Below are 144,179 nucleotides of genomic sequence, written 5' to 3' on the forward strand. Positions count from 1 at the left end.
TTAAAATCTTCAGCAGGAATGGAGAGACATGGCACCTCTGGTTAAAAAAAAGAAATTCTCAAACCCCATCTATTTTTGACAGTAAAGCACTATCTATTTTTTTGTGATTTTCCTTTCCTAGTTTGTCTTGCCTGGCTGCAGATTCATGCTGCTGTTCATGCCCATGCCAGTACTGCACACTCTCCTGCTGAGCATCTCTTGGCAGAGAAGGGAGAAGGGAGAGCATAATGTTACCACAGCTTCCCAGCCCATGCCAGGCTGGGGACTGCTCTGGCTGCCACAGGAGCACATCCTTGTCCTTCTGACTAATTATGTCACCTTCTGAAATGGGACATAGGCTCCCAAGTCTCTTGTGCAATTCTGAAAACATTATTGTAGCTCATGGCTATGGATAGGAGAGCACTGAGGGCAAAGTCCCCACTCAAAATGCTACGGAGAAGCAAGATGAGCTGGAAACCAGTGTACTCAGCACTTTCCTTGGGATGTCCACCCCATGGATGTTCACAGGAGCCTGGAAATCTCCATCCCCTGCTGATCTTTGTGTGAGTGTGTGTGCTTTCTGGACGTGGGCTCCCCTTCCTGTTTTTCAGACACAGGTTCAGGCACGGGTGTGTCAGCAGCTTCCTGGCTGCGTGAGGCAGGGGGAAGAGTTCTCTCTCCTTCCACTTCTGATCTTATCATAATCATCCTGATCATGATTTGCTTCGAATGCAACCACGTACATTTGTGTTCCCTCCTCCAATAAATGCCAGTTTTCTTGGTGATTCGCACAAATACAAACACCTGTAATCCCATCACTTGTCCTGCTGAGAGCCCTCGGTGAGAAACGGGCAGCATGCGGCCCCACCACAGAGCGCAATGTCACAGCGACCCGTCCAGCGGGTAGCGGCCACTGCGAGGATCATGGAGACCAAGCACCACCTGCTGCCCAAAAAATAAAGCTCTTTAAACCCATAATTACAGGATCCAAGCTAACTGCAACAGGCATCATCTAATAACCTGCTGAAAGTTTGAAGTAACCTGCAAATCTTAACTTGCTTCTGCAGAATTTCAAACCTTAACACTAGCCCTTACCAAACCCCAGAAATTCATGGTACTTTGAAGGATATCACATCTATCAGTACTAGCCTTGTGTGGACTCTGAAATGCATAGTACTGCTCCTTACTTTGTAAAAAAACTTTAGTCATTAAACAGATAAGATAAACTGTTGCTAAAGTGACTCCAAAATTAAAAATATCACATTAGCTTCTCCTCACTTCAGCTTGGTATTTGTTTGTATGGCTACCCAAAACCAGATCTTGACCCTAACTTTCAGGCGAGCTATCCAAAACTTCAGGTGAAACCTTCATTTTGTACCAGCTCTTTCTCCTCTCTGTAGAGACCCTGAACTCCTAGTTGTCTCATATACTGTCCTGTGGCCTTCACAAAAGCATAGCAGCACTACTCCTAGCTGAAAATTAGGAAAAAGGCACCAGATTCACGAGGCCAGGCCCCAAGTGATCTCATGCAACTCTGCCATCTGTAAATCCTACTGTCCTAACTCCTTGTGCTACGCTTGCTCTTGGACTTCTAGAAAGCTCAAGATCATCTACAATTCCTGCAAAATACGAATACAACATTCAAATTCAGTCTTGCCTCAGAGTATTCTACAGTCTAGAGAGAGAAATGTGCTTATCAGTATTTCACATCCCCTTAATTCTATCTGTAACTGTAAGCCTATAAGAGGGAACACAAGATTTAGGTGGAAATTAAGAATAAAGGTATTAAATTCTTTTCCTATGTGGCTGTTTGGGAGATCATCTCAAGTCACCACAGGAAACTGCTGCTGAGATCTGATTTTGCAAAACTTGTCCTGAACTGCCCTGTTGCTCAGGCAGTTTGAATGAGACCACTACATGTTTCCAGACCTCCTTTCCCCTTGCCTCAGGCAGCCTTACCTTACATATAACCGGTAAAATGTCTCCAAAATGCATTTTCCAAACCCTAAACTGAGTGTTAACAGTCAGCCTACAGGTGTCTAAACACCTATAGCTGCTCCAAGTTTGACAAGACATTCACACAGGGCTTTGCAAATCCAGCAGAAATCCTGCTGTTGCAACACTTTTTTCCCAGATCCTAAACTGACTCTTAACCTCAACTCTTCCTTTTCTTTTATGAAACCTCAAATTTTATGAATAAAGTGGTTCTCAGGGCCTGCTTAACTCCGAAAAAAATTGTTGAATGTGGGAGGGAAAAGAACCCCCTGCCCCAAGTCTGACTTTCCCAATTCTCTCCGTGCTCAAATTTCCAGGTTACAGACCCTCCCAAACCCAGTTATTCGGATTTTCTGTAACGTTCTCCAGCTGCCTGTCGGGAAAGGATTGAGAGACCCGAAGGCGGAGAGGGGCAGCCGGAGGAGCCTCCCCCGCGGCGGTGGGTACCCCCTGCCCGGGAGGGGGAGCTGCGCTCCCGCTGCTGCCCCGGCTCCTCGCCCGTCCCTGTCCCGGCTCCTCTCCTTTCCCTGTCCCGGCTCCTCTCCTTTCCCTGCTCGGGCTCCTCGCCCATCCCTGTTCCGGCTCCTCTCCTTTCCCTGCTCGGGCTCCTCACCCGTCCCTGTCCCGGCTCCTCTCCTTTCCCTGCTCGGGCTCCTCGCCCGTCCCTGTCCCGGCTCCTCTCCTCTCCTTTCCCTGTCCCGGCTCCTCTCCTTTCCCTGCTCGGGCTCCTCGCCCGTCCCTGTCCCGGCTCCTCTCCCGTCCCTGTCCCGGCTCCTCTCCTTTCCCTGCTCGGGCTCCTCACCCGTCCCTGTCCCGGCTCCTCTCCTTTCCCTGCTCGGGCTCCTCGCCCGTCCCTGTCCCGGCTCCTCTCCTCTCCTTTCCCTGTCTCGGCTCCTCTCCTTTCCCTGCTCGGGCTCCTCTCCCGTCCCTGTCCCAGCTCCTCTCCTTTCCCTGTCCCGGCTCCTCTCCCGTCCCTGTCCCGGCTCCTCTCCCGTCCCTGTCCCGGCTCCTCTCCTTTCCCTGCTCGGGCTCCTCGCCCATCCCTGTCCCGGCTCCTCTCCCGTCCCTGTCCCGGCTCCTCTCCCGTCCCTGTCCCGGCTCCTCTCCCGTCCTTGTCCCGGCTCCTCTCCTTTCCCTGTCCCGGCTCCTCTCCTTTCCCTGTCCCGGCTCCTCTCCCGTCCCTGTCCCGGCTCCTCTCCCGTCCCTGTCCCGGCTCCTCTCCCGTCCTTGTCCCGGCTCCTCTCCTTTCCCTGTCCCGGCTCCTCTCCTTTCCCTGCTCGGGCTCTTCTCCTTTCCCTGTCGCGGCTCCTCGCCCATCCCTGTCCCGGCTCCTCGCCTTTCCCTGTCCCGGCTCCTCTCCCGTCCCTGTCCCGGCTCCTCTCCTTTCCCTGTCCCGGCTCCTCGCCCATCCCTGTCCCGGCTCCTCGCCTTTCCCTGTCCCGGCTCCTCTCCCGTCCCTGTCCCGGCTCCTCTCCTTTCCCTGTCCCGGCTCCTCGCCCATCCCTGTCCCGACTCCTCTCCTTTCCCTGTCCCGGCTCCTCTCCTTTCCCTGTCCCGACTCCTCTCCTTTCCCTGTCCGGGCTCCTCTCCTTTCCCTGTCCCGGCTCCTCTCCTTTCCCTGTCCCGGCTCCTCTCCCGTCCCTGCCCCGGCTCCGCGTCCGCCGGCCCCGCATCGCTCCCGGGGGCAGCAGCACCAGCCAGGAGCCCCAGTTAAAGCACACTGCAATTATCTAAATCCTAATCGGACCGCTTTATGTCTGCTTATGACTTTACAGTAATTAGCTGCAGTGCACGAAGCGCTGCGGACCGAGAGCTATGGGTCAGCAGCCTGTCCCTGTCGCCGCCTCTTCAGCCAGTGGCACAGCTGAGTCCGACCAGAAGTAAAGCAGCAGGTGAATAATACCTAAAATACCCTTTTCAGTTTAGAATAACACGAAAAAGAAGGGAAAATACAGCGAGGAAAATGGGAACTGATGCAATTTGCACACAATGATAGCAAAAAAAAAAAAAAAAACAAACCTGTGATATTCAAATATGAGGAAAACAGCCCAAATTCATCCAAAAATACAACATTGATAATTTTCAAGATGCACACTATATGAAATACAAGATGCTGAGGTGGTTTACTAAGCTAAACATTCAGGTGCAACACCCTAACTAAATACTGAAGCCACATGCAAAAATAATATTTAAAAAATCACTCAAAAATGAAAGCTAAATTTGAAATATATAGAAGTATTTCGTTGAGGCACACATAAATTAACTTCTTTTAAATAAAGCCAAGAAGAAAACTAGAAGATATTTTCCTGGAGCACAGAGAAAACCCCAAACAATAATAGGTAGCACATAAAAAATGAGTAACAGATGGACCAACTGGAGGATTGTGCTTAATGTAATTAACATTAGCACTTACTGGTAACGGTTAATGGTCCTATACCATCACACCTCCCAAAACAAAGCCTGATCAGGGACGCATCAAAAGACACGAAGTGAACCCTGAGGCATAAGTGCCATTTAGATCATGTTGAAGACATTTTCATCAATCTTCATGAGAAGTAACAGCTATTGGAGAGAAAGAGACATGAGCAAGTTTCTGTCTTGTAATCTCTATGTTTTCTTAGGTAACTAGCCTTTCCCCCAAAAATATTACATATAGGTAATTTCTTCTCATGTCTCTGCTACTGACTCTGAAAGATTTACATCCCTTCAGCTGTCATTCAACAGTAGGAACCTATCTGAAAGCACTGTTTCGCATCTTAAGACAGGAATATGAGTTTATTGAAATTCTGCAATAAGCCAAAGAAAGATTTAGTATATACCAGGTAAGTCTTTAAAAGGTGGAAGTGTTCACGTCACTAGAAAATCCTTTGCATTTTTTACTAAAATTTTTAAAAATGCATTTCCACATGAAGTTGCTAAAGTGCTTTTTTTTTCAGTGAGAATTATAATTATATTCAAAACAGCCTGATTGTTCACTCAGAAAACAGGAGTTCTAAATAATAGTTATATGAGCAGATCCCTTTTTGCTCATAAGATCTTGTATTTGAAAGTTCATCAGTGTTGTAGTTTGATAAGAGGACTTGCTTTAGAAAACAGCAATGTGCTTCACTGGGCAAGCTCAGATGGCATTCACTAGGTACTATGGTTGGTTGACTTCTAGCCTCTTCTGCATTATGCTTGAGAACAAAATGAAAAAACCAAAGTCTTAAGCCCTTCCTAAAAGCAGATACTATCGAGGAGAGATACCTTTTGAATTATTTTGTATTCACAAACACAGAGCCAGTTTGTGAATCTGAGTTTTCTTCCTTCTCGGTTCTGTCCGTAGGACAGGCTCTTCAGTGCCATCTTCTGGTGGGCATGATCGACAGGAAGACCGACTGAGGCGCTGAACCTTATGCAGGGTGGAGAAGATGAAATGTCAATATAGATATTTATTTCTGCCAATTTATTGAACAGAATGACACGATCTAGCAGCAGATATTCTTTTTTCTGCATATAACTTGTATAATTTGTATTATGCTCTCTACTCCTTCAACACATACACATTTACATGAATTTACATGTATGCAAATAAATGGAACACATAGAGCATTACTATGTATATGTAGAATACGTAAAAAAGATTTTTTTTTCAAGTAAATGCAAATGTGAACATAGTTTTTTTTTGGGGGGGGAGTTAGCATTCTTATTTTCATCATCTAATAAGTATTTTCTCTACTGAGTATGCAATAAAAGGACATTCCCATCTTCTCTGCCAGAAAAAGCAGACAATTTTTGCAAAGGAGAAGAGGATCATTGTCATTATCATCACTTTACTGCTGACTTTACAGCAACCCCTCTGTGCCATCTTCAATTATACATGTGCTGAGCTGGACTGCGGACAGAGGTGGAGAAAGAGAAATTTGTGCTCAGATATAAGTGCAATTTCAGAGCAGAATGGAGCACTGTCCTGGGGTGACTGTATGATACTGTATTGCCCTAAGCCAGACATGAGTTCTGTGCCTTTAAAGCTAGGTCCAGGAGATGGGGGGGAGCCGGTGGAATTCCTTCGGCGGATCCTGCTCCTGTGTGACCGTGGCGTGGTCTTCGATGACAAAGAGAGGGGCCTGTTGAGGATACATCAGTAACTGCTGGGAGCTTCCATGGCCCCTGCAGATCATGGAGCACAGCAGTACCTCCCTGCACATTTTAACTGTGCCAGACAACTGGCAGCTGGTATAAGTTGGAGACATTCTTCATCTTCTCTAATTTATTTCAGAGGTTGATTGGGAATGCAGGAGGCAAATGAGCACAGAAATGGCTTTAAGTTACCTTGTTTTGTGTCCTGCCCCACTCCTCCCACTCATCTGCACAGCACTGCCACCATTGCCATCCATCTCTCCACCATGGCAGCAATACTCACAAATGAACTTGCCTGCAGGTGCTCCATTTCTTCTCTGTTGCCTCTATGAAGAAAAATATCTGATCTTTTTTTTTCCTTCCTTTAATATTCTAATGTCTGTATGTCACTAAAGGCTTGCTTTCAGTCTCTTGTAAATTTCCTCACCATAATGGTCAAGAATATTATTTCTAATTTTCATCTTAATGCAAAGAAATGAAGACGCGTTCTCTTGCACTTAACTGGAAACAAAACAAAACAAAGCCTTTCTTATGTTGCCTTTAGCATAAGGTTTACTTAACAATCCCAAGTATTTAAAGAAAAGAGGTTTTCTTCTATTTGTAAAAAGGATTAATAGAAAATACTAAATCTTTTATTCAAATGAATGTTAGCATTAAGGTTGTTAGAAGCAAGCTTCTGGCGGTTGATGCATGAAGTACTGTGCCACTAGCGATGGGCACTGAATGCCTCCTTCTCTGAGTCTGATATGGACTCTTGTGTCCCAAATATTGCTGGGAATCCTTTTACAGAATTCTCTCCAACCCGGTCTTAAAGAACGCCAGTATTTGGCTGGATATTTTCTTGCTAGTTTGGTTGCTGACTAAAACAATTCTATTGGCCAGATAAACCTGGCCAATAAAAAGCTGCCGTCTCTTCAAACTGAAAATGCAGATCTAAGGAGGATTGTGTGTCTGTTCTTCAGAGTGAATGAGCACAGGTTACACATTGGGGTTAGCTTGGAGTGAGAAGGAAACGTTGCAGATGGACAGTGCAGAGGGTAGGATGACATGGACTTAAGCCATCCAGGGAGACTTCAGCTTCCCTGAAGACATCTCAGAGATCATTTTTTTAGGGATCCAAGCTCGGATAGGCAGGACTTCCCTTCTGCCATTCCGACAAAGCTAAAAATGAGTAAAAGGGCAAAATACTATAAACATAAAAACATGGTGATCCCTTACTGGACCTGATCAAAGGTTCATCTAGCCTGCTAATGATGTGTTCAGCAGGTCCATCCTGGATGGTTTAGCAAGGAGCAGAAAATGGTGCAGTGCCACCAGGCTTGATGGCTCAATGCAGAACCACATTGCAGCAGAAAAAGTGAGGCTCTCCATCTATTCCTTTCCCCCCTCTCTCCCTGTCTTTATGCTGCTCCTGGCTGTGTGCTTTGGCCTCTTGTCCTGCATGTGTGACGGTGTTTGTCAGGTCTTCTATGAGCCAATGTAGCCAGTTCAGTGACAAAAGAGTTTTCTAAACTGAGTCTCACAGACACCACATCTGTTTCAGAGGATGGAGCAGATTACACCAACAAGAGCAAAGGGAAGAGAGAAATAGAAAAGTAGGCAGAGGGAGTGAGCCTTCCCACCCGAACAGCATCAAGCTGTTACATTTCTCCAGCTGCACATGGTGACATAATGCCCTAATTCCAGCCCCACAGACTTGTGAGCTAGAAGATGTGCAGTAATCACACGGCTTTTACTGAGTCCTCAAGTGCTACATTCACCTACATTGTCACACTCAGGCTCATTTTCTCAATCCTTAATCCAAGGGTGGGAATACAACAGTGCTGCCAGCCATCGGCCAGACTGACTCCTTACCGCTGCTGCTTACTGTTCTCAGCTCCCACACGTGTTTGCTCAGAGCAGCTACTGAATGACCTGCCCCAAACTTTCAACAGAAAATTTGAAATCACAGTGATCCAAGAAACTTATAACTACTTGTGCATCTATAGTAGAAGAAATGGACTATTAATTACACTTGAGATTGAGTATGTGCCTGACACCAACTGAAATTGCTGATCCTTTTCAATAACAAATCGTTTTAGAAGTACAAACCTATCAGAGGTAGAGATTCTTGCTGTTGTGAACCTTGACCCCCTAGTTTAAAAGAAAACAAACAAAACCAAACAACCTGCTGACAGTTGCTTTTCAATCCTGGACAACAGTAATTTTAAAATTAATTTTGGAAAGAATATGTAGTCATTCTCTTTATTGATAGTTTTACAGAGCATCAGTCTACCTGGAGATGGCATGGATACAGAAGGACTACAGATGATAGTTTGAAATATATCTTTAAAAAATACATCTTAACGTTATACTCTCTATTTCTTCTTCCACCAGAGCTTTTTAAAATTCAGTTTTAAAAATGCTAGATCTGTTCTCCAATAAAATCGTCTTGTCATTGGTTTTGAGGTTATTTGTGTTGCCAAAAGATTTTGTAAATACCACAGCATGAACTCTGAGGATAAATATACAGAAATACAAAACCCATAGATTTCTTCTCCACTGCTTCTTTTGCGAAATTGTCAAATACAGATCTGCAAGCCACCTGAAGAGTGGCCAGGTGAGAATTCCCCTCTCCTGTTGGAAGGATAGGCTTAACACCCCCTTTCAACAGTGACCACACTCTGCAAAGCAGTGGAGAGCAGGGTTATTTATGTGCCCTTTTTCAAGTCAACGTAAACAACTGGATGCTCTAGCAAACTGACAATAGACTACCAACAAAGGGCCAGATGCTCTTATCCACTTGCAAGGGTGAAGAGGGACAAAATGAGTAAATATTTATATTATCATAGTGGCATGTAACTGGAGCTCAGTTGTTGAGAAAACAGTGATTTACAAGCATGTTCCTCCTCTCTTGGGAATCCACATAAACCAAGCAAAGGTTCAGCATGGAGAAAAAAACTCTGACAGAAGGACTAAGCCAGATGAGAGAACTACAAGTTTTCAGTACATACTTTTCTCTGGGCTCACATGATGACTAGCAAAGAGAAATGTTTTCCTGGGACAGAGTCATCACAAATAAATAGAAAAGGTCTACCTGGTACATGAGAAAAGTGTGTGTGCATTGTGGCACACAACTTCAGTCCCAGCACCTCAGAAGTACTCCACCTAGAGCTTTGGACTAAAGCTCAGCATTAAGGATGTCTCTCTGCAAGATTACTCCAGCCAGAACATAGCTGTTGCATCACTGGCTGCTCATGCCATAACTCCACTACAGCCAGCCTTTCTCCAAAGGACACCTGACAGGCTACAGTGTGTAGATTATTCCTCATTTACTGCTTTTTTCAAGCTTGTCCACACTTCTTCCACAATTACTTAGAGTCACGGCCATCAGTTCTCCAACACTGAGCACTTCAGCAAGGCTTGCATCTTCCCAGCTGAAAGATGACAGAAAGTTAATTTTGCATGAGAGCTTACAATAAAATATTTTGGTGTTTAGATGTATTTTTGACCCTAATGGACACTTGCCTTTGAAAGTCCTTGGAACATGACTGCAGTCTATTTATGTCTATGTTGCGCTTGGTATGATATGGACCTATCAAACCCCAGGGCCTTGATATGTCCATACCTCCTCTAGGTGAACTTTAAGATTGGCCCCAGCTGATGGAAGGTAATGAAATTACACTCTGCAGGGAGTGATATAAGAACAAAAATGCTTTTTTGGATGACAAGATACCATCTTTTATGTGAATCTTTGCAGTGAAAGGGGGCAAACAAAGTGTGCCATCTAGTGCTTATCCTGTCCTTTGAGGATTAGACACCTCCTCGACACTCCTCTTCAAGACACAGAGAAGGACCACATCATGTCAGTGTAGTCTGGGGATAATCACACGCATAGCTGGGATAGTTAATGTCCTAGGAGCATCTCTGGAAAGCAGTTACATGTGATAACACACACTGAGGCATTTGGCACAACGTTGTGAACTAACGGTGGCAATCCAGGGGGTAAAAAGAGTGGTGACAGGAATGGCAGAGGAAGGAAATCACTTAAAATGTGGTGATGTGTATAACTAAGAATATCTTCATATACACTTAAAATGCTTAGCAAGAGTTTCAGTTGACTAGTTCTGTTCTACAGCTGTAGAGGTTTCACTGTGCTGTGATGGGGAATGATTCTCCATCATGCCCAGCTCACTATTGAGGACTTAAAGCACAGACCCAGGTGTGAACTCACTGCAAGAGGTAAAAACAAAGCCGTATTACATAATAAGATTTAATGATTATTTGAATCTCTTTTTCCATCCCTGTGGATCATTGATTTAACCTTTCTTGTTTTGTTCACAGGATATTGCTTAAACAAGTAACCGTGTTCTGAGATTAATCAGGGCCATTTTTTTGTATAACCCTTTAAGAGCATTTTGGTTTTAACTTTCTTCAATAAGGGAACACTAACAGAAGCAATGGCTTTGCTAGGAGCTGCAAAATGTTGGCAAAATGTTCAGATTGGATTGCCATAGGGAACAAATGCATAAACTGTTTTGTGCACAGCCTGGGGTTCAACTGCTACTTTCTCTCTAAAGGAAAATAAAGCAGACCTTTTAAAGCCACCACTAAGGAGATTTCTATTTAGAGAATATGCAATAACTCATATTGAGACAAGATTTTAATCTCAGCAAAGCTTTGGATAATCTGCTGGCACCTGTGTTTGATGCTCTTCCACCCCATTGCACTGCTTAGACTGAGGCCAAAGGCCAGATCCTGTAAGTGTGTTTGTGGCAACAGTCCTGCTTGTGTGAGGGAGAGTTTTAGCAGAAAAGAGACAAAGACTGGTCAGGATCTGCCTTTGAAAGTGTCATCTGTTAGGAAATTACACCAGTGTCATCATCCTTTATATTCCTTTGGAGCCTCATATTCTTTTTAACAAGCATTGCACCAGTTGGCATTATTTGTTGTAGTAGATATACCAGTGCCTTGTGCTGCCTTGCTTGAGGGCACTGTGAAATATAGACCACTCTGAGGGAACCAGGAGAAAGGTAATATCTAGGATGATTTTAGAAAGAATTGGGAAAGGTTTTTCACATGTAGAAAGCTGGAGGCTGTGCATCAGCCTGTGTGTGATCTAGAGACATTTTTATAGAGGTTTCATGATACAAGCAAGCGGATATCTACTGTGTAGATATCATTAGAGATGCTGTGGAGTCTTGTTGCTGCTGAGGCCTCTGTATCCAACCGAGATATGAACTCCAGTTAACAAGTGTCATGTTTGTAGGAGTTCAGCCTCTGCAGCTCAAGGAAAGAGAAAGAAAGGTACAAAATAAAAATGGGCTTGGGTTTTATAATTTGGACACACAGTGAATGGTGCTGTAAAAGGAGGTAACGTGGCTGGGCATAGGAAAGAAAAGAAAAAAATTGACATTGATGTATCTTACATAGATACATGTATCTTTCATCCCCTTAAAAATGAGCACTGTTCATTTGAAAGGGTTAAAAAAACCATCATATTTCTCTCCTTCTTTGATTCTGTGATTCATGTGTCCCATTTTAAAGTCTACACCCTGTGAAGAGGAGCGCATTATCAAGGAAAGAGGCTTGCCAGGGACAGAAGGTAATTTCCCGTAGCAGGTGCATACAGCAGGTGGTACACAGTGTACCTGCAACGAAAAGGTAGATTTAGGCTAAGATTTTATTTAATATGGAAAACTTATTGCATCCTGAGCCACTACTGGGGATGTGCCAAAAATCGTGTCTGCAGCATGATTTATTACGTGAAAATACCACCGAACTAATCAGTGGAGTTACTAATTAATACAAATCTGCATTTTTGCATAAGCAATTAGTGCAAAGAGAGTGCAATGAAAGAGGAAGTTTGACTCATTTAATCTCAGTGTCTATTCAAGCGGAAAGACCCACTAGGGCAAGGCACTAGGATCTACATTTGGATTTTTTTTTTCCTTTTGATTAGTTAAAGGAACTAAAAGGTCAAATTATCAATATTTAATTCAAATGGAAATGCATTTGTTCAAGAGGAAAGAAAACACTTTATTTAAACAAGGTGGGACTCTGGGGGTAAATGCCTGGATCAAAAATAATTAGATTTTGCAGTTACAACAGCATCTAAATCCCTTCTGATAAGAATCCTTTTTCCTAATAACAGAGGTGGTTTGACACCGATAGCAAAGACTGCTGACGCTATTTAAACTGTAGCTCAGGTGGTAGCCGGCCTACCAATACAATTTAGACGTTTGCTTTAATGGTATGTACTTCTCTGATTTGTTTTTTTTTAATCAATTTGAATTATATTTTAAATCTATTGTGATTTCATAATTGTGTGCACTTGACTAAAAGAGTAATTTAAAAAGATGATAATTAAACCTTCGTGGTGATGTATTTTCCATTAACTAAATAGAAGTTTACATTTATAGAATTAAAATAACAACAGCATTTATTTAGCGGGGAAAGGCTCAAAAAAATTAATACACTGAGTTTTAAGGGGGGAAAGAGCAGAAAAGGCACCTTAATCAGCCGTACCAATTTCCGAGCCCAGATGTACATTGTATCCTAGAGAGACGCTACCAAGTGAGATGCGGTCTCGCCCCGCACCGAACCGATACCGGAGCGGCACTTCAAAGCGTTGTTCTCCCGCAGTGATTCCCGAGCCACGGCAGCCGCAGCAGGCTGGTCACAGCTCGGAGTGATCCGGGCGATGGGGCTGCCCTCTCCTCCCGTCCCCTCCTCTCACCGCAGCGTTTGGAAATGGGCGAGCGGGGGAAAGCCGCGGGCAGACCTAAGCCGGCCCTTCCCGAGCCCGATCCCCGCGCCGGCGGTGGCTCCGGCCCCACGGTGGGATGCGGTGGGGTGGGACGGAGGGACAGGGGCAGCGGGGAGAGACGTTTTCCCTTCTCTTTTTTTATTCAGGATAACCTTCAGGGTTTGTGTGGGTGCCTCTCTGGAGAGGGAGGGAACGGGAAACCTGACAGCGAGAGGAGAGAGCCCGAACAGTCCGGGCTACCCGGGCAGTAAATCACTCGCTCAATTATAAGCGCGGCTTCCTCTCTCCGATAGCTGCAAGCTATTTGGGGAGGCATCTTTTCCCCGCACTCTCGCAGGTGCAGTATGAATCAATTATCTTAATTAAGATAATGCCGCAAACCCAAGAGATTTCATCGGGAGCGGATTTCGAGCTCCGGACAACTGTAAGGCGTTTCCACAGCGCTGCTTCCCTCGCAACAAAACCCCATCCCGCCTGGCTGGGACAGGGTTCAGCCCCAGTGGCGACCCGCGGAGGGGCCGCGCTCGCCGCCGCCTCAGAGGGCCCCAGGCAGCCCCGGGACCGCCTCCTGCCAGGGCCGGGAGGCAGCAGCTGAGGCGGGAGCGGGGGGCGGCCGGGCCGGCCGGAGCTTTGTTGGGACGCGTGCGGTTCGCGTGCCGCGCTGCGGGAGGAGGGGAGGGGGGGCGGGAAGGGAGCTAGGGAGGGAGCTAGGGCGAAAAGAAAAAGAAAAGGAAAAGGAAAAGAAAAAAAAAAAGAAAAAGAAAGGGAAAGGGAAAATGAAAGACAAAAGGAAAAAATTTAAAAATAAAAAAATCAAAGGGAAAAGGAAATCAAAGGATTCGGGAGGAAAAATAAACAGAAGCCGAATTAGAAGCCAGATGGAGAAGGAGGAGTCTGTAGGTCAGGGAGAAAAAAAAGACACGCTTGGAGCCATAAAATCAAGCGGCTGGGGGAAGAGGAGAAACAGGGAAGGTGGGAAACTGGAGCCATTGAGCCAGGGGACGGCCCGATAAGGGAAGGCAGAGCCTACTGCCTGGGAAATCAGGAGGAAAACCAGTGCCGAAGCAGCGGGAAGAGCGGGAAGGATGAAGGCGGAGCGGCAGAGAGCCCCTGCGCCCCCGGAGCGCAGCGCTCGTCCCCGGCCCCGACGGGAGGCACGGAGCAGTGCCTGGTACCTGTCGGCCCGGCTCCACGGCCACGCGTGTACCCTCGCCAAGAGCCGATGTGACGGAACGAGCCGGGCTCGGAAGGTTCAAGTCCCTCTGCCTCTTTATTTGTCTCTCTACTTATCTGCCAATCGACAACGTGTTGATTTTATTTTGCTCCCAGGGATGATGACTGTGTTGATCACGCTCAGAAGCACACGAGCACCCCAAAGTTCTCACCGCTCCCCGAAATTCAATTTTCTGCCAGTGCCCTCCTCCCAGTATTTTTGCCTGGTGTTTCTCAACGCCCCACACTCCCGGGTGTATTCCCAGATAGTCCCATTCTAAGGAATATTTTCCAGCAGCCGAGGCAGGGCTGGACCGGACCCATCTCTCTCCTGCGCCCTCCAAACCTGTTCGAACCTCACTGCTTCCAAAACGCGTCCGCGCCAGCAGCGCGGCAGCCCCAGCAGCTCCCGTTAATGGGGTCGCGCTCTCGAGGGGGCTGCCGGTCCGGCGGGAGGCCCGACCCAGTGTACGGTCATGCTCCCGGATCCTGGCCCGGGGGCCCCTCTATGGCCAGAGAAGGCTCGCCATGGGCAGGTGGGTCGGCGCCGGCGCTTCCCTTCCCTCCGTGCCCCAGGGAAGGGCCGCAGCCGCCGGTGACCCGAGGGTGCCCCGCTCCAGCTCCACTCGCCCGACCTGGCGGCGCACACCGCACTGCTGGCCTTCGCTTCCCACGGAGAACCGGCCAGCTTTGAAATAACAAAATGCAGTCGGTTGCTCTCTGTATTTGATTACCGAGAAGGCGAACATCCCCGGAGTCCCCTCCTGCTGCCCTGCCAGGCTATGTAGGTCACCAACAGGAGAGAAGCATCTTAAAAATAACCCGACCTGGAAAAGTATCTTCCAAATCCATCTCCTCAGGACGGAATTATTTGTTTCGCATTTAAAGCCTCAAGAGGGGAAAATAATTTTATTTTTATTGAATAAATATCCGGATAACGCGTGCCGGTAGCACAGCTATCATACGAGTGGGACATCTCCCTCCTTAAAGCGCATCCCTAAGGTTTGGCTGCGCTTGCAAACTCCGCCGAGGCGTTTAAAGACTCTAAAGCCACCACTCGGCGTCTTTCTTCCAAACTTCCCCTTAACCGGCAGTATTCCCACCGAACACCCGGGAAAAGCGAACCGGCGTTTACTCCAGGCGTTAGGACAGACCGGGGTGGGGGGTGTCACAACAGCCCCGGGACGTCCATATTTATCCCCAGCTCTGGAGAAAACCGGGGAAAGGGGAGGGGATCTGTGGCGGAGAGAGAACGACAAGGACTGGGACAGGGAGTCTCCGGGGGTCAGAGGCGCCCTTTAGGAGATGCTATGGGGGGCTCGGAGGGACCCTCCGCGGCCGCACCCCAGAACAATGGGAACAATGCGGCTCCGCGGGCCGGCGCTCCGCGGCGGCGGTGCGGCGCGGTACCGGGGCGCTGCGCGGTGACAGATGGCGCGGCCCGCCGGGTCAGCGCGGGCGTGGCGGCTCCGCGGGCGGCGCGCGGCCGCATACAAATAAGGGGCGTCACGTGGGGGGGGCCGCCGCGCCTGACGTGGGCGGCCATATGGCGCGTGCCACCGGGCGGGGCGGGGCGCGGGGCGGGGCGCAGGCGCGCGGGGCGCGGCGCCCGCGCGGTACCCGGGTCCCGGTGCCGGCCCCCCGGCGCGCATCCTCCGTCCCGCTATATAACGGGGGGAGCCCGGCGCTGGGCAACCTCGGGAAAAAAAAAAACCACCACCCACACGCGCGGCGCCCTCGCACGGAGAGCTGTGCCGGGGTTATGAGACCGTCACCGCGCAGGAGAGGCTGAGCAACGGAGGTAACGGGAAACCGTGTTTTGCCCCCGCGGGGAAAGGGTTCGCGGCGGCTGCCGGGGTGGGAGAGGACCCTGGGAGGTCGGGGCGGACGGGATCTACCTCTGCCGGAACGGCTTCGGGTTTTATTGTCGCTTGCTGTCGTTCCCGCTGGTGTGTGCGGGCACACCTGTAATCCATCCATCCACACACATACATATGCGTAAATGTGTATATGCGTCCATACGCACATATAAATATGTATATGTGCGTCCATTTATACAGACGCGTGTTACATATGTTAACGTCCTTCCACCGATGCACCTCCGAACTTTCAGCTCCCTTTCCTCAGCGGAGCGCCATCGCCAAGGTCCCAGCGCCTCGGCGGACGGGCGGCATTGTTTCTTCCCGGTGTACCCGACGCTACCGGGGGGCGGTCACAACCCCACACGAAAGGTCCCCGCGGGAAGCGGGGGAACCGATGCCCGTTTGCAACAGAGGGGACGACGGAGACGGGAAGCTGGGGCCAATCCCGCACCTGTTACCACGGGCAGGGGTCGCGCAGCCCCGCCGCGGGCACCCAGCGACAGTCCTGTGCACGAAGGCGGGACCGGGGGAGCAGGTGCTCGGCGCCCGCTGGGGCGGCACAAGCCCCACGCAAGGAGGCGGCAACGGGGAGCCGCGGAGAGCGGCGGGGACAGGCGTCACAGGCACCATCCGTCCTGCAGGTGCCCTGTGTGTCCGCCTTCCCCTTCCCCTATTCGGTAAAAATGTTTGAGGATTTTTTTCGAAGCAAAACAAAACAAAACAACCCACGCTTGGTCCACTTGCGTCGTGCCGCCTGGGCTGCCTCCCGCACACATAATCTGCTTATATTCCCCGTTAATATCGGCGAGTTACATAATGGCATTTGAACATATGTCAATTTAATTACAAAGCAGAAACACAGAGACAATTAAAAGTTTGCCCTGGCACGGTGGGGAATCCAGGGCTTCCCTCGGGAGGGGGCGGTGGGACCGGGAAGCGAAGCGCGGGTAACTTCTCCCCGCGGGGGACCGCGCGGGGCCACCGCCGCTGCTCCGGGTGCTGACGCGTCTCTTTTCTGTCTCCTCCGCGATGCAGAGGCTCACCATGACCAAGTCGTACAGTGAGAGCGGGCTGATGGGCGAGCCCCAGCAGCAGGGCCCCCCGAGCTGGACGGACGAGTGCCTCAGCTCCCAGGACGAGGAGCACGAGGTGGACAAGAAGGAGGAGGACCTAGAGGGTCTGCACGCCGAGGCCGAGGAGGACTCGCTCCGGAACGGTGAGGAGGAGGACGAAGAGGACGACTTGGACGAAGAGGAGGAGGAAGAGGAGGAGGAGGAAGACGACGACCAGAAGCCCAAGAGGCGGGGCCCCAAGAAAAAGAAGATGACCAAGGCGCGGATGGAGCGGTTCAAGCTGCGGCGCATGAAGGCCAATGCCCGGGAGCGCAACCGCATGCACGGGCTGAACGCGGCCCTGGACAACCTGCGCAAGGTGGTGCCCTGCTACTCCAAAACGCAGAAGCTCTCCAAGATCGAGACCCTGCGCCTGGCCAAGAACTACATCTGGGCGCTGTCCGAGATCCTGCGCTCAGGCAAGAGCCCGGACCTGGTGTCCTTCGTGCAGACCCTCTGCAAGGGCCTGTCGCAGCCCACCACCAACCTGGTGGCCGGCTGCCTGCAGCTCAACCCGCGGACTTTCCTCCCCGAGCAGAGCCAGGAGGTGCCGCCGCACGTGGCGGCGGCGGCGGCGGCGGCGGCGGGCGCGCCCTTCCCGGCTCATCCCTACCCTTACCAGTCGCCGGGCTTGCCCAGCCCGCCCTACGGCACCATGGACAGCTCCCACCTCTTCCACCTCAAGCCGCCGCACGCCTACGGCGCCGCGCTGGAGCCCTTCTTCGAGAGCGGGCTGGCGGAGGGCGCCAGCCCCGCCTTCGACGGGCCCCTCAGCCCGCCCCTCAGCGTGAACGGCAACTTCTCCTTCAAGCACGAGCCGGCCGCCGACTTCGACAAGAGCTACGCCTTCTCCATGCACTACCCCGCCGCCGCCGCCGCGCTGGCCGCCGCGCCCGCCCACGCCGCCATCTTCCCGCCCGCCGCCTCCCGCTGCGAGATCCCGGTGGACGGGCTGGCGCCCTACGAGGGCCACCCGCACCACGAGCGCGTCCTCAGCGCCCAGCTCAACGCCATCTTCCACGACTGAGCCTCCCCGCGCCGCAGGGAGGGCCGGGGGAGCCGCGCCCCGCCGCCCGCCACCGCCTTGTTTACAGGGGGCAGCCCGGCGGGTCCCGCCGCCGCCTCGGGGCCGCCGCGTCCCCCCCGCTCACCCGCTGTCTTTGCTTCCGCTCCTCGGAGCGACGCTGTAAATTGGGGTAGGGGCATTGGGATCGCGTCAATTACCTGATCGGGATAACAAAATCACAAGCAATAATTAGGATCTATGCAATTTTTAAACTAGCGATGGGCCAATTACAAAATATATATGAAATCTATATTTTTCAACCAACATTTTACTACTTGTTACCTTTCCCATGCTGAATTATTTTGTTGTGATTTTGTACAGAATTTTTAATGACTTTTTATAACGTGAATTTCCTATTTTAAACCATGCAGCTTCATCAATTTTTATACATATTGGAAAGGTAGAATTATATCTAATTTATACAAAATGATTTAACTAATTTAAACCAGCAGAAAAGTGCTTAGAGAAGTTATGTTGCCTTAGCACTTCTTTCCTTTTCAAATAGATGAAGAAGAAAAAAAAATGCACAATCCGGGCAATTTCTTTCCCATGCAAGTCTCTTTTTTCTTTTCTTTATTTTTTTTCTTTTTTCTTTATTTCTTTTTCCTTTCCCCCGTACAATAAGAACCAGATCCCCTAGGTCTTGAGAAGATATAAGAACGATAGATTTATTTTCTATTAAAACATATCAATTCAACACATTACTTGCACAAACTTGTATATAAAGATTATAAGCAAATGCCAACATCCTTTTTAAATCGAAAGCTGCTTGACTATCACATACAATTTGCACTGTTTCTTTTTAGTCTTTGAACCCCTTGGCATTCCAATTTTTTGGTTTGTTGGGTTTTTTCGTTTGCTTTGGGTCTTTTTTTTTGTTTTGGTTTTTTTTTTCAAAGATAACTTGAAGATGTTAATGTTTCCAGGCGATATAAATGCATGATTTTATACATGTTCACACAATCCGTCGTTGTCATATGCTCATCTTATAAATCTGAACCGAAATCTAATCAGGTTGTTAAAGTCGGGCTATATACCTATTGTAGTCGATTAGTACGGTAGCTTGAAACAAATTCAAACCATTTAATCCGTAATTAGAACAATAGCTATTGCATGTACAATGCAGTCCAGAATAAGTGCTGTTTGAAATGTAATGCTGGTTCAACTGGAATCAATCTGTACTGTAATTTTGTTTGTAATCCTGTATATTATGGTGTAATGCACACTGGGATTTTAGAAAAAACATCCATCCTTTGGCAACAACATAGTATTGAACATTTGGTCGAATGTTGCATTTTTTCCTTAAATGTGATTTTTTTTTTTCTTAGTGTAAGTAATTCCTATGGGATTATTGTTTTATTCGGATAGCTCATGAAAGGTGCAACACTTATTATTTGTAGAATAAAATTGGACTAAAAAAAGGACACGGATTCTTTGCTTACCTTGAAGAGCACGACGGGCCGGGGGGGGGTGGGGGGGGCGGGGGTGGTGTTCGTTTGTTTACAGCGAACCCGGCTATTTGCAATGCTGATTTGTTGAATGAGGGGAACGGGGCAGAAGCGCAGTTCGCCTGGGAGCTGCGGCTGCCGGCGCGGGTTGCGCCGGGCGCCCGCACCCGCCCGGGCGGCCCCGGGCAGCTCAGCCCGGCCCTGCCGCCCGCGGGGCTCCCCTCCCGGGCCGCGGCAGTGTCCGCAGCCAGCCCCGGCCCGCGGGGCTCCCCTCCCGGGCCGCGGCAGTGTCCGCAGCCAGCCCCGGCCCGCGGGGCTCCCCTCCCGGGCCGCGGCAGTGTCCGCAGCCAGCCCCGGCCCGCGGGGCTCCCCTCCCGGGCCGCGGCAGTGTCCGCAGCCAGCCCCGGCCCGCGGGGCTCCCCTCCCGGGCCGCGGCAGTGTCCGCAGCCAGCCCCGGCCCGCGGGGCTCCCCTCCCGGGCCGCGGCAGTGTCCGCAGCCAGCCCCGGCCGGGACCCGCACACCAGGAGCGGGCGCTTCGGCCTCGGCGCGGAGGCAGCAGGTGCGCCTTCCCCTGCAAGGCAGACCTGGACCCGCGCTATCGATTCATCGTCCCCTCCTCTTCCCAGACGGGAAACGTATTCCTTTAATCTCCACTGATTATTCTGAGGCTTAGGAAACCCGGGGGCGCAACCTGCAGGAGGGCAATTCCCCTAATGACCAGGAACAATTATCAACAGGTCTTTGCCTCTGACTATCAAAAACAGATTTAAGACGTTACCTGAAATACTTTATATGAAGCCTGTCACAAATCGGAGGTATTTCATAAATATTTCAGTTAAACCCAGCAGAAAGTAAACAGGCTTTCCGATGGATGAGGGCATCATTTTTTTTTCCCCAGAGAAATTAAGCTACTGGTGTCTATTTTAAAGGTGTTTATAGCTACAGAAATCCAACGTGTAAGCATGGCAAACCTGTCCTAGCAGTTCAGCACTCCCCGCTGCCAGGCTTCCCCGTCAAAAACATGCTAAAAATTAATTGCGATGCTGACCGATGGATTTTGCAGCATCTCCCTGCGTTTTGCTGAAGCCTGCAGCTCCACACTCGAAAACTGTTGCTGAATCTGAAAAGAAAGAAAGCAAAAGGCAACTTTTCAAGCGCCCGATTACCCTTTCCTGGTCAGTGGCAATACAACTAAATGTGCCCTAGATAACCCGAGGGGGGTAAATGAATGACGATTTTTCAGATAAAATTGGAAAAGCTGACCCAGGCTTGCTTGCCTTTCGGTTATGTGCCTTCTTCCTAAATATAAGGATTCTTCTAGTCAGTCAAGGGGCAACTCACATGCCACCATCTTTTATTCAAAGCCAGGCACAGATGTTCCTTCTGCAGGGGAGGTTTTAATTTATGAAAATGATATTGTTTATGCATGAATGCACTCTGCATAACACACAGTACTTCCATCTGATGAGAGAAATACCACAGAACCAGTGCCAATGTCAGGAACATATTCTGCAAATTTAGTCGCTTAAATGTTTAATGAATATTTGGAAGGCATTTCCAAACCACAAGAAACCTTTTCAATTACCTTTTCTTTTTCCACTGTTGATAACAAAATTCAACTCCTCCAGCCAACGCAACCTACTTGAAAGATCTACCTAGGCTATCTCAATGTTTGCTACTACGATACTTCAGAGAAAGTAATATTTTAATGTTATGAGCAACCTAATAAGGAAAATGAATCACGCATTTTGGTAACTAGAGGCTCTATTTTACAAATCACTTGTGAGTTTTCTTATTTCAATTAGTTTTGGGTGGTTTTTTTCCTATCACCACCCGTATAAAATATTGGAGACCTTTCCCCCTTCTCCCGCTTTGCTGATGCTTCTGATGCCTCCATGATATTTCTTTTGTACTATTAACATCAAGCCAAATGTTGAAATTTCTGCTCATGACTCCCACAGGAAGGTCTATCAAGGTCTCTTTTAATGGAAAGAATTACTCACACTGTTCCTCTCCTATGAGCATATCGCTAATTAACTAAGGCTATAGTGGGATTATCCAACTTCCGCATGCAGAGAAAACTCTGGGGTTGATTTGTATCCACACACTGGGTCATCCAGCACAGGCCTAAAACTCTATTTTTAGGGCTGGTTGTGACCAGTGGCCTTTCCCTTCTTCTTTATAACATACTTCTGGCAGCAGAAATTGCTCTGCCACCAGTGCACACTTGAGGTTAAATCTGCAGGCACAGTATATAAGAAAGAGTCACGACTTGCAGCTTTTCCCTTCTTGGTGTTCTGGAACAACAGAAGAAGATCTGAGGAGGTTGTGGACCCATTGTTGACTGTGACAGACACAGATGAGGCCCCAGCTACAGCAGAGGAATCTGAAATGGTGGAATTCCAGGTTACATGCACAAGATGTCTGAGAGACTGAAGCCTCTAGTTTCACCTAGCACAAATGAACAAGATGCCTGAACAACGTCAGACTTTGGCCCAGTGCACTCAGAAGGAGTCTCCAGGTGAAGGAAAGTAGATTCAAGGAGAGCCAAGATTCCTGAATTCATCAGAAGAAAACAGAGAGCCACTTTCTCCAAAAGATACTGTTACAGAATATTAATAAACTAACATGGAAAATCAATATGTAATTACAGAGGTAATAAGGATTAATAGAAATAATTCTAAACTAAGTATTGAGAGCAAGTAAAACAAATCTTTTCTGTCTTCTGTAAGAGTAAAAAAGTCTTGCAATTATTTCAATATTGTAACTGATTAGAACTAGATCCACCATGACCTTATCAATTGCTTTTGACATATTAAAACTGTGAATCTCTTTTTAAAAAAATACAATACTTCTCTTCAGAGAACCATCTTGTCAAATAGTTTTAGAAACTACAGAGTTAAATTCCATATATATATATATATATATTCCATATATATCTTACACATATATATAAGGTAACTTAAGATAAAAATTCAAAAAAAACCTCATTCATTTCTCACTCATTCCTATTGAGGAAGAACAGAAATGAAACTTGGAATTCTGCCTGGTGCTGTATCAGGGAAAATATGCAGAAATTGGTCTTTGTTTTTATTGACTAAGATGGGTTGCACGGTAATTATTTCTGAAATTATAAATGGTCTACACTCTTTCCTTAGCTGAAAATCCCATATTACAAAAAACCTTGAAAAACATAGTACATAAATACATGTTGAAACAGTGAGCTGAAGATCTGCAAATACACTGTTATTTAGATATCTACATAAGTGTTTTTTAAATAATTCATATATGTATTTAACAAACTGTCAGAAGCTATGCAATACAAAATTAAAACTGACAACGCTCTCAAAGCATTCTCTTAAGTATTGAGGTTACCTACAGGGTATGTAAAACATAGAATATCAGCCCTAGTTTTCAGTTCCCTTGCTTATAGTAGTGTGCAGCATAGAGTTAACTGCATTTTGCATGAAATAAAATAGAAGCAACTAATATTTACACATTTACCAACCCTCTGACAGAGCAGTAGAAAATAAGATTTAGAGAAAAAAAATCACCCTAAAAAGATAGCATACCAACCTTAATGCAAAGAATAGACAACATGCTCTGACTAACACATTCTCATTTTATATTCTTGCCATTACCACATTTTTCTCTGATTAAGATTAGTTTCAATTCATGGGGTATCAGGAATGGCTTCAACTTCAGACTGCGTTCCTGCAGCTTCTTATACCTGCATAGTAATTTCACTTGTTCTTGTTGTTCTCCTTGCAAAGGTTTGTCCATTTCCTTACCTACATTTCCTTTTCTGTTCTTTAATGCTTTCCTTCTTTTGAAAAGATAAAGATGTATAGCAATAGTAATGCTCTCTTTTACGGATCATTGATGCCATTTTCCTTCAGAATACTTTATGGCTTTGCTTATCATGCAAAAAAAAATATGTTCTGCTTAACGTCACTTCTTCATGGTAAACCAGCTCAACAGAGCTGAATTAATATTGAGAGTTACAAAGGATTCTTTTCTAAAGTAGAAATGTAAGAAGGGAGCATAGTTAGGAGAGCTAATATCTGTGAATGAACTGCTGAAGTGTAACTGACTATACACTAAACCCTCACTGTATAAACACACACTGTAGCCAGAAAAACATACAAGCCAAGGGTATGCTGCCAACTTCAAAATTCAGGTTTCTCCAGAAGGAAATCTCCATTAGCTACTGAAAACAAGTCAGCTACCTGAAATGTTCAGTTGAAACCTTCAGAATGGGGATAAGGTATATTTCCCCAGAGTGTCCCCTCATCTTTTCTTGTCTAAATTCCTGTTCCTTAACTTGAACATCACATTGCTCATGAATCAAAAACTGGCCTACTTACCTCATTGCATTTTTACAGACATTTTTCTTGAGGTGAGAGAACATATTTTCCAATAGCAACCTTTACCTGCTTTCTGTCCTTCAGTAAACACTAGCTGTACTTCCCTCACTTGCTATTTCTGTCACAGGTTGTCCTACCTCTTTCTTCACTTCACAAAGTTCTTCTGGAAAAGAGTTGGGAGGCTCTCACTATTTCTTAGCATCTAGAGAGAAAGGGATGATTTCCAGAAAGAAATACCGTTAGTTAAGGAGAGCTTAGCTCCTCTCTTTGTTTCCTACTACTTCTTCTCTTGGTCCAGAGGCTGCTTCCCTCTCCTAGGCTGTCTGGTTGTGCTCAAGACCATCACCCTGACCTAGGGCAAAACCTCCCCTGAAGTCCAGACTGCTGAGAACTAGCTCGAAGAGACCACAAGGGAGATGTCTGTCCCCCCCCCCCCCCCCCCCATGCAAGATCTATGATTTAAAAGAAGATCTTATGCATGGTGTCTGCCTTAGTGTTATTGCAGTCATGTGTGTGCCATATCCAGGTCCTCACCCACAAACTTGATATTCTTCCCTGACCTTGGACCTGCCTTGATAATACAAACTTCCCTGGTGGCTGCTGGGCTAGCACTGGCACTGGCTACTGTCATCTGACCTAACCTAATGACTCTGCTTTTCAGCTTGATGGTGGACCTACCTTGATACAAGGGGTTTGTCCAGCTATCTGGACTCCTGTTGAACTTAGCTACACACAGTTCTGCTTACCTTGGTCAGGTAGGGATCCTACCTGACTTGTAATCACTCTAAACCCCACTTCCTTTACAAAGCAGCTTACTCCTACTATTCCTCAGAATTCCTCCTCTTGCCGTTCTGGCTGCAAGGGCCATGAGGCCACTACTGAGCCTTAAAAACCTTGAGCAGCTCCACCTGCAAACCCTCTCACTGACCCTACCCATGAGCCTGGAGCTTTATTCAAGCTCAGTCTGGGATGACCACTTTTTCATTTACAGATGCTGTGTGATGCTGGTCTGCAGCTCAGCCACAACCCTGATCTGGCTCTGAACCCTTCTGATCCAGACCTGCCTCATCATTATAAACTTGGCTGATGATCTGGGGCTTTGATGGATTCTAGTACACTCCCCAGACTTCCTTGCTCAGGTACTTCCAGGTGGGTCCTGGCCAGAAAGGTCTCTGCCTTGCTAGCCCTGGCATTTTCCTTGGCTCCCTGTTTCTTAGGGAGCAACTGGCCCTTACTGTTCTTGACAATGGCTTTGCTTCTCTTTCTGGTGGGTCTCCTTCCCCTCTGCCCTCTTTTTTTTTTGTTCTGACTTTACTTGAGGTATTTGTCTAAAAAAACCCAACCAAATAAAAATGTTAAGACCATTTCCAAGGCAGCTCCACAACCTCTCCGGAACTACCTGAAAAGTTTCAAAACTTGATTTGGAAAACTTTAATTTGAAGGCTTATTATAAAAAGTGTTATTCAACTTACTCTTTATTAAGTGGTGAACAAGGCTTCTCTGTTTTCTTGTACCTACTGGTATGGAATCATAAGATGGACTGGGTTGGAAAGGACCTTAAAGATTATCTCGTGCCAACATCCCTGCTATCACCACAGTCACTTTTCACTAGACCAGGTTGCTCAGAGCTCCATCCAACCTGGCCTTAAAGACTTCCGGAGGTGGGGCATCCAGAACTTGTCTGAGCAGCCTGCTCAAATTCCTCACCACCCTCACAATAAAGAACTTATTCCTAATACCTAAGCTGAACCTACTCTCAGCTGGAAACCATTTCCCCTTGTCTGTCACAACATGCTCTTTTAAAAAGTCTCTTTCCATCTTTCTTGTAAGCTGCTTTCAGGTAACGGAACCAAAATGCATGTGAGAGAACAGGAAAGTAAAACACACTAGCTGCTTTGGCTGACCTGCAATGTCTTCTACATCATGCCACTTCCTCATGCAGCACACTGTACTTCTAGAAGTCCCTTGATCATTCTGCTGTCACAGGTACTGATATGCTCCACTTCCAAAATTGGTCATGATCAAAGATGTGGAAGAAATCAAGACTGTGGCATGTAGGTTTGGTACTCTATGCTGCTTGAATGCCTACTATACAAATCCTACGGATTGTCTTGCATCTTCCTTTTCTTTCTCTGATACGAGAACATCACAGAAGATACTACATTAGATCACTGATACACACAACCATATTCTTACAAGAAAGCACAAGAAAGTTCTGTGTGTGAGAGTTCCAGACATAGTGTAGAAAAATGGATAAAATTATATTGCTGGGCTATTCCGTGCATTTCCAAATTCAATGTGCAAATCTGAAAGTTGTGATACCTAAAAAAAAAAGTCTGTTAGAGTAGACTTGCTCAGAACTTTTCCCCCCAAGAAAAAAGTGTTTGTCTCAGATTTGCAAAGAATTGTGGGGATTGAGGATTTGTGAAGAGTAGCAAAACAGAGTGAACAGACTAGTATGGTTTTTGTTACTATATACAGTTCTCTTACTATTTTATATTTTTATCTAATACATTTACTATCTTAACTGTTACTGATTTAATAGACGTTTCAAGTAATGTCTGTAAGAGGGTGTTAGAAGTTTTAATTACATCAGTTGAAGGATGTTATAAGTCTCTTAGGAACCACAATAGTTTTCCATTAAAAAACCAAAAAACCTGTTCTGTTGAAAACAGTACTATTTTATGGTTCCAAGACAGTTAGCAGCTTATCCTTTCCTGTACCTTATGAGAAATTATCTGGTGATAATATATAGTATACACCAGGTGATATAGGCTAATTAATTGTCCTAGAAACAAATACAAATGACTGCGGGGGTTTATATAGGGCATACAGCCTCAAAAGTGATTTGACTATATCTTCTAGCTTCATGTTATTCTTTATGTTCCAGTTAATCATTTTGCTTTCCTTTTGAATGACATAAATGCAAACACATTAAAGATCACTGACACCAAATAACAGACACAAGTTGAATTGGTTCATCTACTGCTGTACCAGAATGATAAATCTTAAGGCAAGCTTGTTTGTTTGGCTCATAGTTTTTCCTGCCTCGTCACTCATTTTTTTTTGCTTAAAGATATTTTGCACAAAACTTGTACAGTCCACACATAATTTTAATTATTTACACCTTATTCTATTTGATTACTCTGCAGTTGAGATATTCATATCCCAACAAAGAAAACCTAAGGGGCAAAAAAAAAAAAAAAAAAAAAGAGATAATTATTACAAGCTTTAAGCAAGCAAAAACCTTATGTGGTCATGTTGTGATTCAGAAAGGCAAATTGGTGAGGTCCGCATTTCAGTACAAACTGTATTAATGGCTTGATGCAAATTGAAAAGCACTTACAGGTTGCACATTTAACAAATATTTGGAATATACTTTAAACATGGCAAAGTATCAAAAAGTTGTACCATGGTGACTTTTAAAATGTGTGTTAAAGCCGTCTTGTCAGCTACATAGTTAGCAGCTTGTTTTTATGGAACTGTGAAGAAAGGCAACATGTCTTGAGAACATGTATCATCTCATGCTCGTGCTCTTGGCTGGTTTGATTGCAATCAGATTTCCTTACCCATAACAACATTTCTCTTCTACGGTACTAAACACAGGAAGAGCATTGAATACTCTAACATGCGGTTTGAACTGTAACTTGTATCCATCAGCAAAAGGTGATATTTTCAATGCATTGCTTTATTTCTCAGGACATTTACATTTGGTGTGTAAGGAGACACACCAGAAAGGGAAACAATAAAGATAAAATTACTGAACTTCTCGTTTAAAAATATCCTTTTCATGCACTAGCAAGCCACCATGACATTATAAAATGTACAAATTTAGCCCTTACAGGCTCAGGAGTACCTTATAAATGGGAGTTGGCCCTGCACTCTAAGGTGATTGTCATCAGTGAATCTTACAGCACCTGTGAGTAAAACTGTCATACCTCCAAGCAGTAAAGTCTATAATTTATAGAGCAGGAGTAAAGTGGTCTTCCTCCCCTGCATTCAAGCTTTGAGGGTGAGGGATGACTACACAATCCTTCTGGGTATTCTTTCTGCACTGGTCCACTTGATAGCAGATCTGTCGTTGTACGAGCCAGTGTCAGACTCCGAGTCACGGTGTTGCTCGGTTGTTATGAAGGAAGGGTATAACTGGGTGATGCCTCCACCCTGGCTTATGGCAATAATCTGTTTTGCAGCACGAATGTCGACATGGTATTTACATGAAGGTTATGTCAGAGTCACAACTTGAGAAAGACTCAGCCTTTTTAGTATGGAAGGTCTATTCGAACTTCATGTGGTAGTTTTCTAAAGTTAAGAAACAGCAATATTGTTAACGATAACAGACAAGTGGAAGACGTGGGACACTGACAAGGAAAATGAATTTCTGTAGCTGGAGCGTTCCTTCGTTGTTCTCCTTGAGGCAGTAACTGAGGAGAGCAGAGCGCTGAGACGCCCGAGCTGCCTTCTGGCCGCTGCGCCCCGTGGGCAGCGCACCTGACGCGGGGTCCGGCCGGGTGCCGCTCTGCCCGGCGCCGGGAGGGACGCGCGGCCCCGGCAGCTGGGCCCCTCTGTCCCGCCGCTGCCGGCGAGGGCACGGCCAATCCCTCGGTGCCGACCGAGGACGCGACTGCGGCTCCGGTCCGGGACGGGCTCCCTCCCGCCGGCCCCCGGGCGGCCGCGGCCCCGCCTGCGGGGCGGGGCGGGCGCTGCTCGACCCGGCGGGCCGCGGGCGGTGCGGTGGGGTGGGTTCGGGGGTGCTGCCGCCATGCCGGGCGCCGCGGCCCCGCTCCCCCGCCCGCAGGGCCGCGCCCGGGCCGCGCCCCAGGAGCGGCGGCGGAGAGTGGCCCCGCTGGCCGCGGCTCCGCCGGCCCGGGCGGGGGACGAGCCGCTCCTCAGGGGCATCTTCGAGATCGGCAAGAGGAGCTGCGACGTGGTGCTGAGCGCCCGGCGGCTCCGCTGGAGCCCCATCCTGCCCGAGAGCCCCACAGGTGGGACGGGGCAGGGCGGGGCAGGGGGTGTCCGCCCCGGGCCGGGCCCAGGCTGAGGCCGCTGCCGCCGGGAGCGGGCGGCGGGGCCCAGGGCGAGCTGGGCTGCCCGCGGCGTGCGGGGAGAGGCGGCCGGGGGCTCTCCGGGCAGCGCGGGCTGAGTCACCCTAAACCGGGATTGCAGTAAAGTGCTTAAGGGCAGTGCTGTCAGGCACATCTGTTCCCTTAGAGGGTACTTTGCTGACTGAAAAGAAAAAGAAATTGTTCAGGACGCATTGAGTGTCTTGTACCTGAACCACCTCTCTCTGGCAAGAGCCTTGTCTTCTTGGTGGGTCATACGAAAAGGACAGAAGGTAGAGAGGATGTTTTTCGGGCCTCTTAGCCCCAGGCAGAGCAGTAAGAGGATTTGATTTTGTTTCTGCGGCATCAACTTTTTCTGGCATATGTTCTTTGGCAGGTACATAAACCAGAGCACAGAGAGGAGAGTGTAGTTTTGCGGGATGCATCTGAGTTTTGTGATGAGGCTTCTGTTGCAGGTCGCCGTTGCTCTGTGGTGTTCACATGGCAACATGCTGAGAAAGTGTGGTTAAAGGATTTGATCAAGTGAAACAAATTATACACAAAAGTTTAAGAAGCCAAGGAATGCTGCTTGAACGTATCCAAATAGATATTTTTCTCCTAGAAACCGTGTAAACATATTCGTAGTTTTAAAACTGTGTACACACTCCTAAAGGTGCTTGTTTATTTCCGTGACCTCCCAGTGTTTACATGAAGAAGAAATCAAAGTTGTGTTCAGGAATGCAGTTTCCAGGCAGCATGTTTGCCTTCTAGGACAACATGGTTAGCTTGTTCAGGTTTAAACTACCAGGTTTATTTTATAAGTGTATTGGACAGAATGTAGAAGTTCATACAGGTAAGATCTCATAGCCATAGAGTCAGCATTGAGAGAAGCAAAGAAGTAGTCAGATGCTCACAGATGAAGTCATTATGGTTCATTTCATGTAACAGTGTTGGGATACCGGAGCTACCGAAATTGAACAAATACACAGTCATGCCCTGCTATTGACTCCTCTCCTCTGAATAGCGTAACCACGTTAATAGTGCTGTCTCAGACTTAAATACCTGCTTTTCAGCAGGACCGCTGAGTTCTGATCACCCCTGCACCCAGTGAGGATGCACAGTCCTTCCTCTTGGGGAGCTAGTCTGGGTGCCTTAAGTATAATGCTGTTACTCAGTGCTGAAGGTTCTCTTCCTTCCCATTTGGGATTAACTACATGTCTTTGTGTATGTGATCTACAGATCAAATGTGATTTATTAATTATTTAGTTCTGTGTGTGGGGCTCTAATATGAGTGCCACTTTATGTTCTGCCTCCTTTAATGTAGATTGAATTGCCGTATATCAGGAATTAAGGGTCTGTGATTGTCCATTAATTGTCATCAGTGAAGGATTTTAAGTGCAGACAGGAATTTTGGTGTATGTTGGTCCATGCTTCCAGAGATGGGGAGTATATTCTGTGGTTTGGGATTTTTGTATGTGTGTGTTTGGCTTTTTTTGTTTTGTTTGGCTGGTTTGGTTTGTTTATTTTCCTAGGAAAAATTCGTCCCCCTCAGTTGCTACTTCGTGTAAGTTTTTCATCTTCATGTTACTCATACAGACATCAGAAACTTTTCGTAGTTCTTGAAAGGTAATGAAGTATGCAGTGCCTAAAGTCAGACCTGTAGCAGATGGCGGGACTTCAGGAGTCTTATGGAAAGCAGCACTGACAAGCTGCTGCCAATTGTATCAGGGTTTGGGCTTTTACTGCACATGTATTAAATATTTGCTGAAACTTCTTTCTCTGACAATTTGGTTTTATACTATGTGGCATTGAGCTGCTGAATAGCTTCATTTTTGAGATGCTGCAGTTGCGGCAGTCAAATGTGGATTCTGGAGCTTGAATGTTTTTCTCTCCCTCATTCTTGGCTCCCAGCAGCATTTACCCTGGGGTGTTCTGTACTGGTGCTGGGAGGAGCCATCTGTGGCAGGGTCTCGTTCCTGGATAAGTACAGCAGTGCAGTGTTCAGAGATGGCTAACGGCTCTCTGGACAAGTCTTTCCACTGGGATTTGGCTTATGCATGCTTTCTCCAACCCAAAAGCTTCATAACGCAGTTTGCCTTAGGCTCTAAGAGGTCAAGCCAGGTCTTCACGCTTTGCAAGTGCTGTTGAATGTCTCTTGCTTGGACTTGTATGTGGCAATTCTTCCTGTTTCAGGAAAAGGTCTTTCTTCTCGGCAGTTGCTACAGTCTGTTAAAATCAGAGAACTTGAAGGTAGTTGCTTTCTTCCCTTTTTCCTAACCTCCCATCCCCTATAGTTCTCCAAATGAATTCCTCTTTTGCTGAAGTTGTCATTTGTCACCCACAGCTCTATGGTTCCAATTGTTTGTTCTTATACATGGTAGTTTGTGCAGCCTTGGCTTCTCCAGATTCTGCCAGAGCTCCAAATCCCAGCTCAAAGTTCCCAAGCAGGTGACATCTGCTGTACCTGGGCCCAGTTGTGTCACAGTGACGTATGTGGAGTTCTGCCCCGTTGCACTGTTCCTGTGGGGCTCTAGGCAGCCTGATTATTAGGAGGACTTACTTCTTTACCTTGTCCTGGATTTCTGCAGCTTCTCTCCCCAAGCGGTTTTTGGCTGCCCATGCTTGCTGATGATTTTTGATGGCTTCTTTTGTTCTTCACTCTCCAGCAAAGTTCTTCCCTCTCAAATAAGCATGACCCATTACGAATTTTGTGTGTTCTTTATTATAACAAAGCTTATGGCAGAAGTGAGGCTTGGGCAGGCAACTGGATGTGGAGCCTGGGGGACTAAATGTGTCAGGTGGGAGTAAGGGAAAGTGTGAGGCATGGCTCAGCTGCCCCCTTGGAAAGGCTGCAGCTACAGCCTGGGTGTGCAGCTCAGCTGAGCCTTTTCTCCTCATGGAGGCAGAACCCCTCTGACCCATAGCTGCTTGCTTGCTTGTAACAGTGCACTTGGTGCCTCAACGAGAAGCAGAGCTCACAGTCAGTAGTTGCTAGTTTTTTCTCTAGCTTCTTTCTATGTGGCTTTCCTATGCTGTAAATATAATCATGGAAATTAGCAAAAAGGCAAGACTTCTCTCTCTATTAATAATCCAGCCCTGAACTGTGGAGATTCTCGTTTTGAGTGCTGCTTCAAAACTATAGCAGAGAAAGCTATCTTAAGTACGGATTTGAAAATTTTACGTGATTTTTACAAGTTCCCAGAAGATCATTTGTATTGTCTTTATGCATATGGCTTTTTTTGTTGTTAAATAAAGACTTTAAATCTGATTTTTTTAAAGCCTCCAGCATGTTTTTAAAGATTGCCACAGAGTTTCCCAATTAACAATAATTGCAGTTTTTCAGCAGATTTCTGTCAGGTAGGAAGTGTAACGAAAATGGCACTTGCCCGGTGCTTTATCAGTATGTGAAGTCTGGAGGATTTTGATCATTATGAAAAACTTTGTAAGTGTAGTTTCTTGTGTGTGTAGTGTACTAAACTGAATGGTATATGAAGTTATTCCCTGACTGACAGCTTGCAAGCTGGACTGACTATTGGGATAATAATAGTAATAATTTGGATAAGCTTGCTTTTTAAGTATAGGTAATTGAACATAATTTCTAAATTAATTATCCAACAAGAAAATAAGATCTTGGAGCAATCCAGAGGTTAATGTAATGTTGTCTATATATTTCATAATGAATAAAAAAAAATAACAAATATATATTTTCATAATGAAGTAAAACACATCATTATTGTTTAAGTATACTATTCTTATCTATAGTATGCTGTAGTTCTTGTTGATATTCATCTAAAATATAGATTTATAGATTTGCTATATAAGTGCAGCAATAAGGAAAAGGAATCACTGATGTATTTCAACAGTGAGAGAGTCAGCAGTAAAGGACTTAAAATTAATTCCGAGTGCATAGTGGCCTGTTGCCAAGGCTATTTAGGAACAGATGTGGCTGAAATAGATACCAATAGTCTGTTTGGGATCTCTAAAGTAAGACATCTGTCAGTCTATCGGTCAGTCAGGAATAATGGAAATGGAAACTGGCTGTTACAAAATGTGAATTACTGAAGTTCCAAGAGGACCAAATTCGAAGCTTTTGATTCTACTTCTGACATGTAGAGAACATATTTTCTCTAAGTGGCTTATCTAGTGTCCAAACAGAAAAACTGTTTTTAAGGAAGAGACATAAAAATAAGTATTATGAAGTGTAACTGAAAGTGAGGTGTTCATGTGCCACATTAATATATGGCTTTAAGATGTGAATTGAAGGAGGAAAGCATGCAGTTTTAAACTCTCTGAACTTAGGTCTGAACTTATAAGACACTCAAATCTTTTTCCAGGGAGTCCGTAAAATTAATGTTTTTTGGAAAAATGCTGCATGAAGCTGCGAAATAATTTATTAAGCTGCAATTTATTGTGGAAACTGAAAAATGTTTATGGAACTAGGATACACTGATTAAAGGAGTCTTAAAACTTGTTCTTTTTTTCAGGGAACTTTAAAACAGAATATCTTGACTGTCCGTGTGGTTATTTTCATTTATCAGAAGATCAGTTCATGTGTTTGTGGCAACTTTCATTGTTTCATGGTTTCTGTTTTTTCTTGTGTTTCACACATTTATGCACCTCTTTGCTTACACCGAAAGGGGCTAACATAACCTGGATATCTAATATATGGCCTTTTCTATGCACTTCAATTCTCTACCTCCAAAGAGAGAGATCAGATATTTAAATCTTTGTTCCAGAAAAAAAGGTTTCTATGCTCGATCTTGCAAATTATATTTGTGTGTTCAGGTTTCCATACACGTTAAGTGCTGCCTATGTTAGTGAGTTGGATTCTGATGCTATGGGAATTTGAAATAACAGGATTTATTTAGCTTTCGTAGAAAGTAGCCCTTCTTCATGGCCTTTTCTTTTTAGTGCAAAACTTTCTGTTGATGATACTGGGGTTTGTGTTATCCTAAAGTTGTTGTAGGCCATAACTCAGCAAGTTTTTGACTTGGGTAAAGGTGATGCGTTCTGTTTTTGTGGTGGAGGTTTCTTTTCTTTGCTGCTCCTGTTGCACTGTGTCTTTGCCATGTTCTGATATTATAGATAAGGCCATGTTTTGCTTTATTCCTCTCCTGTTCCTTCCTGGGGAGTGAGGATGGTGTCTGGCTGGGTGCTTGGCACATTATGCATCACTGAGCAGCTGGCACACCAGGAGCAAGCCAGGCGTAGCTGGTGCTGGTTTTTGGCTGCTGAGCAGGCGGATTGAAGAAAGATGGGTGGGAATCAGGGGGCAATCAAGCGTGCTGTGGTGGGGGTGAGCTGATACAGTGTGGGAGTGTAAGGGTTTTGGTGCAGTGCCTTGTGGGTATGGGAGGGATCTGTGGGTACTGTGGAGAGGGATGTGAGTGAATGGAGGGGACACTGGATGGAATGGAGCTGCTGCTGGGCAGACAGGGAGACATGCAGGGTGATGCTGTAGTGTGGGGTGTGTATGATAAAGGGTGGGGGAATCACTGGAGAGTCACAGGAGACGTAGTAAGGGGATGAAGAGTAGAATCCAAATTTGTTTAATAAAAAAAGTTATCAAGGTTCCATAATTTTCTTGTTCACAGAGTAATTGACAGCTCTTGACTATGCCTTTTGGGCAAAGGTGTGCAAGAGTCAGTTGATGGTCTTCCTTATATAGCATGATGGAGAGAATCCAAAGGTGTATATTAAGAAAAAGTTGGTATGCAACCAATCTTTGATGCCCATGCTAGTGGTATTTTCATATCCACAATAGTGCTGTAACACTGAGTCCCTTTCTCAGTGTAAATTAATGTTCTTAAATCATTAAAGAGTATGCAGTCAAATCCCTTATCTATGTAGAAATCCCCTATCTCAGTTTCTTAATTATCCTGTTTTTTGGCCCTTGAGGAATGCTAATTTTTTAACTCTTCTTTCAGATTCTAGATATGGTTATATTCTTTCTTTGATTGTCATTTTACCATATCATCCCTGAATCTGTATCCCTCTGTTATGCGCTGTTGTCTTTTCCTATTGCATCAAGTGTTGCCAGCTTATCTTGACTTTAAGTGTGGTTAATTGGAAAATGCATAGGTTTTTTTTACAGTTGCAAAATAGAAATAAAAGCCGGACAATCTGTCATCTGCTCTTGTTGGAGTCAATAAAAATAAACTTAGAAAAACAATTTTCTTCTGGTTGTAAATGTCTTGTTAACTATGTATGTTACAGAAGCAGCAGGTAAATAATAGATACTGTTGCAATTATGCAAAACCCAAACAAATAGGTATTGGATAGAAGAAATCCCTTTTTGTTTGCTGTTTCATTTAGGTATGTCTGGCTATATTATGCACTGTCTTTAGAAGGAAGTTTTTCTTCAATACGTGCAGTACTCCAAAGATATTTTTATCCTACTAAGACAATTTATGAAAAAGCTTAAGTGGGTGAAAATCTGAGAATGTAACCTGAAGAACTGAGTAGTCTGTGAAACTTAACATTAGTGGGCTGTGGAACTAATGTTTTCCTTTCAAGGAAATCAGTGGTCCTGGTTTTTATGACTTATGTTGTAACAGTATGTGCAGACAAAAGACCATAATGTGTTGAGTATCTGATACATGTATTACCATATTGCCATAAGGAACTGCTATTATGTTAGACACCAACTGATTTCATGATAGTGTTGGATTTCTCTCACATATGCTTATGTTTTTGTACAGATGATCCTTTAGGAACATCTGCTAGTTTTGTGGTGGTATCTGCTGTTTCCTTTCAAAGTTTGACCTTTTTGTCATGTAGTACTGTGACTGCGGTAGAATTGTGTTTTACCGGGATCCTCTTCTAAATTGATTCCTGTCTCATAGACATGAACTGTCAATTTTTTGGGTTGTGATTTTTAAATTTTTAAAATTTTTTAACTGCTGACTTGAAATAAGTGACTAGAATATCTTCCTTTCAATTGTTCAGGTTGTTTCAAAAATACAGGTGTCTGTGGGCTAAAGGTGTGGACGGTACATCTCAAACTATTTCACTGGGGAAGATGTTTTGGAGCTCTTCTCTTGCAATTTAGGAACCCTTCCTCCTTTAGCTGAAGAGAAGATTTGAACAGTGAAACCAGGTGTTATAAAAAAACCGTGGAAATTTTAGGCCTGAATATTCATGTGAGCCTTGATGTCTGGTAGGCTACCTGTAAGGGATTTGATGAAAGACAATTCACTTCTTATGTTTAAGATCTGCAACTTCCTCCTTCCCCGACTTCTCACTTAGTTGTCATAGGAATATATTAAATCACTGACAACAATTTTTTCAGTGAGTTGGTTTAAGTCACAGTTCTCTAGTCTGGAGTGTGGCTATTTCTTGCCTGTGTGTTGCAAGTTTAAACAAATGGTCAGTTCATTAACAGAATTCAGTGCTGAACTCTGAAGTTCCGGGCTTTTGCCTGTTTGAGCAACGTCAGATGGTAGTTAGTTGGATGCTTTTCAGTACTGAATCGTTGCTGTAGTTGTCAGTGTATTTGAACTGTGACAATATATCTGTTCTGTCAGTCCATACACTCAAGTGAATATAGGAAAGTATTCTTTGTGAGGCTCTGAAAATGCAAAGCAACAGATGTTATGTACTGCACAATTGTAGGTATCCTGGAAACAGATCTTTACACAGTGCAGGCAGTCTTGGAAAAACAAAATTTGACACGTGAATGATCAAGTTAAGGGTAACAGCAATAAATCCTTACCACTAAATATAATGCTGTTTTGCATGTACTGATCTGAGTTTGGGTAATTAAATGCTCATTGTTATATTACCCTCCTGTCATTTGACAGAAGTTTAAAAATTATCTTGTAGTTATATTTTTCTGTGTTGTTTTAGTACAGCATAGTAGAAATAGAATAAATATTCTCACTTAAAAATGACATATGAAAATGACTTCTGAAAAAAGCCTGTGTAATTCTAAGGAGTGAAAATTCTTGTAAATAAATTGCTAGCAATAAATAGGAAAAAATTCCAGGTAACTTGCTGGGTTTTGGTATGAAAATAGCACGTCTTTGCTTGGCTGATCTGTTGACTGTTCCGAAGATGGTTCAAAATGAGATTGCTCCTGTCCAAGTCCTCTCCCTGCTCTCCTGTTTGTTGCATGGCCTTTTGGAGACTTGTCAAACAGCTCTGTCAAGAAAGGTACTGAAAGATTTTACACTTGGATGGTTTTGGGTTTCCCAAAGGTCTGCTCTGTCACATCTATGTAATTTTACTTGGAGTGAGGTGATTAGCTAGGGATCAAAATTATCATGGTGCCAGCATATAATACCCTAACAGTTAAATGGCTATAGATGGTGGTAACTGATGTCAACGTCAAACTTTGAACGGATTTGTGGTTTCATTCAGTGAATTCTGCAGCTGACACATTCTCGGGTAAACCTACGTGTATTGTATGTTACCATGATTGGGAAAAGATTGTATCTAGATGTCTGGTTTTAATTTTGTATTGTTTTTATTAAAGGAAAAAGAATACTCTGAGTATTTCATGTCAAATGTAATGTTTCTTGGTCACTTGACTGCAACATGCTCATTAAACAAGGCTAGTAGCAACTAGAGTTGGTTTGGAAAACAATGCTTAGCAGAAAAAAAGAGTACCTGATCAATGTTTGGGTTTTTTTAACTGTAGTACAAATGAAAATTAAATAAGGGCATTTTTTTTTTTTAGCATTTACATTTGTTGAGTAGTTAATTACTTAAAATATGAGGGAAACAAGCAAGTGGTGATTTTGAAATTTTGTTCCTAGGTCTCACTTGTTTTATGGAAACCATTTGGGGAAGGTACACACAGGAATTCAGTACCGAACTTATAATGATTTATATGTATATAACTGTTTGTCTTGCTTAAGGGAGATACTGCTTTTTTCATTAGCATTTAGCAATATTGATTTTATGTGGGAGCAGAGTAATAAAGCAAGTTCTTTCCTACAGCACAAATTCAGAGCCATGGCAGTTTTACAGATTTGACCAGGCAACGGGACAGTGAGTCTGAGAGTTGGAATAATTGCACATAGTGTAATGTATTGATCTTTTATTTGAATGCCATCAGCTTGGAATAAAGATCAGGAGCTGTAGCTATACCATTTCTAATGTGTATAATTATAGGTTTATCATGTGGAAAATGTCATCTGTCACTTAAACAGTTGTTAGGATTATTATGTTAAGGATAATTAGAACGTAAATAGAGACTAAAGCAGATGTTTGTATGCTCTATAAACCAGCAGTTATTTAACAGTATCTTGAATATTGTGTGCAGTTCTGGTGTTCTCAGCAAAGGTGATGTGGGACTGGAGAAGGTTCAAGGGGTGACTGTGGTTAAAGGTACATAATGGCTTCTGGATGAGAGTGGTGGACTAGGCTGGCACTTTTTGGTCTAAAAGGAAGGTTCTTGACATGTGGCCTGGACAAAGTGGCAGTTTTGCAACATAAGAAATAAGGTGCTTCTAATAAGCTAAGAAGAACCAGGCTGAAAACCAAATGAATAGCTAAGAGAATTGTAAAACTTACTGCCAAAAAATTGTTAGTGCTAAAAGATTTTGTGGATTCAGATGGAGATGGAAGGCATCATTTGAGTGCTGTTAAATGTGTAGAAACCACAGTCAGTTCAGGGTGTCCCAAATGAAAACAGGTGGGGAATGGAAAAGTACTAGTGGGAAAGAGAATAAATGCTTCCTTTATCCTTCTCTTCTCTTAGCATCTGCTTATGGCTATGGTTTGATATAAGATACTGGGACAGATGGATGCTTGCTCTGTCCTGGTATTGCTGGTCTTACATACCAGAAACCAGTTAAATTATATTTAAATGATATTTTGAGTAAAAGCACACACATCGCTAGTCTGTAGTTCCACCTGTGTCTGCAGTGCCAAGCAAGATTTAATGATAAAATTTGAACTTCAGTTTGCCTAGCCTTCCATCGCCATGGTACTTATTTTTATTGGTGGAACAATACAGTTTAAAGAATGCATGTTCTTTGCCTGAAAAAATACCAAGGGGTTAATTTTATTAAATGTTGGTTAAGAATTACAGTGCAGTAGGAGACTGTATAGGAAACCTGAATTTCTTAGCCATAATTCCCTTGAAAATATTGTTCATATGAATGCTTATAATTATTATAATCTTGGGGTTTTTTAATATATTTATTTTTGTTGTGGAGAAAGGAAGTTAAATTCCAAAGACATAGTTAGGCTTGTATAGGATAAGAGTCTGAAGCCATTGAGAATGATTTAGTTTGATCAGCCTCAAAATAAGGAAAAAGTGTAGCTTCAATATGCTTTGCTGGTATTTTTCCATAAATATATTTGAGAAGATTTCTGATGTTCACAGAAGACAACCTTAATATGAAACATCCATTTCCATTTTTTATGTCAGCAGCTTAAAGATGTGTGCCAAGGTATCAATACTGATTATTTCTTCAACACAGGTGGTGATAATTTTCTGGCACTAATTCACTTTATGGCTAAGTCAAAGATTATTGTATGATTTGTAATGTGTAGCTGGATATGTGTGGAAACTCACATTTGTTAAACTTACTTTTAAATGAGCAAAATAAGTTTAATATTGTGATAGAGGAAAATTTGCATGCAATAGTAACAATAACACACTGAGCAAGTGCATGCTGGAGAGTTTGAAGATGCATCTCTCTTTGTTGCTGTGTGGGTGCTCTGAATTGGAATTGTTCTCTGACCCTGGAACCATATGCAGGAACTTGATGCTGTGAATAAAATTCATAGGATCTACAAGTAAGTTATTTACTTCAACCTCATAGTGGTAATACCTGTACATATGGGTGTAATGCTAGCGTTCAAAAGGTTTTGGGGAGTAAAAATTTGTGTGTATTATGGGAGATTTGAAGTGCATCTTTGTCATTTTACGTGATTATTCAACAGTGAAATCTGATCAGAAACTGGCTTGTTTGTGTTTTGGTTTTTTGGGGTTTTTTTTGATATGTCGATCAGTAATCTCTCTGTTTGATTTTAGTACTTAGTACTGGGATTAGGAATGGATATGTAAATGTCACGTGTAGGTGCAGTTACTGTACTGGAGAGAAGTTGGTGGTAGATATCAAAGAACTTGCTTAAGGTGCAGAGGAGATGCTTGTTTGAAGTTGTCGGTGCATGCCAGGATGCAAAGCATACATTGTGGAGCATTTTGGGGTGGGTTTTTTTGGAGGGTTTTTTTGACAAGTGTCTCTGTTTTAAAGCTGTTGATCAGCCTGGCAGAAAATAAGTAGGTTTCTGTATATAAATTAATATACTAATGTAGTTTGATATAAAAGTGAAAATTATCTCTCTACTTAATTTTGAATTTCATGGAACTTAATGTTGACATTTTATTCATAAACCATTTTATGAATTCTGCATGTTCTCTGAAATGCATTAACTTATCCTACTTTATGCACAGGTTACGTCACAATTCAAAATGGAGATCTCCAGATTTTTGAGAATGTCATGAAAATTTCAAATAATGTTTTAAATGACTCATTACCATTTATTCGTATAACTTGTGAACAGCGTAACAACATAAAATATCAAAACAACTCAAATTAATGGCTTCACCTGATAATTTCAAGTGTATTTTGATTTTCAAAATAGCATTGTATATGATTTTTTTATAGATTTTTTTATAGATATTTCCTAGAATTACTCTTTCTGCTAAACATTTTGTAGACCTGTTGCTACATCTGCAGTGTTTGATGCACATGGACTGAAATTTAAATTAGCTTAAAGATATTTATTATTTACAGTTATCGTTTGACGTGTGTTGCAGTGTGTATGCAGCAGTTCTGCTGCTAAATGAAGTGAGTGTATCCTGAGCTTGGTGCAGATACATGGGCACAGGTGGGCGTCCTGGTGGTGTGCACCATGCAGGGAAACACATGGCACTACACAACATGGGGCAAAGAGCACACAGTTGGAATTAGAAATCATTTTATGAATACCTTGGAAATTTGTGCTTGTTCATATACGGGTTGTAATTTCTAAAAAGGGTGTGCATGTTTTTGTATTGAACATTTGTGACAGGCAGCACTCTAATGTAGTTGTCCTTACTTTGTGCAGAGACACTATTGTATGAGCTTGTTTATGTCAATATTTTAACAATTTATCTTTATAACTACTTTTGACTATATTTGTAGTAACACTGGCACCCTGTGTACAGAAGATACAATCAGTGCTGAAAGGAAACTTGCATCCATCTGGAAGCAATAAACTTTTCTAAAAGACTGCACAGTGTTACTTAATCCTGTGATTTCTTACTGTGAGTGAAATTAAGGTTTGGTTCAGTTGTGTCACATCATATAGGTATCAAATCTTTTGTGAGAGATTTGTCATAGTGGTAAGCTACAAAAAAAATTTAAAATTGATGAAAGTCTGAGAATGTAATTTCCTCAGTCACAGAATTATGCATCATTGCAAATGGAGTCAATTCTATATAATAAAAATAATTGTAATACCAGAAAGCTTCTGGAGTGTTGCATTTTTTAAGCTTTCTCTTTATATGAAGTGCTAATTTGTATACTGCACAATTGACTAAGAATACCTTAAATTTGGTGTTGTGTTCTAAGTAATTTTTGTATTGTACATCTATAATGTAATATAAATTATATTTTTAATATGACAAAATATTTTACAAAGTTAGAGAAATATGAACAGTGTCCATAAGGAGAAGGGGGAAAAAATCTATATTAAAAAGATCATCTAACAAAATTCTGGGGGTTTTTGGTGCTTTCTTTTAAGTTTGTTACAAGTGTGATGTACATGAACAAAATAGGATTCATTCACCCTGCAGGCAAAGTGGTGTAGCCTGCATTCTTCCTGTTCCTAAGTGGCAACTGAGCGTTGGAGTGAGGGAAGGGTTTTATGCTTGTCAGAGGATTCTGGTGGTGCTATTGCCATCTCTTGCCCTTGGGCAACTGTAGGAGATGCAGATACAATGATACAAAGGATGGCAGAGTTTCCTTCATAAATCTCTGAAAAAAAGAAAAGATCAGAGATCAATGAGGATAAAGCCAAACATGTAGAAGTTCCTGGATAAGCTCATCTAGCAGCTGATAGCTATGCTTTAATAAATAAAAGTGTGACTTACTAGGGTACATGAATTATCAATAGTTTACAGAAGGACATTGACACATGTTTAGAATGGGCTGCTTGTTCTTTTTTCCTGAAGAAAATATTTCTTGAAAATCTTTTCCAGAAAAGACTAAGATTCCAATATCTGAGGCATATTGAGTTCCCTGAAACACTGGTATTTAGCAGTATGGATGATTTCTAAATCTGTATTTGAGGCTGAGGCAGATCTGGTGCAAGTAAGGCTCCAAGTAAAAGTAATTATTAACTTGTACTTAATCAAACTCAGTAATGTCGTATGGCCATAATAGGTCATTTGTTTCCCCACTTCGCCTTATTTTCTGAAATGACAGAAGTAATTGCATGATTGTAACATAAATTAGTAGGTACATAACACTGTGTATGTGTGAGATGTTTTCAAGGAAACGTAAAATTAAGCTCATGTTTTGTCTTTGGGGATTCTTTAGTATATTTCAGCTCTGCTAACCCATTCTGTTAAATCATGTAGGCTATTAGATCCCAGTCTTCTGTTTATTTCAGAAATCTCTCTCAAAATAAATTCCATTTTATGATGGCTTTATGGTTGGTCTGTGTAAGACCAGTCATTTAATCTGATGCAGAGGTTTGCAGAGGTTTTGGAAAATGATGGAAATCAGTGGCGCTTTTTACCCTGTTGTTACTCTAAAGTTTCTTACATAACTCCTCTCACTAAATGAAAAGCCTCAAAGTTTCAGCCACTAAATGAAAGGTTTACAGCTGCTTTTCAAATCGTGTTATGAAATTAGGCAGTATGTGGGCCATATTCTTAACATAAAATGTAGAGCTTTCTGTAGTATATTTCCAGTGACCTCTCTCTTGCAGTGGTGTTAATAATAAAATGTAATTATTAAAAGCAAAACCTTTGCTTCATCCATCCTCTCAAATGCTTCAGGATGGGAATCAGTCATTGTCTGCCTTACTTCCTTTCAGCTTACCTTGTTGTTCTAATATTATTCCCAATAGATCTTGTTATTTTTAAATTCATCATCTCCCTCAAATCTTTTCTTGTAGAATGAAGGAGAAACTCTTCCTTAGGGTGAAGGTTTTTTCTGGAACAGCATTGGTACTTCTGCCAAAGCTTCAGTCACACTTTTCTGCAGAGGTATTTTTTCAATAAGCTATTGGATTTCTTTTCAAACTGCCAGTTTCAGTATGCTTTTCTAATGAAATTCTGCCATTAGCTTGTAGTTAGTAAGCAAGGTACTTCACTGCTCTGAGAGCTGAATCAAGACACTAATGAAAGCTTGATGGATAGATGTCTAATGAGCCTCATTTCAAGAGGAAAGGCCTTTCCTGTGGCCTGCTGGGCATCAAGCAGACCCCCCGTTCTGTGTACAAGTGTCACTCTGAGATCTGGTCGTGCTCAGAGGGAAAGTCCCCAAACCTGGCCTTTCTGCATAAGGTATCAGCTCCAGCAAAACCAGCCTCTGAGCTGTACTAAACTACGCTCTTACAGCATGGGATCAATTGAGCTCTTCCCATATTTGCTCTGCCAGTAGCCAGAATCCTCTTTTCTTTTGGTTCAGCCAGAACTAAGTAGCTTGGTGATAGTTGTTCTTTTTCAGAAGTTTGCCTATTGCCCTCTTTTAAAGCTGTAGTGAAAGTTAACCGAATTTTAAGTGCTTGAGTATGGTCGAACTCAAGACTTCAAGGACTACTCCAAATGTTCCCTAAAGCTGCTCTTCCTCCAGTTGCTGTGATATGATACTGTGCACAGGGGCTGTGTGTGCAACAGCCCTCTTGATTTGATGGGGATGTTCAGAAGCTTGAGGATTAGTTTTTAACAGGTATGGTGGAGAACAGGAATTGGAATCAGCTGGTTGTGGTGTCTTGGGGGAAAGAGCCATTTGAAAAGTGGTAAGAGACAAGAGGGGAAGATGAAAGGTAGGAGGTTACAGTTTTAGATGGATTTACCCATGCTGTGAATATTGTAAAATTGTTTAAAAATAAGTGAAATTATTCTATTATGTAATGTAAGCCTTTATCCCATGACTGAGGTTTGCATTGGAAAATACTGGGTTTATTGGGTTTTTTGCTAGTATTGTGTTGAAAAATTGAAATCTGAAGTACAAATTTGTTCCAGAATTTTATTTTTTTATTATGTCAGTTATTCTTCATAAAAATATTCTTTTTAGAGGTAGCTATCTGTGATGATAGTTTAAAACAAGATGACTTCTTTAAGCTGGAAGAGTGGATAACTCCTTGTCCAATGAAATGTGACTGAATGTGTCATTATAGTTTTGTAAAGTGGAGTTTAGTTCTGAGACTTACAATTTTCTTTTAATGTATAAGATGTCACTAGAACACTAAAGAATTAAGAGAAGCCATTGTTCATCTTTTCCAGTTCTTGCAGACTCTTATTGATCTCAGTGATCTTTGGGGAGTTAGCAGTTGGAAGTGAAAATGCACAGCAGATTGGCTCAAGGCATGTTGACTTCCTGCTGATGAAAGGAGACAGTCCCAGTTCTTCCTTCTTCCCTGCTGTGAATTTTCTTATCAATTTGTAGCATCTCTAGTTCTATAGGACTGGTGTTGAGCTGCTTATACTAAACAACTTGTCAGAAGACTAGGCAGGGGGAAAAGAAAAAGTGGGCAATCTATGTTACTTTAGGGGGTTGATTTGACTAAGCAGAGCCAGACTTCAGGAGAAGGGCTGGACTGCACAGTCATGGCAGGTGAGTCGAGGGTGGGTGTCTTGTGTTGAGAGACGGATTAGCAGCAAGGTATTGCGTTTGCTTGGCAAAATACATCACACTAAGATTCTCTAGAAAAGGAGAATGAAAATGGGTTGTATCCCTGTCAGATGTTTTTAAGCTCAGTTTTCTGCCCTGAAGGAATACAGCTGCTGCTGCAAGTGGATAGCTGCCATTAAAAGGTGAAGTTAGTTGTTGCACCCTGCTTTTACTCTCCAGCTCTGGAGAAACTGAGATGCATCTCTTCAGTCCCTTGTAGTACTTTCTGAACTCCTTGCTGCTCCCAGGCAGGTCATTGTACACAGTCTGAGAAATGTGTTTCTAGGTTAGGGCCTTGCTTGTGTTAAACTTCTACACCACCTTTTAGAAGGACTAGAGTAACATAAAGCTAATCTTCAAACGAAAATCAGCCCCTCCCCAACCTGGCTTTTGCTGTACCACCTTCTCCTCAGCTTACTGTTTGATACTTTTGGCAAGCAGAAAGTGGAATTTTGCTTTCTCTGCTTTCAGAGAGTAAGAGGCATAGTATCAAATTTTGCCAGAAGTGTTGCATGACCTATATTTTTGAAATAAAAAAATCATTCAAAATTCATGTGTTTTGAAATAGCTTTTCTGTCTCATGTTTAGAGTATTTAAATAAGTGCTAAAGAGCCAGACAAGCTTTACAGTGTTTCTTGGCTTTTCTGGCAAGAATGATCATACCTGCTTTTCCAGCCCTTTTTAATCAATAAGTAGCTGAAAGCTATAGAGGTTTTATGAATCAGCTGCATGCTGCTTATTGTGCTTTGCTGATTTACAGTGAGGGAAAAATGGGCTTAATAATTGATGGGCTAATAGGTGCTGCTTTATATGCATTAGACATTATCATATTAAATATTCCTAAACATAGATTTATAGACATACTGTCAAAACTAGTTTAATTTTTAATTCTATTTATTTTATTTTTGGGTTTATATTAATACAGTTATGTTTTATTGTATGTCTTGAATGGTTATTTTAAAAGTAGTGTTCATACAGTGTAGGATGGTCTGTGATCAATTTTATAATAAAGAAGTGTTTTTATTATAAACCACTTCTTTAATAAGTACTGATTGCTATATTTGCTTTGGTATAGTCTTGATGATTTTTTTTAAATTTCTAATTATTTCTGTTAAGTTACACTGCCCTCAGCTATATCAATTAACTATTAAGGAAGTAAACTTTGAGAATGTAGTGGGACAGAGAGCCTAAAATGTATAAAAAAGATTTATCTATTCATTATAGTCAGGGGGGACTAGGTGTCTTGCCAAAGGTCAGAGGAAGCATTTGTGACCAAGGGAGTATAACACACTTTACTTTGTGTCCAACTCTTGTTCTTGAATTATAGTCACATTTCATGTGTGTTTTCTGATATTTTCCATGTACTCCAGATATTTGTTATGGAAATCAAGTCCTTAAGTACCACTTCTAGATGTTGGGCCTCTGTGGTAAGATAACAGTCCAAAAAGTGTTTCCTTGTTGAACTGTTGGTGTTTATATTTAAATACCACGTTTTCTTTAAAACTGTTCTATTTTTCATAGTACTGCTTTTTTCTTTGCATGTATTTTCATCAATTTTGCTGTAAACATGAGGTAGTATGTTTAAAGCCTAGTTTAAAACTCTTAACAATTAAAATTTGGCTTGCTATTAACAGTTAAACTCTATTTGAGTGTATTAGTCCCTCATCTTTTGATTTAGCTCAGTATGGTTGATTTAGACATAATTTTTGTTAAATAAGAGATTAGACTACCATAAGTAGGAGAAATGTAGGATAGTCTCATTGCTTGAAATTAGTGAGACGATAAATAGGGGCATAAAACTTCCTAGAAATTCATCTATCCAGGCAGATTTTTCTTTTTTTCATGCTGCATTTGGAAAAAAAAAAGTGGACATGTGCAGAAACTGTGAGTACAATTAGCGTCAAGCAGATAAATCCAACTCTAATCCTGTTTACGCTCTACATCAGACAGATGTGCTGAGATTGATTTAGACAAGCCCTTGGCTTATAGTAACTTTTTTTTTTAAGTGCCATATATTGTGGTTTTGTTAGATCTTTGTTAAATGTTAAGTGCTGTTCGTTTTGCTCTTCCCTAACGCCTGTAACCTACTTTATACAGGTTCCCTCTGTGCTTTCATGATGACAGGGCAGCCCGGTAGAAGAGATTATCTTTATTCCTTGTAATTAAATTGACTTCTCTTTTTCAGAAGGTACAACAATGGGAAGTGGGTACTGAATTAAATAAATAGCATGATATCTAATAGATGTATACTTAAATCTCTTGCAAGAACAGATGGTACCCAATATCTTTCTAAGTAATGTGAGAGGACAGTTAATGTCCTGAAAATGCTCACAATAACCAATACGATACTAATGAGCCAATACGGTTTTTGAAGTTTAAAAAAGTGTCGAATCCAATATATGCTTTATTTACTTACATACTTTATACTAATATTTTATTAGCCTGGTTGTTGTCTCATACTAGAAGTATTTTATAAATACAGCTCGTGACTTAAATTTTCTTTATCTGAGTTGTTTTATAAAATTTTACTGCATTTGGGATGGTCTTATTTTCAGTAAGCAGAGAAGATGAAAATTATGGAATTTGCCTTGGATTTTATGCAGATTTCTTTACAACTTTAGTAAAAATTGGCTGTCCTAATCCTACTAGCTGCTTCAACATTTCCTCTACAAATTAAAACCTGAGGATGATAGCTTTTTATAGTTCAACATTCCTAGAGTTTAAATCCTTCTCCAGGTAGCATGTAGAAATGTATTCCTGTAAAACAACCAAAGTCAAATAGTGGTTTTGAAAGTCTGGTGCTGCCTAGTAAGAATGTTTTATTTTAAATATCAAAAGTTTTGATATGCATCTGAGCAACGTAAGAATTTGATAAATACAGAGTAAGAGGAAGATGCATGAGCAAATAAGTAACCTGCTGAAATAGTCATGAAAAGAAAAGGCAGGCCTTACCTGGTTTATGACTAAATGTCATTCTATGAAAGCTAGTGGGGAATAAAAAAGTATTTTAACAGGCCTTCATTTTCCTTGACTTGTGCCTGTCAAGTAGACTAATGTTTGTAACTTGTTTGTGGTGTACATTCATAACATTGCCATAATAGAGTTTGTGATATCCTCAGCAGAACTAAGAGTTAAATCCAAAATATGATTTATTAAAAAGTATGATTTATTTAAAAGTATTTTAAAAGCAAGCCCACTTAAAATATTTGTATTGGTCTGGGGAAATGAATGCTGCAGCTCAGTTATGGCTGCATAATGGTTGTGGTTATATATCACGTGTCTTTGTTCACTAAAGCATTGAGGTTGTGTGTTGGCATGTTCAGTGTATTGTGTGTCTCACAGTGAGACTTCGTGAAAAAAACATAAGCAGACCCCTCAAAAAATCTGTTTTAAAAATAAAAACAAATCTTTAATATAGGTATTAAACTATGTAGTTCTAGATAAGTGATATGGGACATAACCAGTCAGTTTTTCATTTCAGACTTACAGAGATTATTTACCCCTAAATGTTTTAGAAGAGCAATACAAAGTTTGACAAAAATGAAGATCTTGGGTTTGGTAATGTTTGTATCAAGTTTGTTTGTACAATGTCCACTTGGAGTCTGTGTAAAATCATAGTTCAAATGGAATCATACAGTATTTTTCCCCCCTCAGCTCCCTTATTTCTACAGGATACATTGAATGAAAATACTTTTACAGCAGTCATTACAGTACTTTTAAGATTTATGTTGGGGTTTTAAAAAAACTATTTAGGTGAGTTTCCTCCTGTTTATTTGCTGTATACTTCTGAAAATCTGCACTACAGACAGTTTCCTGTGTACTATCTCAATGCACACCAACATTTACTTGTCACAGTATTCCTGCTAAGAACGGAATGATTTCAGTCCAGTTTTACACCTTAGTAGCTGATTTACACAGAAATTAGGATGGTAAAATAGAAAAAGCTGGGAAAAATATGTGGGAAGTATAGCAAGGTCATGCTTCTATTTGTAGCAGGTTATTTGGTATGGAACAGGAAAAAACGAATTGTTTGAGAATTATGAGGAGAGGTAATATTGTTTTGAGCTTTAGCTGTGTTAGCATGGCTGAGGAGAAGTCATCCAAGATTCCTGGACAGAGAGATGATCACTGCATAGTCTCCTTCCAGAAATGATGTTGAGAAATGCCAGCATCAAACTGTTACGAGAATTGACAAAGTGGTCTTTCTCCTGCCCAGAGGAAGTATGACTTTCTGAAGCCCTCAGCTTCATGTGGTATAATGAAGGTGGTGGTGCTGCCCACCTTTCCCAGGATGACAATTAAAATAGACTTTTCCCAGCACTTCAGTACAGCATGTATCAACTATTCATCAAACAGAATCTGTTATGGTTTTTGCTATTGAGAAACCAGTTGACAGAGCTGTTGCTGGATTTGGGGAAGTTTTCTGGTTTCTAGAGTTTCTTTCCTTGGGCAGCAAAGGGACCTTTATTGGCCTGCTGTATCAGATCCGCTGTAATTATGAAGAAATCAGGGAAACCTTTCTGTGTCCAGAGAATCTGATACCTACAGAAATGGTGACACTTTTCCTTCAGTTTTTGTATTTGACTTTGTTTTTGAGGAATCGGAATGCAGCTCAAGAGAGCAGAAAAGGGAGAAGCCTGTACTACAGTGGCTCAGTTGATACATTTCCAAAATGCACTTGGAAATGAAGTGATAGCATCTGCAGCCACAGCATCCATGTAAATAACAGCTCCAAGATAACAAAACCTTCACTTTGCCTAACACAAATCTCCCTTGGGATGAGGATTTTGAACTGTCCCAAGAACTTTTTTGAAACTGTTTTTCTTGTCTTCTAAACTGAATTCATACATCAAAAATGAAAGCAAAGATGAGCGATAGAGTTTTGCTTTATTTGTCTATTTTTGCTTAAATATTTTCTGATTTATTTCTAATATAAACACAAAAGGCAATGGTTGTATCAAATAAAAAAATATAGTGAGCATATAGTCAGCTTGGGTCATAGCACACTTTCTGATCTATGATTTAGGAGTGTACAACTGCTGTGATTGCTATGATTTAGGTGAATACCATAAAGAATTTGCTTTTTGAATGCAAATGCAAAAAAAAAGTATTTCTTAGAGTGTGAAATTTTATTAATTTTTTTGAACACCAGAAAGCTGAGTAAATAACCTCTTTGAAATTGTTTTGTTTGTACAGCTGGATACATAACTAAGTTGGTAAAATAAAAGACCAGTGATTGAGGGAAATTATATGCAGTAAGTTTCAATGCAAGCATGAACAGATGCAAGAAGTGAAGCTAGAGATGAAGCTGTAACAATGTTTTTTTTAGTTGTTACTCCCAAACATATTGGTAATGCTTTTCTTTTTTTTTTTTCTTTTTTTTCTCTTACAGGTGATTCCAGTGTGGCCTTACAGGCTCAAGAGGAGATTATTGAAATGAAAGATGTATTTTCAGTAAAACTGAAACGTCGTCGTTTTGCAGGGCAGAAAAAAGGTGGTACTTTGTTGGGTATCACAATTTTTAAATGCTTGAATAAAGAAGAGAATAAGCTTACAGACTGTGCTATCCATTTAAATAACTTAAGTGAAGATCATTGTCAGTCATGGTTTAGACATCTGAAGGAAATTCTGAATGGTAAGCATTTAATTGAGGTTGATGTCATATTTATTTCTATTGGCAATACGTGAGGTTGAGTGAAGCTTAGAAACGTTTTGCCTGTAGAAATTAAGACACAGATATGAATATTATTTCTGCCAAATGTTTACTACTGAAGTTTTACGTGGTGAAGTGTAAAATTTAGGAAAGTGACAATAATTGACTAATGTATCTGTAAAACTGAAACAAATTGATGTTATTTTTGGAAGAGTTTTGGAAGCTACTGAAAATAAGTAGTTTATTCTGACTGAAGAGTCTTCTGGGAAATCTGTTTCTGAATGAAATAATATATTTTGTTGATATTTTCAACAAAATTTCATTTGAAATTGCATCACACATGATGGTACTACAGTAGTTGCACTTCTGGGAGCTCTTCAGGTGACAGTTTAGGGAATCCCACTTGAGACCTCCAGATTCTTTAGGAGACTAATGGGAGATACTTTCCTCATCTTCATAAATTCACAGGGGGCAGTGCTCTTAAGGTTCTGTAGGACTCTTGTTGTCTAATTTGATACAAAATTTATTGACACTAGTGATGGAAGGTAATTCTTTACTTTAAAAATATCTTTCTGTGTTTGCTTAGGCTAATGCCATTTTCAGGATGCTTTGTTTAACCAGTTATAAGGTTGGTTGCTTGGTTGGGGTTTCTTTTTTTTTTTATTTTATGGAAGCTCCTTCAAAATTAAGAAAAAAATATTAACCATATAGGGAAAAGAGCCCTGAGAAATCCAAGCCTTTCACTGTAGTTTGTATTTGAAAGACATAGAATATAGCGCACTTTTGATTTAAAAAACCAAAATGACGCCCCTTCCCCAATACTAAACTCTCTGATTTAGCTCCAAAATGTGCCTCTGTTTACAGATTTTGGCAAATGAGTTTGTTTGTTACAGAAGAAAAGCAGTCTCTCTTGTAACAGACTATTAGAACTCCAGCTGAATTGTTAAGAATGAGCTGGGTTACGGAATTCAAATCTTGTACATCTGTAGTGTTTGTAACAACACTTTGAATAACAATTTATAGTGTGCTTCTAGTAAAGTTTCACAAGCAGGTATTAGAGAAACAACACGAGTTATTAATGGTGCATTCTTATACTGTTTGTTTACAGTATGCTTTGGATTTTCCCAATGAAGATGTGTATTAAAAAGTGCCTTCCCTTTTCCCCTTTTGAAAGACTTTATCATGAAATATCTCAATCTGCAGAAGTGCCAGGATTCCTGTAGATCTCCAGCTACCCATAAAGGCAAGGACATTTGCATAAGGAGCAAATGTCTGTTTTGTTCCCAGATTACCCTCCATCTATCAGGAGCAGTGATACCATATGTTCACAGAAAAAAAAGCTGCAGTATCTCTAGCTCAGGTTGCCTTGACCTCGAGGTGCAGTCTCTGTTTTATAGCCTTGTAATTGGAAGCCACCTGAACCTGAAAAAAAAGTATTCTGTGCAATGCTGTTTCAAGTTCCTGCTTCAGTCTTTCTCCATAAGCTCAGACCTTGTACAGATTTTTTGATCTCTGATCAGTACATTTTTTCTCCTTGCCTTCCACTTCAGGAATAAACAGGACTCAGAGTGATAAAAATAACTGCACAAACCCCTCCTAATACCAGTTGCTAATGTGTATATTCTTCTAAGTTTGAACTAAAAGTATACAATGCAGTTGACTTCTGTTGATTTCTCAGTGACTGGTATTTCTGTGTGAAACAGTAATGGATTTTCGTAGTTTTTGCTGCAGCTTTTTTTTTTTTTTTTTGTCCTAGTGCTGGACTCATCATTGTTAATAAACTCAAATTGGCTGCTTCTGGTTTTATCCTTCTAAAATAGTGAAAATTACTTCCCTGCCCTCCTTCCTCCCCCAGTCTATCTGATCACAAAGTAATTTTTCATTAACTGCTGCATTATTTACTGGAAGGATTTTTTTTTTTTTTTTTGGGCTGGAGCAAATTAAAAGCAGGTGATTTATCAAAGTAGAATATATATATATTTGGTCAGTAATATTTAGACATTCTGACAAATGGGAGTACATGTTACTGACAGGTGTGTTTCCTCTGCAGATAAATGCAATTTCTACTTGTTTACCTTACCCTTTGACAAATTTTTAGATTTTTATACATATACATTAATTAAGGAACAACAATAGCAATTTTATCAGTGATGATACGAGCCAAAGTTTATCTGAATTTCTAATCTTCTAATGAGGATTTTATTTTTTCTGAAATTTTATGTACACTTTCCTTTTTACTGTGTGATCTGTGTCTGTCATGAATGTTTCATACATGGTTTTTCCCTGTTCATTTCTATTATATTCATTGTGAGTGTCCTCTGTTGCTTTAAATATGTGTTCAGAGTACTTCAGTTTAAACTGGGCTATAATTTTTTATGAAGCCTGTTATCATATAGGTGAGTACACAGAGACATAACTGTTTAGAATTTAGTTACAGTGACTGCTATTATGTTTTTGTGTGCGTGTCAGGGTAACTAAATAGATGTACTGCCATCTTCCCATACTTAAAGAAGTTCTTATTTTCTGCCTAATGTTGCTGCTGTTCCAGTGTATGCCAGCTAGATACGAAGAGCTTGCTCACTGATGTGGTGTTCCTGAAATCTGATCTTCTGGACATCATGTTTGTTAAACTGATGTAAGATAACCACTGCCATCTTGATGCACCTATGGAGCTTTGGCTCTGGGCTGGCTCCTGGAAGGCCCCAAAGGGCAGCTTAGACAGGGTCTAGTGTGCTGTTATCTCATGTCAGCCCTGGTGCACACCCCACTCTGTGATTTCCATTTATACACATCTTTTTGTAAAGGACTTACGGGCGTGGCATGTGGGGACACACTGTGTCAGTAGAATTCACTGTTTCATCTAAAATCCTCTGCACATTCAAATACACAGTGGTTCTTAAAGGGTTGAGACAGGCTCAAAAATGAGAGAAAATGTACCGTTTTCAATGCTTATCCATTTTTTTTTAACAAGATAAGACTTACTAACGGTTGATTTGAAAAAGCTTTACTTAAAAACTCTGAACTAACAAAAGACAGTAAATGTGGTTAAGAATAAATGATAAAATAGCAAAAAAAGCATGAAGTCCATTTTATTTTTATCTACTGCTCTGCAGTATCTATCACACTGGGATTTGATATGAATGCCTGAAACTTCATGCATGAAGTTTTAATTAAACCATTAATGTTAAACATTAACTTAGGTTAGTTAATATTAACAGTGGTGTCTCCATAGTTACTCTAACAACTCTGTCTCATATTGTTAGTTTTTCTCATGTATAATATTCCTAATGTTGTATAAAGTATTTATAAATGTAGGTGGTAATGACATGATTCCAGGCTCTTAACTTTTGTAACATAAACCCATTTTCCTAAGGCCGAGGCCTGAAAGCAGCACAGATGTATGTCTGAGCACAGCGTCTCTGCTGCCCTAGGAGCCTTTGTTTTCAGAACACCCTGATTGACCCACCACCCTTCATGGTTCACTGATTCACTTGATAGATCAAGTTTAAACTAGTGCATATTAGCACATTTGTTAGTACTGGGGGAACAGTTGGCCTTCCTGCTTTGGGCTGCTGGCTCGTTTCAAATGGAGCAGCCACAGAAAACAATAACAGAATACCAGTTAGGAGAGCCCCAAAAGGCTGGCAGACTGGGATCAGTTGCACACGGTAGTCAATGACATTGATTCATTCATATAGATGCTGTTTAAAGACAATTAAAAGATTATTATTTAAAAACACTTTAAAGAAGCTTCACAATAATATTGTGTGAAAGTTTAATCTGTGGCTGTTACTGGATATGCTTTCATTAAACTCAGTTGTTTGGTGTGTTTTAATGTGTCTAGTGCACACCAGGAATGATAAAGTAATAAATTTTGTCGTGATCATCCTTTCATGTCAGTTGGCAATTATTTGTCACAAACAAAATCACTTCAATAGTGTACCGTCTCTGCTCAAAAGTCTTGTTTGAAAAAAAGTCTGTGAATGAAATATTTTATCTCTCTAAAAAAGTAAATTGATATTCAAATAGTCATAAAGAGAATATTGTAATACTTTCATCCTGCGAATGCATTTGGTTCTTGAAAATCTTGCTAGGATTTATGTCTTAGCTCTGATCGACTTTTCAGCCGTAGCCGAATATACATAATCATAAATACAGTTTCTGGTTTAGAATTGTTTAATGAATGATTTTTTTCTTTAAAAAGAAATTGAATTCAACCATTTCCTCAAAAATCTAGGATTTTTTTCCCCCCACCAACTGAAAAGTCTATTTTCTTTTGCCTACTTAGAATTTCTTCTGAAACTTTATACTACCACCTAGGGCTAATTTTTTACATGTAATAGTCAAAAACATTGAAGTGAGGTAGTGGTGTTTGCTTTTATCCCCTTCAGTTTTCTCCTGATGTCTGTTTCACAATACTGTAACTCACACTGTCTGGGTAACAGAATTTTTGATACTTCAGCTGCTTTCTCTTCTTCTACAAGCTGTTTCCTATTCTTTCCCACTGCTTTATGTATTATATTCTTATATTTGTATGTTTGGGGGGGTGTTTCTGGTTTGTTTTTTGTAAGTTTCAAGGTATACTTAGATATCCATGACTGAAGTAATTTTTTACAGTTTTTTAGCTCTGGGTGTTGGTGGGGGGTTGAGTATTAGGAGGAGCAGCTGATCACAGGTTCTTGTAAATAAGAAACATGACAGCACATTAATGGATTTGGTTAAATCTTTTCTCTTTTGAAGCAGGAATCCTTATTCTTACAGTTTTCCATTTAATTTCTAGTGATGCTTTAGGCAAAGGATAGAGTCACAGAAATTATTTTTTTGGTCTTAATATTTTTCTGACTTCTAAAAGACTGCAGCAATACCAGTTAGTAGATTTCAATTAAGGCATTATTATAATGTGTTTATGATGATTATTTATATGTAATAATAGTCTTTGGGAGCTTTTGTTTAGTCTTCCTTGTTTATGTTGTAATTCCTGTAATAAGAAATTCCACTGTAGTACATATCTGCAGTCCTTGTTGCTGTTTCCAGAGAATCAGGAAGAATTTAGGTTGGAATGGACCGCTGGAGATTATCTGTTCTAGCTTCCTGCTCAGGACAGGTGAGCTTCTAATAAAGATCACGTTGCTAAGAGCCATGTCCAGATAAGTTTTGAAAATCTCTAAGGATGGACAATGTCATCCATGGCTTAGCTGCCCTCATTGTGAAGGGCAATTTTCTTTATTTCACATTGGGATATTCCTTGTGGCACTTGTGTCCACTGCCTCTTTGTCCTTGCACCTGTAGGAAGCCTGGCTTGGTGGCCTGTTACTCCCGCAGTAGATGCTTAAGGAAAACCTTTAGGTAGATTTTGTCCTTGAGGCTGTCCAAGGTGGCTGCCAGTGACTCTCCTGTGGCCTGCTCCGGCCCCTCGTTGTATTCACAGTCCTCTGTTGGACTTGCTCCACTTCATCTGTCTTGTGCTGGGGGGCCTGAATGTGGATGCAATTTTTTAGCTTCAGGCTCCAAAGATGTTGAGAACAAGGGTATAGGGATATCCTTTGCACTGCTGGCTGTCCTCTTGCTGCAGCCCAGTGAGCCCTTGCCCTTCCTGGCTGCAGTGGCCCTGTTCCCTTGTGTCCAGCTCCCGCCCATCAGGAGCTGCCAGTGCTCTCTAAGAGGTGCTGCCTGCTTGGCCCAGCCCCAGCCCATGCTCTGAGGTTTTGCTGGCTCAGGTACTGGGCTTTGTGTTTGTCTTTATTGAATATTTTCAGGCTTTTCTCAGACCTTTCTTGTAGCTAAGCAGGTCCTCATGAACAGCAACTCTTTCCTCCAACACAACTGCAGTCCCTCACCAAGTTCCCTATTTCCTTTTTTCTCCTTTTGAAAGAGATGATTATGAACACAGGTATTTGTTACTGAGGACATGCAAGATTCTCCAGTATTATTTTGCTGTGCCATGACTTGGCACTCTGTGTAACATTTTGACATACATATGGTTGTACAATTCTTTGTGTATGCTTTTTATGTTATAGCAGCAAGTTGATCCAATAATTTCCTTCAGTATCTTTAAGAAATCTTCTAAATTTTTTGACACAAACTGGCTAAAGTGCTAGTTTTCATTTTGAGATTCTTTGGTGTGTTTAAATATATGAAAAAATAATCTCCGTGACTTTTATAATTATGTTTTGATCTTAGGAATACTTTCCTCTTTAATGCTGAAATAGTATTTAGTTATAATTTCTTTGAGTTCCTGTTCAGTTTTTGAGGTAGAGTGAGTGGAATGAGTCCTTGCTGACACTCTGAAGGTACATGTGGCTGTAAAAATTGAACTAATGTTCTTCATGGGGCAGGAAAGTGTGCTTTCATTCTTGACTCCCTTTTGGAGTTGTGGCCTACTACTAATTTTGTTCTTGAATGTTGAAAGCAGTACACTTGCCAGATAGTCTAGCTTTTATTTGACTAAGAAAGTGATAGTCTACCCTGATACTAAAACAAAATTTAGAATTGTTCAAATTGTGTGTTTTAAGTAAATACCAAAAGAAGAGCAGTATTGCACACTACTGCTTGCTTTGTGTAGCAAAGCAGTCTCACTGGCAATTGTAGGAATTCTAGAAAAGAGAACTTGAAAAGTAATGTTACTGGTTTAGTGTGAGTTACTTACTCTTCAACAAAAATGCCATATTTCAAATAATAAAATTACTTCATGGGATCAATGTGCAAGACAAGGTTCAGCTTTGCATAGCAGTATTTCTCAGTGTTGTTTCCTTGGATGTTGTTACTCCAAAGACCTAAATGAATAATAATTGTCAGATTTCCAAATGATACTGCCAAGTTTTCAATTTCTTTATATTTTTGTACCTCTTTCACAACGAAGAAATTTCCCTTGGATTGTTTGATTTGCACTCTCAGAAAAGTGTTGGATTGTGGTGTCAGTTTTGTTGGGTGTTACTTTTGTATGCCTGCTGAAATTGAGTCACATTAAATTCCAACAAGGATACATTTTTATGTTTGGGTTTCTTTTCTTTTTTGATGCCCAGACTTTTAACTTCACGCTCATCCTGCTCCTGAATCAGGGTTTAACTAGGCTGTGACACATGCACTTTTGTTCTGGTTCCTACAACTGTTTATTAGCTGTACACACAAAATTAATCAATACTGTAGTTTAAAGATAAGTAGTGGGCATGCAAGAAGAAATTTAGACTTTTTAAAACTATAATTTACTTATCCTGTCAAACTATTGGAACAGTTCTGACATTAGAAATTCATTTAAGCTGTAAAAATAGTCAGGTTGTGTGTAATCTGAAATGTTTTGTGTTCTCTTTCTAGGGTTTCAAAACAGACCAAAATCCTTGAAAGTGTTTGTTAATCCAAGCAGCCACAAAAGGGAAGCCACCCATGTTTATTTTGAAAAAGTTGCACCTCTTTTTAAACTTGCTGACATAAAAACTGATGTCACAGGTAAGTTGCTTCAAAAGCATAGCTTAATCCTTTGTGAAACTAATGCTTAAGCGCAGTTTGAATTTACTGCTAAACCTTATTGCCTTTGACTGCAAGTAGTGCATTTGGAACTCTAGTTAATACAACACAATATATTTTTATTTTGTCAAAAAAAAGTTTTTGTAATTCTGTTACTGATTCAGTATTTTTCACCTATAGCAGTCAATACTAGTAATCTAGGCTTTTTCCTGTGTCTGTTGTAATTGACTTGAAAAATTATCAGTCTCAGTTTAAGCAAATTAGAAGAGGTCTCATCTTGCAGGTGTTCCTTAAACTTCTTCTGAAATGATGACTAGTTCAGGTTGCAGTCCAAAAATTATTCTGAGAAAATCCGATTTAGCCATGAGAATGTAATAATACAATAATGGTAGATGAAAATTAGCTTGCTAATTTTATTACCTGTATCTATGTATTTTTTTAACTATTTATCCCAAAATTTAAAGTAAAATCAATTGAAGATTAAAGACATATTAGAAGAAATGTGAAAAAGATTGTCTGTATTATAATTCTGCAGTGATAATTTCTTAACTATACTTAACTGAGAGGGAATGCCAGCAGCTTTATATAAGTTTTAATTCTCACAGACATATTTTTCCACCTGGAAGGCATGTATCATAGTGTGAACAGACTAATAATGCTGTCATGTTAGAAATTGAACTTACCCTTGTTTGGTCACAATTTTTAAAAAAAGTTTTAATATAAGTTGCGAATATAATTCGTAGAGGTTTCAAAAACATTTTTACTAGTGGAATAAAAACAGTTTTAAGTTTATTTTTTAATTATTAGCCTTTTAAATTTTAATAGGAAACTTCGGAATTGAGCCAGAAAAATGTTTAATGGCCTATCCTTTAATTAAGGTTATTTTGGCAATGTTGAAATACTATTGTGCTTATTAGCTGCCTAACACTCCTCCTACAGGCAAAATGAGAAAACTACATCAGTTTTCAATGCTAGTAGAGATAATTAAGGACTATGCATTAAAGGAAAAAAGAGGGTGGTGGTGGGTGCTGAGTAAAAGTCCTGTCCACTGGTACCATATTCTAATAAAACTAAGCGCTTTATTTCAAGTAGCTAGGACTGGTTTTTTTCATCCCATAGTTGTTTTGGATTTTGTGAAGTTGGAGTGTGCATCTTGCTGTTCCTGCTTTTTTGGAACATGGCCAGTATTTACATAACTAGTGGCATTAGGTACTGGAATTGTGAATGCTTTTGTACCGTTTTTGCACTGAAGATATTTTACATTTAGACTTTTCCACATAGACATATTTAAAGCCTAAAATCCATTGAACACAAAAATTTTATAGCAAATTTTAACCTCTGAAGTGGCTTCTAGTGCATACAAAATACAAAGCTTGCAGGCTACTAAAAACACCTCAGACCATCAAAAATTGACAGTGGAATGCTGAAAGACAGAGCTCTCCTCAGCCCATCTTGTACATTGGTAGCTGGTTGTTGCTTCCTCTCAGAAAATCTTATTCTTCATGGTAGCTTCTCTTGGAATAAACATCTTATGTGTTTAGAAGTTTGGAGTGGAAATGTTCTCTCCTATCCAAGGACATACAGCAATCTAAAGACATGAATGCAAATAAGCGAGTGCTGAAGTAACATTTACTTTTTCTAATTATTTTTAAATTCTCTAGGGTTTTCTTCCCCCCCCCAAATGACTTTGTGTGCTGCAGCAGTATTAATTTCAATAAAAAGAACCAAAGGTCTTAGGGAGTGGATTGTGTTTTGTTGGGGTTTTGGGTTATTTTTGTTACGTGCAGTAAGCAAGTCTCTGAAGTGCTTAGTGCACTATAAAGTGTGAATTAGCAAATTTAAACTGTAACAATTTTTTAACTGTAGCTAAGGTGAAATAATAGTTAAAATCTGGCCTCTTTTATGAATTGGGCAATCTTTTGTGCTGCAGTTGGGATATGGCTGCTAGGGTAAGTGACTCTTCCAAAAATTGAGTTCTACAAAAGCTCACTCTGTTGTTGAGATACCTGCAAGTACTGGCAAACTGTGATAATTGGAGCTAGTATTTTAGAAATACATTAGTATCTTGAAAAATCTTACACATAATTAAAGAAAAATAAATGAAGGAAACCCTGACTTGAATCCTAGCTTGTCTCACTTCTTTTTTTGACTTTTTTGCTTCCATTTATGTACACTTAAAACCTGGACATCTAGGCAAAAATAACAGTCTTCCCAAACTCCTATTTTTAGGGTAGAATCACAAAGAAAAAGAATACTTGAGAACTGGACAAATAGCATTGGTTTAAATTTACCATATGATAAATAACAACAGATAACTGGTGTTGATGCCGGATGAAAATAAAATGTTATCATTAGCAGTTATAATCCCATTGATTTTAGTGTGTGGCATGAGTGCCAGTATATTTAGGTATCACTTGAAAGCATCCCCTGTTTGGAAGTCTTGAATTAACTGTGTATTGCTTTTTCTATGTGTAGAGGCCAAGCCTTTAGTTCTTGTTTGCTATGTGAGGAGGGCTTGAAAGTGTTTGGAGTATGTGTGACTCTGTTCAAAGGAGGTGCACCTTTGGTGTCCTTCCTTCAGAATGCTGTTATCTGAGATTTAAGAGCAAAACACTCTTGAAAAAAAACCCCCAAGTTTCTTAATTATGCATTAGAAATGGTCAAAAAATCATTAAGTAATACTTCTGTGATTATATTTTTGCAATTATATTTTTGCCAAATATGTAATCTGGATCCTTCTCAAACAACGAAAGAAGCTTTCCTCCTATTACCGAAATACATTGAGTAGGTTTTTTTGTTTGTTTGTTCTTCCCCCTGAATTGGAAGAGTGCCAAATATTCAAACACTTAGCTTTTTTTCCAGCCATCAGAATGATTTATACATGTCCCTCTGGAGGTTGTCAAGCCTGCAGAAAACTTTTTAGACATGGTCTTTTTATGTCTGTGTTGGATTTTTCTAGGTTTTTTTTTCTACTTGAATGATTTTCTATATGTTCTCCCAAAGTTTTTCCTGAAAACCTCATTTTTTCACTGTCTTTTTGTCACAGTGTGTCAAAATAGATCCTCTGTCATTCTCCCATCAAATTTTAAATTTCTTGGAATTCCCCAATCTTAAGCCTTGAGCATTTCTTCTACATAATTTCCAAACTTAAGATATTAGATGCAAAGAGGATGGAGTTGTTCTTAATCTGGTTAACATTAGTCATTTTTACTGTCTTTCTTGATTTCTCTGTAGACATGAGCCCTCTTTATTTTCACATCCTTGTTCTTTGAATGAATTAATTCTGTAATAGTAAGCATAGGAAGGCACTGAGCATGTTTTCTGTTACAAAATAAATGTAATTTACTGTTCCATTTTAATTAGACTGTACTCATAACTTTCTAAATGTCATCGTGTTCATTTAAAAAGGCATGTAACCTGGTAACCAACTCTATGTTTTCATGGGAAGAGTTTCTTTCACAGCTAAGCAATGGTAAGATACTTGAACCTTTCTGCGTTTTTGCATGATGCACACTTTTATTGGTCACTTTTCACACAGCCTACAGATACTGATAAAAGCATAATTCCTATTGGTAATGCAAAGCTGAATATGGTAGCTTAAATATTGTGCTTGGATAGTCCAGAGAGACCCTGCATGGAAGTAAATTCTGTAAATCATTTCCAGAAGTTGTTATAGTGATAGCTGTTTCTGCAGCAAAATGATAAATCTTTGCCTTCCAGATAATCAAAACAACTCTAGTTTATAGTTAAGAATTTTCAAAACACCAAGCACTAGAACTTTGCTCATACTGGTTGGGGGATTTTGAAGTTATAGGCAATAGATACAATTTTTTAATGTGAAGTGTAAAAATAGTATCATTTTTGTTTTGATTTTGTTTTGATGTTTTTTATTTTTTAGGAGAAAAGGTGTATGCACGCACTATACACACAAACGTGTGTGTGTGTATAGGAGGAGATAGGGGTGTTTTCAGTTCTTGTAAGCAGCATTTGAGTAGTCTGTAGAAATACTGTTGGAACAGGTACTGATATGGAATGATTGTTTTAGACACCAAGACTAATAATTTTAGCAGTGTTTAGGAACACTGGAGAAAAGCCTTGAACTATGTGAGCACCAGGGACAGACAAGCATGAAAGATTAATGTAATTTTGCATATAATGATGCACATTCTTACACAAAAAATCCATCTGCAAGTGTCATGTCAGTCAGCAAAAATCTTTGATGGGTGGCTGCAGCTGGGCTGTCTCTTCTGGCAAAGCTGCCCTAGAAAATGCTAAATGTAGTTATGATGCTTCGTGCCATCTGTAGTATGCCAGTTTATCCTGTCTTCACTGGCATTTACAGTACTATATAGGGTATCAGCAAACACAGAGACATCAATGTGGAGTGACAGATTCATTTCCTCCAGAGGCTATGAACTCTGGTGTATACTTGTGCCACCTTCCTCTGTGTGTTATATTCTGTTGTCACTGGTATTTGGCTTGATTTCATACTTCTGAGTTTAAGTCCTCTTATTTTTGATTTAGCAATTTGCATATCCTAACACAAAGGCAATTAAATTTGATTGATCCTGAAGTAATTCAATCTTAACTGAGGATATGCTTATTTTCCTGAAGTTTACCCACTATGTCAGTGCTAAAACTTGCATTTTGATGCAACAAACATCCTCTTGAGTTATCTGAATTTAAATACACTAAATAGCCATGTATCTAATAGCAGCTGAATTTTAATGTTTGGCCTTTTAGCTAGCATAACTGTAAAATATAACTTCTCATACTTTTAATGCATTAATGATTTAAAAAATAATCTAAATTGAATTACTCTTTTGTTCCTTATGGGCAAAATAATTTAAACCCCTTTAAAATGGTCTAATCTGCTGATAATTAATGTTTTTTGCAGTAACTGAATATGAAGGACATGCTCTCTCAGTACTTAAAGAATGTGAACTGCAGGCATTTGATGGGTAAGTAGGTTAGTGACTATGAATGTTAGTAAACCTCATCATGTTATTTTTGTTTGTATTCCAATCAAAATTATGCTAGTGGGTATTTAATGAGTTACTCTGTTTCTCATATATATGAAACCTGGGAAAGTCAGTTCTGTTAAATGCTTTGGTATTTATTAATTACCGACAATAGAAATGTATCTTGGATTCATAAATAATGGTAAATAAAGAGTAACAGTAGATAAAAAAATAAAGCTTTCCGAAATATGCTTCATGAAAGTTTCAGTCTCTGTAAGAATACTAAGACAAAGAAGAAAAAGCCTGGATTGTATCTTCTTTCACAAATATCTTCTACACTGAGTCATATTTGAATTGTTTCATCTTTGATCTTTGGGTAGAGTCACTGGGAACTTCTTCCCCTGTAAGGCTTCTCTCCAGTAGTCACACCTAAGGGCGAACAGGAGCAGAAGAAGCTGGAAGAATATAACCCTTAGTATGATGCCAGGATTTCTGAGGTGAAAAGGCCCCTGTCCTGTCTGGAGCAGCACTTCTGTGCCTCCTTTGGGCGCTGTGTGTGGTGGTAGGAGGCGAGTTGGTTCGTGTGCAGTTTGTGCACACAGACCTTGCACGCCTTGCCCAGGCTGGGAGGCAGCTGCAGGTGGGTTAGGTGTGGACTGAAGGCCATGCCAGGGTGCATTAATCTGCCGCTCTAATCAGCACCTGCTCGTCAAGTGGTGCCTGTTTCAGACTGGCAGAAACCTAATTGAAGTGAAAATGGAGAAATGGCAAGACAACTGTTTTTTTTAAAATTCACTGCAGTATGTAAGCAACATAGCAACATGCAATTTCTGAGCTTGATTTTCTCTCTAGGAGAGTTATGGTTCCTTCCATGTTAACAGCATATGAAGTAAACTTAAGCTTATGATTTGCAGTAGTAAACTGGAAGTTTATATCTCAGTGCTTTCTGAAAGCAGCGCTCCTATGTGTTAATTCTTTTTCAAAGCTGTTTGTTTGTAGTTATAATTTCTTTTCTCTGATTTCCCCAGCTACCATTCTGTCTTGAAGGACCATAGGCAGATGTTTTATATACTCTACCTTTTTTGCTATCCACTCTTTTTTAGGGACACTGAAAATTTAGGCACTTTGTCAATTTTGCTTTTTCCCCCTGATTTATGGCTGAGCTTTGGTGACAAATAGAGAGACTGCATTTGTGATGCTGCTATCTCAGCTGGGTTTTCCCATTGTACAGTGACAGAAATAGGCAGTGTCCATGCATATTTCTTTCCTAGTTAGGAGCCTAAAATATTAAGGATATTTAGAGTAGCCCAGGTTAGTCAGTCCTTAGTGAATAGTTGATTAAGAAAGTTGCATCTGATGGTTAAATGTTTCTTCCTCTCAAAAACCTTTTTCAAGGTCTAAGTAAAATTTGTTTGCTCAAGACTTTCTACTCCTTATGCATAGCAGGTTCTCACTGATTAGCATTGGAATCCCAGGTGCCTGATGGTACCTTTATTTCCAGCCAAAAAGGCAACTCTTGATGATTAATGGTAAAATAATAAAAGTCAAATTTAGCAGCATTTTCATGTTATTCCTGGGACTCTTCATCTACACAGCTCTCCAAAATCAGAGGAAAATATATCTGTTTTCAAAAGTTTTAATAGCCAGAAGACAATCCACACAAGTCCTTCTGGGTATTCAATTTATCAGACTTCAAAGATTACTGGTTTTGCTACTGTGACAGAAAATTTTAAGCCTGGGAATAAACAAAAAATGAGTCAAAATACAGGCGATGACTCCTGATTGCGAGCAGGAAGAAAATGTTCTTCAAACTTCTGTATTCTATTCTTCAAACTACATATTGTATTTTTTATTTAATGTGGCAGTGTTTAGCTAGATAGAAGAAACATTCCTAAAAATTAGAGATGGAAAATCATCTTGCAAATAGTAATAGGAACTGAAGAAAATATTGAAGATGAGGTAAACGATTTTAAACATTTAAACTCATAAAATGAGTTTTTTCTTATAAAGATCTGACCAGCTTTACCTGGTTGAATTATTGGACATGGTTTCCCAACTGCATTCAGAGATAAAACAAAATAATATAATTTAAGTGAATGCCTCCTAAAGTAACTCTGACACTTCTGTCATAAGTGCTTGGAATGTATTATTACTATTCTTATTATTAAAATATGCTTCCTAATTTGGAGAATCTCTGTAATATGTACTTAAATAAACAAAAACAAGATAAAAAATGGTTTGCTGTAACAGAGCTTTTACAGACAAATGCATTCTTCTCTGTAGCCACAGCAGGTGGGAGTTTAATTATGTGCTCCAGAAGCAGTGATTAAGTACCTTTGTGCAAAGGATTGCTGGCACTAGGATTTTATACCTTGCTAAATCCCTCAACTGCCTGCATAGTGTGTGAAAATAGCTGTTTTCAAGTGTTTTTTTATTTTATTGTAATATTTGGTGAGTTGTTATTATAAGGGCAATTAAAAGGCATTGGAATGTTTGTATGGGTCAGGATTGAAAGATGTAAAGAGCTTTTCCACTGAGGCACTTAAACGTGTTTGTTTCTTCTACCTGATCAGTTTATGTGCATTTCATGTGATAAGAAAAACTTGGTAAGTTAATATATTAACTTAGATGTAAGTTAAATATATTTACTCCTACTCAGACTGAAAGCAGAAATAAGAATGCTTAAGGAACATTCAGGTAACATTCACTGATCTGGGAGCGAAGCCCAAGCTTGTTAAAGAAAGAATGTTTTTTAGCTTTTTGAAGATTCATTATGTATATGGTGTGGGGTTCAGCTATGAAAGAGTTTGTTTTGAAGTGTTTGGCATTTTTGTTTTGTAATAGGGTAGTTTGTGTTGGTGGAGATGGATCTGTCAGCGAAGTTGCTCATGGGTTACTACTTAGAGCCCAGATAGATGCTGGGAAAGACACAGACTATGTATCAAAGCCTGTCAGAGCACCGGTTCCTCTTGGAGTAATACCAGCAGGTGAGAATGAAAGGTACTGTTATGTTTTGTTAGTCATCTGTTTTAAGTGCCTCTGGCATGTTCTGCAGTTTTGGCTACTAAAGGCAGTTCTTGATGCTAAAGCTTCAGTTATGTAAGGGAGCTATCGAATAAATGTCTTAAATTAGTGATTTATATTGATTACAAATTACTTGATTTTAAATTGTAATGATAATTTTTAGTAATGGCACAGATGAGCTCTTTGCCTGAAGGAAGAAGCTGAGAAGGAATAAAACTAAAATAATTTTCATCTGATCCATACAAAGATCGAATTTCACCCTTATTTCCTGACAGAAATTATACCAAACGAAAGCTTTGTTTTCTAGATTTTCCTTTCTTGCATCTCCAGTTTTCTTGGCAGAATTCTTAGTTGGATTCATGCTTAGGGTCTATTTTAAAATGGTGTCCCAGAAATACACTGTGTGCATTATATTAAAAAAAAAAAATTGCACACAAAGCTGCTTTCTCTCTTTAGTTTTACAGACGTGGAAATCTATTTCTCTTGAAAAGTCTGCTCTTTTTATTAACTTGTGTCTTGTGGTGTGATTTTGTTTGTATTGGGGGATTTGTGTGTCCCGTCTTCTCACAGTTTTTGTATTTGCCCTTCTTGGAGTGTAACTTTGCCCAGCAGGAAGGCTTCAGCAAGAACTGTTGTGGTTTAACCAGCAGCCAAGCCCCACGCAGCCGTTCGCTCATTCCCCCACCAGTGGCATCGGGGAGAGAATCAGAAGGGTAAATGCTGGAAAACTGTTGGGTTGAGATAAAGACAATTTAATAGGAAAAGAAAAAGCTGTGTGCACCAGCAATGCAAACCAAGGAATTCATTCCCTGCTTCCCTTGGAGAGACAGGTGTTCAGCCATCTCCAGGAGAGCAGGGCCCCATCACATGTAACAGTGGCTTGGGAAGACAAATGCCATCCCTTCAAATGTCCCACCCTTCCCCTATTTCATATACTGAGCATGATGTCATACGGTCTGGAATATCCCTTTGGTCAGTTGGGATCACCTGTCCTGGCTGTGTCTCCTCCCACCCTCCCACGCACCTCCAATTTCCTCACTAGCGTGGCAGTACAAAAAGCAGAAAAGGCCTTGGCTCTGTGTAAGCTCTGCTCAGCAATGAAAAAACATCTCCTTGTTATCAACCCTGTATTCAGCACAAATCCAAAACACAGCTCCATATTAGCCACTGGGAAGAAAGTTAAACCTACCCCAGCCAAAACCAGCACAAATCAGTACAGCCAGGGTTGATTCTGGACTAGGATATGAATCACTTCTCTTGAAAAGAAGAGAGGTACTTTTGCATGAACACTACTCTCTGGTGTGGATGTTTGCTAAGACTACTTGGCATAGTTTCTCAGATGCTTTTAACTAGTAAGGAAAAAATTCCTACAGCCAGTAAAACAGCAAATCACTGTTTTTAGTTTCTACTAAAAAAAAGGAACACATCACTTTGAACTGAGCAAGCAGATTTTTAAATGCTTTGACCTGGTTTGCACATATAAAAAGAGTATTAGTTGCTTGTAAAAGAGCAAGATTACATTAGGTTTTTTCTCAGGTTAAAAAACCCTTGGTAAAGAGAGCAGTCTCAAAGACATGAGGGTAATTAATGAATTTGAGTACATAAGTTGGGCTATCACTTACCAGCTCAGTCACTCTGAATATCTCAGTTCATTGAATCTCACCTCATTGAATCTGTTGTGTGGAGGTCACTGTGCCTCATCACTGGTGCTTACTCTCCTCAGTTTAAGACAAATGCATCATGGTCAGAAAGCACTTGTATACCCAAAAGAATTCTGTACAGCTTCTTACACAGAATGGCATAGATTTTGTAAAAGAGGATGAGAACAATTTATAAAATGATATTGTGAGGAATTCCTAATAAGTTCTTAAAAATAATCTATTGTTTGTTCGATTTCCATATTGCTGATATTCCATGAGGTAGTCAGTTAGGAAACAGGTAGGTATGATACTTGTTCTCATGAGGATGCAACTCTGGTCAGTTAACTTCTTTCCCCCACCAGAAATCCATTGTACAAAATTATTATGATTTTCCAGCCAAGTAGAAACAGCAACTGTATTACAGGGTAGTATTATGTGAGTGGCTTAAAATCTGGTTTTAGCCTCTATAATAAGTAGTTAAGACAGCATTTTGAACTTTCAATCATCTTGATGTGAAGGAGATGCTCTTGAAACAATTTACCTCCTGAAGAGAGAGGTCCAGAGGGGAGTATGTTTTTACTGAAATACTCTACTGAGCTGCCTTATTATGGTCCAAATCAAATGGATGAGATGTGGGGAAGCCTGCAGTTGTACTGCTGGCCATTAGCAAGAGTGTTTGTTGCTATGGGAACTACTGCTAAGAAACTGTACGGAGGGGGAAACAGAGAAAGGGGAGGGGGAACTGGAAGGACATTAAAAAAGCTATCCAGTTGTTACAGAACAAGGGACAATCTATATCTGATGCCTGTGAACCTTTTGGTCCAAAGTGGTTCATTTAAATAAATTCATGATTCCCAATTAATTCAGAAAATAAAATGTTACTGAGGGACTGTTAATTTCCATGATATTTCAGGCAAAGAACCAAAATGTTGGTGCAGTTTTCATCAGAATTTTAGCTATGCTTGACTAGGAAGTCATTACATCACATTTATCTGTTTGGATGGGGGAGACATTAACAGCCTTATGAATATTCATGCCGTCTGGTTAATTAAGTTAATTGTACTGCAGAAGTGCTTGCACTTCCAAGGACAGTTTTTTTCTCTACAATTTCTGTTTGGTACCTACATCAGTCATGCTTTACATGACCTGCAGATACTCTGTCCTTACTGAGACGCTTTTGCACTTTTGGTGGGAAGGAGGTGGTAGGAAGTTGTTTGCAACATCAGGAAAATAGATTGATATTTTGAACAGAATTACATTTTTGGAGTAATAAAATCTTCTTTGTTTCTGTAAAAACATAGATGATAGAGATGCTGGAATTGTATGGATGAAACCTTTTCACATTAAATTGAGTAGCTGGAGTGAGAACTAAAAATGTGACTTACTAATGTGTGAGGGGTGCAAGTCATGGGCATCAAAGGTTTTTAGTCTCTGAAGTAATATGATAGTGTTCAGGGGAACAATTGTTATTAGTAAATGATATCTTGAGCTTGCATAGGGAGAAAAAAGATTAGTTGGGAGTATGAATAAGGGCATTAAAACCATTATTATTGAATCACTATTTAAATCAGAAAAGCTTGTATTATAATTTTTGTATAACTTTTATAGTTTTTGCTTTGTTTATAGGCTGCATGTTTTGGGTTTGCATGTTTGTTTTGGTTTGGGTTATTTTGTCTGGCATCCTGCTTGTATAGGACTTAGTTAATGAGGCACATTATTCAGTCATTATTGGGACCAAAAATGGTGGTAGGCATGTACCAAGTGGGGTTTTTAGAGAATATGATGGTGCTTGCTCCCACAAAACTGTGCTTGGTCTAGTTCTTCAATTTGTGGAAGGGTGGATGTGGTACTTACGTTTTAGAGCACAGAACTTGTTTTGTCTTCCTTGGAGTAGTGAAAAGGTGGGATTTTGCCTTGTTTACTTCTGCAAATGTTAATGAGCTCCAAAGATTTAAGAGAAGGATGCAATTACTTGTGTTCATCCTGTTTAGTAGGAATGTGATTTAAGTCTCATTAGAGTCAGTTTGAAGATTGGTACCGACTTCAGCTGTGGTCATTTGGTATCTTGCTGCCATCTGCATTGATAAATTACTCCTAAATGACGATTGCAGCTTAAACTCATACCAAGCTTGATCTTCCAAACTGTGTTCCACCTTGTGCTCTTTTATTAGTTTGATCTTTAGTGAGAAGTGAAATATTTTTTTCAGAATAACAACTTCCCTGTTTCAACATACAGGAAGTAAGTGTGATTTGCCTGACTTGTAACGATCTGCTGCTTATGTGTGTGATTTCCTTTGTTTTGGAGAGATACCTGTAACAGTTGATAAGAGCTGTATAATTTTGATTGAAGGAAATATTTGAGTATTTTTGAGTTACATCTTCAGCTACCTTCACTGGCAAAGCAGAACTAGTTGGATCTGGAAGCTAAATCCCTGAAGTCATTCAAACATGAAATAGTGTTGGGCATATACTTGTATTCTGTGAAGAATTGCTTTTTAGGGCAACTGTGGGGGTTTTTGTAGTTTTTGGGTATCTGTTTCCTAAATAGATGTACCTCACTTCCTTCATATAGCAGAAACTCAGAGCTCCTCTCTCTGATGTTATGGCAGTTTTCCACGAAGTCCTGAATTACTTTCAGAGGTTAAGGTGCTCTAAGGACTTTACTGGTGATCTGTGGGATTCCCAGTTATACTACAATTTTTTATTTAGAGAAATTATTGAAAAAAAATCAGCAATACATTCCTGAATAAGAATGACATGATGCCTTTAGAGCTTTGTAATTACATACATCAGTCTTTGCAGTATTTTTTTTCTACCACCTGCATGACATCAAAGATAGCCGAATTTGGGGATAAACAAAATTTTTCAATCTGGTATGTGATGCTTTAAAAGTGCTTATTTAAATATTGAGTGCCTGTCGTTTGAAATGTGGTAGTCTTTCCCTTTCCTCTCCTTTACCCTACTTTAGAAAGACAAGCAATTCTTCCATAAAACTTAGGGCAAATTTAACATCCAGAATTGTCTGTTGCTGCTGTAGCATTTTAAATAATTCGAAAGAAAATAATTTGGAAATCTGTGTGAGCTCATTTTCATATGGGAATGTTAGGTTCTAAACTGTTCTTTTGTAATTTTTGTTCTTTTAATTAAACTATTGTTGAATTATTCATCCCGTATGAGTGATATGAAGAAGTCAGTATTCTGCCTGCTTGGTGGCAGGCCCTACTTCTTTATTTTCTGGAGGTGAGTTCTTTTGTTCTGCTGCTTGGCAAAGTAATGACAGAAATGAGAAAAATAAGTTTGAAATTTTTTAAAACTATACCCATTTAGGAAATACACGACTGTTCCTTTTTCATGATTTAAAAAATAAATTTATGTTTAAAAGTCAGCTGATGCACAGTATTTTATGTCCTAGGCATTAAAGCAGAAGGGCAAAATTTACATATATATATCTCCATGTTTCTTACCCAGGTAAAGTGCCTTGACATGTCAATCACCACCAGTCACGGGCCTTCAGAACTCTGCTTCTTTCTTTTGCAAACTGACAGCTGGTTTTCCACTCTCTCTTTCAACTCTGTGCTGACACTGCTGGGTTTTGACTTTTCCTTCTATTTGCCACCTGAATTACTCACTCCCTTGTTTCAAAATCTCTCCTCTCCTCTCCCAGTGTCCAGGCAGTGACAATACAAGTGCTATGGATGAGTTTGGATGCACTGAATGCAAGTCACCTCTGTCAGATGTCACATCCTGCCTTCTCTGTCTTTCAGTCATTGATTTCTTATTTGTGCAGCTGATGTGCAGTAATTAATTTTATTCACTATTGCTTCTAAGAATCTACAAAGCAGCCTGCAAGAAGCACAGCAGCTGTCTTTGACTAGATCTAGTACCATTTGGCTTGGAAAATGTACAGTTTTACACTGTCATGGGTATTATTTTACCAACTTAAAAATATTCCCTTAATACATCTTATTAGATAATCTTCTAGTTCCTTAGTACAGCGCTTAGGTATATAAGAGGTGATTGTTAAGGAGATGGTTTAAAAAAACCCAAAAAGGCAAATTTTGGAAAAGTTTGTTTTTCCCGCCGCTTTTGTTTTTTATGACTCTTATGAATGAATTTGCAGAGAAGATTTTATAGACCTCTGGAAGTTTCAAAGGTTGTAATTTAACACTATTCAGCATTTCTGCTGCTAACAAGACGATTTATGGGAAGCTTTATTTTTTTGAAAATGCAGTAATTAAAAATACTGTATATATTTGTTGTTGTTACTCTGCATTTCTCATGTTTTTACAGCAGGTTGTGTTCACTTTTACAGGTACTACAAATATTTTGGCCCACACACTCTATGGTATTAAACATGCAGTGACTGCAACATTGCACATTGTAATGGGTAAATATTTTTACATTCATTACCAGATTTCAAATAATAAAGCAGCATTTAGAAGTTTGTCATAACCAGTTGCTCAGTAAAGGCATAGCACTATGCTCTGTCAGTGTAAACTATACTGTAAGGCTTTTAAACCCAAATGATTCTATCCTGGTTTTATTTCTTTTAAATACTAACAGTTTCTAGAAGAAAGCTTTATTCTTAGAAAAAAATGTATCTCTTGCCACTGGGTCTGCACAATAAATGGGTTTTGAATGTGAAAATGTAATTGTGCTAGAAAGGAGAACTAGGTTGCTAGTGAAAAACTTATATTTGTTTCTTAGGAAATAGCAAATACTTAGGCAATGTTAATATTACTCTCAAAGCAGTCTTTCTTTAGGACTTTTTAAATTAAAAAAAAAAAAGAGAGAAATGGGGAAGGTCCATCTTGAGTATCTCTTTTCTTGGTCTTGCAGTCTGCAGTGGAAGAGCCTTTGCTCTGTTTCTCAAGTAGTAATACAAAACCCTTTACAGGCAAAATCCAAACCTGTCTCTCTTTAAAAAATCAGAAGCACTGAATCTAATGGAAAATGCCCAGGGTTTATAACAGAAATAATGTATATCCTATATTGAAAAGAATTATATGTTTGTATTTTATAACTGTAAACATGAATATATTTAAAACCTATATTTAAGAGTTCCCATAAGTCCTCCAGTACAATGTTCAGTCATTACATATATTTGGTGAAATGGTTGCAGAGATTTATGCAAATATTAGTGATATTACATTTTCTTTGATACTAGTTGTTGAAAATGTGCATAAAGAGTCAGACCCCTTGCAGCCTTATGGAGTAGCTGAATGTTTTACCATAACTTTAACGTTTTCAAGTACCTGAAATGACTACTTTCATAAAATCTTAATTTTATGCAGATTGATTCTAGTTTCAGTTAGTAAAACTTGATTTCCTAGAGAGACAAGAGTCTGGAGGGTTTTTTCCCCCAGCTAAAGTAGATGAAAAAGAAATGCTATGTTGTATGTCATTTGAAATAGAGATGTCCTTTTTATTTTCTGTCCTCTCTATGAAATTGTAGGACACATTCAAGCAGTAGATGTGTGTACTTTCAGCACTCCAAGCAAGCTGCTGCGCTTTGGGTTCTCGGCCATGTTTGGGTTTGGGGCGAGGACTTTGGCTTTGGCTGAGAAGCACCGCTGGATGCCCTCCAGTCAGAGGAAGGACTTTGCTTTTATCAAAACACTGGCAGATCTCAAGTATGCCAAGAGATGCTATGTTTTTCTAGTATTTCTCATTTTCTTAAGGAAAGTGCAATAATTAATGTGATAAAGAGATAGCAGTAGCTTATCTTAATTGCAGACAGTTAACTCAGATGTGATGTGGATCCCTCTTACAAGTTAAAGACAAGAGAAATTCTGTACATTCAGAATCTCCCTAAAAACATCTTAACTTCGATAAAAGTCTGTCTAGCAGTCAGAATATTGGTTTACATCATAGTAAATATCAATACTTTTCTAGGCCAGAGGAATGTGAATTATCATTTCTACCTCTACAAATTCTGCAGGAAGACTGTCAGGAGAAGGACAGGTAAGTAAAACTGAGTCAAGCAATTCCAAAGCTACAAAAAAGTGTCTTTGAAGAATAAAATTTGAAAAATAAAATAAAATAAGATTCTTTACTTTGTTCAAATTTAATCAACAGGTGATATAATTTTAAAATATTTATTTTGACAACTGCAAACTTGTACACGTTGTAAAGTGTTTCCTGTGGACTGTTGTAGAGGATTTTGTTACCAGGTAGTCTTCCACTCAGTATTATTGATTTGTTCAGGTCCACTAATATCTTGCTTTTTTCCTAAATTATGTGTTGCTTAAATGTGCAAAAAATGACTTTAATTTTTTTACCTACATGTTTCCACCATTTTAGAAAGAAGAAAGAGAAAACGAAAAAAGGTGAGTTTCTGCTTTTAGGATTTTTTAAAAGTGAACCATGGCCAGTTAACTGGAGTAATATAAAATTACTCTGTTATATTTAGGTAGCAAGGATCAATGGCAGAAAATTCAGGGTCACTTCCTGAATGTGAGCATTATGGCAATCCCTTGTCTGTGTTCAATGGCACCAAGAGGCTTGGCACCTAATACGAGGTCAGTATGGGTTTAGAGAATTAGTCATGTCTATAAATTCTGACATCTTACCTTAAGACCTTGGCTTTTCTGAGAATATGAGCCTATGTTTAGGTAGTCCAGTCCCTCTGGGCTGGGGGAGGGAGCAGAGACTGCAGCAGACTCGATAATCCCAGGAATTGTAATCAGTTTTTGGATCAGGCAAATAAGGTCAAGCAGTCTAACTAGAATTATGAGTGGATAATTGCTGTGATTAAATTAGTTGGCAAGTCTGACTTAAGTAGTAGTCATCGAGCAGTCATCTGTCATAGGATTTGGCTTTATGGGGAAACTTCACCCTTGGACTTTATTTTATTTTTTCAAATATAAAAGTGGCCTTTGTCTTCTGCTCTACAGCCAGCAAAAATAAAATACAAGTCTTTCTCATGTTATTAAGGACTAAAAGTCACACTTATCTTTTTTTATTGTTATTTTTTTCTTTTGTTTTCCTCTGAACTTGAGAAATGCAGCTTCTACATGCACGGTTTGGGGAAAAAAAGGACTATGTAATGTGGTTGTTGACATTGACTCATTTTGCCTTTAGCTCCTTGTTGAGAGCCTTCTTTGTGGTGACCACAAGAGGTCTTAGGTGATAAATATATGTACTTGTTGTATCCAGTTGGCAATTAAGCAGAATAGCAAGCACAAACTTTGTAGTTGTATGCAAAATACAAAATGCTCCCTCAAAGAAGAATGCAGAGACTTGTGTGTGTGCATGAATGCGCACCAAAAACCCCCAACACTCAGGGAAGTTTATGGAATGAGTCTCTTTTGTTTCATTAGATTGTCACTAGGTAAAATTAGAGAAGAATTTGATGAGGTATTTTTCTTCAAAATTACTGGCTTCTCTTGTAGAATTTGACTTCGTGGATACAATGTAGAACCAAATTATTTATGATTAAACTCTTAATGAGAAGTTTTCTTTGCTACCAGGGTCCCGCTAATCTCATACTCCTCAAGATAGTGCTCTGATGCTGTCCTGTCTTGGGAACATTGTTCTGCATTTAGTGTTTTTATATTCCAGTCAGTTGGAAAATTCTGATGAGAATTTTGGCTTTGTTTTCTCTTTCCATCTGTTCTGCCCCATTTCTCAGTGACAGGGAATTTTGTGACAACTCCATGCAACTATCGCAGGTGTGAATGAGCCGTTTCTCTCCCGGTGTAGCTGCTCAGTGGATCTCCCTATTTTTTTTAGTATAAGAACACCCTTGGTTCTTTCATCTCTTTTAAAAGATAATCTTAAAGTGTGGTCAGCTAGTAGTGTAGGAAGGGTAGACTCCTCAAACAGGAGCTTCCTTTGTCATAGTGAATTGACTGTAAGTCTTTTCAATATGGGAAACAAAAATGTTGCACTGATTGTTAGAGATTCGGGACCCACTATGGAAGGAACTCATCTAGGTTTCTTCTCTCTCTTGTTTCTCCAAGAGGTTTCTGCCATATGAAGACATTTGAAGTAGGATGCAAGCTTTGGCTGCTGCCTGCAACACAAGTTACACTGGTCTAAATTTGCAGAAGCATGTCCAGATACATTTAACTGTCTGTACTATGGGAGCCCTGTGGGATGTGTTTTTCACAGCATAGGTGTTGTGCTTCACTGCAGATGGGGCTTCCTTCAGAATTAATGAGAATTCTTTGTCATTCCTGAAGATGAAAGGCCCTAGTGCTGAATGCCTAATAGTCTGCTGTGCCCTTTCATTGAAACAAATAAGATAAGGAGGCAACTTTTTAAATGTCACCATCACTCTTTTCTGAATCAGCAAAGTACTGCTGTGCCAGGTGACTTGCTCAATGTTTATGTAACAATTATCCTCCCAGACAGTGCTGTTATCATAGTCTGAGAACATTCCTGATGCAGCTGCTCAGTAGCTATCTGAACTATTACTACCAGTGCTGGTAGGCTGGAGGTAATTTTTTTAAACACTCTTGAGATGTTTTCCAAACATATATGCTGAATAAGTAAATAAATATATGTATGCATATATGTGCAGGAGACAGGAAATAGACCATCTCTCTCCAGAAGGCAGTCTCAGCAGGGATTGCCATGTTCACCAGATACTCTTGTTGAACACTGATTTGTCTCTATAACTCAAATGGGACTTAGGCATGGTTGCATGGATGTTCCAGTTGTTAGCTTCTGTGTCCAGGTACTTTCCATTAAGGAATGTGGGAATTGACGCTGGCTCACTGTCTGACCCCAATTCTCAAAGATGCTAAAATACCCATGGTGACCAGATACTGAGAACCACTGAGCATCTGCACTGTGGGGGCTCTTCTTGTTTAATCTCCAGTACACGACTGTTTTATCTCACACAAAATTCTTAGTCCTTAACTTTCATTTTGTTCTGTGAAATGTATAAATAGAACTGTACGAAGAACTGCTAAGAGAGCCTGAGCAGTGGCACAGTTGAAGATGGCACCCTTTGTTAGGGCAGCGTGGGTGTTGGTGGAGGGGGTGGGCAACCCATCTGCACTGGGTCTGTGCTGGGGGGGCTTCCATGCACCATGGCAATGTCTTCTGGGTACAGCTCTGCCTCACAGCACTTCTGGTAGTTGTTATACTTTGCTGCAGAGAAGAGTAAAAATAGAAATTTGTGATCCCTGATGTTTAAAAGCCATCTGTTAAGTAGAAAAGCAAAGTTTTCTTGGATTATATGTATTGTGTTCAAGAAATGATGGATATTGATAAAGGACTACAGTTTATTATTACAGTGTATGTTATAAATATATCAATGCTAAATTACTTCATTGGATAATTTATATTGATCCATGGAGTGGGGGTCAGCAAAAGGATTTGAAATACCATTGAGACTATTCTATTAATTTACTCTTGTAGGCTTTTAGAAGTTTTTCTTTCTAATCTAGGCTATTGAAGAGCCTGTTATACTTCCAAATTAATGAATTATCTCTTTGGTTTGCTTTTCAGGTTGAATAATGGGAGCATGGCTCTTATTGTTGTACAAAATACTTCTCGAACAGAGTTTATAAAGCATCTGAAAAGATACACCAGTGTAGAAAATCAGGTACCGTTAATTTCTTTCTGGTGATTATAAAAAGAACAGTTAATCGTGAAAGTAGACAAGCTGCAAGAGTTAATGTTAGCATCCTCATAAGGAGACTTAGCTTCCTGTCAGAATACATTAGCCCCTTTTTATCTGATTTTTTTTTTCTTTTTTTAAATCACTAGACTAATACAGATTAGCCTATTTCAGTCCATCTGTTGTGGTTTAAATTGTGTTTGTGTTGTACCATAGTTTTATGGGTGTAAAGCCCTTTCACCACAATAAGGAAACGCATGCTGGCTGAATTTTGTGTAGTACAGAGATCAAGAATGCGCAACTGGGGCAGCATCATGTAACTTTTGTCAGAAATTGGTAAAGTTGCTAATTTCAGCAGGTCACAGCATGCTGTGCTGGTGGCAGTAGGTTGTGAGCATTGATTTTTAGCAGGGATGCATTCCATCTAGTTATGAATGTTTGCAGAACTGCTTTTCTAAACTGTAGTCATTATTCTGTCTTGGAAGAGAAAAATGAAGCATTCAAACACAGACCTTATTGCTGTCTAAAGACCCACTGCATGGCCCAAGGACACTGGTATTCATTCAAATGTTCTGGGATTGTGTGAAATCATTTTATCAGGAAGGTTTGGGTTTGAATTCATCTCCAGTCAGGGAGTTTGGGGGAGAGATGGGTGACAATTCCAGGTGACAGCACTAATGGCTGAATTGAGGAAATCGTTTAAACTTTCCAGTTATGCTTTTGGAAGAAGGCCTTGCTTTTCTGTCTGCCTTTGTAGTTACAAATCAGACAAGGAGATGTGGGCTGTCCTTTAAGCTTAAGACAACCATTTACTAGAATTCTAAGTAGCCTGGTTTTGGACAAGATTACTGGTAACGATGAACAGAGCACAGGAAAAAATCTGCTTGGACTTTCACATATTTGATATGTGCAAAATATACCCCCTTACCTGCAGATTGATCGAGTCCAATCTGGGAATACAAATGGAACACTACCGTTTTTTTTCTGAGGCACTATTTAGGAAAAAACACCACGTTAGTCTGTAAATGCTAGCTGGAATATATAATGGCTCATGTGGTCAAAGCTTGAGTTTAATGTTCCCACTTAGAACAAAAAAAAAAAAGCCAGTTTTTAAATTTCAAGTAACCCGTTTTGTTCTAAGCTGCCACCTATATCTTTCATCTTCATTTAATGTCTATCTGTGTTTGGTTTAGTTCAATTTTCCCTTTGTTGAGACCTACACAGTTCAAGAAGTAAAAGTACAACCAAGGCTTAAAAGTGGACCTGATGCCAAGGAAAATACGCGTCTGAATGCTGCCTCTGCAGAAGGAAATTACCCTTGGAATATAGATGGAGACTTAATGAAAGAAGCATCAGAAGTTCACATTCGGTAAGGTCAAATATCCCATTTAAGGACCATATACCCATAACAGAGTAGTGCTGCAATCTTAGATGTGTTACATCTCTGTAGAGCACAGATGGCACCAAAGTTAGGTGTTCTTAATGCTCCTACAATAGAGCTGCTGTGCACTGCAGGGTCTGGCCCTTCTGCCATTGTTTGGGCCTCTGCCTGGTTGCCTTGTGCTCAGCTTTGGAAAGGTTTGTTATAACTCACATGGCCTTTCCATCCTGGTCCTCCATCAGCTTCCACTCCAGTTTTCTTTCTTGTTACTTTACTGCTGCTTCTTTCTTCTTTCCTGTTACTTTACCCTTTCAATTCTTGGAGGAGAACAGATGTATATAATGTGTCTCCATAAGGAGCTCCTTTTGGGACAGGGATTGCTACTTGGAAAAGCAGCATGTGTAAGGTTAAGAAAAACATGTAGTTCTTCAACTGAGGAAAACTTAATGCTGCTTGAGAATAGTCTCTGTAGTCTCCAGCATCTAAGAACGAGACTACAAATACATAGGAAATGGGAGGATTACCCGTGGAATTAAGGGGGCAGTGGCTCATTTTTCTGCAATGCACACAGGGTTAGCTGAAGGCACACAGCTCAGAGTAAGTCTGGTATGTGAAATAAAAGATAGATCATGTTGTAGGATACATAATATATTCTTCTAAAGATGATCCTATAGGAATTGCCAAAATGTAATTCACCCTGATTTATTTCCATATAAAAGCTCATACATATTTGTTCTCCTCCCCAACCTCAAAGAGCAGCACACCCATTGCAAAAGTTGATGAAGTTTGATTGATAAAGTTTGACTTCCTTGCTTCACAGGGTGCATCCTCAACTTATTGATCTCTATGGAGTGAATACTGATGACCTGGAGAGTTCCCAAGCAACGTGCAACTGCATATAGAAGGGACACACTGGAAATTCTGTAATAAAGAATCCTATTCTCACCTCTATGCACAGCCTTCCAATGTGCTGGACTTGTACTGATGTCAGTTGTAGCAGAAGCTTGATTGGGATGTTTGTTCAAGTTCTGGGTTTAAATTCTTATTAAATGATATATTTTTATTGGGTTGTATTTAACTGTATAGGAGCTGTTAGGCTTTAACAAAATTGATTATATTGGTCTCTTACAAATTTGGGATTAGAGAAGTGTCCATCAGAATAGAAAAAAGTTTGGTTTTCATTATAGTCTAGATTTTTTTAGAATGAGATACTTCTAAGTCTGCTGCTGCTATCCACGTTGTCAGGTAACTCAGTTCAGAACAGGGAAGAACCATACCTCTACTCACCAGCTCTAGTTGAAGAGTGGTGGCAAAATAAAAATCAATTTATTTTGCATTTATTTTTTTAATCAAGTACTTCTAGTTACAATTTTTAATATTGCCTTAATACTTGTGCTCTCAAAATGTTTCTAGTCAAATAATCTAAGAGAATATGCTGATGTCTTATACAGCTTTCCTTTGTTAAAATGTATTTTAAAAACTGCTCTTTGTATAAAATTAATATTTTCTCTATCTTAGAACTGAAATGTTATTCAGCATAGTTTTTGTTGTTGCTGAGACTAAAGTTATGATAAATAATTCGGAGTTGACTTAAGTTTTTATAATTTCCCTATAGGGTATAAACACAATTTTTGAGTGTTTGTTATTTTTGGTAACTTACTTAATATTGAATACAATAATTTCAGAGGACAGCAAATTAAGACTATATTTTTCTGGGAACTGGCTTCCTTTGAGTTGAAAAGTAGCAGAGTGTGTTTTTCAGTCTGCAGGACCATGGATAATGAATGTTCTCCTGGTCACTGATCTAGGAATCGTTCAGAAGGCAGAGCACAAATAATGGTGTGAAAGCTGAATTTTTTCAGGGCAAGAATGAGTTGTTTCAGGTGCTTTCTTCAGGAAGCAGTCAAGGGTAATGTGAAATCCAGTCCTTGTATGATGGTGCTAAGTCAAGGGCTTAAACCTTTACAAGAGATCTATAGCTACTGTGATTTTAAATACTTTTTGTGAAAAATTCTCATCTGTGATAAATACACAGGACAAAGTACTGCACCTTAAGTACTGCAGATGAAGATTTGGCTCCTAGACCTAAACTGTTACCTGTTGTCAAAGTCACAGGGACCAGTCTCCAGTTAAAATTCATACTCTATCCCATCAAATATTTTTAACGTGCTAAGGCAATTCAAACTAAGCTTCTTAAAGCTGTCTAAAAAGGCATTCCAGCACCATTTAGTAGATTTAAATGTTATTTATTAAATGAAATTTAACAAAATAATTGAACTTGGAGAACAAACACCATTCATGTTAACTTGTTTGGGTTTTTAATAAAATATAATCAAATAATACTTTATAATCTTGCCACCATCAGGACATTGTACATTCATTTTTTGTCGACCTGGTTTATAAAAGCTTCATAATTTTGCTTCATATCCTAAGAACAGGTAGCCAACATTTACATGTTAACAATCAGATCTGAATAGAAAGTGTACAATTTCCAAGGCATCATGATCACATGTACTGACTTATGTAAACTATTTCAAAGATAAATAAAATGCTTTGGTTTCACTTCCTTGCATTGCTTGTACTCAAAAGAACGTGAATGCTTCTTCCAGTATTTGAGGTATATTTTTCACAGTATGCTGTAATGTCAAACTAATTTCTGTTCAAAGGTTTTTTGGTTAAAGTGCAAAAATTCACTAAAGCCATGTGGAAGGTAAGCTTTTTTTGGTACAGTTTCATAGACTTGCAAGAAAGTATTTCATTCTTGACATACTTTATTTTGACTTTTAAAAAAAATATATGCACATTCATTTGTCCTTGCACTGTAGCTATTAGAGGAAAACATACTTTGGAGTGATCCACATCTTTGGCATCAAATGAAGTGAAAGGAAGTTACAAAATGGTCCCAAATACCTTTGGAATCTGTGGGCAACATGGCTTTTATGGCACCAAGCACTCTCTTAGCAGAAGCGCTTGCTGAAGGCACTCTCATGGGTTTGAGTTTCAGGCTAATTCCCAGAGGGTGGTGCAGCTTCAAAGCATTTGTACAGATGACATTCCTTTCTCCGTGCAGTTCAGAAAGACATCCAAGGCCTGGCCTCAGGGCCATACTCTGTCCTTCTGCTGCAAGAGATTCAGTTCTTGAAGAAGGTGTACATTCTCCAGCTCTTCTGGGGAGCAAAGGAAGGTTTTTTTTCCCTGGCTTGTGCTGTTTCACCAAAGCTAGGTGGCAGTGCAAACTTAGCTAGCTGAAGAAGCTTCCTGGAGTAGCAGAGCAGTGGTTCGATCCATGTTTCTGTTCAGTCATTTGCCTTTCCACCGAGTGGCTGCTGAGGGTGCCTGTTTGGATGGTATTTATCTGACACCTTCCCAGGAACCCAAGCTGGCTCTCCAAGTGACTTCCTTATTAAGTACTTTCAGGTAAAGGGTGGCACAGCTAAAGGCAAAATTTGGCCCATTGCAGTTGGAGTCTTTTGGGTATGTGTCTCTGTTTTGTCAGCTGAAGCCTGTCTCTTTTTTCAGGTTCTGGAAGAATGCCAGCACTAAATACTATTATAAGTACTATAGAAAAATCTTCAAATAAATAAAAATAAATACTTGCTTTAAAAAAAACCCACATAGAAATAATTCACTGGAGAAGTCCCAAGCCTTATGGCAGCACTATCTGAGGAAAGGATGGAACAAGTAATTCTGTCATGCTTCCAAGTATCATGTTAAAGATGCCTACAGATTATGATCTCCAATATGTTAATCTTTCTACAGCTGCATCTCCAGGCTACCCCACACAATTCCCTGCTCTGAATCCACCTTTGGCTTTCCTGGTTCTGTCGTGCCTGGGTGTCTGAGTCTTCAGTGATGTGGCTGTGCCTGTGAAGCCAAAGCTTACACGGTGACCTGCAGAAGCCCAGAGCTTCTGAGAACCATTTTCTATGTCTGTGCATTCTGCTTACAGTCCTGCTGGTTTAAGCTAATCTACCCTTGGTAAAATGCCAAAGCAAGATGAGAGAGGATTTCTTCTTGAACGCCTGCTCAAAATATTATTGAAACTTTAAAATTAATAGAATAACTCATGCTAATGTGCTTGAGATCATACTTTCCAGGATTGGCCAAAAATTTTTACTTTCTTTCTGGTAAGTAATTCTTCTCTTTATCTTTAGTGTTCTTCTGTCTGTTTGAAACCAGATCTATATATATGGCATTTCAAATATTACTGTGAGACCTCAGAACAGACTGGTTTACTATTTTGATATTAGAACAACAGTACTGTAAGGTGTATCCTCCACACAGTTCAAGGAAATAAAGCATGTTTTGTAAGAGCAAGTGAGCTCAAGGCCTAGATTGTTTCTCCTGTGAATTAACCTGAATTTTAATTTCTTCATTTTAAAATCAAACATTTATTTGGCTTCTTAGTCATTTTTGTTCCCACTTTTAAAACTCCAGCTGTCTCTTCTGTTCGTGTCTTGAGGGACTGGTTTGTATTTCCTTTTGAAAAAGCCAATCTGAAATACATAATTTGTCATAATCTGTTGTCAGCAAATCTTTGTTATCAAATCAAAACCATATAAAAGAATAATTAAAACAAAAATGCATATATGTGGCATTTATGAAGTATGGTATTTATCAGTGCTTTGTCATACCAAGTAATCAAGTGTTACTCATCCATCAAAAAAGCAGGTTTGCTTTTTCTTCTGTTACTTTTTGGGAGGCTAATGCTCTCCTGCATGGAGTAAAGACTTAGGCTTGTGAACTTTAACAGTCCACAGAATTCAGTACTTTTGAAAATGTGAAATGGTAATAAAACTTTCCTGTTCAATTTATTTCATTTCTACCTGTCCATGTAAAAATGATGGATAGAGAAAGTCTCCATGTAGGTAAAGAAGTTAACAATCTCTTAATCACTTGTCAGAGGAGCTGCATTCTTATTAGTTTTCTCTTTTACTTATGCACAGAATTTTTTTAGTATTTATGTTGCAGTTTGAAATCTTAAACATTTTATACTGGTATGAAACCATGTTTTAAACTACCAGTCATCATGTGTCAAGTGACATTAAATGTGGAGCACCATCCCACAAAAATGATCCATTTGATATCATTAAATTACATAAATCATTTGCAAACATGAGATGCCACATAAAACATTGTAAAGGGACTGTGATATTGAGTAATAGAAAATGTAGAATATGCAGAAGATGAAATGAAAAAAACCCAGAGAAATACTTTTTAAAAACCCCAAGTTACAAGAGGAATTTCTTTCTTTAGAAAAGACAGATCATAATTAAACGTTATTTATTATTTAACCTGCTTTAACCCAGATCCAAAAATCCTTCAATAGTGTGAATTCCTGACTTGAGAGCAACTAAGAAATACTGAAAACCTACCTTCCATAATATAAATGAAAGAACCAAAAACAAGGTAACACCAACTATCAAGCCTAGGGTAATAATTAGCAAAGTAACATGGTATTTTGGCTTTTGGTGGTGCACTCCTTCCAGATAGACCTGAAAAACAGAAAATAAGCTTAGTGTTAACTGTTGGGCTTTTTTCCCGTAAAAGATAGTAAAAAAACCTATGAAAATTAATTAAATTTTCATGTAATTAACACTCTAGTCATTGCCTGTGTATAGGTATGTATAGGATTCTACAATTTTAATCCCTGTTGGTTTTTCTACTTCAACATGTTTATCACAAATTCGTAAGAGAATTCTTACATATGCAGCTTGCTTGTCCTTATGTAGTTCAATAACTTTTGCATTTTTTTCTGGCCAGGCTCTTGCTCTCACTTCAAACTTCAATACTGATGCATCATCCTGATTAAAAAAAAAAAAAAATTCTATCTTTTAAAAAATAATTTAAACACATTGATTCCTGCCCAGCAAAAATGGTAACACAGCTGCTGCCATAACCACAATTTCACACAAACACACAATGGTGCCTTTTTCTGAGCACAAAACGAATTAGTTCCAGAAGCTGGAATGAAGCCAGGTTGGATTTTACTTAAGTCCACATCCACACTGCTTTTCTTAGAAAAATACAATTATGAGTTGAAATTAAATCCCCATCCTATATAACCCAGCCAGAATAGGGAAAGCAATGCACACCATAATGTGACAAACTAAAATACATATTTTTGTTTTTCATACATCACCTTAAGCCTTAGCATTGGCAACATAAAATAGGTTAAAACCTAAAAGATTTAATCATGTTTGAATCATGTTTCACTGTTAGAAAACAAATACTAACACCTAGAATTTATATGCAGGGAATACTGCAAATATGCCTTGAAATATTCCCCTTAAGTATGAAAAATTCATGTGTTACCATTTCTAAAAGTAAAGGAGTAGCCTCCAGATGCAACTGAACAGTCGCTTCTTTTCCACTTTCCATGTTTCCCAGCTTGCAGTGTATTTGTAAGCACAGGCTGTCGTTCTTCATGCAGTACTGTACAAGGGAGGGAAAGACTAAAACTTAATCAACTTTAGTGCTAAGATTATAAAGACAATCAGGAACTGACCAAAACAAAAAGATTCATGTTTATTATTGAAAACTCAGGGTATAACTCGAGGTTGTCATCCATCCCTGTTATTCCTGTGGTGTTAAAGGCACAGTAGCAAGAGACCAGCCTAGTTGTTATACAAAACAAATCATTTTTCTCAAAAATTCGATTATTTTAAGACTGGAAAAGAACAAGCGTCATAATTTTTTTATATGTTTAAGGTTTATTTTTACACATTTATTTCAAATTAGCTTTTATCAATAATGATAAATGACTCTATGCTATCCAGTACAAACAGTGTAATTGGTTGATCCTTACATTTGTACACTGACAACTAGCACACTTCACAGAGCTTTGGAGAAGACAAAACCACAAGGCTGTACATGATTATGTTTATTAAATCTTTATCATTATTCTTTATCCAAGGCTACCATGCTGATGTACTGATTGGATATTCTAGTGCAAGGTGTATCTCAATCATTGTCTGATATTCCCTGTAATGCACTTACTTAAAAGTCCCCAATTAACATATTTAAAAAATGGGTGGTTTTGGTTTTTTTCTTGAGTTTGGGGTTTTTTTTGTTGGTTTTTTGTTTTAGTTTTTGTTCTTGTTTCTTTTTAAAGATGACAGATTAAACAACATTGTACTTTATCAAAGACAAGGTGCAGGAAACAGATCTCTATGAGGACAAACCCTCAGCAATGCAATGCTAAAACAGCAGTTCTGGTTTGGACTTTGTAGTCAAGGGTCTGATCTCCAGCAAGGTCTGTGAGCAGGAACAGAGGGATGAGCTGGAGCAGGCCAGGCATGTATGGTACTCTCCCAGCCTCCCAAATATTTTTAATAGCTTCCCAGCCAAAAATGGTTTCCATATATTTTGTAATTCTTATTGACTTCCAGTGCCATTAACTTGTATAGTCTTCCTTGGAATTCAGTTATTTCTAACATTCATAACACCTGTCAGGAAGAACTTCCACCACAAGTACTCTTTTGGGGTTTTTTTACCTAGCTCCTGTTAGTTATATTTGATAGCACTGTTTTGATGTGGAAAAGACAATCAATATTTGATCTGCATACTTCATGTAATTAAAATAAAGCCTGTTTTTCCCTGATGCATCATTTTCTATTTGTTACTGAATTTCCTCTGCCATTCTGTTTGCCCACTCACTCAGTTCCATACCCCTTTGGCAGCTCTTTGTAGGTGCCTGCCATCCACCCTGACTTCAGCAATGTGTCATTAATCAACTTTCTCAGCTCAGTTCTCACCCCATTCACTGAAGTCACTTATGACTACCCTGAACTTATCACAGGTCTCACCACACATCCTTGGAAGATGGCTCTGGTGACCTTATTATATAAGATACACTCTTGTACAAGGCTCATTCATACAGTCATTTCCCACTGATGCCAAAAGACAGACCTTACCATGTGCCTCTTAGTAGGCTTTGAAAAGAAAGTGATGACATCCTTTAATATGTTTTCATTATTTTCTGCTGTGTTACAGTTTCTGGGATATTTATTATAGGAGCAGTGTCCAGCTGTTGTCTGGAAATAAATATAACGTCATTATTAGAATTTAAGTATCAGATTAAAATCAGAATAAAGATTTCTGAAAGGTTAAAAAAAATGTAAATTTTATTTCCAGAATTCTGAAACACTTGGGGCTGAAGATGATCCTATCCTTGTTCACTCTGCTTCACCATGGCTAGCAAATCACAGACTAAGTACCTAGCTGACTTTGTTCTGCTTCTCTTTTTCACAGAGTTATACAGCTAGTAATACATTAAGTAACCTTTGCTTACCTTGATATCCAGTGGGTTGAATAATTTGGAGTCCCTGGGTGGAAAAGCATTCGGTATCATTATCTCTAAGCTGGTGTTTGGAGACATGCTTGGTCCTGCACTGATAACCTTGTGGGGAAGAGGTAGAGTTACACAGTTAAAGCTTCAACAGTACCTATTCAACAAACAAAAATATACATCTATAAATACATAAAACTTCACAGAATGGGGTAGCAGCTGGTCTGTTATGCTGTCATGAAAGTGGATTGTGCTAGGAGTGTTAACATTTTGCTCATTCATCCTGTGGGCTTACTGCACCCTTCACTCCTCCAAAGCTGATGAGTAAGAAGTGCTAATCTGTGATGAGTACCTGAGGTCATACAGACTGCCTGCCAGGGAGTATGCAAAAGGAACTAGGAGAGATCTATGTCCAAACTCCTGCTTTTAATCCACTGGAGACAAATTTGATGCTATAGATACTCTTATAAGAAGCTCCTAATTCGTTTTTCTTACCATAATTCCTTTCAAATTGTTTCTGAAAGGAAAAAGGGGCAAGTCAGGACTGCTCTACCACTTTCAATCCTGCTTGTGTTAAGAATTTTTTCTCTGATGATTCAGTGGAAGATTTTCCAGGCCAAAAAATGTGTTCTAAGAGGGATTAACAGCAACTTCCCATCACTAATGCACAAAAGTAACTCATGGTGCCCTTGTACTCTTAAAAATTTCCTTACTGACTGTCTAGACTGTCATGAGATACACTAAACATTAACCCTCAAAACAAGGATGACGGGGTTTACAAAGGAAAACTCTTACATGGAAAGTGAAGTTGATATTTTCCTTCATACATGTAACTGGTGAATCTTTCCCTTCTGCTCCATAAAGAAATGAGGTTGGTGACACAAACCTACAGCAATTTAGAAATTGTTAATAAACAGAATTGCTATATATCATTAGCATAACTTTCTGCTCCATGCTGCCTCCAGTAAGATTAGTTGTAAGAAAATACCCAAGTTTGCTTTTAAGTAAATCTAGGAACACAGGGTAGACATCATCTGCCTTTGGAATAGAAACCCTCCACATTTTTATTCTTTCCTCTCAAAAAGGCAGATGAATCACAAAAAGTCATAATCCTCACCCAAAACTACGCTCCATGAATGTCCCACAAGAAAACCAGAGTATGGTTCATGTTAAGCAAGGAATCTGAGGATCTGCTATGCTCTTATTAAATACATCTTTCTATAAAAAATATTCCACTTTTTAAAAAACATTAGTCTGTTAAGGAACAAATCTGAAGCACCATAGATACCAATGGTCTCATCTTACAATAGGGGAAACAAACTCTTACAAGTGTCTGGGTCAGAGTGCAGGATAGCTGAGCTGAGCAGTCCCAGGATTTTGTCAGCTATGTCACACTTCTGCTTAAAAACTTTGTGAATTTAGAATAGTAACAAGACAACAGTTGTACGGACGTGCAGGTATACCAACAGGTGACTTACCCATGAGTATTTAACTCAATCTCATATTTTAGAGGTATAGGTAAAGTCAGCATGTTATCCAGCAACATGTTCCCATCTTCATTTTTACTACAAAAATGCAAAGTGAGAAAAATCTGTATTGAAGGTATCATCATATGCTATGCACTCTTTCTGTAAACAAATGCTAAACAGACCTTTCAGCTTATTAAAATAAAAATATTTAATTGGTAACTACATGTCAGGCACTAAAGCCCCCCACATTTTTTACAGGCAGAAACCTGCTCATTATTTAAATATCTATCACCTATTTTTCTTGGTAATTTCTCTGTCTCTACAGATTTGCAACCAATGTACTTTCTTGCAATCATGCTTTGCTAAGCCTTTCCAGTGTTCCTTTATTTGTTTTCCAAAGCTAGTAGTATTTCTCATTCATTCAATTTTTATTAGACTTTACCAGGTAGCATTAATGATGATGTTGAGGTCCTCCTCTGCTCTGGTTAACGAGCTTGCATCCAAGAGGAAACTATAATCCAGCTGTAGAACAAATAAAATTTTCCTTATATTAAATGATAGTGCACCTTGACACAGTTTCAGTTCAAGTATCTTATTAAACTCATTTAGAATTTCCTGCCCTAAAAAATTCAGAACTAAGAAAATACTTGCTTTTTGTGTCTTCTACTCCCTTTCTATTGACCTAACACATATGTCCATAGCATTAGTCAGCTCACTTGTCTAGAAGCCAAGCACAATCAGTCGATGCATCTTGCAAACATTGTTGTCCCTTAAGGAATTATTGCAGGGAGTGTTTAAGCAACTCATTTTAAAAGGAACAGGAGAGATACAGATACCAACATGGTAAAAGATGTTAGTTTGGAATGACGAAGAGATTCAGAAAAAAAGGGGTTTTTCCCCCATGAAAATCCTCATAACGTATTCAGGGTTTTTTTAAATCTAGGAACTTCATTTATAGCTTACCTTTGAGTCGTGATCTACATATAAATAGCCAACACTGCACTCAAGTGTCACTGCATTAATTTCTTTATCTAATACTGCACAGTGTATCTGTTTTTCTTCCTAAAATAAAGGACAAATTACTAATGATTAAAAGAAAAAAGGTTTTTTTTCCGGACATTTCAATTTACATGTACACACTAAAATTGGGTGCTTTGTATTCTCCTGAACCAGGTGTTATTTCACTGATGCCAATATCGAGGACACCCATCACCACTTTAACATAACAGATTATATTGATTATTGTATCAGTTACTTCATCTGCTTCTTGCTTTTACCGAACCTAAGGCACATGCAGCAGATCTCAACCCACCCACATGAAAAGCCAACCTCACAAAGGTGGACCTGGGGGATTGTTTTACAAGGCAAACAGTTATTTTTAAAAGGCAGAAATAGAGCCCAATTAGGTTTATGACTTTTTATAAGCCTGTGTATTTGGGAAAAAGCAGATTCCATGAGATCTTTGTGATCACTGAAAACATGATCATCAGCCAAAAACCAGCCGTAACACCCTGAAATAATTTTAAAACATTTTTTAAAATTATTTTAGTTGTTACTGAAATTATGGAAGTCACCTGTATTGATTAAATTGCACTTGATTTAGGTAGCTAGAAGTCTAAGAACTTAAAAACTGGTGTTTTGGCAGCTTTTGATGAAGGGATGTAGGTTCAGTAGCTGAAGAAACTCAACAATTCATAAACATAATTTGAAAAATGCCTGGCTGAAAAAGAAAAATATCAAAGGATTACTGTTTGAGAGATTTTTTCCTTACCAATTCTAAAACTCGAATGTAATAAAGACCTTTAGGGATCTGAATGTGAAGGACAGTTTCATACGCATCATCTCCAACATTAAGCAGAGAAATGTTCAACAATAAAGTCTTCACACTTCCAACACCAAGGTATGTTTTCTTATCATGAGGCCTATAAAAATAATTACCATAGTATAAATGGAAAGTAATTCTAGACATAGCCTGTATGCAAAGCTTTTCCCCCACTGCTCTTTTAGGTAATTTCAGTTGGTTCTGACAAAGCCCAGCTGGAGATGTAAGGGGAAGGTTTTACTCAATTCTGTAACTAAGGTACAATACTAGTTATATGATGGTCAACTGCAGCACTGCACCTCTAAAAGCTTGACCTGCTTAATGAGAGGGCAAGAAAATTGTCATCAATCAGTTGGGCTTTTGGCCTTTACGAGATCAGTCCTTTCCTTTACAGGCCAGAATAGCAATGTACCACTGCTACAGTATTTTCACACATTATTTCAACATTCACTCTTTGCACTCCAGATCTGGGATTGAGCTAATATGAAAAGGGGCATAGTAAACATGCCTATTTTATGATCTATGTAATGTTCTATAATCATGTTACAAGTACAGACACCCTATCAGGGGCTAAAAGTAAACTTCAGCTTGACATTAAAGTTTAATTAAGACTTGTAGAAAGGGTGCCTAGAAATAGACATTTATCAGATATTCTGGCTCGAAACCAAAGCATTAGTCACTGAACACCTTTGGGAAAGAAGCTGGCACTTATAAAAGCAACAGAAGGCAAAAGCACTGCCTAAGCAGATAGGTTCCAAGACAAAAGCAAATTAAAGAAAAACACAATGTTAACATTTCGGTAGCTTGTCAACTTTAGGTTAAATTTGAACGTTGTTTTACTACTTATATACCCACCAGTCACTCCTCTTACATGCATTAAAGCCAAGCTCATTAACAATATGCTGTCACAAAGATGCCTCCCAGCTTAACACACAAGTACACAAAAGTACCAGGTGCACATTTGGGACTACAACAAAGCTTGAACTAAAGCTTTTCCCTGGTAATCATATTTCATTCTTCATTAAAAAATGCATGATGCAGACTAGAAATTTACAGAGCAGGCCAAAATCGACGCAATTTAAACAAAACACGATAGTGTATGCATGAAGACTTGTTACTCAGTAAATAAAGCATTGCATTGCCATCCCTATTTGATTTCATTCTTTTAAAACCAAAGGTGTTTGCTTTGCTCTTCAAGGATAATGAATGCATTCTGTCTAGACAAAATAAATTATCGCTTCACAGCTAACTAGTTTTTAATTGAGATTCCAGGGGCACAAGGTAATTAAAGGTGATACTTAACACTTTATCAAGATATTTAGACTATTTATTCACACTGCAAATCTGCTACTGGTGCCTAATGTCAAGCAGGTATATTGTAATCTGTTTTCCTTTCTTAGAGCTTCAAAGTACTTAAAAAACTGCATTGCTAATGTCACAAACGAAAATTCTGCACAATCATTCTTTCTGAAAAGTTTATGAGTGTTTAAATAAAATAACCATCCAGCCTAAGAAAATGAAAGGGCTTAAGACTCGTGCAACAGGCTAGGTGTTAAAGTAGGGAGAAAAATACTCATCTTACTCTGAAATCTATGAAGATGACAAAGTTTTTGCTAAGGATTATACAGGTGTGATTAGTCTGCATTATGTGACTGTCAGCGTCTTTTGATGCCATTTTAGGTTGTTCAACCTAGTATTTTGATTTAAGTAGAAGCAACTTTAAAAGTGATGAATGACAAGAAATCCAGGTCACATGTAAAATATCTAAGTGTCTGGGATTTAAAACAGGTACAATTCCTCTTTTTGCACACCAACTACCTATATTTTTTACTTTGAAATAAAGAAAAAGTTGTGATGATAAAATACAACTTGAAACAGTTAAATGGCTCTTCTGCTTAAGAATATGACATCTTCAGTTTTATACTGTTGATTGAGACTTCGTACAGTATCTCCAGAAAGAGCAGCAGAAATAACCAATAACTTGTCAATTTGCCAATAGTTACAATGTCTGCATACTGAGTATGCACTATGCAGCGTTATCTTAGCCCAGTTATACATGAAGTGTAGAGCACAAATTTATGTTTTTGTGAAGATGTATTTTATGAGCTGTAAAATCTTCTAATTATGCCATAACAGTTCTTCAATTATATATATTTCTGTTACATTTCCTGGAAGATTTCTGATTTAAAGATAGTCTTCAATTAAGCACAACTTTTCTTCTTGTATTTTCTTAGGGAGTCCGTAGTCTACTTTTGCAAATTATTGTTATTTATTTACAAAAGAGTAAGGAATAATTAAGATAAAATCTTACTGGATCTTGTCCAAAAAAATGAAACCTACGTTATACTTACTTTGGAAAAACAACTTTTCCAGAAACTCTCAAGTCAGCCGAACAATTTTCTTGGGAGCAAAATCTTGCAAAAATAAACTGTAAAAGCCAAATTAAAAAAAAGGCACTTCAGTGTCTTATGCTTCCTATAGTGAGTAACAGTATTTCCAAAGAAAGAAACCCATCACCTAGTAACTAAGGATCAGGAAGTCTCTAATAGCTCTTACTCCTAACATACAATTCAATCAGGCTATGATTTTCCATTTTCCAAACACATTCTGTGCATCCAGAGTAACAGTGAAGAGGCTTTCCAGACTGTCTCTCACAGTTAAACCTGTGGGTGTATGTTCAGACAATTTTTTACAGCAGTACATAAAGAGGGCAGAATGTTTTAGAAGATCCAGAACTGATGTCTGTGCAGTTTCTCCTATGATATAGCACACTAATTTTTGCACTAATTTCATTACACAGCCTTTACTCATCATAGTTAGTAAGGTTTGATGAGAGTAGAGACACCATGAGTTGCAGGTATCCATGCCTTGGCTATCAATATGTTACAGAGTACATTTATGTCACTGTATTCAACATCACCCTCTTTTTGTCTCTATAAGTTTGAGGTTTCTAAAACAGAATTTTGAATGAAAACAAGAAGTCAAAGCACGCCATTTTAAAAGAAGCTTTTACGTATCTCAGGAGTTCTTATGGCCAACTGTATCTCAGTTACACAAATCACAGAGAAAGCTGAGTTGGAAGGGACCCATCAGGATCACGGAGTCCAGCTCCTGGCCCTGCACAGGGAATCCCCAAGAGTCACAGCCCATATGTGAGAGCATTGTCCAAATGCTTCTGGAACTCAGACAGGCTTGGTGCTCTGACTACTTTCCTGGGGAGCTAACTATTTGTGAAAAATTAAAAATTCAGCACACTCTGACTTTCGCTAAAGTCAAAGTCTCTTAATAAGCTGGGTTTTTTTTGGGGAAAACAGGTTAATTTCATACTTACTAAAGGATACAGAACACACTCTTTCTTTCCCCTCACAAACTTCGTGTTTGAAAACCTGCAATACCTTCACAGAACTAATATTCCAGCAACATCAACACTTCAAACACTTCAAGGTCAATACCAACACACTATTGTGTTTTTAACACAGAAATAATTTTAAAGTATAACTTTATATTGGAAAGAGACTCATACTGTTGAAAAAGACTGGATATTCAAAGAGTGAATTTCATACATGTGTGTTCTGAGGCATATAGTACTACACACATACTACATGCAAGTTCTCTGCACATACCTTTTTTATTTTAAAATCATAATACAGATGGTATACAAGTTCTGCAAAGGTTATTATTTTAGAGAACTCATACACTAACCTTGCTTTTTATAACATCTTTTTCTTTCCTGCGTTGAAGAACAGGTTGAAGTGGTGGAAATTCTTGAGCATCTCTTTTCTGTAGAATATGATGCCCCAGATGATAACTTGCTTCAACATGTACAGGAGTCAAGATATCCCTTACATCTTTCTATGAAAATTAGAAACCTAATGAGTTAATCATATAAGACAAAACATGTATGCTTATGTTTTAAAATTATAAGGCTGCCTAGAACTCACTAAAACAGCAACGCTTATTTTTCATATGTAAAATAATTCCATATGGCTCATATACTTTTCCAGACATCTTTGTTGCTGAAGGAGGCAATCAGAAATGCATAAAAGCATAATATGTTCAATGACAGCATCAGGCATTTCAGAATAGATGATTCTTCCAAGAGGAGAAAACTTATTGAATAGTGAGCCTACTTCTGTCAATAATCCCGCCTCACACACCTATGAAATGCTGCACTGTCCAAGTAGAAAAATAGGCAAAGTTGGCTAAAATGGAGAAAGTCTACCAGTGGAATATGGCCAGACAAACTCCATGGGTATTTATGAATGAAATCAAAATGAGTTCTCCCACAGTACCACTAAATCAGGTCATGACTGCATTTTATTTTTCTGCCTCTTTATTTCCCATTCTGTATTAAAAAGATTGAAGTCCTCAATAAATGACTACTTGTACTTGAAGCCTTGCCTGCATAGCAATGTTCAGATCAGAACCCAAACTACCTACTTGTGAAAACTGAACAGCTTGAAGCACCAACAGTAACAAACCTGATTAAATTACTGCCTAAGTCTAGGGGATAGACAGAGACTGATTGTCCTTCCACATGGCCACTATTTTAATTCTTACCTGCAAGCTTGTACTGGCCAAATCCCGTATTATGTAACTCACAATAATTTTCCACAAGGTCTTCTCTGCATCTGCTTTATATTACTTCCATTATACTAATTAGCTATTAATTAGCCTTTACTCAAAATATATAAAATTTATATTGTCTCTTGCAAGGACTGTACTTGACAGACATTCACACTTACTTAACTTTAGGAGCTTCATACAAGCACAGAAACCTCAGTGGGTGGAAGGAGATGCTTATAATGCTATTAATTAAGAATTAAAAAGAAAATTGAATTCTATGGAGGAAAAAAAATACTAATGAGCGAGTATAGGAAGTGATGGAGCAAATCAATTCCTTCCTCCTACACAAATACCTGCTAATGCTGGTACAGCAATCTGTACAAGGTCAGCTGTCAATCACATCTCTCTTAGTTTACAGAACTCTTACAAAGTAAGTGGCAATTTGCCATTGCTCCTGCAAGCAACATTCACTTAGGTGCAACTATCAGTTGAGATCCATCTGGGCAATTTTCCAGTAGGTAACATAAACTTTCCTTTCTATCCTGAAGCTTTATGATGAAGAATTTGCTTCTAATGGTGTCATAAACAAAAAGTAAGTGAAACCAAGGAAGAAGAAAAATACATGGAAGAATATTTCCCTGCAGGTTTTTTTGTAGCTGTAGAAAATTAAATTTATTTTCCAGCCTTTGTACAGGATCAACTGCACCATTCACCCTGATAGATGTTTGCTTCAAAAGGTCACAGAATTGCTACCTTGAGGATTTTTAAGAAAAGTCTAGGCAAACTAGTCCATTATTTTATTGCCCTTATTTCCCCTTTACATCTAAATACTCCCTCTCTCCTCCCCCTTAAACAAGGTCTGACAGGAGATAAGTCTATTTTTTCTGAGTTTAATAAAATATGGTTCCTTTGTGTCCACTAATTTTTATTGTTAGTTGTGGTTTAGGGCTTCGAAGTTTTTCCAAAATTTTTGTTTTGGAAGACAAGCTTCTAAGATGTTTGATAGAATACAAGTGACTAGCTTTTTCTTGTTCATTGAATGGCCTTAAAAATATTATATCCTTGTCCTGATTATTGGGTTTTTTTTCCACTTTCAAGACAAGTCCCTCATTCATCTCTCAGAGCGATACATCAAGCATGAACACAACAGTTCATACCCTCCAGGGCAACAGTGACTTTGAGACTACTTTGGCAGTTAAGATCTTACTGACTAGATTCTTACTAACTTACTTCTGGGTCAGTACCATACTCAGCTTCAAAGGATGGTGGCTGTTGGATCAAACTCTACTTCTGCAGAAACCAACAGTCAACCCAGCAGCTGGTGCCATCTAATCCTGGTGTTGATACAGGCCTCCCTGGCCAACACCCTGCAGGTCTCCAACTGCCTCCTGCTGTGCCCATTGTTCTGGCAGACCTTCTATCTCGGTGGCTTCTCTTCTGAAGCACTGCTATCAGCAGGTTTTTCTACAGCAAAGTTGTCTCTGCACCATCACAGAGGGAGAACTGTAACCACATTCACTACTAATCTGGTCCAGGAGAAAGACATATCTGTGCAGGTTTCACGTTTGTAAGCAGAGAAGTAGAGAGATCACTTTTTCAGCACAGTGCACATTCTTCATATTGTTCAGCTCTAAATTCATTTGTGGAACTCTCATGAGTGATCTTCCTACCCCATTTCCACCTTCAGATTATGGGGGAGGGCTGCATTCCTTGAAGGAAAAAAAATCAAGCAAGCCCAAGCAAGTGCTCTTCTTCACACCCTGCTAGCATTTGGCTCCTTGCAGCAAATTCACAAAGCACACCACACTATAAACCTTGAACTACAGACTTTTCTAGCAACGGTCTTCATTTCACTTCCTGTAGATCAGGAGTGGGTTCTTTCTTTTTTAGCCAAGTCTACCTTATCTGCTCACAATAAAAACAGGAGCAAGACCATACACGTGTTCTTTGAAATAGTTACAAATGACAAAACACAAAAATAACAAGTTTTAAGATATTGCATTAAGCAGTACATAGGAAAGTTCCATCAGAAACATTCAGTAGAATATGCATGTTATATCATATCTTCTTGCTTGCTCCAAACCAACCTCAATCTATGTGTGATCTGTCATCCATAAAAATGATGAAAAAAATTTCAAAAATGCTCATGGCCCAACTTCATCACTGTGGTTATTATTATTATAATGCATGTTGTCACCAATGTAAGAGATGGCAGACCCACTGACTTCCCCAGAAAAAGCATCAGAATTACAACATATTAACTGTGGAAGATCTGAATACAAATATTTTACTTCCAAAATGATGTGATGTAGTTGAAAACAGAATAGGTCCTTTTACAGCAGGTCTGCTTTTCAAAGGAGAACAAAGGATTTACAGGACAATACATACTGAAAACTACATTACCCTCATAAATGCTGGATGATCTTTGCAGGCAGTAATACTGCTGTAAATCTTTACTTTTCCTGAGATTGTATCATATGTTCCATTGGAGGAAAAATAAAATCTTGCTTGTGTATCCTCTTTTCTGTTCACGTCAACACTCAGATTATAAAGCAATACTACAAAATAAAACCCAGGGAAAGTAAAGGTTGTAAAATCTTTAAGTGTTACAATTTTAATGAATTTATGGTAGAAATTACAATTTCTGACTCACTTCCATAAGTATGTTCTGTAACATCCATTTTAAAATGCTCTGCTTAAAAATGCTCTGACATAAATCCATATGAAATAAAAACTTCTAGTACCCTGAAAATTGATTGCTTCATGGCTGTTCCCTGATACATGCTTTAGTATCAGGGATAGTTTATCAGGTTTTATTCATAGTTTTCTACCAAAATCTGTTTATAGAAAACCCACTTCAGTTAGTTACAGGGCTGACAGTAAATTACAACAGTTAAGTCAACACACACTGACAAATACTGTTTAACTTCACTGTTTTTTCTATTTAAGTTAGTATGAATTGCTATGATAACAAGTTGCAAGCAAGTTTCAGAGCATTACAAATCTATAACATATAAATTTTTGCCAAGAGTTAGGTTATCTACAGTTTCTACTAGTTCTTTTTTAAGTTAAAAAGTCTTATGTAAAAGTCCAGCAAGGGTGACCCAGTCTGACTGCTCATCTTTCAAAAGGAATATGAGCTTCAAAAGATCTGATAAAGATCAAAAGACAACTTTACAGGTCATCAATGCATATGTTCTCTGTAACATGCTCCCAAAGGTTATTGAATGTTCTCACACAGAAGAGTTAAGCAATTTAATTTTATATACCATGTACTTGCAGGGCTGTTTGCAGTTTACAAATAGCACATGACAAGTAGGTTAAAATCACTCAGGCAATACAGTCAAATTTAGACAGTAAATTATTTTAAATTAATTCTCCATTAATATTCCCTCTGATAGATATTGCCTCTAGCAATACCTGGTTTTGCCAAGAGCAAAACATGCATTATATAAAATATAATACAAGATTTATTTTTCAGTAATCTTGGTGGAACTCCCTCTGTTTCACATAATGTCCCACAATTGCATGATCAGCTGCTTGAGCTGGTTTATGAAGGAATATCTTCTCTCTATTGCTAAGTTGAAGACAGCATCCCACAGGAGTCCCATCTGGTTTGGTCCATGCCTGGGAGGACTGCTGTTAGAGGACACCTAAATATCACCCTTTTAATGCTGCTGTCTCTCAAAGTAGATGTAAGTTATTCTAAACTGAACAGAAGCATAATGGCTTGATGTTATAGGGTAATCATGACATAAAAAAAGTTTTCAGCTTTTCATTTTATACTGAACTTAGATTAATGGTCTAATAAATACCAGTAGCATTATTCTGTAAATAGGTACATTTAAAATGAATACATATACTGTCTTTTTCTTCCAGTAGCTTACCAATATAACCAGGAACCTCTCGTCCACTATAGGTAAAGCATATCTTCAAATTCATACAGGTGGCAGGCTGCTCATTTTCCATGCAGTCTAAGTTAGTTCGATTTATTGAATTAGAATGTTTTAAAGAAGCTTCAACAATTATCACTGGTTTTGTTCTACGAATAGAAAAGAGTAAGTGTTCACAAATAGTGGCCAGAAATAGCTGCAAAAACTAACCATCTCTGACAACCTATTTTTATATTTTAGAATTATAATTTTGAAGTTATCTGCATTTTTCAGATAGTTTCAAATTGTTCTATGTACATTATTTTTTGTCTCAGTAAGTTTCAGAATGATATTTTCATTTTTTCAAGGTGTTTATTTAAATGTTTCATTTGTAGAGCCTTCTAGAGCCTAATGACTGAAGTTCAAGACATCAAGAATATAATGAGGTTAAATTACACTACTGAGTTTTATTAAATTGCACTTAAAAAATTGAGTTAAATTATATGGTCTTCAAAAGCACTGAAATGGAGCAATCTCACCTCAACACCACAGCAGAATCAGAGAAAAATGCACCAACGGCTACATCTGCACAAAAAAAAAATATCAATAAGCATAATTTGTCAACAGGAATTACTTGTCAGGTACAAGCACGTTATAGCATATTCACCTTTTGGTCACAAAAACACCATTTTCCCTTTTTTTATTAAAAGGGGTATGCTAATACTCAAAGATGGCTCCTCAAATACTTGTCCACTGTCCATTAATGATGCATGCTAATTTCCTGGACTTGCAGATATTGATAATGTGATGATTTGATTTCTTAATCAAAGAAAAGCAGTTTAGGTGGTTGATACTGAAGGACAATTCAGCTAAATAGGAGATACTTGCCTTCTTCTCCATCCAGATATTCAATATTGCTATACATGCACATTGTTTTTTATATATATATATATATATATATAAAGCAGAATTGCTTATCTCTATTTATGTATGAAATTATACATAGAGAGAGATAGAAAAAAGTATTTACTTTACTCCAGACTGACACCTAATCGTGCAAGAAGGAAATAAATATAGACAGTACATATACCTCTCAAATGAGGTAGCGAAAGTAAATTGTCAGATGACTGTAAGGGCCTGAGGATGTGACTTCCAGATTAGTAACCAACAGCTCACCTGACAGCAAACTACTTGTAACTTACCTTTTAGCCCAGCATTACAAATTAACCTGGATAACATTTCTGTGGACAGAGCCAAATATACGACACACAATTCACGGTAACCTTGTGCTTTTACATCCACAAGAGCCAGACAGACATACCTGCCCTGACATCACACTTGTCTGCAAAATGTCAAAATGTTTTGATGAAATGTAAAAAGCAATTAATATATACTTGGAAAAAGTGAAGTTGTTTTACACCAAATTAACATTACTTTGTCACGGCCACAAGAACACCACAATGGTCTTAATTCACAGCCATGAGCCCTATGTGAGGTTAAAGTGTTGTTCACTCAGAGTCAAGGAGCCCATGACTCCTGTCAAAATCCAGACTCTGGGAAGGCCAGCAATATATTTAGGTTAGCACACCGGTCTGGACAACAAACACGCTTCCAGTGCCCAAACCAGCTCACTGTGACATTATCAGATGAGATGGCTACTTTAAAAATATAAATCACATTTCTCTTCCTCTTTGTGCACTATGATCATACTATTACATTGTTATCAGGCCTTAAATAATAGTTAGATGACCGTGAAAACTGACTGCTTGGCCTCAGCTTTACCTCTTCTTTTTTCTTCCTAAAATATGAGATGTGACATGTCATCTCAATAACAGATTCTGCTTTTGTTAAAAGTATCAAGTAGCACAGTAGGGTTGTTCCCTATGAATTTATATTCTTTAAAAAATGAAAAATAAACAAAACTGTTTAATTTACCTTGATAACCATTGTTATCTACATCAATGCCACTTGATACGGATTGTCCAAACATGCTTAAAGAATTACTGACTTCTTGTCCTTGTATTCTCTGAGAAGAAAAATGTAAAAGAGAAAATTATTCTTGGAAAACTAATCTCTGAGTTACAATTTCCAGTGAAAAATGTTAGCACAACAATCCTGCTGCTGAATGCAGTTATGGACTTAACTGTGAAAGTATAACCCTGAAAATAACACTCCTCAATTACTGAATATGTAAAATCCCATAAACCTTGTCTAAAGCCCCCCAAAACAATTTTTTTCACTCTTACAGGTTATGTTATGACTGGAAATCACAGAACATGTAAAAATTTTCTGAAGTCTTTTAAAGTCCTTCAGATGGTCAGCGTTAAATGAAGCAAAAACCCTCTAAGATTTAAACTTAGGGTTTTTCTGTATTGGGTATTTTGCATTGAAAAAGCACACCTGTGAAAATGATGGTGTTATTCCATCTTTCCTCCCATTGTATATATAAACAGCCCCTTTTAGATTATCTTCTTGCGGAGCCCCAATTGCCACATCTGTGGAAAAAAAATTTAGCAATGATCAGTTCACTAGGAAATATGAACAAGGAACAGTTAAAAGAAATGCAAATCCTGATGCATGCAATGCCAGACCCGATTCACTTGCCTGAATTCAAAGGCAGTGTTGAACATAGATACAAGCAAACAAAGATATAAACCAAAACAGACCAGTAATCTGATTCTACCTTAGTTACTATGTATGAAAAGCAACAATCAAATACAGCTATTATGTTAAAGATGAAGTCTATTTCTAGCAATACTAATTTTGACCTTTAAGAGGTTAAAAGGTTACCACGCAAATAGCCAAAATTATCATGATCTTTACAAAAAGAAAAAAAAAAAGCCTTGTATTCATGGAACAGTGATGGTTTTCCTGCCCTTCCCACATGGGTTAGGTCACTGAAATACAGTACTCTTATTATAAAGTGCCAAAATGAACCATTTATTTTTCTAAGAAATGTCCATAACGGTCAATAATGAGCTTGAAAAGGCATTTAACGAGGAAATGAAGGTAGCTGGTTGGTACAAAGGGATATGTTTTATGCCTAGATTACTTAACCCCAGAGGGGTGCAGCAACTCATAAACTGAATGAATGTACCCACTCACCAATCCATCCTCAACAGCCCTTACCAAAAACCCCCATGGTTGAAATAGCCAGGGGAGAGAGGGGGGAGGTTATTAAACCATCTTGAAAGTCACTATTAGTAACTGCAAACTTGCATTTACAAATAAGCAAAACCTGAACTACCTGCAAATCAGAAATACTTTATGCTGCACCAAACCAAAATCACAAGAAACACAAAGCTTCTGACTGTTTGGTTTTACTGAACAATTCCCTGATTGAATCCACATTGACTGAATCCATACTGTGGTAACTAAAGCACACAAAACACATTATGTCTCTCTACTGGTGAGAGGAAAATGGGACAGTCAAGTTAAAATCATGCCAATCAAAATTACACACACATTCTTGAGGTCAGATTCTACACCAACACACACACCATTATCTTTACAGGGCTGATACTGATGGTTTAGATCATTAAAGAAGTTGGCTCTGCTCTGCTTTTTAATTACTACAGAAGAAATACTTTATATTACCCAATTTCTCTTTTGAGAAATTGGTTTTCTTTGTATTCTTACCTTCAAAGCCATCATTATCTATGTCTCCTAGATTGGCTATGGACTCTCCAAACCTCGCTGCATAGGAGTCACTCCCACTGAGCTCTATGTTCAGTTCTACCATCTTTGCTCCCTGAAGGAAAACAGAGTCAATGGCACATTAACAGAGCATCTTCCAGGTGACCTGGAACATTACTCAAAATGTTAAAACTGCCTTGGATAGTAGATATATAATCCCACCAAATTCCTTGGAGTAGAAGCAAGCATTTTCAAACATATTTTATGGTATTTAGTGTAAGAATATTAAAGTGATTGCACTTCCACTACTGAACCTCAGAAAAAAGAAGCTAATTTTAATGCATGATCTGTCCAGTCACTTTATTTGCAAAGCTGAGGAGTACCAGTCTCTTTCCTGACAGGTACCAGTAACAGCAGGCAAATGTTTCATTCCTTGTTTGTTTCTGAAGGGCTTAATCAGCTGTTCTTCACACGGCAGTTCAGCGAGAAGCACAGTAGTGGAGGAGAGCTTGGAAAGGGGCTGCAGCGCCAGGCTGTCACCACCTACAGCTCCTAGGAAACTAACCCAGTCTGTCTTCAGTTCCAACACTGCTGTGAGTAACTGTGCTACAGCTGACACCACAGCCTTTGGGGGTGTGTTATGCACGCCTCCTGGGTAGTCATCACAGCTCTACTGCTGCTTTTCCCATATCCTGAAATATTGGATACGAAGAGAGGAAAACTCTTCCTCTTCGCCTGTTAAACCAGAACGGCTGTGTTGCCATGTGTTTTTAAGAGAAAATACTTACAGAACCTGAATTAATATAGACATAAACTCTTCCCTCTTCTCTGATGGTACTTTGCATTGGAGCACCAACTAGTAAGTCTGAGAAGCCATCTGAATTCAGGTCCACAGCACAGACTGAAGCTCCAAAGTAAGAACCAAGCTGTGTGCAGACAAGAAATCATTATTATTTTTGAATTTTGATGAAGATGTGCTAGAAGTTACAAGGTGCAGAAAAGTAATACAAAACATTTACCTTTTTACCCCTTAGTTCAAATAGGATATTTAGTTGCTTCTCAATGCTAAAAATATATGCCTAAAATGAAAAAAAAAATAAAAGTGGCACTCAGAAAACTGTAATCTGAAATACTTCTCAGTGTTTTCTCTACAGCAGGTGCTACAGGATCAGCAAAACAATGCACAATATCACAAAGTACAGCTATCCCCTATTTCCTACCTGCACACCTTTTTTTAACACCATAGTTCATATCAATGTTACCTAGACTATCTACGCTAGTTCCTTCTTCAACTTTTCCCCCTCATGAGAAGTCGTATCTGATACCTGTCTTTAATATATTAATCTAAATTGGAAGATCATGAGTGTTTGTGTGTGGTTATAGTCTTCAAAACAATATCACAATCACTTACTTTACCAGTCTGCTCCTGTTGGGGAGCCCCTCCAACTACTTCTGTACTGGATGGTGTCAGAAAATGTCCTGCTCCAACAGAATATCCTGCAAATTAGAAATGCACTATTCAATACTGGAAATGCTACATAACAAAGAAAGAATGGGAGCATGCTGTATAAAATCTGTCAACACCATAAATTTTTGTAAGTCTGACATTCAGACCTCACGCAAGTGAGCAATGTAAAAAGAACAGAAAGTTTTTGAAGTGCAAGTAAAAGGTCAATACAAACAGTAAGTTCCATCAAGCAAGAAAAAGTGTCAGAAACACTAATTTCTTCCCAAGAACTCAATTATCTGCCATACTTCAAAGGAAAATAAAATAAATTGCAAACACCTTCTGTTAATGCATATTCTGCAATGGGTCAGGTGTCCATATTATTAATACAAATAAAAATGATCAAAAGTACATGCACTACAATGTCGTAATACTTGATTCAATTGTTACACTTTGACTATTGTAGGTGGATTGAAGAAAAATTAAATGCAGTGCTACTTCTAGATGCACATACACACACAGAGCACCATGGACACAACACATGAAAATGTCAGGAACGAATTGCAAAAGCCTGATTATGTAATAAAAAACTATTACAGTAGCTTTTGTAAATAAATCAACATTCCAAAGCCTTTCTGTGCGTGGAGACAGATCTTAAACAGGACCATATTTTGCTGCAGACATCCAGACACAGAATGGCAAAACAAAGGCTAACATCTTAACCTGTAGCTGCACAAGTCATCCTTACTCTTTCCAGAATACATTACAGCTCAACTGAAACAGGAAAGACAGATAACATATTCTGCTACTCTTGCATTTACTGAATGACTGCCGATGTTCACAGCAGGCAGAGAAAATGGAAAAATCATCTTGGATAGATGAGAACAAGCCTTGAATCTTTCATCTGTGAAAATAACTGCCTAGAATTCAAGTTCCCATTAAGACACCTTTTTCTTTTCATATTTTAAGCTAAAAGAGATGATCAGGGAAATTTATCACTTGAAGGTCAACACCTAGTTTTTATTTACTCAACAAAAAATTAAGTATAAACCTTAATTTACCTCCTCTGTCATTTATTTTCTAGTTATTTTGGTTTTGCTAAAGTTAGACATTACAAATTCTTAAGAACTTAAAAAAAAAGCCAAACATACACAAAAATTACAGTAATCGCATAGTCCTCATTTTTCTTTAATGGTATGAGAATGTTTGGCAGGGGAGGGGAAATCACATAACTGACACTTTAAATTGAAAGGCATAGAGAAACGAACTTTTATTTCCAACTCCATAGTTTTCTTCTCTTTACCATTACTACAGTTTCCGTTTTCTGAAATGTTACTTGTCATCCTCAGATTTCTAAAAGGAACTGTCTTTTACTTTATGATTTCTTTAAGGCACTTTGTTAATTACCGTAGGTTACTCTTTCATCAGGGCCAGCTGATTTGAAAGACTGAATAACTCAGAAAATTCCTTTTATAAAAGTCAGTTACAATTCTCCAAGGGTAGAAACTGAAGTAGTGAAGAAAATATTACCTAGAGTTATGTATTACGAATGTCTTTCTAAGTTCCTTCTTTCTTTCAGTTGTCTGGTACATGAACAGCTTTGTTTCTTCCAACATATGGAAAATGCTACAATACGTTTGCGCTTCCTGTAGTCTCTAGTTTCTTAATTATTACTCTTTAACAGTGTCATGAAAAACATAAAGATGCCAACTTCTTTGTCCCTACCAGAAGAAGAACAGAGTAAATAGATAATTCTATCTAATCGTGTGCTTGAATTACACTCTGGTCACACTCTTCCACCACTTGGTAGGGATAATTTTATTCATTACTTAAGGAAAAAACAAACTCAGACTTCTAAGAAAAAAATTTGGTAACAGAATTAACCCTGAACAAGTTTTTATTTTCAACAATCACAAAGATGGGACAGAAGCTGAGGGAGGGGAAGAAAGGTACCTTTAAATTCTTTCAACCACACTATGGATTATTATGAAGGAAGGAAGCAGAGGTTAAAGTATAGCATGAAAATGCAAAATTCAAGGTTTATCACAGGTGCTACTGTAAAGACACACAGATGAGTTAATGGTGCCCTTCTTTACTTTCCTGTAGAAGGGCAAGTTTAGAAGACATATGGCTGTGCTGAGCCAACATGCTCCAGATCACTAGAGCAGTATTTGGAAGCAAACTCCAGCTGATTTCATGTTCTGGATGGCCAAGGAAACTAAGAGAGACCACATTTGTGTGGAAAGGCCTTCCCTACACTCTCTCCAACATAGTCCTTACGCAGGTTTTCACCCATTTGCCTGTATCTGGCTTCTGGCTGTCAATGATTTGACTCATTCATTACAGAAATTCTCGTTCTTATACTTGTAGAAGCAGAAATCTGGAATGAACTTTTTTCCCCAGACAGGTGCAGTAGTTTTTCTGCTGATTATTACTGGAAAGCTGGAGCATTCTCTGAAGCTTTTCTTTTGTCCTGTGAAAGGTTAGAAGTGCTACTGGTTGACCCTAAGGATCTGCGTGCCTGATCCCCTTTTACGACACAGCTTCTCTTTTGCTTGACTTTCCCGCAGAGGCACTGCGGCCTTTGCAGCTCAGAACTGAATTCTGAAGTGTTAGTTAGTTCCTATGTTTCACAACAGCTATTTCATAACATATGCCAACTTCCTATTGTCAGAGGAGTGGAATCAGAAATAGGAAATGTTTATCCACGTGAACCGGAACTCTGAATGGGAAAACGCAAAAACCAATGGTCACAAGCAAAAATATTCTTGCTCAGGACTTCAGAAAGGAAAGATGAGCTTTTCTTAGTGTTTGTGAAATGACTGAAGCTGCTGATGTTTTCTGGAATAAACCTTTCCAAACTGTAGCCCTAAATTCAGCTTGTTACTTGGATATAGGTACACGAATAGAACTTCATGGCCTTGGTTGCAGACATTCATAGATGAGGTTTGCCTTCCCACATATCTAGACCAAGATATGTTTGGAATAAAAAAGAAAAAAAAAAAACTATTGGAGGAAACTTTGTCTCTAAAGGTCATAGCATACTTCCCCTTATTGACAATGCAATTAAGACTTGCTTGCAGCTTTCACTGTAACAATCTTTTCAGATTTTTCTTATATGTAAAATCATTGTCTTTTTCTGTGAAAGCTCTTGGCAGCATTTCGGACTTAAGAGTGAAGTGAAAACCATTGCTAATCAGAAGCATCTCTACCTTCTAAATCAAGAAATGATTAAAAGTCAGTGGAGAGATGATAAGAACAGAAATCCAATGTTGGAGAAGTTTCTTCATAAAAAGAACAGAGAGGAAGCCTTATAATTCAATAATATTTAACAAAATCAGAACACATCTTTAAAACCATTGCTTCTGGGGTTAATAGTGAAAACACTGAAAAACACTGTGCACTCATCCCAAGACCAGCTATTTAGCTTATATTTTAGTAAAGTATTAAATATTTTAAGTACCTAGATAACTGCCAAATTTTACTTGGTTATTTGAATCTGTGTAAGCGTGGATTGTATTCGCAGTTGTATTGTATACAAAAACAGAACCAGTCCAATAAAATGATCCAGGGGCTCCCATTATAATTAAGTCCTAAAAGAAAAGTAAAACAAAGCCATGTTATTCACATTGAAATATTCATGAAAATAAGCAAAACAAGTAAAATGCTTTTCTTTAGATCTCCTGTGAATTCCATGAAATGCTACTGGAGATGCATCTGGCTCAGCACTGTGGTTTACCACTAGATTACAGATAATATTTTCCAGACTTTGTAAAAATATGGTTATTAAAAGCTTTGAACTGTAAGAACAAAAACAAACAGGATATTCTCTTCTCAAAGGAGTTTTTTAGAAATTACAATCTTAGGGTGGAATGGAGATTAAATAATATAGAATATTACTCTGTAAAGCAAGAAGGTAAGCATTACTAATGTTACATCAAGCAGATTAAAGAAAATAATAAAATTTCATCCTCTGCTATATCCATGCCTTTTTTCCAGATGAAAAATAACTTTGCATTCAGTAAGGTGTAAAAGTATTCTTGGGAATAAAAGTTAAAAGCTTACTTGGGAATTATCATGCAAGTCATAGCAATATTCAATTAAAAAAAAATTAGAAAAGTGATTTTTCCCTCCCCCAATAAAATACGGTGTTGATGTTTGCATTTACGTATACACTTTTATATATTATACATAAAAGTCAGTATATAAACAGAGCGACGTTTGGTATCTTTAATACACACCTCAATGTAAAAACTAGACATTCCAGCCTGACATGACCCATGGTTTTCTCCAAACTTTCGTGCATGATCTGGGAATAGGCAAGAAATATTAAAAAGGATGAGAAGCATGTAGTTCCAGAGTTTTGTTACCAGGCCTTTGACAGAAGTTGAGACAACTTAGGGAAAAAAAACCCAAAAAACCACAATCCCCCCCCATCCCCCAAAAAGTTGGTTGTCAGTTCTGTAATAACACTAAAAACACTGGTTTCCACTCTATGGCCTTTGGGTGCAATACAGTATTGTAACAAACTCAAAACACTATGTATCACTTGATCATACCTGCCTTTGAAATGTTGTGACTTTAAAGGCTATACTTCCCTTTCAAAATTGTTCCATGAATGAAACAGCCAAATAGTTTCAGCACCACATCTGGATACCCTTCCACTTTGTAATTCTGGCACACTCTGACTGACAGGATTATGTATCTTGACAGAACTTGCCCTGTGCTCCACTGGTGCCATGAAGTGTTCGTTTTATGGCAGTCTTTGACATATTGCTTTCATCCTCAGCAATCCAACACTCTGTCCCAGCTCTGGTTTCCTGCAAATTCTTTGCTGACTGCCTGCCATCAGGATACCCTTCATTCCATACATAGATTTGTACACCTAAAGTCTCTAAAGATAAAAGCATGGTTTCACCATCCCTTGTAACATTCTCCAAAGCCAGCAGTGGGATGGTTGATGGCATCACTCTCTGCACAGAAAGGTCAGATTATCAGCTGATCCTTGCACTGGCAAGACACAGGGGCATGAGATCAGGGCACGAGATTGCTCTCCTGGGTGGGTGGTAGATAAGAATGGAAAAGCATGGATGGAATAATTTACTAGCTTCAGGTCTTGACTCTTATTCTGCTCCTGAAGTTCTCTGAGGAAAGACCCCTGAAGGTCTCATGCCACAGCAGCAGGCTTGGCAGAAGGCAAGTAAGGGACAAGGACACATGCTGTGACAAGCACCACCGCACCTTTGTATCAAAGGCTAAGGAACAGATGGCAACAATTACTTGCAGGTATTTCTGCTGCTCTGCTGTGTGACTCTCCCGAGCAGAGCAAGCAAATGACAAGAGTAAAGGAAAGGAGGATGTCCTCTACTGGCCTGTTTTTGAGAAGCACACATCCTTCAGCAATGCAGTCCAGGGAAAAGCTATTCTGATGCCCTGTTATTATATATAAATTTTTTTTGACTTTTGAAGGCAGTTTTTCCTTAAACTGATAAACATCTTTACATCACAAACTGGGCTCATATAATCAGCACTCAGCCTCCAAACCTTTGGCTGCAGAACACCTGCTCAGAGCAACACAGGCTTTTCACAAACTGTACCATCCAATTGTGTATCTCACCCTTCCCTACAAAAGGACTCAAGCATTCTGCTTACCTATATAGCATGGGCATATTCTCCTGCTCAGCTCAGTTCGAAAATCAGAAGGGATGGCGAAACAAATACCATGTGGCAGTTTGTGTTCATTTTTCACGTAAAACACATTTTTCCATCTATGTCCACAAGCCTATGGATATAAAACAGACAGCATTTGATGTGGAAGCATGCGAAAGGCCGTTGCAGTCTGACCAAGACACGCAGATCCAATGGTTAATACATACGACGATAGAGCCGCTTTCCTTTGGTTGCCTCGACAAGCTGACACCCAGCCACTGATTATCACGCTCTTCCAAACAAGTCTTCCCACAGCGCTCTCCACTGGGGTTGCCTAGGAGACAAGGACCAATGCTCTGAGCAGAGGGAGAAGTGAAGAACAATGTGGTGGCTAACGGGAGCACCCAAGAACTCTGGGGGGACAATGCAGTAATTCGGATTTGGTGGATCTGACCTCTGTCTCTGTCTTACACAGGTCATGTAGACTTCCTACTTTCTTCTTGAGCAAAGGTATGATTGTGGGTAGCCAAAAGGAGCATACTGGCTCTGAATGTGATAGGCTGGCACGGAGGATTGGCTTCTCCATCATTACTAAGATAGAAAGTGACATTACACTCAGTTTTGGTGAAGGCTGTCTCTGTAAGTGTTCTTCAGCCTAAAAGTTCATAAGAAACACAAGTAACACCTGTGAGTGCCACCTAAACTCTAGTCTAAAGCAAACATCTCTCCAACTACATATCTGTTGATAGCAGACCTTAAAACAATCTCTATTGCAAATGGCTATCAAATAAAGGTTGTATATCTGCAATCTCTACTGGGGGTGCCAGATCATCACCTATGCATGTTCTGCATTCTCCTTTCACTGTTGCACTTATTCACCAGCAGCTCTTAGTGTTTGTTCTTAAGAAGAGTTATTTTTTAAAACCTTGAGAGAATACATGCAAATTTCTTCTAACTCTGCCCCCACACCCCAAAAGGCTACAGTATTGCTAAGTTAGCAAGTATTTGCTTTCTTCTGGAAAGTAGTAATGGTCCCCAGGGTAAGGAGAAGCTACACATTTATTCTAAGTTATATAAAGCAAGCTTTTCATTTTTAAGATGTTTGTATGAATAAGCATTAATCAAATTATTGAATCAGTACCTTCCATGCATCAGCATGTCAGTTCATGGAAAAAAAAAATCTTATAAAATAAAGAAACACATTATGTCATTTGAACAAATTCTTTTGCATAATTTTTAAGACTTTCTCAGATTGAATAGTTACAGGTGAACCCAAAATATTTGAGGTTTAAGGGTGAGTTTAGTTACCCTGAAGAGGATGCCAGTACAGACCACAGAGTGCTAATGCTGATGGGACATTGTTTGCATGGAAAAAATAAATCACACCCCACACCTTCTCACTCCTTGCCCCACCAAAAAGCCTTCAACAATTAACCCACCAAACAAAACACCCGTGCTGACAGCAGAACTGGCATTTATTACTGTCCAATGCATTAGAGAGTTTAAATGAATACATAGATTATCCTATTGGCTAATGTCAGAGATATGAAATTCCATGTACTAAATATATACCACTTTTCAGAAACAAGTTTAGAATTTAGTTTTGGAATTGAATTTTGGAGTTATGTCATGGAAAACTTCTCACTTCCTAAGGGAGACATTTCCATAGTTTGCATGAATTATAGAGCATGTTAACCTGATTGAAATCTCCTCAGAAAAGAAAACTCCATTACACTCCCACATGTAAGAATTAGTCCTCCTTTGAACTGCAAAAGGCACTTTGGTAACTCCCTTCTAGCAATGCATTCCATCCTCTTATAACAATGACTTACCTGGGACTTGCTTTTATGTGGATTTGCAGGAAATGGAAGTAGAGAAGATCAGGGCAATGAATTTAGATCCCAAGCGATTAAGACTTTTTATCAGTAAATCAAATAAAACCAGAAAATGATGATGTGAGAGATGAGTAAGTTCAGCCTTAGTGCTTCATTTCTGTGCCTGTTTCAGAGGTTTGTAAAAAGAAAAAGCACCACCATTCCTTGACACTCATTGGATTGCAATCTCCTTTTCCTTTGCTCCAGTATATGATGATTCAGAATTATTTTGGCCCTCTGCTGACCTGCTGCCTTATGTTTCCTCTCTTTCTCTGGCTGGCAAGTATTCAACCACCTTGAAAATTACAGACCTTTGTGGGAGAGAGAAGTGATAACTTGACATCCCAGACACCCTGATGAGTCCCTGCTCAGGGTATGACATTATAAAATCTTTATCAAATGAGAAAATGCAGTTCTCTGCACAAGCAACAGAGCAGCACTGCATAAGCTCAAGAGGACATGGCAGCTTGGTTGCCTCAGGGAAAAGAAGCACGTGCTGTCATAAAGTCACTGAGAAATAAGTAATTGCCCATGCCTGTGTACATTACACAGCTGGAAGATACACTCCTGCTATAATCCCCACTGAACACATCCACAGAAACAATGCAACTGCATATAAATAAGGTCACAACTTATAAAGCCACTTCTGGTTTTGGCCTCAAGGATTATTATACAGAGGTTTGCAATGTCGTCTGAGAAACCAGTTTTATATAACTTGCTCCAGTGTTTTCCATGCCCAACAGACTCTCATGATCCATTTTATCCCCCAAGAACTCCTCTGGTCCTCCTGCTAACTGATGAAAACTACAAAGCCTACTGCAAAGGCGATAAGCCTTCTGATATCCTGCTCCAGATGTCAGGGTCTCAGAGTCTACTTTTACTCACCCAGGAAATATTTTCTCTTTTAACAGATCTGACAGGTTTTATCTGTCTTACACCCCTCAAACGACTTCTACCCAAAACATTTTTAAGTGACACCTTTTTCCATACTTCTGTAACAGACCTAGGTCCAGAAGATCTCATATTCCTTGGAATAGGTAAGGCTATTTGAAAGAGATCACTTGCAAGGTATGAGCAATGCAAGCGACATAAAAAAGCCAAACTACCAAAAACCAAACTTACCAAAATCAAAGTTGAACAAACACAGCTCTGCCTTTTGGGGAAAACCATTAACTGCTCACTTTACCATTGTAATGATTCAGCTGGGGGAGCTAGAGGGCAATTTGTTCACAGGTTAATTGTAGCACAGACTTAAAGGAAGGGAGAAAGACTGAAACTGCAGGCAGAGCTTTCTGGCCTTATGTTAAACGGTATGCGCTAAATTTCCTGCATTCATTTGTAGTTAAAACTAATTCTTTCTTTAGACTGGATGGAAAATAGCACATATTGTTTCCTATATACTTTAGCCAGTCAATCACTGTTTTAAATCTGAGAGCCAGTGCTATTGAAGAATTTCTGTAACATTTTGTAAGTCCAAAATTCAATAGGTCAAAATGTCTAAAGAACTTTGTGTAAGTTCCTCTGCCATAATCTGTGACTACCCCAAACTGACATGGGCAAGGATGTGAAATTCAAGACTAGAAGATAGACAGTTAGTGCTTCAGCCTGAAGCACTGTATTTTGTGTTTGTGCCTGAAGTTTGATTACAAGCTTCTGCATCTAACATAAGCCATTATTTAAAAATACTCCAAATACAAATAAGTCTGCAGTCTGGAACACTTGATACCATAAACAGAGGTACTCGAAAACTCGAAACTCGAGAAGAGACTCTGAAAACTTTTCTATTCATCAGTCAGAGAGAGATACAAAAGCGCCAGTAAGAGGCTAGGAAGACAAAGACTTGCTAGTGAAACTCACGGCTCTTTTCAGCTCTTCAACCAGCCCAGGGCCTGCAACACCTTGAACAACATTAAAATTCTCTAAAATATGTCTGAATGAGTTATCCCAGACACTGTCATGACTGCAGCATAAGACTATTCCCAGCAACTCTTGCAACTGAAGAAGCAGATAGGAACTTGTGACATATAAAAATACAACAGCAGTTTTGTGTGATCAAAGGCTTCCTAATTGTTCATGAATCCTTCATTAATTAGTTATGCCAGTTTCAAGGCCACTTTAGCGAAAAGGAAACACAAAGTATTTTAACATAATTACGTCTCTAAGTAATTCACATCCATTTATTACAGAAGCCCAACATTTGGAAAGTCACTTCTATTGCCTGTTATCACCTCCACATTTTTATGACTTATAATTGGAAACTTACCACCTCAAACATGCTTTTACCAGAACAAAATGTGATTTCAATAATTTAAGAGCAAGATAGAAACACTTAATTTTCATTGTGCCTGTTCAGCAGTGTAATACATCGCCACACATTTTTCTAAGGAAATTCCCTATTCTGTGAGATCAGAACCCAAACTTGAATGAGTTAGATGAGAGACAATTAAGTTCTGCTTCGTAATTGCAAGTTCCCTTGTGTATTTCTGTGACCTCAGATACTACCCCACTTCGTTCACATCCCATGCACCACAGCTGCCTTTGGCTTCTTCATTGACCTCATTGACCTGTTTTACAATACAGCACTTCTTTTCAGCATCTATTTAACTTCAGAAATGCTACAGATGAACCTCAGTGATGCAAAGATGTCATCTAGCAGTAAAGAAAATCTACAGTTTGCAAAAATCTCATGTGGTGCAACTACTTTTTTAAAAAGGACAGGACAGTAAACTACACTGGGTAAACCTGCAGCCTCTGAACCTGGGAATAGAGGCCATGTTAACTTAAGCCTTTGGAACCACATAAACATTTTCATATGCCTGTTGCATCATTTCACTTAGAATCCCCTAAGCTATTGAGGAAAAACCCATCATATTATTTCTTTGGAGCTTTTGTTTCTCCATTGGCTAAATGAGTAAATTGAGAGGCACTGCAGATGTGCATGGTTTTGAAAGAACCTGAAACTTTCAAGCCTTCCTTTCCTTTCCTCACACAGTAAAGGACTATTTTTACCACCAATCCAAGAATAAGGGTTTACTGACTCTCAGCATATTCTATTTCACTTTAGTTGACCTCTTTGACTTTTTGCAAGCCTCCTCTCACAAACAAGCAGTCGGAAAAAAAAAAAAGCTCTTATTTATGTATAACTTTTCAATAGATATAGTATTGGAATGAAATTACTCAAAAAACCCCGCAAAAGCTACTTGGGCTGGTACAAATTTAATTGCCATTCTTTCTAGTGGCAACTGCTAGTCTTTTTCTTATGTGACCGTAAGAAAAACACCACTGAAGTATCTTAGGCTTTTGTAGCCCACCTACAAAATATAACTCTTTATATCCATTTGTAGCAAAACACAGAACCTGTCAGTTCTAAGTTTTACACACAGACATGTAGAGAAATAATTGTTTTACCATTTTTATCACAGAATGCTGAGCTCTGCCCTGACAGCCCACCATTTCATGGCGCACTATTGCTTTCAAATACTCTGATAGCAGGGCCTTTCCCGCGCTAATCCTTACTGGGCTCATAACAACGGATGGGATACTCTCGGTTAGAGGGTGGCAGAGTAAAAGTTGAGGAAGATTCTCTACACAGTATATGAATAGAGTGAACAGCTCTGTATGCAAGTGGGACAGGAAGAGAGCCCAAAGCAATTCACACATGTTCACACGGTAACCCATTGCAAAACCTTCTTCTTTTTAACAAGTGTCAAACACTTGAAAGTTGGATAAGTGTAGCCAGTTACATCGCCTAAGTATGGAGACTGTGGAGATAGAGGAGTTACCTTAAATGCAGGACCTGTAAAAACTGATTCTGTCAAAAATAGCTTTGTTCCCCTGAAACTCAATTTTTCAATAAATCTGCAAGCAGGGAGAACCCATCAGCAAGGCAACTGTGGTTCGGAGTTACTTTAGGGTGGCTTCTACGAAAGAAAGGCTTTGCCAAAGAAAACAAGATTTAGACATATACTTCCACTCTCCCATCCTCAAGAGTATTGCATTCGCCCACTGCCCTGAAAGCTGCACTAGCTCTTCACAGAGCAGTGCGGGAGTCAGACCGAAACTCTCATGGGGCTTTTGACCCGGAGGCTGAAAGGTGAGAAACGGCTGTGGGAAGGGGCAGCTGTCACACCTAACTTCCCCAAATCAAGCTTTGGTGCATGTTTCTCTTGATGCGGCCGCTACAGTCCTTGGGCAGTAGCGCTGATCTCACCCCTCAGCGAGAGGCAGAAGCCAGTTTAAGCCAGAAGGGCCCAGCACAACCCGTTAGGCAGCGGAGCGGAGCAGCGGTGTGCGCAACGCGGCGGGCACCGACCCTCGGTCCCCGGCCGCCGCCCGGCGCAGCGGTCTCCCCACCCACGCCCCACCGCCAACTCACCCAGCTGGAGCTGCTCGCACTCCCCGCTGGAGTTCCCCCCGATCCAGCACCGGAATATGGCTCCGGGGTTGACCACCGAGGCGTTGGCGGGCCAGCTGGCCCGGGGCGCGCCCGCCACCAGCCTGCGGGGCAGAGACGGCAGCGTGAGGGGAGCCGCGGCCGGGCCAAGGCGCGACGGGCCCCCGCGGGGGCGGCCGGGCCGGGGACTCACCATCGCTCCTCGCCGTGGCGGTGCAGGAGAACCGAGTACCCGAAGAGGGTCCCGTTGCGCCCGCGAAAGAGCAGCGCGTGCTGCGTGTCCAGGTTGTAGGGCCGCGCCGTCGGCAGGCACTGCCACAGCAGGAGCAGCGGGGCGGCCCAGCCCGCAGCGCCCCGCGCCCTCCCGCAGCTCCGCATGGCTCTGGCCGGCCGGCAGCGCACCGACGCCGGCTTCCCGCCTCTCGCGGAGGGCAGCGCCGCGCCGCGCCCCGCCCTGGGTCGCCTTCTCCGCAGCCCGGGCTGGGGGTGTCCCCGCCGAATGGGGGAGTCGCACGGCCACGCCGCCGCCTCCTCCCGCGCGGCTGCAGCCCCTCTCCCTTCCCAAGCGGCGGGGGTCGGGTTTCTCCCCGCCCCGTCCGCGCCCCCGGGGACGCTGCGGAAGGGACATGGCCCCCGAGACCTCGTGTCACCGGGCAGAGCACGGCCCCCTAGGTCGCGGCCATCCCGGCAGCGGCGGGGCAGAGAGGGCCGCGTCCCCCTCGCTTCACCTCGACACACCTGCCCGGCGGGGCCGGCAAAGGGGGGAGATACTGCAAACTTGTCCTAAAATTTCCCGCCTAGTTCCGGGCTTGCAGCTCCACCCAAGCGTAGGACCGTGTTCTGGGAAAGGAAGTGTGGAGAATATTGAGTTTTCCTTTTAGATTTAGGAAGAAATCCCAGTACCCCTGTATTGAAAGCCTTCTCCACCGTCGCTGTGCTGAGGGGGTCTTCCTTGCTGTCCCTCGCTGGGGGGTATTTGGTTCCTGAAACCAGTGCTGCAGAAGCAGAGCACAGTGTGCCTGGCCTACCCATGTTGTGCAAGACTGCTCGCTGCTGATGTCTCCTTCCTTTCATGTGTGATGTAGTCTGAACAACCCCCCATGGCTTCTTTTACATTTTAGAGTAACTTTTTCACATTCCTGTTCAGTTTTTCAGTTGCTGACAAAGTTAGCAGCCATGACTCCAGACAGCAAATGAACAATGGAAAATGAGCATTGTGCAAGAGATCTGGTATTTAGGAGGCCTTGAAAGGGCTCCCTTGATCTTAGCAAGGAGCTTTACTGTGCATGTTTTCAGCAATCAGTTGCTGACTCTTGATTAAGCTCATACTGAGTTGTGTTCATCCTGAAATTAAGGCTGTTACTTCTATCTGCAAACCTTGCCTCATTGAAGTCCTTTGAATACCGGGCCTTCCCTGTAGCTATAATAATCCTTGTATATGAGTAACCTATGTATAATGGTATTTCAAACCTGAGGAACAAGAACAGCAAAACTTTAAAATGAAAATTTAGTTACAAAGATTACTTACTATGTCTGGAATAAAATCCAGTATGATTTAAACTCAAATATTATACACATTAGAAATAACGTGAGGTGGCAGAATATCATCCCCTAATGGAAATTCAGAACATGGCATTTTAAGATTGTTGAGATAAAACCCTCATTTCATTTCCATTCAGTTAGAGGAAATGTGAAAAATTTAACACTTCTGCAAAACGCTGAGCAACTACCAGAGCGGGGCACTGAGGCAATGCAGAGTGAAACATGTCATCCTGACCACATGCAGATGTGTAGTTTCTGGAATGAGATCAGCACAGTGGAAGATACGACAGTCAGTCAGCAGTGTATCTTTTTTTAAGTCCTCATCTCTAGAGCCATCAGAGGGCTTCTCTGGATGACACTGTTTTGTGTAAAGGAGTCAAACAACTCCTCAGCTGCTATTCATCTTCCTTCCAATTACTGACATCAAAGGAGTTAAAACAATCAACAGCAGCTGTGAATCTGCATTTCTACTGCTCAAGGAGTTTTCCCCCTCATTTTTAAAGCAGCTAAACAAGCATGATTCAGAACTGAAATGCTAAATTGTGGTTTAGTTGGTGAGAAATTGTAACATGGTTGCACCACCATGATGCAGGAGCCGTGTTGTGATGTTAAGATGGTGGCACGGTTTCGAGCTGACAGAAGAAGGTAGATTCTTAAGTCGTGGGATTCAATTATTGGCACATAAATAGCTGCTTATCAGCTATGATATGGAATTGAGAACTGTACCTCACCTATCAGGAGGAAATTTGTGTGTTGTCTCCTAGACTCTGCTAGAGTGGATGTGATCATAATCCACCAGGCATCAATGAAATCAGTGGAATATAAATTACTGGAGAGTGAGAAATCTGTATTATGAGAAATATTTGCAGGTTTCAGTACCATTCAGGTGCAGGACCAGTCAGAGAGCAGAATAAGTGCAACTGACAATATGGAGTAATGGAGAGAGAACTTGAGTCTTATTAGGGATTAAGAGAATTTGCAGAAAAGGTGGAACCAGCACTGGAAGCCAGATACCTGTATTTACAAATCAAATATCAGTTATATATCAGTTTATGTATCAGTTATCCTGAAATTAAAAAAAAAAAAATCTCCCCAAAACATATTGCTGCTATGCAATCAGAACAGCACATCTCCCACAGTCCTTTGTGGGTTAATAACACTACAAGGAAAATATCGCAGTGACTTGCTCTTGTGCTTGAATTTGGTTCACCGTCTAAGGCAATTTCAGAGGAGCCAGTGGGATGATTTGTTAATTTTATTAGTCCACAGTTTGGCAGCATTTTTTATAGCAGATGTATGCATTTCATCTGACTGTCCTCATCTCTTGCTGCTCATTCTTGAATCATACTGCTGCCCCTGTTACACTGATAGCGATGCCATGAAGATTTTTTGCCTTTTCTTTTATACCCCTGTTATACCTTTTTACAACTTCTGTATTCTTAGTGCTTTTTGCCTACATTCTTAGACTTGTTTGTTCAGCTAAGAGACTACACATTTTAGAAGCTTCGTAGCTAGGGATCAGTGTGCCCCAGACCCCAAAATCCTCTCCAGAACACATTCTGTAAACTAAGATAGAACCATCCAGGGGAAGGTTCCTTGGGGAGGGGGGCTCATTCAAGCCTCTCACTGGGGAATTTTTGATAGATATGCTAATTAGTAAGACCTATAATGTTATACCAGGTCTTTTAGGGGTGTGATTTGTGGTGTGCATTGCGGTGTGCATTTCGGTGCATTGGACCTGGACGTGTGCACCTAAGGATCCTTAAAATAAATACCAAGGTAAAATCCCTTTTTCCCTTCTAACCGTGTTTGACTCTTGATTTTAAGACCAGGAAAAGGCATCAATAGTGTTCAGAGTCTGAGCAGTTAACCACATCAGAGAAGTGATCTGGGTTAAAAAGAACTCAGCAAAACCCCCCAAACCTAGATCAGATTTGTAGTTTGTATATTTTGTGGCTGGCCAGTTGTATTGGTTGTATTTATAGGGTGGTTTAAACTGATGCTGCAGCTTTAGGTACTTTCTCAGGTAACAGCCTTAACTTTCTAGAAGTGGCAAGTCTGCAAAGTTAAAACCTACACATTACCTTAAAACAAAGCAGAAATCCATTTCCCCAGCACTGATCTCCTGCTGGAGCTCAAGGATCTTGGTCGAAATACTCTTCTGCATGAGTCCCAGCTAAAAAAGAGCTATGTTAGAGTAAACCAGAATTACTGGTGCTAAATGTCAACAAACATCATATGAACAAGTTCTATAAAAGTTCATTTATGGTCCTTCAATATTTAATATTTCAAATGCAATTATGATGTAGTAGCTACTGTTGAGATTTTAATTTGTTAGCTTTTGCATTTGGGCGGAGTATGAAAGAAAGTTACTGGAAAACAAACAAGCAAAAAATTTGTCTTCCCCATGTTCGATTTAGGAAAAACAGTGGTTTCAGTCTTTAATCGCTCTGTCATCATTGCTTACCTGTAATACATGCCAGTGCTGATGAGAAGGGAAAGAAAATCACTGAAGGAAGAACATACTGATCCTGAATGTCAGCTCTCTTCTTTGAAACATATACTACACCCTTTTTGACTCCTGAAGCTGGAAGGCAATTAAGTCCTGTGTATGGACTGGCATTGGGTAACTGATCACATGACTGCTTTTGCTGTGTTGTAAATACATGAAAGCACATGTTGCTAAACATCTTCATGGATATGGCTGCTTTCAGCTGTGTCTGTCCCTGGTCTCCTGTGTGTCATGTAAGCCTATCACTGCTTGTGGAAGAGTGTCTCCAAATCTACTCTGAATTAGAAATAAAAACAATCCATGGCTGAATTCCTGTTCCTAATTAGAAAGACTTGAAAGTTTAATTTTTAAATTGTCTAAATACTTAAATAGTGCTATTTCAAATTTGAAATTTCTAAACCTTTCTGATTTACTGAAACATGGAAAATCTAGGAGTTTGGTCAGACCATAACTATGTCTTGTTTTTCCTGTAAGCTTCTCCCCTGCTGCTCCTCAACAATGGCAATGGGCCACAAAGTCTATTATTCATATGCTGTCATCTGAGAAATTATAGAAGGCAAATAAATACACTCTTACATTTGCCTCTAAGGTTCTCTTCAAGAAACTTCATCTTCCCTCTGCTGTAAGATACATGTGAGCCTGCATGAAGAGGTTATATTGTCCACTGACAAGGATAATTAAGCACAGATGTCTGAGGCACCAAAAAGAAGCAAATGTTAGCAAGGGTCTTAATTTAATCATTTTGCTTATATTCTATTTAGAGATCTGAATTTCAATTAGAATCAGTTAAAGAGGAACAATCTTTTAGTTTAATCAGCTTTAAACTCAACTTTTTAGGAAATATTTTAAAGAAGATTTTTTCTTCCCTTGAACAATTGTGCTGCTGAAGTAAAGACAGATCTCCCAAAAGAGCTTTCCAATATTTAAACAAATAATAGTGTCATACAGACAATGACTATGGCAACCTGACTAGGAGAAGCAAACAAAAAGATTTTTATCATTAACAACAGCTTAACTAATAACTGCATTTTGATTTACAGATAGATAGGACTGGAAATTAATAATTATATGTATATGTGTGATTAATGCATCACATATCCTTTATTCTTTCTTAAAATTTTGTCTAAGATTCTTGAGTTGCAAGATCAGACACAACTAAATAACCAGTTCTGAGCAGAATTGGGCAGTAACCTCTTTTCCCATCCTAAAGGAATTGCTGAGCTTTTGCAACTTTCCCATCTGAAATTAAAACAAAGAGTGTTTTCATGTACCATCTCTGTGCTTTCCTTTGCAAAAGTCTGGCCCAGCACAGCTGTAGCATTTTTTCATTATTATCACTTTTTAAAACAAATATTTTAGTTAGATATAGTTACTTTAAGATGAAAAGGAAATACATATATTCAGAGAATTTCAACATAAAATATGATGTAGTTTTCTTTTTGTTTTCAAAATTAATAATTTATTTAAATCAACACTTTCCTATAATTAATTTCCCATAATTAATGTTTCAACATATTCATCTCTACATATAAAAAAATCCTGACCATTTCTTGATACTGTGTTTCTGGTTTTTTCATATTTATATTCTTCCATGGGTTCCACATGGCTGCTGATGAGATTGGATGCAGTGGGAATGGAACAAAATCTGAAAAAACTTTGTCTAGATTTATTTCTTAGCTGCAAAGCAATTTTAAGTTAGACATTGGTCTGTTGCATCTGCTAAGCAAGATAAACGAGAGAACAAGGTAAAAGCACAAGCTTTGGTTATTTAAAAAAGTAGGTATTAGTTTTGCTGAAAAGAAGGATCAGTTCTGTACTCAGGTATGAATTTATGTAGCACTTACCATCAGTGATAGTTTCAATTTGTGTCAGTGTTTGAGTATGTGCATATGTCAATACAATATAACAATGTTATTATATTAATACATATTAATTGTTATTTTCCAAAGGTGTCCATACAAGGACACTTAAATGATTGAATATTTTGAGAGGAGTGTGAGTGTTCTTTGTTGTCTCTCTCATTTATTTTAATTTTTTTTAATAATAATTTTTAACAAAAAAATATGCATGGTCCATGATTGGTGCAAGTTGTACAATTAATAGTTTGGAAACTGTGACTCAAACGATGCTGACCATAGAAAAAGTAAGTGCTGTGAAAACAGCCCCCAAATTAGAAAGGTTTTGGTTGTGTGTGGACCAGGTTCTTTCAGCAGTGACAACTGTATTTCAGATAGGAAAAATACCTCACAAGACCCCCTTATTTCTTGAAAAACAATCCACCAAAAACCCAAACTGAAACAGTTGTTGGAAGAGAACTGTTGAAAGGAAACATCTGGAGGAAATGCCATTCCAATTTCAGTCTTGTCTTCGGTATACCATAACATACATTTTTCAAGATGTGATACTGTGCTTCATCAGACAGCATCACAATGAGATCATACCTCTGAATATGGACTCCAGGTCACCTTTGTGAAGGATGGTAATCATTATGTCTGATTCTGCTTCCTGAGAGAGTATATTGAAAATATTTCTCATCAACTGGTCATTTCTTTGATGCTAGCATGAAATCCTAGATATGCACAAAATGATTACTGCACAAACTCCTAATCTATGTGAGGATGGAAGCAGGCATCTCAAAACAGGAGCCAGCTCTGAGAGTTCAAGAGAGTTGCAGAGAAAAGTCTAAGACAAGCTACAGCTACATCCAGAACAAAAATATGATAAGAAGGAATTATGGTAGAAGGCAGTGAAAACTGGGTGATTTTGTATAGCCATATGAAAAACAGGACACTTCTGGAATTTTTCAGAAGAGATGAAAAGAAAATATTTTTCTAGATTTTTGTGTATCTTAATATTTTTCTAGTACTCCTTTCATGGATACTCTTAGTATGATTCCAAAACCCATCCATGTCTTCATGGATTTATTTTTAAATATTTTAAAAATTAGGGAAAACAAAAGCTTTCTGGCAAGCTATCTGAGCTCTAGTTGTTAAAATGTCAACTTAAAATGCCCTTAGTGCTGGCATTACATTCGTAAGTAGTTATTTGCCAGCTGTGTATCTGTGATTTCATAGTTATCAGGTCCAATAAAAGTTTAGACCCTGACAAATTAAACATTAAGGAGACCAAATTTGTATCATTGTTATGTAATTTAAAAGAGAATTTTTTTCAAGTTACAGTCTCATTGAAGGAAAATGAAGTAGTATTGAGACTAGGCAGATAACCAAGTACGTTGAGGATATACTACTAAGAATTCATCCACTTGCAAGTAAACTTAGTTGTCCTGGTTCCTGGTTTTTTGTCAAAGTAGGCTGTGTCTATTTGCCTGTTTGTTTGACTGGTTTTTTTCCTCTGTATAGTAATCTATATAATGGACACCATAAACCATGTTAGAAGTTGCTATAAAACTTGTAATGAAATAAACCAGTGAGCTGCTGTTCTACTTGACAAAGTTTCTCTGAGTTGTCCTTGCTCTGTTTTAGAGTACTGCATGTAGTAGCTTTTATATTTTCTTTTTTAGGTTTTGGTTTTGATTAATTATCAAATGGCTTAATTGTCAGTTTATTTCTGAAATGTTGTAATCATAGCTGGGTGTATTTGAAATGTGTGTGGCCTTTTGTGCACTTGTAAAATCTGTAGACTTATTGCCCAATATACATGTATACACTATGTACATATGTATTTTAATCCCATATTCCATGGGTTACGTCTTCTGTTGCAAAATGGACCTGAGCATTCATAGCATACTCATATTTTTGCATTTACTTATTCTAAAAGTTTACACATTCTAGATATTTGGGAATATTTAGATAGATTGGGATCAATTTAAAAAAATGTTATTCCCCCTTTTCAGAGCAGGTGCACCACAGTGTAATCTATACTGAGAAGAGAATACCCTGAGTGCATTGTTTCTTCAGTTACCAAAGAATATTGATATTCAGCTTTTTTGGCTAAAATACATCACTCCCAAAACAATTGTGTGTTACAGCAACACAATAAACAAGATGCCTTAACAAATTTTGGCAAAGGAGCCTTCTTATAAAAAAAATGTAATTCATAGACACTGGTGATTTCCTAAGGAAGGAATAATTTTCTTTCCTTTTAATGTAACAGTACTTCCAAAAGTTAAGGAAAGGCCATATGTGTGTCTTGCACATAGTGGTAGTTTGCATCCAACTACACTTGCTGGTCTGTGTCTTTGTGGGGAGATCTGTACAGATACACAGAGCAGTTACTCTCTGCATATATGTTTATGAAGGAGTAGAAAGCACAGTGGAACTGGCTGTTTAATAACTCCAGTGAGAAAATCACTCATGTCCTGGAGGACCATGCAGGCACACATGCAGCTGTAGCATGGCCCTGAATTTTAGTGAACTGAAGGTTCAGCTTGTACATGAGCTCCTCTTTAGAGACCCAGAGACTGAGTTTGTACCCGCTCCCAGCTTTGTCTGGGAGCTGATTCCCCGGCTGTATTTGATTTCCCCCAGCTGCTGCGCCGGGGAGCTCAGGGGGTGGCCATGTCCTGCTCATGTTCCCTGTGCTCTCTCCCATCTTGTCCCGAGTCTGAAGAGGCTTGGCCGAATCCATGACACCTTGCAAGGAAGGCGTTGTGCCTTGAGCCTTGAGGGATTGCCACAGGCTGCTTAGGCCGTGCCTGGCAGGGCAGCGGCACCAGGGCGGCTGCAGGCACCCTGTGGGCCAGGCGGGGGTCACCCTGCGCTGCACGCAGCCGGTTCTGGCCGGTTCTGGCCTGTTCCAGCCGGTTCCAGCCAGCTCCCTCAGTGGCCCCTGAGGGCTGGGCCAGGCAGCCATGCTGGCAACACCTCTGACAGTTCCTGGCAAAGGGCAAAGCACTGCTCAGGTGGTGATGTGTGAGGGGAAAAGAGTGAGGGAACAACCCTGGGAGCAGCAGGGGCAGGGCAGGAGCGGGAAAGGCGCAGCAGGTGCCAGAGCAGAGACTCGCCTGCGGCCTGGGAGGACAAAACGCCATTTTTGGAGCTGCGGCTCCTCCTGAACCCCATCCTGGAACCAAGGGATATGGCCTGGAGGAGCTACTGGCTGTGGAGAGCCCACACTGTAGCAAGCTTTCCTGAGATGAACTTTGGCCCTGGAGAGCTCATGCTGGTGCAGTGTTTTCCTGACAAGAACTGTGGCCATGGACTGCCCATGCTGGAGCTGGTTTTCCCTGACAGGAACCACGGCCCTGTAGAGCACACATTGTAGCCAGTGACAGGAATTGCACCCATGCTGGAGCAGGTTCTCGTAACAGCAACTGTGGCCCTGAGGAGGCTATACTGGAGCAGTTTCTCCTGACAAGAACTGGGACCTATGGAGAGGAACTTCAGCCCATGGACAGGAACCTGCAGCCCCTGGACAGGAACCTGCAGCCCCTGGACAGGACCCACAGTGGAGCTGGGGAAAAATGTGAGAAGGAGGGAGAGGCAGGATGGGGCTGTCATGTAGTCATAGCAACCTCACACTCCCCATCCCCTCTGCACCTCTTGGATATGGTTGGGGGATATAGGGGACCTGGGAATGAAAGAGTGAAATTGAGTGGGTGACAAAACTGTTGGTGATGGGGAAGGTGATGTTTTAATTTGCCTCCAAATCTATTTTAACTGGAAAGAATTTTTTTTTCTACAACTTGAGCAATCTTTTCCTAATGCCAGTGACTTGCTAGTGGTTTTTCTTGACCCAAAAGCTTTTTCATGATACTTTCTCCCCTTATCCTCTTTGAGCGGGACAGTGAGAGAGCCAGCTAAGTGGCTCTCTGGCAGCCAGACAAAGTCAACCCAACGCAAAGTTCCAGACCTTTCCCAATTCCTCAATACTGCTTTCAGTGTAAAGATACTGGGGCTGTAAAATTAGAGGTATAACCAATATTCAGGATAATTTTCAAGGTATATGTAAATTAATTTATATCATATCACAACTATGTTCTCTATTTAACTCTCTTACGTAAAACATAATTTAGTACTTTTTTTAACCCTTTTTTTTTGTGCAGTTTACCATGAGAGTCATGATAAAAGAGGGCTTAATCAAGGTCTAGTACCTGCAGAAGAATCAAGCTAGTTCTTCATAACTAAACAGTAAGAAACCACACATTTTTGATTTTTACAGACTTTAAAGTGATGTTATGTTTCTCATATGATGTATAAGCAGAGGTTCCAGCTCTTGGTTATACAAATATCTCACTGGGGTTTACAGCTATTACAATCTCAGAATTTTATCTTGTGGTCTCACCTCTGGTAGACGTTCCCTACTATGTTTTCCTCATGAGAATCCTTTCTGGGGCTGTACAGAGGGTTGCAGAATTTAAAAACAATTGGGGATCTTGTCCTCTATATGTGAATTTTATCAGTTTGAGATAAGGTGAGTGGATAATCTACAGAACAGGATTTATGACATAATGCTTAGAGATACGAAAATGCATCATAATTCTAAGAACAAAAGATTTTCTTCTTTTAGGCAGATACAGTTATCTTTTTATGGTCATGATTTTAGAGCAAGTGAAAAGATTATTAATAAAAACGCCACACATATATTTAAACATCATTATAAATCCCGCGTGATAGCACTTTTCATTTTATATGAAAAATTATGTGGTTATTAACCTACCACATAAGAAAACAGCAAAAATAACTTAGCCTTGTTCTTTCTTGTGACATATCTGAATCACAATTCTCTCTTTATTCTCCAAGTCAGGATTATTCCATGTACAAACCTGACCATAAATGAGCATACAGTTTGCACCACAGACATGCCTGTGGGGTAATAAGACATAATATCTGTTTTGAGAAATGAGTGTCGCTGATCTAAAATAAAACTCTGCTTACTGACATCCCAGAAGGCAGTTCAGAGAAAAGTAAACCAGAATCTGAGTGTCATCACAGATGGATAAAAATAAGATGTTGAATATATATTTTGTGTAGCTAAGACAAAATTGTAAGTTTCACAGAAAAACAAACTCAGATCTAGAGCTAACACAGGCTGGACATCTTCAGCAATGGGCCATGGCTCTGTGACCCTCAGTAGCCATTAAAGCTGTTTGGCATTTCCCTTAATGAAGCAGAGATTTGCCCATACTATTCACTATTCAAACTTAGACTCGGTTTGAAATTTTACCTCTTTTAATAGCTAATGGAGTTTTTCCATTGTTTTCAGCCAGGCACAATCTGTGTATTCATTTGGGACTGGGTGAAAACTGAAGCATAATCATTAGATAAAATCAGATTAATGTGCTTTGCAGTGTGATTTTGTTGTTTTTTGTAAGTTTTCTAGCTAATGAAAATTGATCTTCTAATTAAAACCCTCACAAAAGTTCTGGCATATTTATTTAAAATATGATTACATAAATACTTGGCACAATGTATGAAAAATACGTTCTAGAGTTAAATGAGTTTTCCTAAGATATTTCTATTTTGAGATGATACAGTGTGTTATAATGTCCTTACTACATGGTATCAGTGTTATAAATATTCTGTTTTGTGAAAAGATGTTACATTTTTTTCTTCTGAAGTAGAAGGAAGTGTAATATTGTACATCTCTTTCTGAAAAAAATTTGTTTCTGCTATAAATCTATTGCAGTTACTATGAGGAACAAGTCAATAAATAGCCCTTCTCATGTCCCAGTGATTCATGCACTGGCAGTAAATCTTTCAAAGTCGAGGTTAAAGGTCTTTACAAACATAGAATGTATGAAAATATAGAGTTAAAAGGGCAGTTATCAGTTTAAAAAGAAATCTGTTCCAGATAATTTTGACCATTTACCACTTACTCATTTTCAAAGTTATTGCTTATCTGAGACAGTAAATAAGGCATAAATGAGCAAATCTCATAATCAACCAAATTTTTGTATTTTGGAGAGCCCGAGTTGGGTATATCTCTTCATGAATACAGTAGTAACCTTCTGAACCCAACTGAGTCACGTGCAGAAATACCTGCATTACTTTTCTAGCTTTCTTCTTGTCTAGATCCATTCTTTTATTTACCTCTGGTTTTTAAGATCAGCAATGTCTACTTTTTTTGAAATTATCCTTAGGTTTGTATCATCATCTCTGTTTTCAGAAGCTTTTTGAATATTCATCTTGTGTTGGCTGCTTCTTCTCCTTTCATGGTTTAGCTCTTGAAAATGCTATTAGATACAGTTTGTGAAGACTGTGAAGCCAAATAGCTCTGTTTAGTCACATGTGTAAGTCCAGTAGTACAATTCTACTCCAAAACAGGTACTGGAGTCACAGTCACTCAGTTTGATGTAGCCATAAAATGCTAAATATTTTTTAAAGTATTGCTCTTTTCTATAAAAAGGGCAATCCAGTGCTTCTTAAATCATTAGAGGCTGCAATGACTGCTGGAATTCAGGTTTATTCTTCAGAGAAGGGTAGAGCAATCCCAGAAGTTAATAGTAGGTGCCTGCTTTCCATGAGAGAAGAGAATTGTAGCTTTTCAAATGTCTTCATGCTTAAATGGAACAAGTTGACTGATGGAAATCTCAGTGCAAATGTTAGTGTTCCCTGAAGTTTGTTTTATTGTAATTTTTTTCTGTTAATCATTGTTCATGTCTGCTGTCAAGTACAAGCAATGGGTAATTATTCACAAGGGATTTTGCTTTTCCTTTGTTTGCATATTAATTTCTACAAAAGATAAGGCAAAAAGAAGTATTGACATTAAAATTTCAGAGAAAAAAGAGTAATCTGGAAACAAAAACGTTTCACTTACAATCATGAATTGTTTGGAGTCTATTACTGTAATGAGTCAAAGAATCATAGAATCATAGAATACCAGATTTGAAGAGACTTCAAGGATCATCTGGTCCAACCTTTCTTGGCAAAAGCACAGTCTAGACAAGATGGCTGGGCACCCTGTGCAGCTGAATCTTAAAATTGTGCAGTGTTGGGGAATCCATCACTTCCCTGGCGAGACTATTCCAATGGCTGATTGTTCTCATTGTGAAAAATTTTCCTTGTGTCCAACTGGAATCTCTCCAGGATAAACTTGTAACCATTACCACTTGTCTTTTCCATGTGAGTCCTTGTAAAAGGGGGATTTCCATCTTCTTTATACCCATCCTTTAAATACAGGAACATAGTGATAAGGTCTCCCCTAAGCCTGAACAAAGCCAGGTCTTGCAGCATTTCCTCATATGGCAGGCTTCCCAGTCCTTGGATCATCTTTGTGGCCCTTCTCTGGACCCTCTTCAGCCTGTTTGCATTTTTTTTGTGTATCAGGGACCAAAACTGAGTCCAATATTCCAAGTGTGACCAGGAAGTAGCACCTCCAGGAGAAGCATAATGCTGGGATACTGAGTGGGATAATGACTTCTTTCTCTCTGCTGGTGATGCCCTTGTTGATGCAGCTCAGTGTCCTTCCTGCTGGCTTTCTTTGCCGTGGCAGCAGCAGCAGCAGCACTGTTCACTCACACTGAGCTGCTTGTCCACCAGGATCCTCAGGTCCCTTTCACAGAGCTGCTCCTCAGGGAGATCCCAGCCTGCATTGTGCTCCTGTGTTATGTTTTCCCAGGTTCAAGGTTCTTGTTAGCCCACTCTTCTGGCCTATTCAGGTCTTCCTGCAGGGTGGCTCTCCCTTCCAAAATGTCCACTTCCCTCATCAGTTTGGTATCATCAGAAAATTTCATCAGAGTACACTTGATCCCATCATCCAGACAATTTATGAAAATATTAAAGAGCAGTATGCTCTATATCGATCCTTGGGGGCCTTCACTTTAAATACAGGAAGATATCGAATGTAGATACAGATGTAGCTATAGATGCAGTTGTATACACACACATACGTCCAGGAAAGGCAAAATAACTGTCTTTTAAAAGGGTTAAAATTGGTGCCTATGCATCTTTTAAAATTACATATTAAACATGGCAAACTGTCTTTCAACAAGGACTGTTGTCACTGTAAAGAGAGAATGCAGCAAGCACTGTGCTACTTGCAAGTAGGGAAACGTTTGTTTAAGTCTGGGGTGATATCTGAAGCACAGATTCCTAAGCACAAAGGAAGTGTCATGTACAGTTCTGGTATTTAGATCAAAATTGCAGCTCTGGATCCAATCAGTTGAGCACAGGGTCTGACTTCAATCGATGCGTGTAGGAGTAAGTAAGTGTTTGCCATCTAAGGCTGGAACAGCCGGCAGAGCTTACAGTGAGCCGTGACTTGTAGAGAAATACACCATAGTAAATCATGCAGATCATATATTAAAAACTATAAGATGCAGCACTACAGTTTGTTAGGCAGACTGCAGACTTTTATTCCATGTCTCAAAGGTAAATGGTATGTGCCTGAGGGAGGGTTGGGGATGAGAGGTCAGTGGAGTTAAACTGATTTACACCTGCTGAGAAGCTGGTATGGTGAGTTATTTCCAATCACTCCTTGAGCAGTAGGTATTTATTTTTATCTTTCTAAAATATTTTCCCCCACTTGCCTCTGTTAGCAGTCCTTGCTGACATTAAATATTTGAGAGCAATTTTGCCACAAGCAGGACCAGTTTCAGTGACAGCTGAAGTTTTCCCATAAAATTGTGTGGATTATGCAATTTAAATGGACAGAATTCAATCTTAGCTGCCTGTCATGTTGATCATAATCACAGTTACTTTTTAGAGAGTATTTTTGTAGTCTTTGCACATATGATCTCTGCAACTCAGAGTGTTTGCATACCACGCAGCATCTGGCTCGGTTTTTACAGGATCTTAACAGATGCAGTCAGGAACAATGTACAACTCCCTGATGTCTAAAAATAATTGTATTTCAGTAATCTCTTATGCTATAATCACTGTCCTATACAAATGTAATAATCATAAAGCATTGGAAATGACTCCAAAAAATCAGAGGAAATGCCCACAGCATGTTGCCACTGAATCTTTTCTTTAACAAAGAACTATTAGAGAATACTAAAGAAAATACTTACCTAAAGTGCTTACTTAAGGAAATAGATTGAAATCTGTGTCAAGATAGTTTTAATTAAATCATATTAGAAATACTTTGAATATCATATTGACTCTCCATATAAAAGAAATAAATGGCATATTTTCTTGAAGTATTACTAGTACTTGGCCTGCATGATTTTATGTTAAGGAGCCTACAAAATTGCTTCCATTTTCTTCATATCAACAAGAAAGAAAACCGTGTTTCATTTCTGTCTGAAGTATAGATACACCATTGTAACATAGTGGAAGGAAGTCTTGGGCTCATACTTTTAGTTCTTCCACAAAAGTATCATTGACTGAAGAGAATGTTTTGCCTGAACAGAAAGTCAGAGGCCAGGATGAAATGCCAGATGAAGCAGACTGCTTATAGTAACTTTAACATAAATATCATGTCCAACAACTGTGAGGAGCTCCAAGTACAAATCATGTGTAACCCTTTCAGATCCATGCAGCAGATCTGAAGTTAAAACCCATTCTCAAGGTAGTTGCTGAAAAGAAGAAATAATTAGGTGCTGAAAACATAAATAGGTACTGCAAAGTCTGCAACCACTCATCAGTAAAATTATATTTGGGGATCTTTGTTGTAGAGACCATCATAAAACTAACATTTATCTACGTTTTCTGCCTTCTGTCCAAGTTTTCATTGGCAGGAAGAGAGGAGTCTGGGTGTTTGGGATTCCCAGGGTTCCAGCAGGACTCTGGGCTACAGCCTTTGGAACTAGTAACCATTCGTATAGTAACCACTACTGGGCTACACCCACTGTACTGGAAATCACTACATATTGCTTTTTTTATTCAGGACAGGTGTAATGAGTTGGAAAATGAACAAAGTAAGAACAATATTAGGTATGACTCTTCAAAGGCCAAAAGTTTCAAGCTAAGCATGAAACAGGTGTCTGAAATGGTGTGAATTGAGGAGGGATATAGTGAGACCAGCATGCGCATATTGGTAATCAAAGTGAGATCAGGATCTGTGAGCAGTGTGTGCGAACGGATCAAGCACATCTCTCCTGATGCTTGAGACTTGTATGTCAAGGAAAAAGGAAATGAAAATTTTGTTAGGCAGCTTACTCAGACCAGAATGAGCTTTGAAATCTGACGTCTCCATGTAGTACCAGGAAAGATATCGCTAGTTAGTCAGATTATCCGCTCAACGCAAAGTTAAAAAAATTTAATATAAAATAATAAAAAGCTCCAATCCCAAACCCAGGAATTGGATTTGTCTAATGATTTAGGGATTCTAAAGGTAAATGATTTTCAGGTATGCTTACTTTTATGAAACAGAGATCAACTAATTAACAGCTAAATAACATGTGACTTGAGTGATCTATCACATATAATTATGTGCAAATAATAGCCTTACATTTCAGATAATCCATAGGCAGTAATTTGTTTGGACAAGTGTCAGTGAGCAGTGATGAATAGCAAGCAAATTTTGTAAAATCATTATTCATTTGTGGTTCAGTTCTAACAGGAAAAATGACATGTGGTAAATAGTGTTAATTTTGAATGTTCATCCAATTCTGCTAGAAGGCAAAAGATGACAAGGTTTCAATTCTCATATTCAGCCATTCATTTCTGTATTGCAAATAAGGCATAGATAGCAAGTCAAGAATGTGCTCCTTACAACAAGAGCAACTCTAGCTGTGTGTACAATAAAACATTCTTTGGTGATAGTATTAATCCAAAAATGCCAGATGTATAATATTTTCATGTGTGCTTTTCTTGTCAGTTTCATGTGATTCCAGTTTTCATCTCCTAAAGGTTTTTGTTTTCAAGAGCCAAGGTACACTGGAGAGCACTCCAAATTATCTGACATCTTTTAAGCATGAAATTTCAGAAATTTAGAATGAAAATTGTAGGATCTGAGAGATGTAGGGTAGCACAAATTATTTGTTAACATACTTAAATTATTATGGGTACTGAATACAATGTTCAGCCAATAGCTAGTGATGTTGTTTGTCCTCTTTTCCATACTACACAAGTTTGCCCTTTCATCTTTTGAATCACACACAGATCTTCTACAACCATCCTTGTCTTAAAGCTTGGTTGCATGAAAAACCTTTGCTTAATAATTTTTATCATCTTGTGTTAGAGATGTAGTGAATGGTAGGGTTACTTAGCTGCTCCTTTTGTGGACCCTGTTCCTGGGTGACCATTCAAGGTTACACGTGCTCTGATATCCATGTGGAGTAATTTTTCTTCATATAGTCACAGCTTTCAATACTAAAAGTGTCAACTGCAACTTCACAGAAATGGTGTTTCTCTTATCTTCTTCTGAAGGTGAACTGCCATACAGTGCTGCATCTCAGTTATCAGGATATCATATGGTGGGAGTTTACTGATTTTGATACCCTAGTGTAAATTTCATGCAGTTAAATTTTTAAGCAGAATGAATATGGGAAAATTCCTTTGAAAGAAAAAGCACCACTTCTGCTAGTAAATGGTATTTTTGTTAAGGCATTCATCTGTACTGAAACAGTCCTCAGTTTTGTGATCTTCTTTCAATGCAGATTAGAATGTTCTTGAGTTGAAAGTACAGCATAAAAGAGAAAACAAAGTGGGTTTCCTCTTTATTATGTTCTATGATGCATATTTTTCACTTCATTGCAAATTTATATTTTCCCCTACTAACTGAAATATATTGTAATTCACTCATTCTCATAGCATATAGCATAACACAGCAACAGCAGGAAGGCAAGGCATTTTGGATTTTTGTATCAGCTATGACAATAAATAACATGCGTAGGGGAAACCTGAAAAGACTCAGAATCTTAACTCTGTATCTAAGCTTAGTCTCTTAGCTTCTTGTATCTTCTGTTTGTGCAGTACAATACTTTCCTCATCTATTATTATGCAGAGTATATTTGAAGCAACAGAACCAAAGCTAGGCACTTACTGAATTAAGTCTGATTTCCTAACTTCTACAAAACCAGGTCCATCAGGAGGATATAATGCCAAAATACTCATGCTTCTTTTGGTCTTTTGGTCTTGGTGAAACTGATTAAAGCAAAAGCAATTTTGCTGTGGGGCATATGGAAAAATAAAGCTTGCACACTGCTAGGATTTTAGATTCTTAAAGCTAATTTCTTCTTAACAAGAATTTTTGTAACATGAATTTGCCAAATACTTTAACCATCTCAGAGAGCAGTGAGGTGACTCAGCAGCTAAAATGAACTATTTCTATTTGGATAGATCTTTCTTCAAACATGTGGTTTGACTTCATCTATCTCCTCATGCTCAAATAAGCAGATACTAGCTAGCTTGTTTCCAGTGATGTGCTAGAAAAAAGGCTTCTGTCTTGCAAAGACCTTATACTAAATAGTATAAAATGCATTAAGGAAGGTACAGGCAAACCATCAGCTCAGCCTGTACAAAGCAGGGAAAATTGTGAAGCACCCAAACTTAAAACTCCCATTTCAGTACAGCAATATTCATACAACAGAATTCACTGTTTTCAAACAATACAACATAATTGTTCCTCTTCTTTTGAAACTTTTAATTAAAACAAATTAAGAGAATTCTATTTCCAGCTTTGGTGACATTTTTTAAGGGAAGAGAGTAGAAGGGATGGAATATCTTTTTTCAGATTAGTTTTTACCAATGCTTCTTATTTCCTATTAACAGGTTTTTGTTCCTACTGTCTTCTGACTTGCCTTAAACTATGCCCTGAGAGAATCTAAACTCTGCTGCCCTACAGAGTACATAACTGAATGCTTTTTGAAAAGATCCAGGGAAAAGTCATTCCAGGCCATTTTTCCATAAGGCCTGGGGATTTGGAAGACTGAGCATTTTCTTTCCTATATACCTTGGCAGTGGCTAAAAATTTGTGAAGGGGCTTCGATGTAACTGAGAGACTTTAGTTACAAACAACAGTATGGTTGGATGGTTTGTTACAGAAAAAGTGGCTTCAGTAGAATTTAGTTTTCATTAGAAAACTCAGGAGCATAAACTCAAATGAGCCTATGAGTTGAAAAATGTACAAAACACTGTTGTGTATCTTGTTTTAGTTGCCTTGCTTATTAAAATCACAAGAATATTTTAATTATAAAATCTATTTCATGTAAGTAGAAAATTCAAGATAGTTCTTTCCTCTTTTTTGTCCCCCCCTCTATTTGTTTTCAGTGTTAGTTTAATGCAGTTGCAGAGCTCTTTCACAATCCAACAGCCATGCTTTACACTAGACCTTTCCATAGAGATTTGGGTAACCAGAAGTTTGATGTAAACAAAGCCCAAACAGAAAATAGCTTTGCAAAGGTCTCCATTTATATGAATGGTTGGATCCTGACAGACAAAAACTTTTGGAAAAAAACCCAATATTTTTTTCACAAATATTTATTTCATTTGACTGGAAAAATTCTGCTATGTTATATTCCCACTCATAAGAACAATTACTTTCCAGTTAAACAAATAAAATGAGATTTTTAAACTTTTTTGCAACACATCTGTAGCTCCTGCAAGCTTTTTAGAGATGCAGCCTGTTATCCCTTGAGTACTTAAAAAAAATCTCATGGTTAATTTAATATCCTCTTGTCTATGCCTCCAGTCTAATGAACGTGCTAGAAAAACTTGTTTATAGAATGAAAATACAAGATTTTCAAAAGTTTTATGAAGTGTATCTGAAGGATTATTCTCTTATCACAGAGAAATAAAAGAAAACGTAACCAATACTCTATTTACTGGTCTTGGATAAGACCTATAACATAGCATGAAAACACTACACATAAAAATACTGAGAATGCTTCTTAATCAGTACTGAATTTATTTCTTGCTGAATATGGGAAAAAGAAGGCTTAAAATTCTTTAAATACTGCTGAGCAGAAGCAGAGCTTATAAATGAAAGTTATATATGATTTCTAGTGAAGAACAAAGAGATTATTGTATGTAAGTGGTAAAGTGGGCTGATTTCTGAAGGACACAATAAAATGGGTGGGAGGATGGGGCAAAGGAAGAAGTTCAGGATCTCTGGTATATAGTACTTTTTGGTGTGTTCAGAGGTTGTTTCAAAATTGTTGACAGATATGATTATGGTTGCTATCAACAGAAATTAAAATGCAGTTAAATGGGCCAAAACCACAGGAATGGTTTTCTAACTCAAAGGTTTGGGTAGGTCATGTACCCCTGAGTTAGAAATGGCACCAGGTGGAAGCAGCCCGAGATAAAGGCTTCAGTACCACCAGCTCCCTCTAAAATGTAGGGAGATGACAGCTTTCCTAAGTAAATGGAATAAATCTAAAACTGTGCAAGCCACTTTGGTTTTGAACAAGAAGAAAGGAAAACAACTTATTTATCCAAGGAATGTTTCCCATTACCTACGCTGGTCCATTTCCTCTCTGAAGACAAAACATTTTATAAGCAAAAATTTGAGGCATTATTACACTAATTGGGGTTATCTACATGATAACCTTCTACCCTACATGAGAAATGTCCAGATGACGTCTGCTCTAAGTACGACTCCAGTACTGAATAGGAAGCAGATACAGAAAAAGAAGAAGAGAAAACATTGAGGCTGATACAGTATTTTCTCCATTATCTCTAGCAATTTTTTCTTAACATAAGTACAATACAGTAGTACAGTAGCAGTAGGTGGAAAAAGGAATGAAGGACACACGGGAAGGTATTTCATCTGCAGATGAAATTTTATCTAGGAGGTAATACCTGGCTAACTCACCAAATAAAACCTCTTATAAAATGTTTAATGTCTTCCTTGCGACACAATAATTTTAGTTTGTTACTGAACAATGTTTCAACAATGAAACATTAATGAGAAGAAAAAAGCACGAACATTTTTGTAAAGTTACTTGTTAAGTATTTATAAAAAAATGCAAACTGCAGAGCTACTATATTAAATTAAATTACCACCATTTGTGATAAATGGAACATATATTACATAATAATGTGATTTTAAATTGTTTAAACAATCCAGATAAATGGTGGAGGCAAGACCCTGGAGTTTTTCCTGTTGGATTTAAAAAAGACTAGCTACTGTTGAAAAACCTTAATTCAGTAAATCAGTATCTGTGACATATATGTTAAAAAAAATGTGATACATGGAAAAGCTAGAAAGAAAATCTCTCAATCACAAACAGAAGTTACTGTATCTGGGCAGAAATTTTCCATGATAATCCTTTTCTGTTGAGACATGCAGTTTTAGCTTGGTCAAGTGGACTGAAATTTTTAATATTCATTATAATTTTCACAGGGGAAATAAAAAAGAGAGATGTGATTCCTTGGATTTGTGAATCCCTCCCTGGCCATGCAGCAAAGCCACTGTGGAGCCAGGGCTGCCTCAAAGATGGGACCTTGACCCTGAGAGAGCTCACCCCCTTTGCCATGGGGACTTTGGCTACTGCACAGCTGCTGCCTTTCAGAGTGGGAAGGCTGGAAGCCCACAGAGCTGAGTGACCTGCAGAGGCAGACAAAGGCCCACTTAATGTACTCACCTCATCCTTAGGCTCTGGCTCCAGAGATTCCCACCTGTCCACTTTAACGACCGTGCTAGGGGGTCAAGTGGTTTAATAAGGCCGTTGGTGGCTTTTCCTGACCATTCAGCTTAGAAATCAGTAAATCATGGAAAAATAATTTGCAGGGGCACACCTCCTCAAAGTCTAACCCCATGCAGAAGTCTGAGCCGGAGGCTGAGTACTGTACCTTGAAGGCTGGGTGGATGTGGATGTGTTGGTTGTTGGAGCAAGCACGGTGCTCACTTGAGTCATGGCACAAGACCTTGGCAGCTGTGTGTCTGTGTAGTGTGACGTGTTGTGGAACAGAAGTCTTAGAGCAGAAATCACCATGTACCTGCTATAGCCATTTTGCTTAGCAGACTAATTGGAGATTTTGTGCCACTGAGTGATGTGGTTCTGTCACAGCTGCTGCAGTTTTCTTAGTGCCCCATGACAGAATGAAATAGGCTGACACTCCTAAATTGAACTGAATGGACCTTCAAGTATCTTATTTTCCTGTTCAAGTTTCAAACAGTTCAACTACAAAATATATTTATTCAGTATACAAGAGTATCTGTTGCTGCTTAATTTAAAATGAAAATTAAGTAATGAATCAGAAATTAAATATTAAAAAAATATAAAGCCCAGGCAACCCAGAAAAGAAGGGATTGCTAACATTATGATTGCTTAAGTTCTGAGAGAAAATTTTGCAACTCTGCTACCAATTTTTAATCTTCTGGGTTTTTTCTATAGTATATGAGCAGAAACAGATGTTCTTCCTTACTAACATTTGATCTGTGTGTAAAAAATTAAGTGTATTATATACTGTCAAGGCAATAAGTGATATTTAACCATGCAGAGTCCTGTTAACCTCAGACAGGACTACAATGGTAAGCATCTGTATATTGTCCTCAAACCTTAGAGTAACCAAATATGACAGTCAAGTCTCTATAAATGATATAAAAGTATTTAAAGAAACAACAAGGTTAATTTAGATGATTCCAGACAGAGGCAAGTTTTTGTTTCCAGTAGAGCTGGGGCCATGAAATAGTTTTGCTTTGCATAATTCAACAACAATTTCAGGAATCAATCACACATTTTAAACTTGAATCCTTTTCTTAGGTATTCCAGCATGTTTAGCTTCTTTTCTTCTGGTTGTGCAGGCCAGCCCCAGGGTGGGCTTGAATGGCTGTTTCTGTTTAAGAGGATCACTGTCTGATATACTCTTTCTGTTGCTCCTACTCTGATTCCCTTCTTGACCTGGATCAAAGAAATTGGAAAGTTATGAAGTCAGCTTTTCACTTCAAGTCTCAACTATTCCGGCTGGAATGCCCAAGGGAAAAAAGAATTTAGTAATGATAACTATGTTATTGCTGTCTCACTACTGATCTTCTTGGCCATCAAGTTAGAATAAATTGTGGCAGGGACAGAGCCTGTGTAAATCAACCTCAGGGTTATGACAGAGCAGAGCCATGCTGCAGCTCTTATTCCTTCACAAGGATGTTTTAAGTGAAGTTCCCCTGGATCTAGCATATTTAATAAACAGCAGATCTGATGCTGTTACTTATAATCATAAAGTGTCAGTGGCTTATTTTATATGACCTTTGTGAAAGCTCATTTGTGCACTTCCAAGTATTTGCTCCAAGTTCCCTGTAGTTTATATAGCCAATACTGGTACCAACAAGAGGAAATTCCCCAGAGCAGCCAAGTTGCTTGAATTGAAAAGAGTGCTCGAAATTACTTCTCTAACCCAGCATTTTCCAAAGTCATCACCATAAATCTGCCAAATACATTCCAAACTAGTATTTTATGACAGAGTATTCCCCTTGTTATACCCAATGGAAAAGACAGTAATCCGTGCCTTCTTTGCGTTAACCAAAGAGGCATGCTGAAGAATGTTAATTTAGAAAAGATGAACATGATACAACATTTCATATTAATTTTCAGTTTGGAGAGTACTTATGTAACAAAACAGTCTTAAAGAGCTGGATGCATCAATGAGACCACTCTTGTTAGCAGATGCAACACTGTAAATAAGGGAAATGTGGTGTGTCATTCAATGGACTAAGTTAATTTATAGTACGTATTAATTAAAAAAGAAAGTCCTACTCTAAATATTATAGAATATACTTAACTGTTTTATTTTCTGGACGAATAGAAATCATAAAATCTGAAACCCCTATAAACCTTCAGGAAAATGTGTGCCCAGGAAAGAAGAAGGATTCTGTGAAAATTTCTCCAAATCACCTGAATTTTGATGCCCTGAGTGGTCATATCATAGTCATGAATGCCCCACTGCTAGCTCCAGTCATGTAAATTGGAGGTACGCCTAAGATGGAAATGTTGGATCCATGTTTGCAAAGTTGGACAGGCTTTGCTCATGTCTTCAATAGTCTTGTGAGACTCTTTTAACATAAAAAAACCCCCCAGGCTGTATTCTGCTGTTTGGTGCAATATCAGAGGAATGAGATGAGCAGAACAACTATAAATAGAAACAGACAAGGATTAGGATATACATTACTATGACCTTTGCTTTCCTTACAGTGGAATTAAACAATACAGATGTACTGAAAGTAGGACTTTGTTGTGTGCCCTGTGATGAAGTTCAGTCCACTGATCTCAAGAATGTGAGACACTTGTGATCACTAAGGGTGATCCTGAAGTCCCTACCTACCCTCACTGCTCATCAGGCAGGGCTAGGTTCTCTGAAGTAGAAGAATAGCTGTGGACCAGATAATGTACATGTATTTGTATCTGGATTTGCTATAATGAAAACATGGCTACTCGCTTTGTCAGGGCTTGTGGCAAGGCCACTGACTAGGCACCACTCTGTGAAGAGATTTGGACAGATTCCTGTCACAGGAGCACATTATTTAAGAAAAACAATATGGAGAGCAGCAAGTGAGGTGATTTTATTTCATAAAGCTCTGTCTAATATCACCTAAATGTCGACACTTACGACAAGAAGCAGATTTAAATACTCTTAGCTGATCTATAAGGTCATGTGGCTGCCTCTTCTAGTCTCCCTAGGGCTGGCCCCCCACACCCTCTGGGGTTAGTGCCATGCTTCTTCAATATGTCACAGAAGGGGAATTGAACTCATGGCTTTCATTGTTTTTCCTGGAAGAGAGGCAAATTTTGTTATGAGGATAAGCTTTCCCTTGTCAAGGGAAACTAGTGTGACATCTCCTTCAGGATGAAGCTTTGATCATTATTCTTACTCTTTTGGAGTTATTTTGATGCTTTTTGTGTAGCGAAGGACTGGCAAGACTGTAACAGTTGGTTATAAATTCCTTTGCATTGAGTAAATGTATTTTTTCCTATATGCTAAAAATTAGTGACATCACCTCTTAACTGTAGTTAATCATTTACCCTATTATAGTTCAGCTGTGTTTGGACAATAAAGAAAAATCTGTCAGACATACTTACCATTTTTTCGGTGCCAAAATTCTTTTCCACAGTTCATTTCCCTATGAAGTTAGCTCCAGTCATTTTGAATTCATTTAGAATAAATGGCTTCTCTCAGTCATCTACCCACCCACAGATGCATGCAAAAAGTGGAAAAGCTTAGTATATCATGTACTAGGAGATTGTGAACAGCAGGCTACATTCCTCCTTGAGATGCAAGGGACCAATTGCTGGGGGTCTGTACTAACCAGTTTATTAGTAAATACATTCCCAAGATTCCAATTCATATGTGTAACTATATTTTACAGACTAATAGCAACTCTTTCTCACTCTTCTCTGAGTTATTTTTAGTGATAACCCCAGATTATTAATTAGCTCAATCACAAATCTGTATAAATGAGGTTGTCATGGTCAACTCAGTTTCCATGAGACAGTTTCAAACACAGCACAGTATCATGGCAATGGCTATCACTGCACCATCTCTATGCCCAGCTCCAGCTCTCTGACACTTCACACATGACATAACCCTAGTATGGGTACTTAAATGTACCATAAGCTTAACTCTAAATTCAAGAAAAACTGAGCCTGAGCCCATGAATTTGCCTGTAGCTAAGCAGAGCTGCACATAAATCCCTAAAAAACATGTTAAGTTAGAGATCTCTTGTTTATCCATTTCATGCTTTCTTTAACATTTAATGCTCCAATTAATTTTTCTCCATATTAATCCACATGTCCTTTCTGATTCCCTTGGATTATGTTTTCTGGATTTATGCTTTCTTGAATTTTTTTTTTTTTTTTTTGATCCATGAAGAGGAAGATCTCCTTAGTTCCACAGAACTATAACTATCATAGTTATTTCATTCCCACAAGACTACTGGGAAAAATAATTTTTTGCTGTTAGACACCTGCAATTCTTGGAGCATTATTTTTCTATCATATATTTCTTTGTTTGCTATGTAGAGGCTTATGAAAGCAAATTTCAGCTTGTATTAAAATTTGTTGAATACCTTTAGCAGTGCACAGAACATTCCAACTAACATATGCCATCCCATGATATTTCTTTTTGTACTCTGCCTGTGGAAAAAGTCGAATACTGTAAACATTAATTTATTAAATATTAGTGAATGTTAGATGTACAATGACATATTTCTTGCTCACTCAGGGCCAAAAGCTAGTGACCTATTCATGTATTATTTAATAATATATAATAATACTATAATTAATATATATTTATATATAAATAATATAATTGATAAATAATATAAAATAATAACAATAAGATTTTATTTAGCTTACCTAGTGAGTTCCTAAGCCATGATCCCTTTAAGCCTACTTGATATTATTTTAAAAGGTTTTGCCATTTTTATAAAATTTTTGTTGTAAATTTAAGGATACAAAGAAAACTCTGAATTTTTGGAAGCACACAAGTGTAGATGGAACAGACTTTGTGCCCTTGGAATAATTTTTTAGGTCATATATGTACATTTTGAGCAATTACAGGAAAAATGTTTGCTATGAATTCAGAAGTCCTTAACTTTTTCATTCTATATTAATGATGTAAGGATCTGTCTTTTCATAAGTTTTGTACTGCATATACAATGCACAGCAAAGGCTTACAGACATAAGATTAGCATGAAAGAGTTTACCTCTAATGTAATGTAGGAGCAACTACTAATGTAGTGGCAACTTTCATAGCTTAATGTCCTTTTGTTGGTGTTTTTGTATTAACAGAAGCAACTTGAGCAAATTCTAGTGCACAATCAGTATTGCTTAATTCTACCTCTATGTGTGCAAAAATATAAGTGTAATCAAAAGATACTGCTTTTTCATTTTTCAGCTTTAGCAAACTGATTTGTCAAAAAACATTTTTTTGTTTAAAACTGAGAAGAAAAGTTCATGTCACAAGTTTTCTGTCAGCACTTAGATCTTACAGAGCATTTTTTGATAAAATGAAGGAGGTAAAAATCAAGTGGCAAGAATTTACATGGGCAGCAGTTATTGAGGCAAGGATTTGTGGGAAAATAAGAAGTACTATACAGGAAACATCCTTGCTGATGAGATAGAAAGCCTTTCCATATTACTCTACCGTGTAATAAACGAAAACCCCACACATTTGACAAAACAAAGGTAAGCAGAAGGAAAATGTGTCCTAGGAGAGCATGAGTGAGCCCAGACCCAGAGGCTATTCCAGATCTGTTAGCGCAACTGCCTTTAGACCTCGCCACACAGCCAGATGTTGCTGCTAGAGCCTTCCCAAGCTCGGCATCTGGGTCCTGGCATGCCCCAGGAGCGGCCTAGGGTGCTACCCCCCTCATTAGGGTAGGTGCACAAACACAAAGGCGGAGCAAATTGCTTCTTGTCTCAGCTGAAAGATCTAATTTGCTTCAGAGTGTAGATCCTCTAGACCACAAATGTGAAATATTCGAGTAAAAGTGCCTCAGATCAAGCATTTCTCACTATATATAAAAACATGTACATTTATTAAGTTTGATTTCCCTTTATTCTATTGGTAGAAGTTCTTCACACACCCACTCCACTCCCCCGGACTTCAGGTTCTATCTAGTAGTACTTTTTCTCAATTTCTAGTCATTTGTAATGGCATTCATGAGGTTTAAAAACTGTGTAAGTTTTTCAGGCTGAATCTTACGAGCTTCTTGTAGCCTTTGCACATGATATATCCATCGCTGGTTTCCGTATTCTGTCCTAGACGGATAGGATTTCACCCACACCATGGGGATACTGAGCAGTAACTGTAAGCCAGATCTTCAGCTGGCACAAGCTGCACTATGCTTGATCAACTTCAGTGTGAAGCTATGCCAGTTTGTACCAGCTGGGCATTTAGCCCTTTGTCTGCCCCCACATAAAAACTGTTTATCTGCTTTTATTGAAGCTTTACATTTTCCATGTGAGCATAAGTAACATTTTCAGAGCCAAAACTGACTTTTTATTTCATTTCCCATTTCTGCTCCATCTCCATCCATCTTGAGAATTAAATGCACACAGGGGAGGGTAAGCAAACTGCTTAGGAACATCTGGGATGCATAGAGACTGTTTCAATCTCCAGGGAGAGCAATCCATTTGCACAGTACGTCTGGTGAACACAGAGCTATTACTGGAATCAGTGGCTACTTCAAAGATTTAACGGGATATCCAAATCTTGCTGTGCTCCTTTCCCTTCACCCACCTTCAGTGGCTGCTATCTGAGACCAAGTAGGTAAAGGAAAGACGCTGTATGAGGGACAATGGACTTGATCTCTGTGCCAAAATCCTGAAATCGCTGTGTATTTGCAAGTTTCTGCATCTCCCTGCTTCAGACTGGATGAGATTGCTACAAAGTCAAGTCTGCTTGTGCAAACCTGAATACATGAGCAATCATGTATCCACCAGTGCTATTGATTTCAACTTCAGTGTCTAAGTGCTCACCACATGAGTAAGGCTTGAACATAATAGCCTTCTGATAGTGTTCCAAGTTTGGGGGGATATGTGAAGGTTAATTGAAGATACAGACTTGGCAACTTGCCTCAAATGGCTGTGTGCCATGGTGTTGGGGGATTTTAGCTGTTATATGTGTAAGTAATTGCTCTTTACCAAATGCTTTAGGGGAAGAAAAATCACCAAATCTAACAATTTAATGTATAATATTCTCCACTCAAAAAGCTAAAGCAAACCCAAACCTTCAATATATACAAGTTGTGTCTTGGCACTGGCTCTGTTATCTAGAACCAAACACCATGTTCCTGCTTCTGAAAGCATTTATCAGCAAATTATTGATTTGATCTTGCTGTACAACAATGATATTTATGAGAAGAACCAGGCTCATGTTGCATACCTG

General features: G+C 39.4%; 3 protein-coding genes and 1 long non-coding RNA gene across 7 annotated transcripts; 2 read left to right on the forward strand and 2 right to left on the reverse strand.

Moving 5' to 3' along the window:
- Window positions 1–8,323: 8,323 nt before the first annotated feature.
- Window positions 8,324–13,624, reverse strand: LOC116446873. Its single transcript, XR_004241415.1, has 2 exons — window positions 12,601–13,624; window positions 8,324–9,509 (listed from the first exon to the last, which is right to left on the reverse strand). It is a non-coding gene; the product is annotated as an uncharacterized LOC116446873 (long non-coding RNA).
- A 2,086-nt stretch (window positions 13,625–15,710) lies between these two features.
- NEUROD1 (neuronal differentiation 1) lies at window positions 15,711–18,148 on the forward strand. Of its 2 annotated transcripts, XM_032115166.1 has the most exons (2): window positions 15,711–15,854; window positions 16,951–18,148. In XM_032115166.1, the coding sequence occupies exon 2, from the start codon at window positions 16,960–16,962 to the stop codon at window positions 18,052–18,054; it is 1,095 nt and encodes a 364-aa protein (XP_031971057.1). In that variant the 5' UTR covers window positions 15,711–15,854; window positions 16,951–16,959; the 3' UTR covers window positions 18,055–18,148. The 2 variants fall into 2 exon arrangements, with proteins under 2 accessions (XP_031971057.1, XP_031971056.1); XM_032115165.1 differs by lacking the exon at window positions 15,711–15,854 and having other exon boundaries at window positions 16,945–18,148.
- Window positions 18,149–28,671: 10,523 nt separating this feature from the next.
- On the forward strand, window positions 28,672–81,055 carry CERKL (ceramide kinase like). Of its 3 annotated transcripts, none has more exons than XM_032114200.1 (13): window positions 28,672–28,894; window positions 50,192–50,434; window positions 57,764–57,895; window positions 62,811–62,874; window positions 65,719–65,861; window positions 71,851–71,925; window positions 72,994–73,171; window positions 73,434–73,502; window positions 73,842–73,867; window positions 73,951–74,059; window positions 77,001–77,097; window positions 78,306–78,481; window positions 79,314–81,055. In XM_032114200.1, the coding sequence occupies exons 1-13, from the start codon at window positions 28,672–28,674 to the stop codon at window positions 79,393–79,395; spliced, it is 1,617 nt and encodes a 538-aa protein (XP_031970091.1). In that variant the 3' UTR covers window positions 79,396–81,055. The 3 variants fall into 3 exon arrangements, with proteins under 3 accessions (XP_031970091.1, XP_031970092.1, XP_031970093.1); XM_032114201.1 differs by lacking the exon at window positions 28,672–28,894 and adding an exon at window positions 42,146–46,683; XM_032114202.1 differs by lacking the exon at window positions 28,672–28,894 and adding an exon at window positions 48,357–48,552.
- On the reverse strand, window positions 80,789–115,929 carry ITGA4 (integrin subunit alpha 4). The gene is made up of 28 exons (XM_032114199.1): window positions 115,705–115,929; window positions 115,494–115,615; window positions 109,472–109,578; window positions 109,248–109,377; window positions 107,837–107,904; window positions 107,059–107,188; window positions 103,560–103,645; window positions 103,168–103,227; window positions 102,937–103,074; window positions 102,152–102,263; window positions 100,913–101,007; window positions 100,448–100,538; window positions 99,052–99,097; window positions 98,528–98,682; window positions 97,044–97,198; window positions 93,777–93,926; window positions 92,426–92,502; window positions 90,024–90,174; window positions 89,216–89,314; window positions 88,695–88,774; window positions 88,262–88,348; window positions 87,579–87,669; window positions 86,787–86,894; window positions 86,410–86,529; window positions 84,809–84,928; window positions 84,199–84,297; window positions 83,869–83,988; window positions 80,789–82,989 (listed from the first exon to the last, which is right to left on the reverse strand). The coding sequence occupies exons 1-28, from the start codon at window positions 115,887–115,889 to the stop codon at window positions 82,897–82,899; spliced, it is 3,075 nt and encodes a 1,024-aa protein (XP_031970090.1). The 5' UTR covers window positions 115,890–115,929; the 3' UTR covers window positions 80,789–82,896.
- Window positions 115,930–144,179: the final 28,250 nt, after the last annotated feature.

The sequence above is a fragment of the Corvus moneduloides genome, chromosome 7 (genome assembly GCF_009650955.1).
Source record: "Corvus moneduloides isolate bCorMon1 chromosome 7, bCorMon1.pri, whole genome shotgun sequence".
NCBI lineage: Eukaryota > Metazoa > Chordata > Aves > Passeriformes > Corvidae > Corvus > Corvus moneduloides.

Bases quoted from the DNA above. Each gene is read 5' to 3' on its own strand.
- NEUROD1 (XM_032115165.1), top strand. From the start codon at position 16,945: ATGCAGAGGCTCACCATGACCAAGTCGTACAGTGAGAGCGGGCTGATG.
- CERKL (XM_032114200.1), top strand. From the start codon at position 28,672: ATGCCGGGCGCCGCGGCCCCGCTCCCCCGCCCGCAGGGCCGCGCCCGG. The intron at 65,862-71,850 runs GTGAGAATGAAA...TCACTTTTACAG, and splicing joins TCTTGGAGTAATACCAGCAG to GTACTACAAATATTTTGGCC. The intron at 73,503-73,841 runs GTAAGTAAAACT...CCACCATTTTAG, and splicing joins GACTGTCAGGAGAAGGACAG to AAAGAAGAAAGAGAAAACGA.
- ITGA4 (XM_032114199.1), bottom strand. From the start codon at position 115,889: ATGCGGAGCTGCGGGAGGGCGCGGGGCGCTGCGGGCTGGGCCGCCCCG. The intron at 101,008-102,151 runs GTAAGAATACAA...TTTTTTCCACAG, and splicing joins AGATAATGATGGCTTTGAAG to ATGTGGCAATTGGGGCTCCG. The intron at 100,539-100,912 runs GTGTGCTTTTTC...TTTTCTTCTCAG, and splicing joins TAACACCATCATTTTCACAG to AGAATACAAGGACAAGAAGT.